The sequence below is a fragment of the Brienomyrus brachyistius genome, chromosome 3 (genome assembly GCF_023856365.1).
Source record: "Brienomyrus brachyistius isolate T26 chromosome 3, BBRACH_0.4, whole genome shotgun sequence".
Taxonomy (NCBI): Eukaryota; Metazoa; Chordata; class Actinopteri; order Osteoglossiformes; family Mormyridae; genus Brienomyrus; species Brienomyrus brachyistius.
In genome coordinates, this window is record NC_064535.1 from 10,709,587 (window position 1) to 10,853,765 (window position 144,179).

General features: G+C 36.9%; 4 protein-coding genes across 5 annotated transcripts; 3 read left to right on the top strand and 1 right to left on the bottom strand.

Annotated features, from left to right (window-relative positions):
* The first annotated feature begins 220 nt into the window (after window positions 1-220).
* hif1an (hypoxia inducible factor 1 subunit alpha inhibitor) lies at window positions 221-9,023 on the top strand. Its single transcript, XM_049008973.1, has 8 exons — window positions 221-684; window positions 2,324-2,574; window positions 4,448-4,596; window positions 5,522-5,667; window positions 5,765-5,871; window positions 5,981-6,044; window positions 6,158-6,268; window positions 7,994-9,023. The coding sequence occupies exons 1-8, from the start codon at window positions 502-504 to the stop codon at window positions 8,048-8,050; spliced, it is 1,068 nt and encodes a 355-aa protein (XP_048864930.1). The 5' UTR covers window positions 221-501; the 3' UTR covers window positions 8,051-9,023.
* A 3,097-nt stretch (window positions 9,024-12,120) lies between these two features.
* Window positions 12,121-15,192, top strand: LOC125738977 (RPE-retinal G protein-coupled receptor-like). Its single transcript, XM_049008555.1, has 7 exons — window positions 12,121-12,190; window positions 12,375-12,531; window positions 12,823-12,944; window positions 13,063-13,216; window positions 13,374-13,491; window positions 13,810-13,923; window positions 14,548-15,192. The coding sequence occupies exons 1-7, from the start codon at window positions 12,121-12,123 to the stop codon at window positions 14,668-14,670; spliced, it is 858 nt and encodes a 285-aa protein (XP_048864512.1). The 3' UTR covers window positions 14,671-15,192.
* A 407-nt stretch (window positions 15,193-15,599) lies between these two features.
* Window positions 15,600-22,853, bottom strand: cuedc2 (CUE domain containing 2). 2 transcript variants are annotated; one of them, XM_049009343.1, is made up of 9 exons: window positions 22,560-22,632; window positions 21,834-21,917; window positions 21,562-21,705; window positions 21,219-21,280; window positions 19,958-20,082; window positions 19,020-19,190; window positions 18,580-18,644; window positions 18,114-18,174; window positions 15,600-17,822 (listed from the first exon to the last, which is right to left on the bottom strand). In XM_049009343.1, exons 2-9 carry the CDS (start codon window positions 21,905-21,907, stop codon window positions 17,676-17,678), a joined length of 849 nt encoding a protein of 282 aa, XP_048865300.1. In that variant the 5' UTR covers window positions 21,908-21,917; window positions 22,560-22,632; the 3' UTR covers window positions 15,600-17,675. The 2 variants fall into 2 exon arrangements, with proteins under 2 accessions (XP_048865300.1, XP_048865299.1); XM_049009342.1 differs by lacking the exon at window positions 22,560-22,632 and adding an exon at window positions 22,710-22,853 and having other exon boundaries at window positions 15,601-17,822.
* A 16,199-nt stretch (window positions 22,854-39,052) lies between these two features.
* Window positions 39,053-43,756, top strand: emx2 (empty spiracles homeobox 2). The gene is made up of 3 exons (XM_049009665.1): window positions 39,053-39,777; window positions 40,751-40,935; window positions 42,610-43,756. The coding sequence occupies exons 1-3, from the start codon at window positions 39,387-39,389 to the stop codon at window positions 42,775-42,777; spliced, it is 744 nt and encodes a 247-aa protein (XP_048865622.1). The 5' UTR covers window positions 39,053-39,386; the 3' UTR covers window positions 42,778-43,756.
* The last annotated feature ends 100,423 nt before the right edge of the window (window positions 43,757-144,179 follow it).

Sequence of the window (144,179 nt, forward strand, 5' to 3'; positions counted from 1 at the left end):
GTGTGACTTTCTTTTAATATTAATTTTAATTCATTTTCCATCTGTATATTTCCCATTTGCTTTCTCTGTGCTGTTTTATCATTTGCACTTCGCATGCTTTTCGGCTTCGTTCGTTTTTACAAGTCTTTTGTACTCCATGGCCACCGTATTTCGTCTGCAGCTAGAGCGTCGACCGCTGCAGCGCAATTTTCATGACTAGTCTGTAATAGATCATTCAGTACGCTAGATGTCATAGTATTTTTTAGTAGCTATAACACTGCAAGCGTCGCGATTTCCGCTATGCCTTTTTACGTTTCTGCGTGATTCGTCCCTTCTTATTTACATATGTATTTACATCTTTGTTTACTGCGTACAGAAGTTTCTGAATCGTCCGCGTATGATACCGGATACATTTTTAACTGAAATTTTACCTTAAATATTTACATTGGAAGAAAGTTTGTGAGACTTCTTTAGAATTAGCAGCACGGCTAAGGCGGCGAAAGCTTCGCTACACCTTTAGGCATGGCAGCGGCAACCGTGGCACCTGAATCCGATACATCAGGCACCGAAAGCAGTACGGCAGACTCGGAAAGCCACAGTTCGGCATGGAGCGAGTCTCAGCTTCGGAAGTACCCTTTTCAAACCAGGCCTATCCCGCGACTCTCTCATACTGACCCCCGAGCGGAGATACTCATAAACAATGAGGTAAATCTGTCGGACGCTTTTTGCCAGAATGCCCAGCGATACAGCAGGATAGGAAGATATGACCATAAATAGCGACGGTAGCGAGCCGCGTAGCTGAAACACTCCTCCTTTTAAAATAACGTTAGCCGGTCACGTTTGGCCATATGTTTCTGTGTCCGCTAACTTCACTGTATTTTAAAATCCAGGAAATTTGGGTCTATGCGGATTTTTAGGCAATGACAGTGGTTTACATACTCAGGAATGTACAAGGCTGTTGTCTTTCGGCTTCTGTCTTATGAATATGCGCAGGGTGGTTAGTATTAGCTAGTGGATGCTTTGTTTGATCACTTAAAAATCATAAACTGTGATAATACTTCATAAAGGATTTTTATAAACCAGTTCCAGTTGGTGTGATTAAAGTCTTACAATAATTTTGCATTTAAATGTATTTGTTTAGAATCATGAGGTGTATGCCTAATATGTGTGTCTAAGTCAATTGAGTGGCTTTGTCCACGGAGTCAGTTTACTGTATAGCTAGGCATGTAGTCCACTAAATTGTCCTTCTGTTAAATGTGCCTTTGATAGAGGTTGCAGCTAATTTAAATGTCATATCAAGTAAGGAACTTCTGGAAACTGGAAAATAAAAAATAAGTTTAGCTAGTAACTCAGTCTGCGTACTTTTCGGCGTCTAAAATGATCAACTTCATGATTAACGTTTATGTATTGATGGGAATAAAATTAAAGGGAGCATGCTGTGAATTGTCTGTCTTCTAATTTATATTCTGAGAAACATGTCAGCCATATAGTGTTATTGACGTGGGAACCTATCATGCCTAGTTAATATTATGCCACATACAGTTTTTGTGTTAATCTAAAATCTGCCACTGCTTTTTTGCGGTTAATTTAAAATGCTTGAAATAAAACTGAAAATTAACTTAAGTTTAATTTGAATTGTTTGGGAGCACTCTGGCCTTTGGCTTTTCTGGTACAGGATGCTATATAACTAAAAGCATATCTTCAGATGAAACACCGCAGGTAGTTGTTTCCATCCTTGGGATACCGGCAACTTTGCACCTTTAGTGCAAAGGAACATAGGATGCTGCTGTACTGAGTGCAGCATTTAGGTATGAGGTGGAAGGCTGGGGTTGAATAAAATTGTATTTTCTGAATGGTCTAATCACGGTGGTATGATGAGAAAGTACCACCCTACATGGGACAGCTGGCATGTTTCAAGTTTCACCGCCGGCATCTCTCGAACCCATGCTTGGCAAGTGGCTCAGAGGGTATCTGTATCGGTGATATTAGACAGAAATGTATTGATTATTGCAATTGGTCAAAATTTCCATATTGGTGCACCACTAGAGGATGGCATGTATTGTTTCTTGGAAATAATCTTTGTTTTATTTTCATTTCCAGAGCAGTATAAGTTGACCCTGATAAATATTTCTTGTGTATTATGTGTGGGAAAATTATCTTAAAACAACTTTTAAAGTATTTTAATTTTGGGTAAATAGAATAGTGCTTTTGTATTGATGACTTGGCAGCTAAAAAGCTTAAATTTATTTTTTTGTTTTGGAATTACTTGTGAGTTACACTCACTCACAAGATAGTAAGTGCTAAAAATGATGCTACTTTCCAATTAAATGCTTTCTGTTTGCAGGAGCCAGTTGTCTTAACAGATACGAATCTTGTGTATCCTGCGCTTAAATGGGACCTGAACTACCTGAAGGAGAACATGGGAAATGGAGATTTTTCAGTGTATATTGCCCAAAACCACAAGTTTCTCTACTTTGATGAGAAAAAAATGGTGAACTTTGAAAACTTTGTACCGATGTCACGACGTACGGAAATGAAATTTGCAGAATTTGTGGAAAAAGTAGAGGAAATTGAAGAATCGGGTGGTGACGAGAGGTAATGTGTATAGTGTAACTTAAAAAAAAAAACTATATAATGTATTACCGTGATTTCCTGAAAGTCATCTGTTGTCATTCAGTATTGTGTAGTCAGTGTGCAACATATGTGGTTTAAGTCAATTGCATGTACCCATGCCCTGTGGTAGTTTGGCTTTTCATCCAAGGTGTATCATACTCTGTGCTTCCAAAGATATTATTCTGGTTCTCTGCAAATCTGTATTTCATGATTTTATGGAGAAATTGTTGTCATTGTTATCATGTCGTCATGACTTTCACTTAATTATAAAATTATATTTAATGTACATATTAATGTATTACCCAGCAACTTCTGCTGCTGTTTCTGTGGCCTTTTTTCCAACTTAACATTTAAAGAGAGGTTTATCTGTGACCTTTACGCTAAATGATTTTATTTATTGGTTAACAATTTTATGCATGGTAGTCATTCACGCAAAATTGGATCATTTAATCGGAAGAACCTGCATGATCATTTGAGAATTAATACTTTGTTTTGCACTTCACTGTCTAGCTGCATTTATGCCTATTCGACTGTTTGACGGCATGCATGTAATGGATGTGTTATTCCCCTCACTTGTGCATCTCTTTGGATCCGCTAAATATGTAAAATATATATATATATATATATTTTGGAGACCAAAACACTATATATAGTTTAGGGCTAGTATCGTCGATATACTAGTATCGCCGTGCATGTTATGCACATGTAATTGTCGCATCACCAGGACCACGACAGCTGGGTTGAGATTAAACTTTTATACTGTCCTATTGTGGTATATGGTATTTGTCAAAAGCAATGCTGTTTTTTAATACAGTTCCAGTGTTTTGAAATCTGTGATAAAATTCATTGGGAGGTCCTCCTGATAACATTCGCTAATTGGAGATTATCATTACTATGTTTCGCTCTGTCATAGGAAACAAAACTTAGCAACCATTCAGTCTTAATGATTGCTCCTTTTCAAGATTATGTAGTATATGTTTAAAAAAAAAAACAGTGTAAAGTTTACCATCAGTCCATTTGCATGACCTTTGCATACACTCTTGAAGTCAGTCATAATCATTTTCATCCTTCCTGTTGAAGTCACTCCTAGATGGTGTGATGTTTTTGTGAGTTTAACAAACTGAACAAGTGATAGTCACTAAAAGACACTACCCTTCTGCTGTATGGAAATATTTTTGATTGGCATGAACACCACTGACTTATTTGATGCACTCATTTGGTAGATAAGTTCTTTTTAGCAATATTTTAAACTCCTGTTTTTTGCCTTATTAATAGTGCAGTTTCACAAAAAAAAATCACATCATGATATTTGAAAATTTTCCAATATTGTGCAGCCCTACTACAGCCTGAAGGAAGTGAGTGGACATTTACATAATGGTAAAATGTTATTTGATGATATTTTGGATTCAAGGTAAAGATCCTCCTGTAATGGACTAATGAAGCTGGGGAGTCATTGGATCTACTACAACATGGTTGGGTTAATTCACCTGTAGCAGTCTGCAACAAAGCTCCATTATAAATTTCACTCTCAACACAGCACACTTGTGTGAACAGGTGCACATACTGTACCAGTTGCAGGTTTCACAGTTTCACTTGCTGTAACAGGGCATTGTGTGGGACATTGAGAAGAAATGCAGCCTAATCCAATGTGAATGTGAGCCTCCACACCATAGGTGCCACAGTGGAGATAAAGCTTGTTGTCCCTGCTTTAAGATGCATTATGCTTTATTTGGTGCCCCACTGGGAGGCTCCATAAATGTTTGATTATATTTAAAATGAATCAAAATTAGGATTAAGTACCTTATTTCAAAGCCTGTGCTCCTTTGATGGTTATTTTGTGTTTTCCTGGTTTCAGAGTTTACTTGCAACAGACACTGAATGATACAGTAGGACGAAAAATCGTTGTGGATTTTCTGGGCTTCAACTGGAACTGGATCAACAAGCAGCAAGCCAAACACAACTGGGGACAGCTAACCTCTAACCTTCTACTCATAGGCATGGAAGGTAACGTGCACACTTTCCACCATTTCCACATACTTGTTACTGACTTAGATACCATGCAGTTCAGTCTGTAGAGTCTGTCTGTAAGCTCATTACGTCTGTGCTAGGCTTTGGCGACTTGAATCTTAGGCGACCGTGTAATCTGGTCTGTGCCACAGTCAGCTTTAGGTGGGAAAAGAACATGGAGATATGCGGATAAACTTTGTGTTTAACGTGAAAGAAGACTCAGTGCAGCCATGTGGAGTGATATAACCGGGATAAATGCAAAATCGAATTGCCTTGAAATAAATAGAAACAAATAGTAGATTTTTCTTTTAATGTGTTTGGAAAGTTCACTGTCATGAACTGAACTAGGTTTAGAAATAACACAACCCACTTGGTTTTTCTACTATATTTCCAACTAAATTCTGCTCTTATGTTTTGTTTAACGATAAAATTCATATAAAGCAATTTTTGAATTAGTTCAATAATTTAGTAGTTAAGTATTAAAGTTTTTCCGACAGTTAAATTTGCATCTTCAAAGACCGCTTGTTTGGCCCTAACGACATGCCATAATAACAGCTTTACACGTGTTTCCTTCTGGAATCTGGAGCAGATTGTGTGTGTGTGTGTGTGTGTGCGTGTGTGAGTGTGTGTGTGTACAGAAAATTAAGTGAAATTTTCAAAGAAATATGACAGGTTATGACTAAACCTCTTATTTTCATTGACTGCTTGTACTGTAGTCAGTCTTAGATTTTGTAAAATGTAAGATTTTCCATTGTAGCATTATATCCCATTACAGCTGCATGAACTAATTAATTTTGCTGCTTGTTTTTTTTTTTCTTTTATCGTTTTATAAGTGTGATAGTTGAGATTGTGAATTATAACGGGTTCAATGTTAGTGATGCACATAAAATATTAATGTCAGTATATTTTTCCTTGTTTGTAGGGAATGTAACTCCTGCACATTATGATGAACAACAGAACTTCTTTGCACAAATAAAAGGTTACAAAAGATGCATCCTTTTCCCTCCTGATCAGTTTGAGTGTCTTTACCCTTTCCCTGTTCATCATCCCTGCGACAGACAGAGTCAGGTAAAGCTTCAGTATATAACACAGACATGTCCTACATTCATGTGTATGATGTAGAGTTTATACTTTTTTAACTGGAAATTTGTTTGTATAATTTTAGGTTGATTTTGAAAATCCTGACTATGAAAGATTTCCTAAATTTAAAAATGTCCTTGGATATGAGACTGTGGTAGGGCCAGGAGACGTGCTGTATATCCCAATGTACTGGTAAGAGCATACATCAGCACTCTGAGTAAAAATTGGTTTAATTGTCATTATCTAGCATCTAAAAAATGGTTTGTTTGTTTGTTTTTTTTTTGCTTTGTAAATGTCCCAGGTGGCATCACATTGAATCCTTGTTAAATGGAGGAGTGACTATCACAGTCAATTTCTGGTATAAGGTATGTAGTTCTTGCAGTGAGAGAAGCAGAAAGTCTGATTTACAATATTTAATTCTGAAACTGTATTGTTGTTTTATTTTATTGTATCTGAAAATGTCCTTTGCTTCTTGTAGGGAGCACCTACTCCAAAGAGGATAGAGTACCCTTTAAAAGCTCACCAGAAGGTGGCTATTATGCGGAACATAGAGAAAATGCTGGGCGAAGCTTTGGGAAATCCACATGAGGTACAGATATATTATAAACATTTTGTAGTTTAAGTTTATTAAGAAGTATCAAGGGCCTAAAAAGCAAAAAAAATAAAAATTCTTATTCTAAGTTGGGGAGTGGTTGGTGTTTTGCAAAAGATGCATTCTTGTGATACATTATATATCCATTTATTATAGATAGAAGAAAAAAAATCATTAAATGTAATTGATTATTTCACCAAAATAATAAGATAACTGGTGGTCTCAACCTGGTTAGCCCCAAATAATTTTATCCTAATATTCTCAGAGTACCACTACAGTGTGGAATATGATGAAATTATATATGATATAAAGCATCAGTGGATATTAATAACTTGTCACTGTGCTGTATGAGTTTGGGGGGAGAGTGGGAAGCCACATTTAAGGCGTGTTTATAAGATATTCTTATAAACTAAGTTGTTGTTATTAAAGTAATTAATAAAGTATATATATAAAATATATAAGTAAAGTATATATATAAAATTAGCTAAACAGGTTAGATAGTATAAGTCTTCCAAAACATAATGAAGTATCTGACAGTGGTTTTATAATATAATATAACAATGTGTTACTCTTCAGTTTTTGTCTAAAATTCCTAAAATAAATTTCAATTTCAGATTCTGTGACTACTTTTATTAATAGGAATGTGCATAACACTAAATGTTGTTCTTATGCATTAATTAACTCCAGTTCAGCAGCATATTTTTTCTTCTCTGCCAAGCTCCAGTTTCACAGATATTTTTGTAATATATGTATTTTTTTTCCAAGTTTTTTTTTTCCTCCAAATGTAATAAATGTGCTCTGTGGTGTGTATCATGCAAACCCCTAGCAAAACAACAACCCTGTTACACCACTGTCCTCCTGGAAAACTATTGAATTGAATTAGAATTCACCCTTTTAACATTTAAATTGTCTTATTAAACAGTATGGTATTGTTACTGAGGATAATTGTAGGATAATATGAGATCCTACCATTCAATGCTGTTGATTTTCATTTCAGCACTTTTTTGTATTCCAGTGGTAGCCTAACCATTTCCCATGTATAGCTGCTTTTTAAATTAAATGCTCGTTAAAGGGCCTACTTCTTTGTTTCTCTACTCTCATTACACGTTTTCCCAGAAGGACACATGTTAAGCCTGTGCTTAGAGTAAATTTGCAGTCTCATATTTCTGCCTAAGCATATGGAAAGCGCACTGGTGGTCTGATTTAATCTGATTTAGTCAGCTTTGAATGGTGCTGTCAAATTTCAAGAATTAATGAAAATAAAATACTGCGTATTCTATTCCTGTTCTTGGTGCTACATACCATAAAGGTAAACAAATATCTGTGTGAGAGCCCCACATATTAAAAGACGTGTTTCAGAAAGCAGCACTGTTTTGTTTGTGATAAGGAATGCATTTTGAGTTTCTTGTGCTGTTAAGCTTTGACGTCCTATAAAATATTTTAGGTGTTTTACAGTGACATTTTTTTCTGTTTGACTCTGTGATAGAATATACAAAAACACTGAACTGTGTTACACACTTAAACACTAATGTGGCAGCAAATGTCTTATCACAGAGTACATTCACAATATAATAATTCTGTGCAATGGAAGGTCTTAAACCATAATGTTCTGAATGTCTACTACTACTGCTGCTTTATTATTATTATTGTTATTAATTTATTATTTGTTGCCACCTCCTTCTGTCAGCCAAATAATTTGAAGCTTCTGCCTCTTCTTCCCAGGTTGGGCCTCTACTGAACACAATGATCAAGGGGAGATATGAACAGAATTTCAGCTAGTGCTGTCATCGCCTTTGTTCCCTGTGTGCTTTCATTTCTATTTTTGTACGCATGTCGAAGCTACAAGTGCATGCACTACTACTTGAACACATTTGCCTATTTATCATCTTTATTTGATTCCAAAAAAATGTGTAAATATTCCTGATTTATGATTGTCATTTAAAATGTCATTTATGATGCTAAGATATTACAAGTGAATGATGTTTTCAATAATAGTTATTGTATAGGGTGAGTTGTAAATTAAATATAGCTTGATGACTGAAAAGACACAATCGTAATTTGGTAATCAAACAAAATTTGTGAGTGTTATTGGGCTCTTTCTTTGTACAGTGAAATATGCCCTATATTGCTTTGTTAATGTTCAAATATTGGACAGAGTTAGAATAATGCACATTATTCAGTATTAACTTATCGTCCCATTTTCAGTTTTTGTTTAACATAAATCTCTCTTTTTTATATATATATAGAATATATTTAGAAAATGTAAATGCTCCCTGGAAGTTTTGCTAAGTGTCAGGTAGCATTTTGTAATGTATTTATTGGCTATGATGATGTTGGGATCCTCTTTGCACATCGCAGTGCAGTAATTATACCAAATAAAGTACGACAAATTATATAGTACTTTATAAATTATCACAGTATCCAAAATTCTAAGAATGACAAAAACACAAAGAGATGATATAGGAAAGTAGGTGCATGGTGACATTTGCATTAATATTACATGTTTTGTTTGGTTCACCAGGACAGTAGGCACATGTGTTCCAAAACACTGGATTGATTTTTTTTGTAAATGTCTGTAGTGATATTCATCAGCTAGTTGATATGGAGTTTAAATATGAATATAGCTGAATATATGAATTTCTTGTTGTGTGTGTTTTATATATATTTTTAAACTATTAGTTTCAATCCTCACCTGATCATCGTTTAACAAAAATCCCAATTAAAAATGGCAGTTAATTGCTTTGTCACTTAATGTCTTTCGGAGTATTGCTGATTTTTAACCACATTGTGCAAATTGCTTTAAGATCTTTAACTGCACATATTTTAAGACCTAAATCCTTCAAATATTGCTGGTCATATTCAGTAAGGCCAAAATATTATCAAATCGCTATGAAAACCTTTTGTGTCCCAAGATTTGAAACGCTTAAAGGCTTATTTAAAAGCATGATGGTGCAGTTCCTAGACATGGTTTGAAACAGACATGCTGTGTAGTTAAATGTGTTTGTGCAGTGTCAGGTAAGTTAATGAGTTGGCTAATTAGATTCCTACAGGGCAGCCATTTCCTTAACCTTTGTGTTATGTAACGTGACAGTCCACCAGGAATTAGGCTTGTGACACAAGTTGACCACAAAGGAGCGTTAAGAGGAAAGGATTGCGAGCCACAGCATTGTCTTCCCCAGTCCGGCTTCAAGCCTGCACTGGTGAGCAGGTCAGGGAGAGAATAAAATGTGCAAGTGACTGGACCAACTTGCTTGACAGATGTCTATTATTTCACAGGCATAGTGAAACTGCCTGGCAAAACTTTCATCTCAGATGGACCCAGTCCCAATGCTACTGAAAGAATGGTTGAAGAATAGAATGGATTTGGGCAGAGACCAAATAAGAAGATGAGATGGGAACTAAGCCCTCGAAACATGGCTCTGCAGTGCTCTAACACAACTGAGACGAGGTTTAGCATCAGCTGTTTGTATTCGGTATCAGGCTGTCCAGTGACATATATAAAGAGGATTAACAGACACCAAGAGGTACTATGGGCAAAGTTAAAAAAGAGGTTATCAAGCTTAATAAATACTATTAGGAGAGGGATTAGTAATGCAACCATCTCTATAAGTGGAGAAACTACAGAGGTCCCTTGAGGGGATTTTAGGGAATTTAAGGAGTCTATATGTTGGCTATCTGTTCCCTGATAAGTCAAATAATAGATTGATGTAAAGTCTGCTGGAAAAACAGAATACAATATAGAGATGGATCCGATCGAGTGGCCCAAGAAGACTTGCCTGCTAATCATGGATTACTTCTCATGGTACATCGAAGAAACACTGCTCAGGTCCACTTACTCTGCACTTACAATTCAGACTATCAAAGAAGTCTTTGTCTACCATTGGGACATCAATGACTGTTGTGTCTGACAAAGGGCCACAGTTCTCAATCGAGGCATTCATATTAGCAAAAGGGCATCTCTAAGAACAGCCAACAAACTTAAATTGTTCTTGAAAATACGTCTTCCTCCAAGTGGGTGGGTGCAATCCAACCTGCTTACCAGTCGCTTTCTCTCTTCTACATGATTCAGATTTTAGCCATGCCAGGGAAGATATGCTGCATCCCATTTACCTTGAAAGTCAGAGCTGCTTGCTTACTGGATAAAGGTACCCAGGTTTAAATGGCCTTTATCTTCATTCACTTACATTTAGCCCAGACTAGCAAAATCTGACAAGTTTTCCAGCCAAGCAAAAAGATCCAGCTTTCTGAAATAGGCCCCAGTTCTAGCCATTCTTAGCCATACCAGTTGATAACAACACATTACATGCTATTTTGCACATACAAACAGCATTTCAACATATCCACAGTAGTTGGACAGTGTGTGTACTTAATGAGCCACACGGAAGTGCTAATAAACAGTGTATAACTACAGCTTTCTTTTTTCCTAATTGCTCACCACCACTCCCCCTCTTCAGAGGACAACTTTATTTTACATTAAATTAAAGGTATAGTGTAAAGAGTGTGGCTGCTCCAAACTCACCTGTCCTAGTACCGTGATTAAAAAAAAAAGGGGGGGGGGGGGAGAGATGGGGACACCGACACAACAATTGTAACAATAACAGACATTAACTAACTACAGCTTTCAGGGTTCTAGAGGGTGCTCTGACTTTCCAAGCCGGAATTCCAACTTCAGGGGGTGTTCCAGCTGAAATTTCGACTAGGAACTCAGAAATTCCGACTTCCAAGTTCGAATAGAACGCAACAAAAATCGCACTCTCTGTTCATGGTGATTAGTGGCTTGCAGCTGCTGCTATGCAGAGGATTTCTGGATGACTGTTAAATTATACCTATAGGAGCTTGAATATTTATCTAAGCATGAGGTATGCATGTTATTAAGATAATGAGCAGTTTTTTATATATATATAAAATACGAAGTATTACATTTACCAGACTCCAAACCCTCCTAGAAGGTCTAACCGTCACGTTTTCTCCAACACTCCTGCTGTGAGGTAGTATTTGTATCTTTCTGAACTGGATTCTACCTTACCCCATTTCCAAAGAGGCTAAAGCACGTTGAAGACATTACAGAGTTCCATTTTCAGCTTTAATTAATTAACAAAGACTGCATAAACTGTATTTAAAATATGTGAACATGCTATCAATATGTTAGCCTTTCCAGACCCTGTGCAAAAATGTTCACAGTATAAAAATTACTAATAAAAGAAAGAAAACTTGTCTGTGGTATTTTAATCATTTTATGTAGCTTTACCAAGGTTCACAATCTTATTATTACGTGGCCAGTTCATTTCATAAGACAATGAAACCATTGTTTCTAATTCAATGCATTTAAATGCCTATTCTTAGAATGGTGCATTTACAACAATTACAATAATAATAATAATAATAATAAAAACTAAACTTATTTCATTGTTTTAAAATATACGAAGCATTTTATCTTAAATAGCTAAAGAACAAATGTGTCATAACGACAATAATGATGCCGCAGGAGAGTGTATTTGTATGGTTAAAGTGAATTCATGTTATTCAGGTTAACTTGAACTTCTGTTAATGAAAAATAAAATTCCCATATGCTAGTTTCAATATAATACCCGAAAAGCACGAACTGATTAGGTAACACTGGCCTTCCAGGACACAATTGCCTTATTATACGTGCTAATTGGATTAGCTGTTCAGTCATATTCATTAAAATTCTTCTTGGGACTTAACAGCGTGCATGCTTTCCCGTTAAAAGAATGCCTCATGAATACACTAAGGGATATCAAGACAAACTAGATAGTCAAACGGTGATGCATTATCAAACAGCAAAGTTTTGTTAAAAAAACAATTTTGTCAAAAAGAAAATGGTGAAAATGGTGACTTCACCTGAGGGATTCAGTGACTTGGACGTTTTCTCAATAGGAGGCATTCTTTTTCTTGAAGGTAAGCTACTGACGAAAAAGAACTTAGAAAGATTTGCATTGTCATAATTATTAGTCAAATTATTACTGAGTTCTTGAAACACTTTGTAGTGAAATATATCAGCTCATCGGTTTTAATAGGGAATTTAAATGCTTAATGTTTTAATGTTTTCTTCTCTCTACACTTGCTTTCATTTTTATTTCAGGTCTGGTGGGATTCTCTCTCAATGCTCTCACACTTGTTTCTTTCTTCAAAATACGACAATTACGAACCCCAAGTAATTTCCTAGTGTTTAGCCTGGCAATGGCTGACATTGGAATATGCATAAATGCGACTGTTGCAGCATTCTCAAGCTTTTTGGGGTAAAAAAAATAACTGACGACTTTTTATTGCTGCTTAAAATAAATCATCATAAATTATACAATATGCAATGTTGATTCCTGTATATACAGTTTGATAACACTGTACAAATTGTATTTTTTTCTAGTTTTCAAATATCTATGTTGGTAATTAATGTTTTTTTTTTACATAAGTCTATTTAGCTACTTATGTCAGTGAAATACAATTGCTGTTTACACATTTTTTCTAAATCTGAGTAATGAAATAGCCCATTCCATTAAGTGCTTGTTAACACGTTTACATCTGTTCCACAGATATTGGCCCTATGGGTCAGAGGGATGTCAGACTCATGGTTTTCAAGGATTTTTAACTGCCCTTGCTAGCATTAATTTTATTGCTGCAATTGCTTGGGACAGGTACCATCAATACTGTACAAGTAAGTAGAACCACAGAAAATAATGCACAGAGAAACCAGACGCACAGAAATTTTAAGGGTTAGATAACCGTTAATTAAGAATTCTCATCATATCCTAATTCCCCAATGTCCTATTTAGGAACGAAGTTACAATGGAGTCATGTAATTCCCCTGGTCTTGTTCATCTGGTGTTTTACTGGATTTTGGTCTGCCATGCCATTGCTTGGATGGGGAGAATATGCTTATGAACCCCTCAGAACATGCTGTACTCTGGATTATTCCAAAGGTGACAGGTACACCAGTCAGTACGTTGTAAAACAGTATCAGAAGAATATAGTAACACTTAAGATCCTAAGAGCCTTTTGTCAATGTTAAGAAGTGAGCTTGATTAGCGTATCATTTTGGAAATTAAGCCATATTGTAACGTAATGCATTCTGAATTTCCTTAAGGAACTACGTGTCCTATATGCTCCCAATGGCTGTTTGCAATCTGTTTATACAAGCTGTCACCGTTATGAGTTCTTACCAATCAATTGAAAGAAAATTTAAGAAGACCGGCCAATATAAGGTGAGATTGTTCGCATTTCGAGTGCTGTTCTGTCACTGTTGCATAACTTTTTTATGGGACACAAGCAAAGGTCAGTACCTGTGCCTTAGTGCACAGCAACATATAAAATAATTTTTGAGATAATTGCTTATTTAACCTGAATCAATGTCAGTAATAAAGAATCCCACTGGTTTTGTTGCAGAAAAAGAGCATTGCTTTTAACTTTTAATTTTTAACTGGAATATGTGATGTTCTTGCAACACCACATCTATATGTATGTGCTGTTTTGGTTATTAGCTCAATAAAAATTCTAATTGCAAAAAATTCATTCATTTCTAGTTTAATCCTGGCACTCCTTTGAAGACATTGCTGTTTTGCTGGGCTCCATATGCAATGCTGTCCTTATATGCTGTTTTTGAGGATGCCACTCTTGTGTCACCTAGGCTGAGAATGGTAATTATATTTATTATAATATTTTAAAAAGTGTATTTATGACATACACTGCCCGGCCAAAAAAAATGTCAACATTTGAATTTAAATCAGCGAGTACTTAGGAGCCGATGACTGGATCATTATTACAGCTCAGCAACATTCTGCTGCAATAAAGTGAAGAGCAACTGAATCTCCTGAATGGCCAGGTTGTCCGGTCAATGGATTTTCTCTTCCCTGTTGGCATGCGCATATTCCAGGACGATAATGCCAAGATTCATCGGGTTTGAACTGTCAAAGATTGGTTCAGGGAGCATGAGGAATGATTTTCACACATGAACTGGCCACCACTGAGTCTTGACCTTAATCCCACTGAAAATCTTTGAGATGTGCTGAAGACGACTTGATGGAGTTATGGAGTGGTTCATCTCGCTTATCATCGATACAAGATCTCGACAGGAAATTAATGCAAATCTGGATGAAAAACATGTTGAGATGTCGCATAAGCATGTGGAAACAATACACTGATGAATGTGCACCATAATGAATGCTAAAAACGGTGCAATGAAACATTGTTTGGCCAGGCAGTGTATATTGAATGCTTTTAATTATACTATCAAATATATTGTTCTTCTGTTTTTTTTCTAGGTGCCTCCTCTTTTAGCAAAAACATCCCCTACATTCAATGCCTACTTGTATGCCTTTGGAAATGAACACTATAGGTGGGGGATCTGGCAGTTGCTTAATGGACATAAGAGTGAAAACCGTTAATGTCGTGACTGCAAATAAAGCAAATTTTTTATTTTTCAATTTCCGCTTAAGGATATTTGGCATATTTATAATTTGTATTCATAACACACAGTGTGGCACTGATTAATCATTTAAATAATAGGTGTAGTGAGAGGGTATTCATTTATGTATTGCCTGAAATCTAGTTGACTTGGTGACTATTATGGTTGTGATTTAGCTGAATTATTTTTAGAATGACCAAACTTCTAATCACACCTTTATATTTTGGGATAGATGTGCCATACCATTTTACACACCATGTACATGTCCATATTGAGCCATAACGGATCAAATGGAGCCAATAAGACATTAATATTGAGAGAAATGTGGCATTAATGGCTTATCTTGAATACTTAACCAACTATCTGTGAATAGGTGAAACGATTTAAGAGGCCTTATGTAATTAGCCTGGATGTACAAAATTTTTTGTTTCACTTAAGTCTGTAATTTTAATATGGTCTGTCTAACCTGTTTTTAATTATACACAACAGTATATGCGCTATTGTTCAAATAAAAGTGGATAAAGTAATTTAAATATGAAACTCCATTGAATCATTTTAAGAAAATACAGGGGTACTCATTTACATATTTTAAGTACATGAAACGATCGACTGGCATACCACCGATTTTCCTAAACATATATTTAAAAAAAATTCGGTCTTCATGGCCTGTGTAAAGGCGTTCCTGGTGATGACTAGACTTACTGCTTCCAACTGTTCACCTATTTTCCGAACACTTTTCCTGGTCAGGATCACAAGAAACTTTCCACAAAATTTTTCAATTTTACGTTTGCCATAGGGGCTGTATGAATATGCCACACACATTTTACGCATTTTTTGTCAGATACTTAAGCATCTCTCATTGACCTCATATGATGACTATTCGTTTATTGCAGAGAACCAGCTACTTCAACAGCAATTACAACATATAACAGGACAAATTGCAAAAATGCTCTGTAGTATAAATGGGAATGCCACTGAGGCAGGCAGCATCAATAGCCGGTTTTCTGTCTCTGATAAGGGAATGTTGTTTATATCCCTGTCTAACCATTTACCTTGTCTTACCTCCAGCAATTCAAAATCACATTAAACAGCTGTACAAAATTTATACTTTCACACAGCCCTAAGCCATTTACATTTTTAGAGGTGCTGCTAGTTTTGTATTATTGCCAATCATGTTAGTTCATTTTAATTTGGAAAGTTTCCCACGTACTATATTAAAATTATACTAGCATTGTAGCCTTACCCTGCAGGGTTGTGGGTTCAGTTCCTTCCCTCGTTATGTGTGAATGGAGATCAAGTTTGCATGGGCTTCCTCCCATTGTCCAAAAACATGCAATTAAGTGAACGTTGGATGCGAGTACATGGCCTGTTTAACGTCTATTAAGTCCAGGATGTTCCTCTGCACTGTCTGTGAAATGTTACAGCCTCACCACATCCATTTACTAGATAGGCTGTATGGTTTTAGAATGGATGAACAGTGCCACCCATAGGCTTATTAGTGTCAGTAGTCATTTCAGTTGTGGAGAGTGAGAGTTCCACCAATAATTTAAACAAGGCCTTGTGGTCTTAAGTTGATGCTTGATGAATAGATTGAAGTACAATGAATTTCACAAAGCATACTCCATCTTTGCTTATTACACCTATGATAAAATTAATGGGAAAGCGGTTTGCATCGGAAACATTCACCAGATATTAATTCTTAAATTAAAAGTAATGACAAAGATAAACTCTGCTGTGGATGGGAAAGTATTCATTGAAATTGACGACCAATTATTGTTTAGACCAGCCTATTAGGCAAGTGGTATGGAACATGAATAGATGGACACTCGGAGGAAGCCCACCCAGAACAGGTGAAAGCCATGTAATTCAGTAACTGAACCCACACATCTAGTGGTAAGGTCACACGGTACAACCCACTCAAACCGTTCTTCTATAATGTTTCTGAATCACAATCCATACTTACAACAAAAAAGATAGTGGGTATCCTCTAAGCTCACTATTCAATTTGAAAATAAAAGTTACCCAAAAATGTCCACTCCCTCTGCTAATATAATCTCGGTTACATTTCCAAAATTCTGAAAGTCAAGTAACCACACATTTTTTTACTCTCATGTTTAGCTTGCAAATATGCAAACAAGCCATTTTAATTCAAAAACGAACACAAATAATGACAAAATTAATTCAGTAATGAAAAACAGTACCTTCCTGTGACTGATATACATACATAATATTCATGAGGCAAAAGACCTTTACCTAAAAAAAATATACAGGAAAACATATCTATTCCAATTTGTCAACAAAAAATAGCATACAAAACCAAATTACATCTACCACCAATAAAATGCTACTAGAACCATGTGAGACTGGTTATTGCAAGAGAACATACATTAAAAAGATGTAGTTCGACATTAACATTTCTCTGGTTCTTAGATACCTTAAATAACATTTTCCTTATTTTTAAAATGTCTCAGTGCATATATACATACCCTTAATCCACACGTATATAAAAATAAAGAACATGCATCTTAAAGGTCATTCAGGTAAATCTAAAATATACATCCTAACAAGAGGGAAAAAAAATCAGAGGAATAAAACTGGCCCAGATTACCATTACGCTTCCTATTATGAGATTACACAGAATTACTCTGGTTTGAAAACATGATGGTACCAGGGTAACCTACTGGTTTTAATGATTTACTATTTTTTACCTTGGCAGATAAATGCTATTAGTGAACCAGTTACTTTGGTACACCAAAGACTTCAATAAAGTTTAAAATTGAAGATTTAAAACTTTAAAAATTTAACAGGAATGTGCAATTATGGGTTAGTCATCTCATGAACAGAGCACTCACATGTCCAATAATGACCTATCTGTTTGCCTTTAAAGATAATAAACACTTCCACAGTAAAGCAAACCTTTCATTTGCTATGGTACCTTGTCTGAAATGTGAATCACACCCACAAAGCCATCTAGTCTCCTAATTATCAATGGAATCTATACTTGCGTGCTGGTTTAAGACTGATGTAAGTTTTCTTCATTTCCTCAGTCTGTTCATTCTTGACTTGGTGATATTTTTCCCCTTTGGTTGTCACCACTTGACCACCATGATAACGCACCAGTTTTTTGGGAGCCTGCATAAAAGGCAACGTTGCAATCAGGGATCAAGCAATGTAATCTCAGTTTAAATTCCTTTGTGAAAATCTTCATATTGTTATAATATACAGGCTCTGAGAAATCTGAAAATCTTTTGCTTAACCCTAATGAACTGCAGAATTTAGCATTTATCAGTACACATTTGTACTATTATACGTAATTGCGCCTCTCTGGGCATTGATATGAATGAATAAATGAAATGAATGAATCAATGAATGAATCAATCCATCCATCCATCCATCCGAAAGATTAACAGGAAAATGATTTACTTCTTTGGGTGTTACAGGCCTGTGAATTTTCTTATCTTCTTCATCATCTACTAACATATACCTAAAAGAAAAATGAATTTAAGAACAACTTAAGTATACATAATTTAACTGTGGTTGTAATAGTAAACAGCACTGTTTATTGGGGGGGATGGACGTGGACGGGGTGCATATCACACAAAACGAAGCAAACAAAGCTGCCAGTTCAATGGACACGAAAGTCAAAATTCAGTCACGAATCCTAGAGTTATTTTTGGGTCTAACCTACAATTAGGGACACTGATTAAAGGAAAACAGCAATAATTATTTCTGAAAATGAGAAACCAGCGAAACAAACATGAAAACACTGGTAACTAGCCTTTTGTAATGCCCTCCCACGATATCCTTCTGGACCTTAGCCCAGTTATTAACAACAAATAACATATGAATGGAAGGGAAACATCAATTGCATAAAGAAGATTAAACTTACTTTTCAAGAATGCTTGCTTTCAACTTTTTATCGGCTTGTGGTGAAACAGCTTTACAATGTTTCACCTGTTAAAAACATAACATTGGACAAAAATCAGGATATTTTCCTTCACATTCCTCTATAATTGAGCTTAATATTTTATTATGCTAAATTCTTATTTCTTCTTCACGGTAGTACGGCAAAAAGTATTAAGGAAAAAAAATGTAAAGTGATGCATCCATTTTCTGTTATCTAGAAACCTAAAGTGGCAATAATGCACTTGTGTTTTATTCCATAACTCCTAGATGTAGCACAAACCAGGATAAATGGCTGGTACCATCGAAATGACTAGATATACTTCACCACTAAAGTGACAAAACAGCAATTTAACAACTGATGTCAATCACAATAAAAAAATATGACCTTTTCTCACAGGGGCAATGAATTATGGTTTAACTTACTTTAAGAGGATGTTCATGACGGAGCTGAACATCTCCCTCTATGATGAGCCGAACAGCTTCTTCCATATCTCCCTTGGCAATGGATAAGGCACCCATGGCCTCTGTCACGCTGCATTTAGGGAACATCTCAAGGAGCTGCTGCATCTGGGCATCTCCTCCAATACTATTCTCCTATATATAAATTTAACACACACAGCAAATCATATTCAGGTTTTATTTTTGAAGAACAATCCATTCCACGTCGCATTCCAGTCGTATAACATTTATAATACTGCAAAACAAGTCTTTGGGAATTTTTATCCTTTTAAGAACCTTCACCTCCGCATAAGTCTTTCCTAAAGAACATCCCAATTAAATACAAATATTACACTATAACTGGGGCATGCCACCAAAAACTTAAAAAAAATCTCAAACCCTAAAACCAAATAAAGAATTAAATTTCTTCAAAAGTTCACCAAGATTCAAAAAAAGAAAAAAAATCTAGAAATGGCCTGAAGCATTATGATTATTTTGTAAGGGTTTATTAAAATGAGATTTTGGTCTCAAACACTGCAATTACTATATAATTGCTAGACATCCATCAGCCTTTGCCATTAGGAATCAGGAAAGCGATTTTTCCCCTTTTTAAAACTGGGTCTTTGAAAGTGACCCCAGAGGAATTAATACAGGTTCATGTTATATTCCTCATATGGTTGGCCACCTACAGCACTCATATTATCATTCTTAGTACCAGTGAACTCAAATTTTCCCTAGAAGAAACCTTACAGTAATTAGCCCCATCAATGTTGCAAACTACATTTTATTAAAAGATACGAGTAATTTAAGACACCTTTAAGCCATTACTGCTTTGATCATATTTGATCATTTTTTTATTGGATTATATACTAATCAGGTAATAAGTAATGTCTGCTTAACCTACTACAATTGGTGGCGGATACCTTAGCTGTAGCTCCCTCTTCCATTGATAATAAGCCCTGTGTTTCTTGCATGGAAATCCCACGAGGTGAGACAGTACTTTCATTTAAATACGATTCCTTTATTGCCATCTTTGGTAGGCCATTATCTTTAAACAGATACAAAGAACATCACGTCATAAACATTGAAATACCAACTTTAAGCAGTAACAAACATACTTAGAAATGTAATGCACTCAGTCACTGCAAGCTGCCTTCCCTGTTCAAACGCAAATCTTAAAGGTTACATATGCATGTGAACCAAAAAGTATGAAAAAGCATATAAAAACAATTTATGAGTACAGATACTCCTCACTTAATGATCTACCCGTTTAATGACCACCCAGACTTACGACCAGCTCTCCAGCCAATCGGTACTGTACACTGTAAGCGAAGTTTGAGAGTGAACAACGGGGTGTTTCTGGTCTATTCTGTTTGTTCTTCTCTCTGATTTATTTGGGTCACCGAAGGAAGGTTGTGTACTGTAGGCAGTAACTGACCTTTATTTTGATATGCCGTATCAATTTACGCTGAACTTGTGATCGACTTTTATTCCAAAATATTGCATGTAGTTTCAGGTACATGCTTTGTATTGTGGGATCGGGAACCTCCAGTAGCACGTAAAGCATAGACATGCACAAGGTTGAAGTTCTCCTGTGTCTTATACCTTTCTTATATCTACGAAAGCAATTGCTGGAAGTTTATTTGTTTCAAAATTTAGTGAATATGTACAAAGAACTTTTATTTTTTATGCGTTGTTTTAGTTTGGTGATGTGCAAAAGGATGCCAATTCATTGGATTGCAGTGATATTAATTTGCAATGCATGCCTACATATTTAGAATACCATTTATCTGTAATTCTGTTGATTAACGTTAGTAATCAGCTTGTTATAAATTTGCTATCCCAGATAGATATCCAAAAGTCTTTTCTGTGTTTATTACAGTTAATCACTACCAGATTTCCACCTGTCACAGAGAAAACACTCAATGGGAACAGTACACTATTATTTAAGTATACAGTGCACTACTGTTTAAACATTTAGAAATATACAAAAAATGCTATAAATGGTACAAGTGACATTAAAACAATATCTAAAAATGGTTGACACAAACCCACTACCAGCTTGCTCATCAACCAATTTGCTTAACCTTGTCATGGAGATGGAACTTGGTCATCAAGTGAGGAATATCTGTATTTTACACAATATCATTCACTCTTCGCCAGTTACACAACACTGAAACTTACCTTCTCCTCGTGCTCTAGCTAGTTTTGATGCCAAGTGAAATATCATCTCACATACTTTTACCCTGGGAAATAAAAGAAAATAAGTTATACCTACATTCAATTAAGAGATTATGTAACTACACACACTTAGCATAACCAGCATCATCAGAATGAGGTTTGAAAGGCTAATTTAACGATTAATTAAAATGCTGTAGTGAGTAAAATTGTTACTCTCAACCTACACTCTTGGCTATCAAAAATGTGTTTTGTCATGTTGTGTTCTCTTAATTTATCATTAAAGAATAAAAACATGGTCAACATTTGAAACACACGGTATAATTTATAAAAAAAATAGCATTCTAACCCTTCAATTCCAGCAAAGCCAGGAATGTATGCTTCTAGCATTTCAACAAAATCATCCACATCAAAGTTTTCCTCCATACTGTCCCGAGAGCCCAAGTTTTCCAGCACACCAGTGATGTAGGAAAGAAGCACGTCATCCAGAAAGCTGCAAAGAAAAATGTATATTACACATTAAATCCGTATGCAAAGCCATCGCAAGATGTTTACATTACGTAACACTGCAAGTAGCATAACTTTGAGATCTGAAACGGATCATTTGGTCAGTGATCTTACCTTAAATCTGCGTTTGGTATACACGCCTGGATGAACTCATTCAACGTATCTTGAATAATCTTATGAAGATCCATTTTATGGAAACTGGCGATAATACAGACAAAAGGGTCTATATTATTTAACATGCAGATTATTAATAATGTTAGTTTTAGCTAGCTAATTAGTCGAGTTAAATATTAAACCGCGAATAAAAGACAACAAACCTCCAGCTACGTAGCTAACCTGTTATACGCCGAGACTGAACCTCTACGAACGATTACATAAGGATACAGTGTTTTTATTAGACTTCTCAGTCAGGTTGTATTGTGACCAGTTCTGTACTGATAACCATATTTCCTCGCCTATCAAGATCTTTTGTTTTTCTGGTTACTTATAGACGTTTTTGGTTATTACGGCCTATTATCATTCAGAAACGTGATAGCTACGTTTATCCAACGAGCCAAGCAGCTTTCATATGAAAGATTCAAACACGAAAATACTAACTAGTGACTTAAATAGATAATACCAACATTATCAATTAACCGCCAATTGTGGCACTCGTAAGAATATAGCGCGTATGTCTAAAAAATATCACGTCTTCAAAATATTATACAGCAGTGGTTTTAGATTACCAAGATCCACTTTCATTCATGTTTTCAACAATGACAACGACGTATGTAGCTAAATACTATAACGGTTAAAAAAAACATGTATCATGAAACCCGGGAGAAAAAAGCCCTCACTCACAAAACGGGAAAATGTTCGCACGGAGAAGGGGTATCAAACGTAGCCAGTAAATACAGCTGGACATAGTGAGGCGTATGTCACTCAACAGGGAATTCGTTACTGTGATTCACGCAAATAACTTCGGTTTATTTCCTCCATTGGATTACTTACGGGCGGGACTAAGAAAATGGCGGTCCGAGTGAAATCCATTTGAAGATACGATTAAAACCTCGCGTCCTTTTCCACTGGTTCTTCTTTGACGGATGCGTCCAATCAGCGAAAGCTCAGCGTCCCGATAGCGCTTCCCATTAGACGACAGGCGATTGGTTCCCGCGGAGCGCAGAAACGTTTGACGTACCCATGAACTCGTTTTAATGCCTGAAAGCCTAGAGGTCGCTCAGTGGGCCTGGTATTCATTGATACCCTATTAAAAAAACTGCAGTTCTTTCAAAGAAAACCAGAATAACAGAGCAGCAAATACTTTTTTTTAATTATACTGATATTAGATCTAACAATATGGAGAATTTAGAGAAGCCATGTTGCTTATCTGCATACCATGGGAGGAAACCCAAACCTATATAAAAGAGGGAGAACATTTGAACCATGCTCCAAATCACCTAGATTCATTTCCAAGGGAGACCCACCAGGTAGAATGAGTGATAAGGCACAATAGCTTTCTGTTTAGATAATATAAAACTCTTACTTGCAGTGTTGCTTCACAACTTATATTTAGTTCTGTTTTTGATTGGCTGCCTCCTCATATTTGAAGGTAAAGTTAATGTGAGACAGAGGATATCAGGACATGTGAATGCCCATGTTTCCACTCTGCAGCATTTATAAAAACTTCTGCTACTTTTTCTAATATTTTTTCATAAAAAGATGATGCTTTTGTGCAACCGATGTTTCATCCATCTCTCAGTTTTCCAGTACAGGCTCACGGTTGGCGTATACCTGAGCTCAAGGAAGGGGGCAATCTGGACAATATTCCAGTTTATTGCATGGCATGTAGTCAAACAGTATGGGCCATTCACCAATTCACTTCAGTGCTTGTTATATGCAAACTGGGGGAAAACATGGTTATTCCATGCATATTGAGCCAGGTATTGGAATCAAACCCTAGAAATTTGAGACTGTAGTAACAACCACTGAACCGCTGTCTTACCCAGTTTTAACACTTTTTAGGAATTACCATTATATACCATTATATACCATAATATACATTACCATTATTGGACTGATTGACATACAAAATCTGAAGGGAATTGGTTTACTTGAGAGCAGGGCTGTACTCAAATGTTAAAAAATGGACAGTCAGCACCTTTAAAGTTCATGCACATGTTCAAATTAAATAGGTTAGGCACCCCTCCCTTCTGTGTTGTGATAGGACATACACTTAGGTCCATATATATTTGGACATTCATTGTTCATCTGTATTGAGAAGCGCTATTCTATCTGTTTTGCAGCATTTGGCAGAATCGGAGCAAATATTATACCCTTATTATAGCCTTAAGGATTCATCCTGCTGCTTCTGTCAGCAGTCATATCATCAATAAACACTGGTGATCCAGTTCTGTCATACATGCCCATGCCATAACACTAGGTACCTCCACCATGTTTCACAGATGATGTGGTATGCTTCACTTCATGAGCCGTTCCTTCCCTTCTCCATGGTCTTCTCAACGTTCTTCTACAGGTTCATCTTTCATATGTTCAAAGATTTTTGTAATCTTGACAGCTCTAGTGGAAAAACCCATACCTGGCCATGAAACAGCTTGTCAGGCAACTTTTAATCCCATGAATGGGGGGGGGGGGCTACATACACTAAATGTTGTGATTCACCCAGTTTGAATGTAACTAGCTAAAGTTGACAGTCTGCACTTTAACATATTCAATATATATTCATTCAAACAATGCAAGGGCATGGCATGCCTACTAACTGGCAATACAGAGTGTAATAATATAGGTTTGGCATTATCATTCTCATCTAGCAGTGGCTGGCATATGCCTGATACTGGGTGTCTGCTTTTAGCTTGTATCCCTGGCATGACGAGTTGCCTCCAGTCTGGGGTTTTGTGGGTGAAGCCTTGAGGCCACATGCTGGCTGACTATCCAAAACACTGGTCCTGCAATTTGACAGGTGGCTGTTGTCCAAGGTGGAGCAGCGAACACACGCCCACCTGTTCATTGGTCTGGGCAGCATGCGTGCATAGGCCCCCGAGGTGCCGTCATGACATCTGATACGAATACAAGCATTTGTACTCCCTTTTCAAGGCAGTCTGTTACAGAGACAATTACAAGTGCTTTACCTCCCTGTGTAGTGCTTCTGGTTCTGCAAGAACTTCAAGTGCTTCTAACCCCTTTTCAAGGTGGAGAGGAAGCAATTTGAGCTTCCTTTCTAGGGCAATTTAGTCTTGAGACAGCTGAACACTTTGGGCTCTGTGTAAGGTTTTCTAATTGGGACCCATGCATGCCTCTGAATTCTTAGTGCCCCTTTCTTAGGGTCGCCTGGGATGCCTTAATTTTTGGCCTTTGATAAATTCTTCCCACCATCCAGTGATTGTATCAGTGTACAAGTAATAATTGACTCAGGTGCACTTTGCCGGCTGAGCAGGTTAGGTGGCATCGGTTAGGTTCCAGAAAGTAAAGCAAAACAAATAATCTCTCCTTAAACGTCAGCAAGATTAAGAAGCTTGGCATTGATGTGAGGAAGCAAAATGTAGCATTGCCTTATATACCAATTGGTGGGAACGTTGTACAGAGGGCCAACAATTTCAAATTCCTCACTAGGACGCGTCATACCTCAGCAGTCATTAATAAGTCCCACCAGTGCATTTATTTCCTCTGATGTCTGAGGAAGGTCCAAATGCCACCAGCAGTACCAATCCATTTTTAAAGATGCATTATGGGGTCTATTCTCACTGGTTGTATAACATCTTGGTATGTCAGATTCTTGGCACAGGACAACAAAGCACTGCAGAGACTGGTGATTGACTCAGAGCATTACTGGCACACATCTCCCAGCAGTCCATGACATATACATAACACGTTGCCTTAGAAAGGCAGGCTGTTTAATAAAAGTACTCTAGTCACCCAGCACAGTCACTTCTCTCTCTCCTCTTCCTTCTGTCATATGGGACAGAATAATGAGCAGTTGGGTCACGAGATTCAGAGAGTTTTATTCCCTAGGACTCCCCTCTAACTCTGTTATTTATCACACATACCTAGGTGAGGTATGCATTTTTGTGTATATTGTCCTGTATTTATTTACCACTATTGTCTACTTAAAGTATGCAAATAAGATTGGCACTGGCATTGCACCTACACATCAGCAGTGTATCCTATGGGTTTAAGTGCCAAAGTAGCCAGGATTCAATAAGGGATTGCAAAGCTGCTACACACAAATGGGGGTAGGAAGCATTGAGTAGATTTTAAGTGCAATGTGAAGTGTTAAGGTACTGTCAGATGTGGCAGTTAAGGATGACTAATCAGGTCTTTGTTACGGATCCCCTCCCACTGCATACTGATAAAAATCAAATTCATCGTTGCCATATTTTAATATATCGTGCCAATGAATTCATGTGCTCTTGACTTAACTAAAACGAGGCAACAAATTAAATAAAACATAAATAAATAAAGACATTTAACTAAAATGAGTGGACAAATTGGTAAAATGTGCCCACGACTTAACTGAAACGGGTTCGGTAAAGCATCCCGGATCTCAAAATTATATGTAAGTACCTCTCACTCTTAACAGTTCTTTGCAATGCAAGAATTTTAAGAATGTGTTTGTAGGTCATTCCAGCCTGGGGTTACCACTCCCAATCTGAAGAAATATGGGATTTCCCTCACGATAAAATATGCCAAGTGGGGGGCACAATAATGTGAGGGAGAGGTCACCCCTCGCAAATCGTGAATATGGGACAAATCACATCCTGTATTGAATCAAAACAGGGTGCAGCATTTAATTTTTCAATATTAGACGATCTCATAAAATGCGAGATGGGTGGCCACTTTATTCCAAACTTAAAATTAAACTCAGTTGAACTTTCACTGTCCATACCTTCAGATGCAGGTGTCTAGTCCAAAGAGCTTTATCTCATGAGAGGAGCTCCGCACTATGCAACTACATAGACATTAGAACTCCAGGCCTGTGTGTCTATTGCTCCTTATGGAGAGAAAGAGGAGGTAGGCAACACGAGAGTTTCCCCCCAGAGGTCAATAAAGTATTACTATCAGAGGTGGATAGTTCAGGTCCAGAAAGTAGTGTAAGTATAAAAAGTAACAGTCAAAAAAGACTCAACTGTATCGTTGAAACACAATCTTGGTCTGGATTTTTACTTTCTGGACTTGAACTTTCCACCTTTGATTACTATTCAGTTAATTAATAGTAATTAGTTAATTAACTCATTTTGGGAGAAAACAATGTATGGTGAGAACCTTCTGTACATGCATTTAGTTCCATGTTAATTGGGAGATACAAACAAAAGGTTCCAGGACCTGGTAAACATTGTAAACATGAACATTTCTCATTACTCTTCCACCTTCCTGCGTATGTAGCCTTTTAAAGTGAAATCTATGCAAAGTTTTATACATAAGAGCCCTGGAGACTGATGTAGGTTCTGGTTTGTTTTATTTCACTAATTCTCAGTGATTTTCTTGTCATCTCATCTTGTACCCTATCACAGTGTTTCCCAAACCAGTCCTCAGGGCACACTGGACAGATTCACATTTTCGTTTTATGCCAGTTTCCAGAACACCTGACCCAAGCAATCAGCAGCTCTAAAAGCCTTACTGGAACATAATAAAAATGCTGATCTGTCCAGTGCACCCTGAGGACTGGTTTGGGAAACACAGTCCTATCTGACTTCTTATGGTTTGTAGTTCTTATGTTCTAGTGGTGAATAGTCCTTTGCAACGTTGGACTTTCCCTTCATGTACAAGAACCTCAGTTGCTAGATGTCACTTCAACTTTGATCCGGCTGCATCATCACCTTGCCTTCTATTCTTTCCCAGTTAGTGACATTCACTCTCATGAGCTGGTGGCAAGAGCGTAATATATTCCACATCCACCATTAGAAATGAGGTAAAGAGTTTTTTTTTTTGCAAAACTGGAGCAGTCAAAACTTTTGAGTAATAAAACTGGCACCTTCTGAGCCATAAGCAATGGGCAGCTCAGCTTCCTCTCTGATAGTATTATTCTGTTCCTTTTCAGGCCACCTGCAAACAGGAGAAATATTTAAGAAATGTTTTACAGATGGTGTACTTAAATGATAGGTTCAGTGTTCAACGAAACCCCATTATAAGCATTCCTTGCAATCAGGTATGATTGTGGAAAGCGTAATATTCACCAGCTTCCACTGTAGCTTCTGACTGGGTTTAAACAGAATCCAATGGGACTGTTCTCCTTTTTCAATTCTGGAAACTCGCGGTATGAATGAAAAAATAAGCTGTTTTTAGATCCACAATTTGAAGGAGTAACTATATACAAAATCAAAAAGCTGGTGAGTATGGAATGCCCACTTGTCGTAGAGACAATATAGTTATACCTCAGGGCAAGATCATTAGGAATCCCATAATTCTTTGTGTGGCTTTATCCATAGCAGCAACACAGATGTTCCTGATTACGGAAACCATAAAACATGGTTCACAAACAGTAATACTCATTACAATTACAAATATCATACAAAGAGAATACCTCACTCCAAATCAACCCTGCCAGTGAGATATTAATTTACAAATGAAGACATTTCCTGCACTGTTCATAAAAGGCTGAACAACCTCAAACAGCTGTCCTGGACGTCTATTCCCTAAACTGTTTTGACCATGAAAACTGGCATGTTATATAGTGACAGTAGTATAGGACGATTGACAAAACTTATGGCCGATGACAACAAACAGATCAAGATTTTTGAGAACATTTCAGAAGCTTATTAGGAACAAAATGATGAAACGAAGGACATTATTTGCTCATTAGTGGACTTTGGTCTTGGCAGATTCAGGCAGTTTGGTTTTAGGTTGTTGCAGTCTTGAGTAGAGGACTGACTCTTGGATATCAAAGGCATGCTAGATACAGAGAAATTCCAAAGTAGGGCTCCAATGATGTTGTCACATTCCTCTTCATCCTAAGAGGAACTAAAAGCAAAAGGTTAACCTAAAAGTAACTGACTTTTAGCATTTCACTCCAGTTTTTTGGGCTGTTGGCAGAATTATCTTAGAAAACTCTTTCACCCACAACAAGCATTAATGTGAAGACATCGAAAAAGTCAAATCAACACATACGTATTCCTAGAGGCCTGATTAAATGTCAAAACTACAATATGTGAGAAGACCACTCATTATTTCAACTACAAAGTACATTGTCATTGGAGGTCTCCCCGCAACACTGTTGAGGATAAGCGAATGGAAGATGGATAGGGATGGTGTTTTTCATTAAGATACAAGTAATTTATATATATAATTTAATAGTATTATACATATTTACAAGAAACAAATACATTCAGGGAAATTAATTGTAAGTATCACATACCTGCAGTAGGTTGGTACCCCATCCTGGTCTGTTCTCCTGCCTTGTGCCCGTAGCCTCTTGGATAGGCTCAGGACCCCTTGTGACTCTGAACAGGACAAGTGGTTGTAGAAGATGGATGGATGGATGTATGATCAGATGCTAAAAATCTGTGGGTGCAGGTGTTCCTTGTGTTTTTATTTAATTAAAGTAGCATGCATGGCCATTCAAATATAGAGGATAAAAATCAGCAGCTGGATCTTAGGAGGATAAAAGAGTGGGGGTCTTGCCCCACCTGTCGCCTCCCAAATCTTTCTAGAGGACGACTTTCCACAGATGATGCAGCTGCCTTGCTTATAGGACCTGCTAACTTTGCAACACACAGAACTGGCACAAGAATTGCTCATCTCTGTTTCAGCAGCTGCCACAGTTGTTCAAGGAAGTCTCAAAGCTCCAGTTCTGCTAAGAGGACCTGCTCTAGATCTTCAGCAGTTCTTTGCCCCCGGAAGCATAGTTTGTCTCATTTAAGGGCAGACCACATCATCCTCAACGGTGATACAGGGTACAGAAACAATGGAGGTAGAGAGGCTTGTACTGAGTTTATAAAGAGCGCTCTGCTATGTCTTCTGGATGAGACATAGAACTGAGGACCTGACTGTCTGAGGTCATAAAATACACCTTGGCATCTTTCGAAAAAGTAGGGGTGGTCCCCTGATGCCCTGTCTAAAATTGTCAACTGTGGACCTTTCAAATTTGGCCTCCTAATAATCCCCTATATCTAACTGGTGAATTCTCTTCTGCCCATTCATCACTTGATCTACTGTGTGGTGACCGTACAGCTGCAGAATGGCTACCATCGCATCATCCAGGTTGGGGCTACACAGTGCTGGTGGATGAAGTGCTGCTCCCCATTGGTTCTGAAAAGCACTATTTGTAGGTAACATTTATTCATTCATTCATCCATCCATCCATCCTGCTACAATACAGATTATCTCTCTCCGCATTATCTACCCTTGTGCAGGAGCTGAGGCTTAGTTTTGTGGGATGACACCTCAGAGCGGAGACCCTTATATCTATCCGGACATCGTCAATGTTAGCCTCAATATCAAATCTGAATTATTTGTCTGTTCCTTGGAAGTCTGTTTGGCACCGTCGTTAATCCTCCAGTCTTCTCCAGCTACTATCTTGGTCCCATTGTGGCTGCAGCTGAGGGGGCCAGACCGACATTATCACTGCCTCTATATCACTGTCTTGTTGTGGAATTGGTGTCAGCAATTACGATGGTTCTACTCAGCTGTTTTCCAAGGGATAGGCCATCTCACCACTGCCTTTTCTCTCCCCTTCTCACCAAGCCCAGTACATTAAATCTCTGTCGACATTCTTTCTATCAGACATCTGTGCTGTCCAAGGCCCAGGAGAATCTAGAGGCCAGGGGCATTCTGGGAGACATCCTCTTCAGCCTTTTTTTCTTTCAGCAGAATTGCACACTTTATACCTCCAGTTGGCTACATTTCATAAAATAATTCTTTTTGATAACTTTTGTGATATCTGTGAATATAACATAATGGTCATGCAGTGGGACTTATGTTCATTTGCAATACATCTTACTGATGACAGTGTCAGCACCCATCCTTCCCTGTCCTATGCGTTATGTCCCCCTTTGGCCAGCAAGTGTGGCTGGCCGTCTTGTCTTGTAGCCCCTTAGCCATAGTGTTGTCAGGCATATCATGGAGCAGCATATCATGTTGGTGGATGGCTGCACAAGAGCCCTGCCCTATGTTGCTACTCGCTATTGGGTGGATAGCTCCACAGACCACCCTATGGGCTCAGGTCAATTGTTAAAAGGGTGAATGCCATTTGCATTAGTATTTATACTGTATTTCTACTATCACACCCTTAAACCGGTTTTTATACTGTTTTTTACTGTACTCTTTCAACAGGTTTCTGTTGTCTTTTATCTTATCTACTTATCCTGCTTATTCTACTCTACAGTGTATATCAGGCTACTACTGTGTTCTTTACTATGTTTCAGTTTTTTATTTGCTGCTATAATTCCAACGCCAATTATCTACCTCCCACACACTCACTGTACTATTTCTTGCCTGTACTTTGTTGTTGCACTACAGTGTTACAATAGTTGCTTTGATTGTCTTGTCTGACCTTTGCACTGCCATGTCACAACTGGAATTTATCTCTGTCCCACGTTGTTAATTGTCACAACATTTGCTCTTAGAGAAACGCAATTTCAACCCTCTGTATACTTGTGTTTGGCTGGGCTGACAAACATTTTTGACTTGACTTGATACTAAGAGTCGACACTTGAACAATAAGCCTGGAAGGGCTGTGAGACCCTGTAGCAAATGGATTGGAAATAGCACCGTGAAGAGCAGATGCCCACCAACCTGGCTGTTAGAACTCCTGCCAGGAACCTCAGAGCCTGGCTGGCAGGATGCACCCTACATGGGGAGGCCAAGAGCTCAGTTCCCAACAATCAAGATTAAGCTTCAGGGGCAGCCAGTTAATATGGTGATAGACTCAGGAAGTATCATCACCCTTGTTAGGGCTGCTGTCCTACCCCCAGGATACTTCCTTGAAGGCTGCCTCACCCTGAGCAGTATGTATAAGGGTGTTTGACAGGTCCTTGGCATTAATGTCTGGGTGGAGCGTGCATCTGGAGTATATGATGGTACAAGAACTCCTGGTATCCCTGCTCCATGTTCACTCCACTGTGGCAAGACATGCAGACCAAAAGTCCCGGCAAGCCTTGCCAACCAAGAAGAAGAGGACATCCCCTACACATGGGTGCCCCAACCTGGTTGTTCTTGGGGAAGGAACCACAGTAGGTGGATCATGACCCCCTCAACCATCTAACGCTCTTGCTGATCTGTTCCTGTATGTGACCCAGGAACTCTCATTTCAAGTCCAAAAGGAGGATGAGCAACTAAAGAAGAACTGGTGAGTGGTGGGAAGCCTTGGGGAAGAGGTAAGCTCCCAACAGCAGTGTGGGAATGTGCTACTATGTGGTGACCCACTGAGAAGAGCCAACTGACCTGCTGGTAGTACCTGGGACTGAAATACTGTAGATGTTATCATGCATCTGCTCAACACCTACCTGATTAGAGGACACTTAGGAGTCTGTAACACTCTGGAGAAGATCTGGGACTGGTTCCAATGGCTAGGTATAGAAGCAGAGTTCCAGAATTTCTGTGAGCATTGCACCATCTTTCAGAAGATGTTCCCCATGGTGCATCTGCCAGCCCCGATAGGGCCATTGCCTATTATTGAGGTACAATTTGATGGACATTGTAGGGCTACTTGAAAGACTATGCTATGCAGTATCTTGAGGCTATCCTCTTGAGGAAAGCCACTTCCAAAGCTGTACTTAAGGAACCGTTCCTCCTGGCCAATGGTCTGGCACTTCTTAAGGACCTTCTTATGGATCAGGGCACCTCCCTGGTCTCATGACAAATCTGTGCAGGTTGCCCATAATTAAACATCTCAGAACTTCAACATAGCACCAACAGACCTCAAAGGCATGCCCCAGAAGGTGGTAGGCAAAGATGCTCAAAACTGGGTTAAAAACTTGATATAGCCTATGAGACGTTGTAGGACTGACTACCCTCCTTCCATTTTATCATTGACCATGTGCTAGAAATGTAAGGGTGGCTTCAGAGGGTAATGTTGGTGCACCTAGAAGTCGACGAGTGAAAACAGCAGTGCCTGTACTGGTAAACTCAATTCTGAGATCAAACCTGGTAAGCTAGTGTTAGTACTCATCTCTCCCTACTACCCTGACACCTGGCAGAGGCTGTACATTTTGGAGAAAAAAGTCAGATCAGGGAACTACCAAACCACCCAGCTGGGATGACATCAAACAGAATGGGTTTATCACGTCAACCAGCTTAAGAAGGCAATTGAACCCACCCCCTTCTGTTTGCCTGGGGCAGGGGTCTCCAACTCCAGTCCTGGAGAACTACTGTCCAGTAGGTTTTCTGTTCTACCTGGCTTCTGATGAGCCACCGCTGCTCCTCACATTTACATGAGGACAAGTCTATCTCATGAGAAGTCAGGTACAATAGCTTTTGTCCGGTAGGTTTTCTGTCTAGAGGACTAGAGTTGGAGACCCCTGGCCTGGACAAAAACATGAAGTTGATATGGGGTAAGCAAAGCACTATCCACCAATGCCAAGAGATAAAACAGCTGCTAGATCTGCACCCGTACGAGTTCTTCTCTGTCCCAGGCTGAACCCCATGTCACCTAGCATGACATCTGCACCTTGCTTGGAATCATTGTGCAACAATGGCCCTATACCAAGTCGGCTGAACATTGAATTACAGGTCCGACAGATGCAGCAGCTGGGAGTGATTGAAGGAAGTTGAAGCTCATACCATGTAATAAAACTAACATTGAGCATAACTATATTTTACCCAGCCAATAGTAGGAGTAGTAGTAGCAGCAGTAGTAGTAGTAGTAATAATAATAATAATAATAATAATAATAATAAATATTTCTTTTCACTGGGGTATAGGTTGGTGGGGGGGGGGGGGGGACACATGCTGGATGGTCCATTACAGGGCACACATATGCTAACACGATGGAAAATTCAGAAATGCTTTGGACTGTGGAGAAAAAAAAACCCTTAATACCCATTTTGCTCTTATATAGTTTGGTGAATCGGTATCTCTACATTTCAATTTGAGTGTAATTTTGTATTTCTGTGTGGGCCCTATGTGGACTGCAAGGCTGTGCCCTGTCTTGTTCTCTGAGTGTCCTGGGATCAGTTGCAGACTCACTGCAACCCTGCACTGGATAAGAGGAGAGAAATCTGAATATTAATAACAAACAAATTAAATTGAGAAGGGGCTCCAGCAGGCCACCAAATCATTTAGACAGTATCATTTCATTAATAGGGTTTCAGAAACGACCCCCCCACCCCCACCCCCAAACCATTAAGCATAAATTCTTTGGAAGAACTTTTTTAAAAATCTTTGAAACATTATTTTACCCCAATTATTTGTTTGGTGGTTGGTGCAGTGCATATTTTAAAACCGTAACTACATGCCCAGATTTCACCCATTCAGCACAGTTTCCAGACTTTTCAGAATAAGGAAAGGCAACAACTCTACTGTGCAGTCATTTAAAGTAATTGCCCCCATTTAGAAGACAAAATTTGTCGACATGTTTGGAACCAATCATTTATTAAATGGGTGTTTCAGCTAATCATTGCTTTCCCAGATTATTATATTTGTTCAAAAATATACGATTTTAGCGAGTGTATGGTAACATCCATGCATATTAACATAAGCAAACCATTCCTCCAATCCGGTTCTATCTTCTAACTGCAAATTCAGTATGTGAAAATACGTATCTACGTATCTTTCCGATAAATAGAAATTGGCCAATTGCTTATTTTGCCAAGCGTCTTCTTGTCGCTTGAACTTAGTTGCTATATAACGTGGTGGGTTAGGGTTAATTAATCGTCTTTTATTTCATTTTTCAAAAGTATACTGGTTATAACACTTAGATATAACGTAACGAAGTCCTAATCGGTTTAGTGTTGGTTCCAGAACAAAACTAGTAACTTAAATCAGTGTTTAGCATTTAAAATGTACACCACACGGTAACCTGATGAGTGTTTAGACCAGTGGTGCATTTATACACTATAGTCTCTAACTTTTATAGGCATCTGCGCAATGTTACCTTGTAACCCTTCAGAAGGAGATATTATTTGTCTTTAGTAATAATTTCCTAATGTCAACGTTGTATACATTGTATTTCATCTTCTTTTACAGTTGAAAAACGGATGTCTTTGTTCCGTTGTGAAAAATTACATACCCGAGTCCTACCTAGCACGCTGTTGTCTATCTTTTTTGGTAACAGTAATGCATTTGTCACTCGACATTTAAATGTAAATATCACAACAACAACAACAATAATAATAATAATAACAATAATAATAATAATAGCAACCTCAAGTTGCAAAAACGTGTATTCGACTTACTATTTAAAAATAAATTTAAGTGGATGACTAGATGACTAAAATTTAACATGCAAGTGCAAAAGAGAACGTTTAATTATTGCAAAAGTATTTGATATTAAAGATCCGTACTGATTGTCCACTTTAGTAACATACGGTTTCTGTTTTCTTGATATTTAAAGATTGCCATTCCTATTATTGCTATTGAGGATCAACATAATATGAACGCATAATACTTTAAATGTACATGTGGCAGGGAATGTTTTCGTTTCTGCTTTAATTCAGTTATTTATGTGTTTTTTTTTTTATTAATGGCGCATACTACATTAATTATGTATTATATCATAGCACTGTATCTGATCTGCCCTATATTAGGTAGGCATGCAACTTAACCTTAAAAACTCAAAGGTGAGCACTCACTGGAAGATTTTATTGTTTTATTATTATTAATATTATTATTATTATTGTTATTATCAATAATAATAATAATAGTTTTTTATTGTTATTATTTTATTGTTATAATAAGTTTCGAATGGGACTGTAGAGTCCCAAGGTAAAGTGTTTAATTGTAGAGGCAATAATAAAAAGGCTGTAGGGCTATTACAAAATACACTAACTTTGTATTCACCCACACGAGATCTGGAAAACATAGGCTACATACACGTGAATGCAAGATTATAAAGGTTAACATTCTCGACGTTTAAAATGGCAAACCAACTGTGTAGTTATGTGCTTCTTACTTGTGTAAACTGTACACTGCTTACAGAGGCTCGTTTGACGACCAATTCCTCCAAATTTTAAGCATTCTTCATTTATTTATTAAAAAATCTGTCTAATCCTTTAATTGTCAATTTATTGCATTGATTATTCTGAACGTATAAATGAAACATGTTGCTTCATAGGTTAACGGACAGTTAACTGAGACATACGAACGAACAAAATAAATCAATCGAGAGGAAAACACTCGAATGCTGAAATGTTTGTAACCTCACGTTCCGCGACGGCTTCATTTTACAAATTGAATGAATTTAGGCCAGTATAATACATATTAAAAGTTAAATATATTCTGACTGTTGCGTCACCAGTTCATCGTGTTGAAGTCAAATATATTGCTAAAAGTTCTGCAAGCAATACTCTCAAACTCCTATTGGACGAAGCTTTTCCGTACAACTCCTCTTATTCTTCAGGTATGACAATAAGTCTACCTGCAATACAAATTATCTTGTGAGATGAAAGTAGCACAAGGTGATTTAGCCAATGATACTGGAAAAAGCAGTATATAAACGACACTCTGATATGTTTATAATTGATTTCCTCGTAACTTTTTTCTTATATAAATGACGTATAATATAACAATTGATTTGTTTGTCGGTCTTTTACAAGTTGCATTTACTTAAATTCTTCATAACCACTGAATATTGAGTTTTCGGAACAATATTACTTTGACAACAAAAACGAATATGCCTTTTGCAATCGCTGTTATGAAAACGTTTTCAGGTTCAAGGGTAGGTGACAAACTGATTTACCCACCAACACGTTTACTATGAAAAATCAAGCCATTTAATTATAATGAACTGATTGCAGTTATAACGAATGGTTCTATTCTTGCAGTTTTCTTCATCTTTTACGGTTCTGAAATTTAACAACCATGTTGCATCTTATATTCAGGTTATATGTTGTCTTTTGAAATATACACAAAGTATGGTATTTTGCTGACGGAAAATAAACGTTGCTATGGTTGTTGGGCTTAATTGGCAAAGGTGCACATTATGTCCACAGGAAGCCGCTATAGCACCGTCTGTTGAAAAAATACAGTCGTTTTTCAGTTGGTCTGTTTACGAGTTCCCTGTATAATCAAACGGAACTACCAATTTCTTTGTTAAACATTTCTAGTAATGTGATTACATGTGTATATTGAACTGTTGAATTATGAACGTATAATCATGTATAATGGCTTTTTATATTTTTAGCATAAGACGTAGTTTGGATGAGGCAACGCAGCTCTGACCTGAAGCGGTGTACTGTACATTCGACAAGCATTATAAAAAATTATGTTGCAAGCAAAACTCTTATAATAGGCAGTTAACTTATTTGCTCGTGAAATGTAAGAAACGTTGTAAGTTCAAAGAAACCAATTTTGTCAGCGAAATTATAGCAAATACATCACATCAAACCGCATAGTTTGAAAGCATTCAGACAATAGTTTACTTACTTCCTAAAGCGTTAATGGTTAACGGGAAATATTACTTTTTAACATCTTACGTAATTTTCTACATATATGAGATGGAATACCAGATATTAAAATAATAAAATAACATTAGGCAAAAATAAGCAAATGCAAGACGTGGGTATGAACAATAACTAAGACACTTTGGTATGTGACGTAACATCTCCACTATAGCGTGTAATATGCAATATACTCTAATTTTCAGGCGAAAGTACTTGTACTTACCGGGGAGTTTTTCGGTGTACTGTTCTGGGTACTACTGTTTCATCGTTGTACATGAAACTGTCGTATTTGTAGATGTACAGTTTTTTTCGCAGCTCGCCGAACGCTAATATATTACATGCGAATCGTTTTCTGGAGTCCACCTTTCTGTTTGTTGACTTCTTTTAACTGCTTTAGAATGTTTCAAAATATTTTGTTGCAGCCTATTTTAGCATGAGTATAATTATGTAACCAAATATTACATTTGAGCAAATACTGTTTTATTTAAAAAGCATACTGTACGGTGAATTATAATGAAAGTCTGTTAAAAAGCGGGCTCTGGAACACACGAATGGAAGTTTTTTTCAGTTGGAAGCATAATATTTTAGCCTTTTTATATTTTAGACTTTTAGCAAAATATAGTTCTGTATATAAAAAATGTGCGTGTAATTCTCTGATCAACATTTTCAATTTTTAAACTCAGATAATTTATATAGTGCTTTAACAATGTTCAGCACGCAAGGATACGCAACATTTCTTTCCATTCACTTTTTGTGTTGCTATTTCAACTGACATTTCTTTTGAACACAATGTATATTTAAAATGATAATTACACCGAAATACGTATTATGTGCGGGCGCAGAGCGCACGTGGACAGTGTATGGAAGAGACATGGCAATAGAAATACTTATCAACTTTATTTGATATTTTGCAAGAATAAGGTGTGCATTCCAAAATGGAAAGGAACTCGCGCGGCATGCACCTTTCGGTAATTAAATTCTGATTAACCATATGCAATTACGTTAAAGATATTTATAAAAGGCATAACTAATTCTGACAATCGATCTTTAGTTAAATACTATCTACTATATTTATATAATAAAAATACGTCACTTAAATGGAATGAAATTATAGGCTGTAAGAAATCCCACACGTACTGCCATCTTCAAGATGCTAAATAAAGCACGCTACAGCTGCTCATTCTACAAACCATATATGTTATTCATACAATATAATTACCGATAGCTGAATAATACGGTCTTACAGCCGTAGGACAAACAAACACAGAAAAGCGTATTGTGTGTATCTAACAACCGTCTTGCCAATAGACCGGCCAATAGAAACAAAGAAGCCTTCAACCCCTAAATTAATCTCAGGACCATCGGAGAAAATGAAAACGTGGAGAGACATAGAATTTGCTTTCGTGATGGGGGATGGGTGACACAGCGAAGAAAAAAATTAAAATAATAGCAAATATAAACCGTCATAAATTAGCCTTAGAAACCTGTAAAATCAACAAAAGTAGCGACGCAGAATATTTCTTTTTAAATTATCGTATGAAACAATAAACATTTTCAACAAAAATGTCATAATGATTAAATGCTATTTAATGAACTGTCGTCTTAACGAAATAAACTGGTCTAGAAAAATTCTACTACCGTATTTCAATAATGTTCTACCTACGAAGAAACTAAAGTACCTTCTGGCTTTCTACTGGCTCAGGCGAGTATGTAAATCGCGGTAGGTTTCGTTCTGAACGAATCCGTTCCGTTTTGCTTGAATCCGCCTCTCCGTGCTAGTTCATTTGACGCACTTAAAGAGTCTTCTCTCAACCTTAAGGCAAGTAGCAGCGACCAATCACCAAGCCATTACAAGCTTCAGAGGAAGCTGTTTATGTGACTCCATCACTAATTAGGGCTCATGAACTAACAAATCGCTTGCACAACTGGTGAAGAACTGATCACATTCATGGATTGTCTGGACTAGGCGATTACCTTTAAAGAGATTTGTTTTTTTTTTGAGAGAGAGCATTTTTTCGACCTGATTTATTTTTCGTTATACAACTTACACATCGCAGGAAAACTTTCAACCTGGGAGTGGAGTATTTTTTAAATAGAAAACTTGCTTTGACTTGAGCTGGTGGATTTTGACTGGTAAAACATGTTTCAGCCGACACCGAAGCGGTGTTTTACTATTGAATCGTTGGTAGCGAAGGATAATCCTCAACCGGCGTCGAGGTCAGAGGAACCCATTCGACCAGCAGCTCTCAGCTATGCAAATTCAAGCCAGATGAATCCTTTTTTGAACGGCTTTCACTCCAGCGGCAGGGGCGTCTACTCTAATACGGACTTGGTGTTCGCTGAGGCGGTTTCGCACCCTCCAAACTCCGCTGTCCCGGTTCATTCTGTACCCCCTCCACATGCTCTGGCTACTCACCCGTTATCGTCCTCGCATAGTCCGCACCCTCTTTTTGCTAGTCAGCAAAGGGATCCTTCAACTTTTTACCCTTGGCTAATTCATAGATATAGGTATTTGGGGCATAGATTCCAAGGTATGTTTATGCTTTATTTAATACATAAATAAGCAAAGTTGTCGCAAATTAACGTTGCTTCTTAGTTAAATTATAAACTAGGAAATGTAAGTAATCGTCAAGACTAATTCCAACACAGGTTAAATGCTAATTTTATATGCTAATATATTAACAATTCATAATAAAGTTCTATATACTAAATATAAAAATCTGATTAGGAATTGATATTAACATAAATAAAATGGCTCAGTTCAGTGGAATTATATGTGCAAACGAATATATTTATATTAGCAAAAGTAGACATTTAAATGCATTATTGAGGAAAAGGCCTTTCAGTAGGTAAACATATTGCCATATTCGACAACTTTATAGTATTCGTTTGGTATTATGCGTATCAATAAATTAGGTTAACTCAGTTCTTTAGAGCTTCTTGAATTGAAATACATTACGGTGTTTCCGTTTAACACAGTAAACCCGTTTACCGTTTATATTTGCCTTTGAATTAAACATTGAAATGAAATGCTTGCCAGGTGTTTGTTGTATTAAAATTTAATAATTTTGAAATAATGTTTATGTCAGTCAAAACACAATAAATAACATCCTTCATAAGATTTTTTTAACCTTTTCTAAATTTTCAGACTTTTAGACCACGTGTTATTAATTTTTATGCCTACCCTCGAGCCCTTTCGCATTTGTGAACATAAATATTATACTCGTAACAGCAATTACCGTGTAAAGCAAACGTGTGAATATTATGTCTTTTATTAATCATTATGTTTATACTTTTATTGCGTTAAAATTTCTTTAACAAAATCAATCTTCCCTGCTGTAAATATTCAAATTGACGCGTAAATTCGTGTGTTGTATGTCGTAAAATCGCAGTATGTTACGTCTTAATTAAATGCGTTATTTCTCTATTTATGTGAACCCAGTTGTTGATAAACTGGAAGACAGGCCAGGGTTAATTATATATTTTTTTCTATTTTGTACACAGGGAACGAAACAAGCCCAGAAAGCTTTCTTTTACATAATGCGTTGGCAAGAAAGCCCAAAAGAATTCGGACAGCTTTTTCTCCTTCGCAACTACTGCGGCTTGAGCACGCTTTCGAAAAAAATCATTATGTTGTTGGTGCCGAACGAAAACAGCTTGCACACAGCCTTAGTCTCACAGAAACTCAGGTAAGAGATTTAAGTTACATTTCAAACGTAAAATCATATTTTTCAGATTGTTTACAAACTTCTCAGGGTAGATCGACTGGAAAAATTGCTGTAGGTATTAATTAAATTATAATTTTGACAAGTTGTTTCTTGTTTTCGGCATTGTTTCAGTTGCGTTTAACTTAGCTTTAAATATCATACAACGACCGATACCCTGGATAAACAAATACAATCAGGCCTTAAAATGTTCTTATTTAACGAAACATGTAAAAAGCATTATAGTCATTTTAATATTTATGTTACTGAATTCCAGTACTGCAGCTGAATATTTGTCATGTTTTGCATCAGCGGAATTGTGTGAATTTGGCCTAAAATTAATTATGCATATATGTAGTTATGCTTATAAATTTGTAATATAAAATATATTTCATGTTATTGTCTACAGAGAACTCATAATTCTATATTTCATAGTGAAATTGAGTGAAAGGGAATGTCCTTTATAGAAATGCAAAGTGTAATATATATATATATATTTTTGCATAAAATTGCCGAACTTGTAAAACAGGTCTTTATTCTTCTGTAATTTGAAACATCTTTTTCTGTAGTACGAGTTTATAATCGAGTTTAGATTCCCTTCGAAATCCCAGGACTGTGCTTCTGTTTGCTCCGTTTGAGTTGGTTCTCATTTTCCTACATTAACGTGTCATCGCTTTATTTTAATTTTTAATAAAATGGACCCGTTAAGGAAACCCGGCAGGACCACTTTTAGTACCAATTTTAGCGGTCTTATTGACGTTTCAGTATGTAATTAATGTTAGTGTCGTACGTAATATACTTACCGCAATTAATGACAACGAATAGTGTTCACGTTCATGCGGTCCTGCTATGTACTACGGCACAATGACATTTATTTAACGTTAAGAAAAATATCAAGAAATGCAAACAATGCTAAATAAAATTCGTAAATACCTAGATCAGGGCGGCTATGACAAGCAATCGATAATAAATTATTTTAACTAACCAGTATTCTAGATGCATAAACTCCGCTCAAATAATGTAAGGGCATTTGCTCCTAAAAATCAGAAAGTCGTAGTTTCGGGATAAAAATGATTCAGCACTACATATCATTCGTCAGGGCACAATGCAGACACGCGTGCATGTAATATGTGAGTCAGATTGCTAAACGCCAAATATTTATTTGTTTTTGCGTTTTCCGCGTGTATATTACAAGGAAATATTTTAATTTAAATTTACAAAAGCCATCTTAGGCAATGCCTCGTTAAGGCAAAGCCACGAATGATGTACAGAATGAAATTATATTTCTTGAGCGTTAGTGTCAGTGAAATATTTAACAGTAATGATGTATAAAAGCACATTTTAATTACCGGTGTGGTGACTGTTTAATTTAAATATGAAATATGGCAGTTTATAAGATGCCATTATAGCGCGTTCTTATGTCATTTTACTACATGTGCTAGACTTTTTACGACAAACATGCTGTATAATGAAAACACACACTTTAGGCCCAACAATCGCAGAACTTTTGAATACACGAATGGGCCTCCTGATTCGGTCGTGCTCTGAAATGTTGCAATTACTACGTTGTTAGTTGCTTGTTTACTCTCGGTGCTGTTAAGCTGTCAAAGACTGGGCGTACAGAAGACGTGTGATTTATTTTCATAAATTCCCTTCTAGGTAAAAGTTTGGTTTCAGAACCGAAGAACAAAATTTAAACGGCAGAAACTAGAAGAAGAAGGGTCAGACTCCCAACAGAAAAAGAAAGGAACGCATCATATAAATCGATGGAGGCTTGCCACGAAGCAGGGGAGCCCGGAGGAGATCGACGTCACTTCAGACGATTGAATTTATGATCGCGGGACGTCGGCGTTATGGATGACACTGAAAAGAATACCCAGTAGCAGAGAAACTGAGGGTAAAGACAATATTAAAAAATCGATTCTTTGGAGATCGGCAGCTGATAGTGAGAAGTCGGACTGGTGGTACTGTTATCAAGACCACGGAACTGTCAATCCAATTCAAAATACCAAGGCAAGTTGACACAGATGTCACGTGCAGATACCTACTACGACCTCACACTCACACGCCCCCGCCATCCATCGCATACACAAAACTATTATCTTCAGAAAACACCCACTACAATATCAATCCAATTCGCATTGGACATTTGCACTTAAGAGACTTTCTAAATATAAACGTTCCACTCGAGATACCAAAACACTTAACTGCTTTTTGTAAACTTGAATTGCATGGCAAATCATATTTGATTGTTAGTTTTCTTTTACCCTTTTCATATGCATTGGTTTTAATTCGATCTCCTCCGAGATATTGTGTGCTTCATTTTTACAGCAGTGTGCAGTCTGAACGTTTGACTTCTCGTGTTTAAGTGATTGTGAAAACAATATGAAGTAGCAGTGCTGCGTTATAGTGTTTTTTAAGAGACAAACGAGATTAATTGCAAAACCTTATAAAAGTTTGCTACACCACAAGGAGAGTACTTTAAATACAAGTATTTAGGACATTCCTTTAATCTAAAGCTTTACTATGTCTCCGTAACCTTGATACATACATTGTAAAATCTAGCCCTCATGTACTCGCTGCCAAGAAGGATTAATTGTAATAACTGACGACCCTGTGGGCAGCAAGATTTTAAGCACTGAGCATATTCCATGTATAAAGGTACTAAAAGTTAATGTTTCTGTTACTCTTTTACCAGAATGTAAATAGTTTTGTGCTTGTGTTAAGTTTGCTACAATTTTAACACAAAGAATACTTCTAAGAAGTATGTCACTGTCAATATTTTGTGAATAAAGTTTTATCAGTATGCTGCTCCGAGTAAAATCAACGGTTTTTTTATTTAAAAATATAATTTTAAAGTTGATCCACGCGGTTTTTTGGAAAGTATGCTAATAGGTTAGCAGTTTTAAATAATCAATGGACATTTAAACAACCTGCATTGAAGGCAAAGACAGTATTTTTGTTTCGCAGGTTACTCGTATACTGAAATGTACAATGTGCAGCCTTGTCGTGAATTCAGTTTTGATTTGTGTAAGACAATATACAAAAGCAGAGGAAATCAAGTCAAATATCAATAAAATGTAAATTAATGTAGTGCGTTATTACAGTTAAATAGTTCATAAGTAACATATAAAGAATGTTGTTACCAACTCTAAAAAGCTCAGTTTTCTAGGGCAAGTAGTTGTTTTTTCATGCTTCATTTGCCGCTTAGCCTGATAGACGGCATTAATCAGTTTTATTTCCATTGATAGCAAAGCAGTGTCTGTTCTGTTCAAGATACAAAGAGTCCTACGAGCTTTTGTGAAAGTGCAAATCAGTTTAGGCAATTATCATACGAGTAATATGAAGGGGAAAGGGGATGCGTTGCCCAGTGGTCCGCTTTAATCTCTTAATCCGTGGATCCAAGGGGGCTTGGTTGGACATAATTTAGTACAATCTGACTACCCCTTACGATGTGATAAGGGAAGGTTGCAATGTGCCGCAAAAATAGAGCTTTGTCTGAACTCTTGTCATCGAGCGCAGTGATTAGGACATGCGAGCACGCGCTGGTTTCTTCATTTGATTACAAACAAAAAAACCCAGGCATCTCATTTTGTATATATATATATATTTGAGCATTTTAGCGATAAATTAATATAATTCATAATTGATGACAGAGATGTATGCTCATTGAGAAGTAGAGAAATTAAGAGATATACACTGACCGATTATGGACACTTTAGGAATGTTATAATGGCACAGGAAGGGTACAAAATGCTAAAGGTGGCGCGCGAGGTCATTTTTATTATTAAGATTATACACGTTGAACTGTATTTTATTTTCACAATTAAACATACGTCGAGATCCACCTTGGACGTTTTGTAAAGAAAGGCAAGTAGCTTTTCTATAATTGTTTCCGTGCTTATAAAAGAGCTTTTTTGGAAGAGGGGCTATACATGCAAACTATGGATGGGGAATGTTAAAATGGTCTGTGGACTATAACAGCAATAAAAATCTTCAGAGAATACCATTAGCTTTGAAAAACCCCTAAAAGCTTTATTACAAACCCAGCTTTGAAATAGGGGGATTAGAAGGCTGAAAGGGTCCCACAATAGTTAGAAGAAAAGGTTTCATGCTAATGAGGTTAATGCCCTTTGTATCTCAGGACTCCACAACTTCATTACTCCTATCTCGGGCTACACCGAGCGGCTCTGAGCGCGGCAATCCACTCTAGCTTTTCCCTTCCCTGCTTAAAGAAGGATTTGATAGCGGTCCTGTTCAAACTAGATAATTATATCTTTTCAAGTTGGAATTAAGATAAAGAAAGTGCAGTGAAGGCGGTGAGCCTTGATCCGCTGCAAACAAATTTGGCGCACTTTCTCTACCTCTGCCTCAATAGGCAAAGCAGCTAAATTGTGTTTAGCTTCCTTTATTAATTTTCCCCTCTCGCCAATTAACTGCGTCAGTGTTTGCATCTAATATGAAGTGACTGACAAATATAAAACGAAACAACTTTTCCAGGGAGCTATTTAATGCACCATACTTTCCCAAACAACATATTATTCATTAGGGTGTTTTCATGCATACACGGAATTGTGAGTGTGTGGGTAAAGTAAGTTAGTAAGTTACAGTAAGTTAGGCATACAAAATAAACCTCACTGCAAATACATCTATAATGTATTTAAACAGTGATGCTTTTCACAGTAATAATGGAGTCTGAGGTGAATTGAGCATTATTAGTAAAATCCGACGATATAATATAATATAATATAATATAATACAATATAATATAATATAAATTACGTAATAACACTTAATATGAAATCTCATTGTCAGTATATTGAATTTCAGTATAAGATTTTTTACATGACATATTTGCTCAAGGACCATACACCCACGACTGGATTTTAAATGTTCTCCTCGGGTTGGTGTGGGTTTCCTCGACTCTCCTCCCACAAGCCGAAGCTCAGGTGAATAGGTAATCTTAAATTGCTGTTATTATTTGAATGTAAGAGCTCTCCGACGGCTTGGCGTCCCGTCCAGAGGGTACCCTACCTAATTTCCTATACTTAGCGGAATGTACTCGGGATCAGCGAGACCTTGAATGGATGCATCATAAAAATGGTGATACAAATGAAGTAAGGGAGGTCACCTCACATTAAATTTATCCTTATATGTATAATTAGACCAGGATTTAAAGTATTAATCTGTTAAATTTATCAGTCAAGCATGATCGTGCTATAAGCGGTACTTTCGGTTACAGTCATATCGCACGTTTTATAGCAACCGGATGGCAAACTGTGAATAAAAAAAAAAAAACTACAAAAAAACTAACAAAAAAAAAAAATCGTCTGTTATTGTTATTTTCAGTTTCCGGAATATTTCAGTTAATTGCCCCCATGTTCATACATTGAGATAATTCCAGGATAGCCTACTTCTTTTTAAGAAAGCAAGTCCTTTAGGGCTTAAAACCTAAATATACAAATCAATTGCTTTAAATACATTCCGCAAATTGTAAATGACGTGCTTGTGTGAATTGTGTCAGTTTAGAGATTTTCTTATCAAAACAATGATGTCAAACAAGTCATGCATTTTTTGTATCCTACATGAATTATAGCAAAAATAATTACTTAATCATTAACAGATTTAATTCATATAGTTGTCACCAACCACTTTCGGCACGTGTGAAAAGATACCGTCATATTTAAGAACACAAATTACATAGATCAAAATAAAAAAATTATAGAGACAGGAACCTGGAATATGGCTCCTAAATAACTTTATGGTTTATTCCACCGATAAAAATTCAAGGGAAGGTTTCCCGAATCGTGGCAGTATATTAAAAATACTCGCAATCTGCGCTGCGCTGATACTGTTCTTTTAAACAAACATGTAAAGGTCAGTTCAAATTTATAAATCATTGTTAACAGTCTGCTTACAGTTCAAGTGAATCAGGCTGTAGCAGTAAGACCTGACGCTTTATTTTATATGGTTCCCCCTTTCATTACTATTTTAAAACGCCATCTGAAGGCATCGTGTCTTTTTTCATGGACTATAAAACGTCGCTTTCCTATAACAGAATGACTGAATCAAGCGTACCAAACATCGAACACATAGAACGCTTATAGTGTAATATTTATAGGTTGAATATCCAGTGGAACTGGCAGAACCTGACGTCAGTACAAATTTGATCTATCCTGTTTCACAAATTGCTTCTGAAACTGATCCCTGAAACCGGAGAACAAACCCTACACAATTCCCATGGCCTTGACATAAGGTACAGCGATAAATATACACCGCTAATGAGCAATTACCATATAATCACTCTCCAAATTGCTTACATAATGATGAATTAAACATTCTAGTCTCATAGATTCAGTTTCCTGCTTTGTGTATTATTTACGAAGGTGTAAGTTTTTTTTGAAGCACCATAATAGAAATAAATAATCATGTATGTTTTTATTCCTGCAGTTGTGTAAACCGATGCCACTATTCAATGTCATGCATGCATCTTTGAAAATATTATCGACACATAATACAAAACACATCTGCTGGTCAAAGCTGAGCATTAAATATTTGTCGTACTTTTTCAGCTAGTCTGTGAGTTGTCCCATATATTTAATTAAAACAAAGCAGAAAGATGCATTGCTCTTTCTTCTGCAACACTATGCTGTCTCCCTTGCAATAAATAAACGGCTGCATTCCATCAATCTCATCAACCATTTTCCTCCCTTCTTTCCCAAGACACATTAATGTTCTGGAAATGCTTTCCAAATCAATTGATTGTATTAAAAGTTAGTCTCGTTAAAAGCGAGTTTATTTTTATATTTACACGTCTTCAAGTTGAAAATACCAGACTATGTTTTATGAATTAAAGTAATAATGTTTCATTATCTAAATAACATAGGATAATTATTTATTTATCCCCATATTTCAAGATGAGTTATACTTTGTATATGTGGGCGATTCAGGAATTCGCTGTCATTGTTAAGCACCCGATTATAATTGTAATCACAGGATGATCTAAATATATGATTAGTTTTCTTGCTAGTTAATTAATTCGTCATTACCACAACAAACTGCCTTTGGTGGACCCTGTTGTCCATAAAGTGGACAAGATAACTGCATATAAGTAATGAAAATAAATGACATACTGCTTTAAACAGATTATTTCAAATGATATGTAAACGCTAAAAGTGATTTAAGCTTAAAACAATGAATAACATTACCATGTAATTTAAAATAGCATGATCCAATTTCATTCACAACAAACACACGTACACCTGCAGTGCGTTGGCTTAAAAACCCGTATAGGCCAAAGCACATAAAAAGTATGAGAGAGTAATCACTGGCATGGAAATATTTTAAGTGTCATGCTGGAATTTGGAGAATTTGCTTGCATTTACGTATTGTAAATTTATTATGGCAGACACGTGCTTAAGTGCTTAAGGTAAGTGATCACGAAGGTATACTATACATAACCGAATCACTGCTGAATGGGACACGAAAAGATAATTTGTTTTCCAGCCCCAAAATATTTGGCCCCAGGTAGCACTGGTTGTAGAAAAGAGTTTGCTTTTCGTTATTAAGCATTCATTTAATGAAAAGCCAAGACACGTGCAGAAAGTTCAATAGCTCCGGCCATCCACTCATAGAAATACTTAAAGTTTTTACTTATCAAATTCGTGTCGACCCGTTGAGTTTGCTATTCATAAAGCAAGTCTTGTGCCTATTAACTAAACACACAAATAATTCTGCCGTACAGAATACTGCTTATTTGACTGGAAAATGAAATATTTGAAATGTGGTCTTTTTATCCGATTAAACAAAAAGCAATAACATCGTGACATACGGTGTTATTCATTACAAACTGTGCATAGACAATATAGGCTAGGGTTGCTTGCAGGGGCGTAGGTTTGGTTTCTACATTGGTAGGGACCCAATCAGCCCCGAACCACAACACACACGGTACACCCACAATATTGATAGGGGCATGTCCCTACCGTCTATACACAAGTATATACGCACTTGGTTGCTTATGAACCAAGTTATGAACCAGTCTTGACTTCTTCAGAGCCATCAACATTTTAGAGTCAGGGCGACATCGTTTCCTCAGATGTAGGTGTCGTCTTGATCGTTCGAATGTGTCCTAAGGCTGTGAAGTCAGCGTGTTTTACCAATGGTAGCCTGGAATATTCTCTGGTGAGTCCCGTAAACACCTGGCATGATGTTTAGACAGAAGCCAGTGATTCTAAATTAGCCGTAGTGTGTAACTGCGATGGACTTGCCTTTTTGGGGATCTGGTTCATACACCCTTTGATTCCCGGGACATTCCTGCATCACAGCAATCCTAACTAGCTAAGCGCCCGTAAGAGAATGGCTGAAATGTACGACCGCACGCAGGCACACACACACACACACACACACGCACGCGCGCGCGCGCACACACACACACACACACACACACACACACACACACACACTTCATATATATGCTACAATGTGTTCCGAACATCGGCGAGTAATGAGACCGCTTGACTTCAATAATCATGTTATACTAGAAAAAGTCTTAACAATTCAATACGAAAGAACTGACGAGCAAAGCAAAGACCAAAAATGACACACAAAGAATGAACCACAAACACTCAACATAATACAAAAATACAACACGATTATTAAACACTCACATGTTATTCCGCCATTATTTTGGGGTTTAAATATGCACGTTAAACGATGATAATTACTAAGTATTATATTTTGATAACGATGATGTCTTATGTGGAAAAAAATCTCAGTGGTTCATTTGTATCCCAGTACATCATAAGCATTAATGTTCCCGTGAACAGTTTCAGGACAGAGGTTGAAAGGCAAATATATATATTTTACGGGAATGCCATACAGGCCTGCTCACCTTTATGGATTTTAATAATTAAGGATAATTCTGTACAGTCTGTAATGAATTTGGGTTTGCTGCACAAAGCTGCGCTGTCCTATTACGGAACCCAATACTTGCATACACTTTCTCTAAACTGATTATTAGGCTAATTGGGCGATATTTTTCTCGGTTTATATGTCGCTTTTACTCTTATGACGAGAAATAAAAAGGAACAAGAGAAGTATATGCCGATGGATTTGCATACACGGTGACATGCACTAGTCCTAGTTTCAATGTAGTTTCATGGCTAAAGGCTTTGCATGTTAATATTAGTTTAACCATAATGAAATCTACCTGTCTTCAAATTTTGCAAAAAATATTCCATTTTGACGGGAACAGGACAATTTACGTATTAAAGTGATTTTAGCCATCAGCTCATAATATTAACATAGTAGTTACATTCACTATATCATAAAAGTCATAATAGTAATTAATTCGAAAGAGTTCTGCACACTCCCATCTGTGGAACACTCGAACATGTCTGACTGTCAGCTACGGACCGAAAGTTCTCTACTTGCTATTCCGGTGTTGTTGATCGACTAGAAGTCTTACTATTTTATAGGTTGATATTTATTTTTTAATGGTTACTTTCATTACTTTTTTTAATGAAATAGATACTTTACAGTTATGATGGATTTAACGCAGATTTTACTTTGAAATATACCTGATTATACTTGCCCAGTCATTGTCAGGGTTCTGGTCCGGTGATTGACTGATATAAAAGGGGAAAATAATAAATTACGAAATATAATTTTAAAATCCAAGTATAAATAAAAAGAGACCATTGGTCTGTCTATCTATCTATCTATCTATCTATCTATCTATCTATCTATCTATCTATCTATCTATCTATCTATCTGTCTGTCTGTCTGTCTGTCTGTCTGTCTGCCTCTCTACCTGTCTGTCTGTCTGTCAGTTTGTCTTTTTGTCTGTATGTTTATCTAGGCCTAACTATCACACTATTAACATGGGCATGAAAGCCAAGAAATTGAAGATGCATTTTTTTAAAATCTTGTATTCGGTCTCAGTAAGAACCTAAGTGTCTAACAGCATTTAATTGTTCATTAGTAAACAAAATTCAGAAGCTTTTCTCCTGCCATTTCTCCTGAGACCTGCTGGATATCTACACGAAGACCTCCATCAGTGATTTTCATAAGGACAGTTTCTCCAGCTTAAAAAACTCCCCTATGTACTAAATATGAAGCTTTACGTTGGAAGAAAATATAATAAACAAACCGATTAATAAACTCCAAACATAAGGACCCTTTTCTTTATCATAATTTTCTGACCTAAGTGAGAAAAATGCTAATATGTTGGAAAGATGGAATGCTCATCCCTGGTGAAAAAAAAGGTTTTACTTCATTTTTTGAGAGTGCAAAAATCAACAAACGAGAGCCAAAATATTTACCGTGCATAGTTCTCCTTCAGTCACATGACACCCGCTACCAGATGAGATCCATGTGTCAATGATTGGTCCACTGTTGTGTCAGTCAATTCCATTATTTCCCTGGACAGCCACTCAGAGCTAACGGGTGGCACAGATATATTTATACAACTCGACTCCCCCTAAGTTTCTAACCAGCTACCCAGGAGTGAGGGATAATAACATTTGAGAGTGCCTTGCTCTGATGTTACACATACTTGTGACAGAAAATAAGTTCTTTTGAGTGTTTCTGGAAACAATTTCACTAGTGGTCAGAATTCATTATGCATGACTCAGTGTTCATCTTCACACAATGTATTATACATAACCTTACAACATATGACCTACATGTAGAGTTTATGGCATCGTTTTTGGACACTTTGTTTCATGAATTGTTTGATTCCGCCATATAGTTTCTTTATACCAGTGCGGGTTGTGTGATTTGTGTAGTACAATCGTACCTTACCATTGTTCATCTAGATTTCACTCTTTTGAGGACAACAAATGCAATGATTGCTAGTTGTGTGATTGCTGTAAACCAGGGGTGCCCAACTCCAGTCCTGGGGGGCCAGAGCCCTGCACATTTTGGGGTTTCCCCTCATTTAACACACCTGATTCAACACCTTGAGCTAATTACCACACAGCTCTTGAGCTGAATCATTTATGGTGGAACAGGGAAAGAACGAAGCTACACAGGGTTCCAGCCCCCCAGGACTGGAGTTGGGCACCCCTGGTTTAAACTATGGGGGCAAATACGTGCTGACTGACCTTCTATGGTGACAGCTAGAAGGAACCAGACAAAATTAATCCTGAAAACCTGGTGAGTTTCATTTTTATATAATTTTCTTGTTAGAACTTATGGCGAATACGGTGTACCTGCTCTATAGCTTTTATGGCCTATTCTCAATCTAGCATTACACACCATTATTCTGATACCGACACAGCTGCCCTTTTATTCTGTTACTCTTCTCCATTTCTTTAATCCCATCTCTTAAATCCATCTCCATCCCAAATAAAGTGCATATTCTTTCCCACTATCCTGGTGTCACATGGTTTTGTTCACTGTCCAAACCGGTGTAGGCCATACATGTACCATAAACTCCTGATGTCGAATTCATAAAATAAATAAATAAATAAATAAACAAATAAATAAATAAAAATTGTAGAATTAATGGAAATAATATGGTTTGTCGTGGTCTTTGAAACCTTGTGGTTGCAATTGACCCAGATCTTTTCCTCAAAACCCATATTTATTGAATTGGTATATATTTATGCATTATTGGCCGATGCGAAGGTTGCGTTACTTCAGGTTAGAATACTCCGTGCTGTCTTGCTGTCATGATACTTAAACCTTTTCACCAGAGCTCTTCAATTCACAGAAGGAATTTCTTTGTTTGCTTGCTTCTCCATGTAATTGCTTTTATGTATTAAGCAGCCAACGATATTTACTGGTCTACAGGCAAATATAGAAAATGGTCTGGCATAAAATTAGTCGCAAACAAACTAGAAAATATGTGTGGCTATATGCCCACCTACCAAATTTCAGTGATTGTATGTTTTATTCTTGCAGGTCAGTGTGTACATGTGCACATTCTGAAAAATGTACACTTTTATTTATCAAAATATTATACATGTAAAAAATCATCAAGGATACATCAACTGCATCCTAGCCGAATGAGACCAGTCCCATGATTCATTGTAAATCATCAAATATTCACCAGTGAACATATTAATATTGTAATTTGTAAATCTGTTGTTCTGAAGAGTTTCACAAAATGGAAATACTGAAAAGCTGTTTTTATAGTAAATTGCTGATGATTACAGGGCATGATGGGAAGGGTTATTAAGAATGGCAACCAGCAGGAGGACCATCCCACTGTGGTTCGACACTGATATTGTATAAATAAGAGATATTTCATATATCGGAATTTATTTAGAAAACATAATGAACTCTTTGCTTGGTGTTTGATATCTATGCACATAAACAATAATAATAATAATAATAATAATAATAATAATAACAATAATAGATAGATAGATAGATAGATAGATAGATAGATAGATAGATAGATAGATAGATAGATAGATAGATAGATAGATAGATAGATAGGTGGGACAGTAGCTTTGAGAGTAGCACTCTCACAAAAGATTATGGATTCAATGGCAGCCCACCGTGCTCCATATCTGTGGAGTTTGCATGGGTTTTCTCTGGGCAGGCGAGGTTCCTGTGGCACACAAATATGCAGTTAGGTGAATTGATGCCTCAATGACCCAAATTATGTTATTGGGTGTCCTACACTGGACTGACACCCCATCCTGGGTTTCCTCTGCCTTGTGTTTTGTGCTTCCTGGGATAGTTTTGAGACACAGTACGACTCTGTACTGGATAAGGAGTTAACATGGATAAATATGGATAAATACATATTAATTATATTTTTGTCTGTCTGCATTTATAAAGTGATATGTATGGCGCATGATATGACTTACTGTAATGGATAATCTATAAAATCAATGAATCCCAGAAGAGCTCAACATGTGCTTTATTCATTAGAGCAAAGATTTGACTTGGGTAAACTGGTCACTGTGGAATGTCTTCAGCAGCGCCAGAACAACTTGGTGTCCTAATGAAGAACTATTATGCTGAACTAGTAAGCACTGTCAGGAAAAAAAATATGGAGAGATTACTTTCATATTCATTAAGGAGTTTGGCAGGGTTGCGTATTATCGCCATTCATCTTGTATGGAGGATGAGAAAAGCTGGAATAGAAAATTATACTTGTGGACTAAGGGTTGGTGGAAGAAACACCAACCAACTTCAATATGATTTTGTCACCATACTTATAAAAAGAAATCCAGAAATTGTACATACTTGTAATAAAAAATTAAATAACAGAGTGAAAAGTGGGGACTGTCAAGAAAACAACAGTGAACTTTATCGCTGATGGTGAAGATACAGAGGATGTACAGTACCAGACCTACAGTACATCTCATCTTGCATTCTTCGCTCAGCAAACAAATGCCACTTGGAGATCTCTCCACTCACTCCAGTCATTCATTATGGCTGGTTTCACAGTGGTGGAATGAGCTGCTAAACCACATCTGGTCATCAGATTCTCTTTCAACCTTCAAGAAGTGCCTGAAGACCCATCGGCTCCAGGAAAGCCTCTTCTAACCTACACCACTCCGTGTTTCCTGAATGTTTTTAGTGTTAGACTTTGTCTTTTAATTTGGATAGTTGTCTCTTTAGCTTCTTGCTATGTGAGAATGGTGTTGTCCTAGCTCCAGTACGGCTTCCACTAGTACCTGGGCATTCATTGGAAGCTTAACCTAGCTGCACTTATGCCTAGTTGACTCCTTGATAGTTGTATGTTATATCTGCTATTTGTCTTACTTTGGACTGCTAAATAAACAAATGTTAATGTATTGTTGCCTCCTTCAAGCAATCATCAACAACAAGGCAGCAATCAAGAAATGCATTACAGAGCGGCACTTCGCAAAAACACTAGCACATAATCCATGGTCAGATTTGTCCAGGATATGAAGACTGTGACTCTGTATGGACGCGAAAATTCGATAACAATGAGGCCAGAGAGGAGGTATTTTGGTACTGCTAAATTGAGCTACAAATAAACTGGTGGATTCTTGATAAAATAAAGCCAAGTACAAACACTAGCATGCATCTATATTCTGCTATAAAACATTAACATATTTGTATATATCTGCCCACTAATCTCACATTCCCGTCATTTCCATTCATGAAGAAGACCCTGAGTCAAACTTCATCCCTAAGGGCAAACTTTCCTCTCTCACCTGAAAGGAGTTACTCTACCCTGTTCTGAGAGAGTAGCATGGCTTTGAATTTGTAGGTGCTGGTTCTCATTCTTGTTACTTCACACTCAGCATTGACATTTGTGTCGGACATAATGGCCAGAGGAGGGTAAAAGAGCAACGTTATCCTCAGGGATGTGACCTCCAGCTCTCCCACAAGATACCTTTCCATCCACAGCTGTGCCTTTGTGTCCTGTCCAAGAAAAACACAAACAGCAGTGGGGACACGATGCACCCTTGCCGGTTATCTAAATATGCTTAACTTTATGCTTTTATTAAATATTCTGGAATGAAAAGGACTAAGGACAGCTCCCAATACTGTGATTCATTCACACAGCATTCATTCAAGAAAAAAATACATTTCAGCTGTAATTTACTTCTTTCTTAAATAAATCTATCAAGCTCGCAAGATTTTTTTCTGTCAATAATACGAAAATACACTACACACTGACATCATTGCATTCCATTACTGGCATGAATAAATACATCTTCCAAAGGTTATTTGTAAAAAAATCTGATATTTTCATATTATAGTAACAACTTTAAGTGTACACACTTTCAAACTTGAATATATTAGATCTGCTAAGTGACAGTCAAAATTCAATTGCCAACTGTTGAAAAAATTAAGAGACCACTCTATTCTTAAATAACTCTACATTTTTAAATCCTGGTCTAATCGTGGTTCAGCTGGCAGAAGGCTGCGCTGAGCAGCAGGCTGCTTTCAGGTTCCCAATTTTGAAGACAGCAGTACATAAGAATAAGGTGAAGTTGGAGACACTGGGAACAAACAGAAACTAGCCAAGTAAAAGGTGGAAGCGACTCTCTAATGCCAGAGATGACTGTTAACTTATCCAAGAATTTCCCATGAACATGAACATGATGACATCAAGTGACCTTCAAAAGGACTGGGAAACATTAAGTGCAGGTGTGAAGTGCACTGCTAGGACAGCAGGACCGAAGACCCATAAAACAAAGAAGAAGCTCTTCATTAATGAGAAACAGGGAAGAACCAGGCTGCAGTGTGCAAAAAAATAATAAAACATTATTCACAGACGCACACCCTTAAATTCAAGAATGACTGAAGCAAAAAATTGCGCTGTGGTCTCAGTGATTTCTGCTGCTGTATTTCTTCAGCTCTCTGAACATGGGTCCATCTTTTGTACACCATGTCCTGGAGCCACACATCCTCAACTCATGTCTTGATAGGTGCCTGTTTTCTGCAGTTTACTCTACAATGGTCTGTTGATCAGAAATCCTGGCATTTTGGATTTTGGACAGTCTAATGTGGGACTCTGTCAGTTGCAGAAAACAAAATTTATTTCAATCAAGCCTCCCAAGTTCTGTTCAATGACAATTGAAGAGTGTTATCTGATTTTTTTCAATATTACATTTTGCATCCAAGAAATGCCTTTTGAATTAACTTGGGGTATACATTTGGTTTCTGGTTGTGCTCTTTGTCTTGGTGCCTGTTAGTCAATCATGTCACTTTGCGTATTTATATCACCTTGTCCTTTTTGTGATGCATTTGTTCTACTTGTTTGACTGCATATCTCAGCCTGCAGCTCAAGTCCTTCACTAAGTAATCTGAGACTTACCAGTCAAAGAAGAAACGACTGGCAGACAGAAAAGCTGGTCACTTGGGCATATGTAGGTTAGGACGAGTCTCTCCGTCTGGCACCTCATTCACTTTGCCACGGGTCGTGTTAGTAAAGTCCTGTTTTCCTTAACTCTGTGATGAACACTTCTGATTAACTATATAGCTATTCATTCTGAAATCATTGCTGGTCAAGGTACCTTCCCTCACTATTTCCTTGGCAATTTCTTGTTTCATTTGTCGGGTGAAATAAGGTAATTGATTTTCTATATATCTTTGTCAAGCCCATTTGTATCATTATAAAATATCCTTCATTCGGGATGTTTTCTGGGATACAGACTTCAAAGTTAAAACCTATAGACCAGATTCAGAAATTCTTGAAGAAATTGTATCCTTCCCATTTAGCAAAGATCTGGACATGCAAAGTCTCCTCTAAAAGTGCTTCTGGCATCTATGAATTGTGTTATCTAGAGTAATAAATAACATTAACACCATGCGAGTAAGACAATTCTAAATTTATTGTGTTGCTCAACAAAGGTACAACCTTGTATATCATCTTATTGAACAGATTTCTGTCATATATAAGCCTTGCTGAAACTGGATTGTCTTTTACCTTAAGAGTCATTTTCATTGTGCTTAGAAATCTGATACCTCTGAAGGATTACTGACATCAGTAGTCAAATCTGGAGTTCCACATGGTTCAGTGTTAGGCCCTGTACTATTCTGCTTGCAAATGTTTCCACTGGGGAAGATTTTGAACAATATGTAAACTTGCAGTCCTATATAAATGACACAAATGTGTACAGTATTAATATTATTAATGAAAAACAGAAAAGGAAAAACAGAAGCCATATTATTTGCAGGTAGAAACCCAAGCAACGATTTATTATCATCATCAGATGTGTACATTTTGCATTGTGCAACATAGGGTTCATCTTACAGAAACAAAGAACTATAGAACTTAATAATTTAAGATTATGTAAGTTAAGCATCAGTGACACTAAAAAGTTATCATGTGCTGTCATGGCACAGCCTGTTGGGAAGCCTCTGTACAATGGTAACGGATGATCAGCACCAGCGGTTTTCTTGCCATTGACTTCAAGAAAAGCTATTGAGGTGCAGCTGGCAGCTAATGATTGCCTCAAGCAGGGGGCAGGACAGTCTTCCCTTGTAGGTCTTCACTCCCAAGCTGGGAAGGAACCAAGAGAAAGGGAAAAGTCAGTCATCAATTTGGGCTTCAGGAGGTGACCATTGCAGAACCTCGACTTTGATGTGAATGATATCTAGATGCTCACTGTACTGTAGAAATCATGCAGAATATAGGAATTTTTACCAAATTCAGTCAAACAACTACTTGCTTTTATATACAGTATGTTGGATTGCTGTAACGTTCTACTGGCAGGGAGTACAGACCGCACATTAAACACAATGTATTCAAAATTTTGCAGCTAGGATTGTTATTAGGAACGGACACCATGGTCATAGAACCATTGATCTCAGTTCATTGGCTTCATGTAGCACTTAGGACTGATTTAGATATGAGGCACTCAAAGGTCAAGCACCTGCCTACTTAAACTGATTAATGTTAATACAAATTGTTCACTTAGATTGCATAAGGCAGGTAAAATAATGAAATAACAGTTAGTACTTAAGCCATTAATTATAGGGCCTTTAGATCATGGAACAGTCTGCCAGTTATGTATGGGATGCTGGGTATGTAATTATGGTTGCTGGTGCTCCTGTATATGCCCTTGTGTTCCTCTCTGTTTACCAGTAAAGTGTATACACCTCTTTGAGCTATCTGTGCTTTTTTTACTGTCTACATGTGTGGATGGCAACACCATCTGAGTTCAGTGCATTTATCCAACGGATTCAGCTGTGATATTATGGATCTAGAGAACAATCAACAGGATGTGCTGGCTTGCACAGATCTTCATGGAGAATTGACTCAGGAATGGACTTGGCCACATCTTACAACTCACGTAATCCATCCTTCCTTCCATTTTCTGTGCAAGGCAGGGAATAATCCAAGATGGGGTGAACTCACGTAATAATTTTCTATAACAACAACAACAATAATAATAGCAAAAAAGGGCAGTTTCAGACACTTGATCCCATATAACAATAACTCAAAACATATTTGATGGATCTTCTGCAGATATTTCAAACTTTGCAGTGCCATTGGCTGGGACACAGATTGCCTGAATTTAAGCAGCGCCACATAGTGATAGCAAAAAAAGGGCAGTTTTGACACTTGATCTTGTTACAGCAATAACTGAAAAAATATATGAAGGGTAAGAAACTGTAATTGATCAAATTTTGAGACAACTCGTCTGAAAATTAAAGCACCCTTTAGTGGCAGCAAAGGGAAGAATAAAAGCAGAAGACATCTGACCTTATGAATGTGATAAATCAAAATCTGCTTGATGGTTTTTATTACTCCTTTGCAAAAAAATGTGTGCAATATATGCATGAAGATCAATACCTGGTTGTATTTTGAGACAAATTGACACAATAATGAAGCAGCAGCTCTATATGGCAGCAAAGGAAGGAAACAGCAGCTGTAGAAGACACTTGATATTGAGAACACAGTAACTCTAAAAAAAAACATTGCATGTGTCACGATGAGGCATGATCAAGAACAACTCACTCTGCTGAGGAATGGTGAACTTTATTTGAGGTTAAACTTAAAAGGACATGAAATAAAAGAGACCATGAGGGGTCAAAGCTAAGGGAGGTGGGTGGAACAAGGACCAAGAAGTGCTAGAACTGATGCAGAAGAAAGACAGAGGGAACACTAACGAGGAACATTAACACAGGCAGGAATCACATGCAATACCTATGACATCTATAGCACATACAAAGAACGATAAAGGAACAAGGCTTGAGCAGGTGCATATACACACTAGTAACAAGGGCAAGATGAGGGTCAGGTGCGGGCTATTACCACTCAATCAAATACTAGGGCAAGGAGTCATGAAGAGCAGAGACAGATGGGATGGCCAGCGACACCTGCTGGCCAAATGGGAAAACCACAGGCAATGAAGGGACTGATCCTGACAGTACCACCTCTCCGTACATGCAATGTGGATGTAAGAGGCACTGCCAGGACAGGAACAGGGTACACTGAACCATGAACAAGGAACACTAGAGAGCCAGACAGGACAACCAGTAGAGGTCAAAGAAACCCAGGGAACAGAGAAGACTGTAACAGGACATCAAATCAGAGGGAAATCAGGACAGACAGGTGGACCACAAATAGCCCAGTCAGAACTGCAAGATCAAAGAACACCACAGGAACCTGCGATTGGGGACTTATGCTGTGTTCCATTTGAACTCGTAACTCGGAAATTTCAACTGGAACGCCCCCTGAAGTCAAAATTCTGACTCATGAAGTCCGAGTAATCTACACAACCCCAACCTCAGAATTCAAGATGGCTGTGCCCATTATCAACAGAAGTTAAAGCTGTAGTTTTATACTGTTTATTAGCACTTAAATTTTATTTGTGGTTCATTAAATTGGTGGTGGGCTCCAGCAATTAGCTAAGTGGGTGAACCGTCAGAAGATGGCACCCTAGCTGGCCTGCCCATGTAACATAATTGGATCATCAACACTCACGGTTACTGAATTTTTCTGCTTGCAGATTATACTGTTACGACTGGGCATGACGAAGGAGGGACAATCCACATGCTGGTTCTCAACAAACAAGATTCTATTAACAATATAGAACACAAAGGGAGAACCAGAAAACAAAGGGACTGGTAGGGGTCAAAATAGAACAGGTAAAACAAAACTAAGGCAAGGAACAACAATGGAAACTACAGCTAACACAAGAAAACTACCACAAGCTACAAACACAGAGCTACAAACACAGAGCTACAAACACAGAGCTACAAACACAGAGCTACAAACACAGAGCTACAAACACAGAGCTACAAACACAGAGCTACAAACACAGAGCTACAAACACAGAGCTACAAACATAGGGAAATAGCTGCAATGACTAACTGAAGAATAGAACAATAGCAGGCACTTAAATACACTAGATGAAGGACAAGTGAAAACCAGAACCAATTAACCACTCAGGACTCTAGGCAACAAGGAACAGGTGGGGGCAATCAGGTGCAGAAAAGGGCCAAACACCAAGGGAAACTAAAACAGGGAAAATTCAGGAAACAGGGAGGAAAAAACAAGGAGCTGTAACTGAAATACACAAACAGGGGAGAGCAGGGAAACACACTAGAGTAACACCAAACAGAGAGAAGACACATGGGACAGGACCAGCCAGACACCGATCCTGACACATACTGTGTGAGTTTATTTATGTATTGTGTGTAGGCGAGAGTTTAACCACATTTAAGGTCTGACCTTTGCAAGAGTATCAGGCAAGGCAGGTGATACGATTCAACAAAAGTGAAATAAGGTGTTGGAATGGCAGTGCTGTGGGGAAGTTCTGCGTTAGGTGCACTGGTGATCAGGCTGAGGTTTATGTGCATGATCATGGAGTAAATATGTTGGGAATGGTGCTTAATAGAAAAAAATCTAAATGTTTCAGACTTTACACCAAGAAATTGTCCCCCTCAAGAAGATGCTGCCTATGACATCAATTATCATTGTTACTCCTGAGCTGTACCAGGTATATCCTCGGCTATTGTTCATCATTTAAATTTCAATATTCTAGCCACCAGTACTTAGTGACAGAGGTTTGCACAGACTGGGTATGCGAGGCTGGATCCAAGTGTGACGCAAACTAGCAAAGATGGAAGTTATGAAAACAGAAAATGGGAACACATGTTTAACACGATACCCCCAACAAACAAACGCATATAGAAACAAACAAAAAAACAAACAAATAAATAGAAAGTATATATAGTGTGGGTGTACAAACATGGAAAGTGCACAATGTAGTGCAAGTCAAATAATACAAACAAGATTTTTTTATCACTCGGTAAGAGTTGGGTGAGTGACCTTCAAGCTTCTCAGCTGCGTTAGTTCTCTTTTGAGAGAAGGGGTCACATTCTTTAGAATGGAATACAGTTTGAATGCCATTCTTCCCTCCACCACCACTTCCAGACTCAGTCTTTTGACAAAGTTAGCTTTTGTAACTGTGTGCAAGAGGGATGCGAACTCACATGTGGAAGTAAAGTAACAGGATGCTTTAATCGTTCAGGCAGTTAACTAGGGTCTGATGGTCTGGGTCAAAAACAGCATGGGCAAAGACAAAACCAAGACGCGAGAGCAAAATGAAGGTCATTAAGACAGGCAGGGGGCGGTCAATGGGCAAATGGCAATCAGAAGGTGCAAGGCAAACTCGGAGACTAGGAACGGGACAGGAACAAATACCAGAGGACAGATATTATCGGGAAAAGACACGCAAACTCTCAGAAGAAATTTAAATAGCAGGTGCGGTAAAAGACAATGCATAACAGCTGGGAAGAGGCGTGGCAGGAAATAGTATTCACCAGTGTGGGCATGGACTGGACAGGGTTTCCCTGACTCAACAGGATTCCTTGAGCGGGGATTCCCTGGGGGCGTGGCTGCCGAGACAGGGAATCCGTATGTGAGGTGAGTGTTGTCAGTGGGGCTCCTCCATGCTGGTTTGTGACGTATCCCCTGTTCGATGACCAACTCCACATGCTGGTATCCAGGGGTGATTCCTATGGAAACTGTCAATGAGGGAGGTGTCCAGGGCGTGCCTCGCCAGGGGCTTTCATTACTTGGTGGATTGGGAGAGGTGTGCTCCCCTGCTCAGTCACGTATGTCCCATAGATGGCCGAAATGTGCAGGTTTCAGCCCTGTCTACATACGGGGGTGGAGGAGGCGGTGTGGCCAGGGAGGTTAGAAGACTGATGACCATGGGCTTGAGCTGGGAGACGTAGAACATGGGGTGCAGCCGCCACACAGTAGCCGGTAACGTCAAGCATCCTGGTGTGGGACTAATCATCTTGGTTATAGGGGAGCCGGCTTGTGAGACAGGACCTACAAGGCAGATCCTGTGCCGACAGCCAGGTCCGTTAGTCAGTGTGATAGACCGGAGCCTGGGGCTGGACTTCGTTGCCATGCCACAGCATCGGTAGTTGTGACAGCAGCAGAGTAGCCTGAGACATCCTCTAGACCCATCTGCAGTGGTGTAAGGACTGATGCTGATATTGGTAACCTAAACTGCAGTGAAATAGAGACAGCCTTATAGCAGCAACTGGAATGTAGGAGTGAGTATATTCTGCCCAGGGTAGGGAAATACTTCAAGTAATTGAGACATGGGATGCCAGACAATGCAGCATCCATTCTGGGTCTTGATACGCTCACTCCATCTGTCCGTTGGACTGGGGCTGAAATTCCAGCGGCTAATGACCGATGATGATGTTTATATAGTCCTGGCTAAGGCCTTGCACCAGCATTTTTGGACATTAAAAGTTTCAAGTATGTTTTGTTTTTGCAAGACGAATAGTAATTTAATTTTCTCTAATGCATTGCTGTTCATAACAAGCTGTTGCTTGTATAACTGCATAACAGTTGTTAATTGGTAATTTGTTGACAATACAGTCACCTCAGCCCACTCGTCCCAAAGGCAGAACTTTATGCTAAAGAAGTCAATAAGTGTATCCATCCATCCATCCATTTTCCAAACCGCTTATCCTATTGGGTCGCGGGGGGTCCGGAGCCTATCCCGGAATCAATGGGCACGAGGCAGGGAACAACCCAGGATGGGGGGCCAGCCCATCGCAGGGCACACTCACACACCATTCACTCACACATGCACACCTACGGGCAATTCAGCAACTCCAATTAGCCTCAGCATGTTTTTGGACTGTGGGGGGAAACCGGAGTACCCGGAGGAAACCCCACGACGACACGGGGAGAACATGCAAACTCCACACACATGTGACCCAGGCGGAGACTCGAACCCGGGTCCCAGAGGTGTGAGGCGACAGTGCTAACCACTGCACCACCATGCCGCCCCTCAATAAGTGTATCATCATCAGAAATTGCTTGCGATCAAATTATTCTGTATACCAATTTCTCTTTTTTCCAAGCCTGCATTAATGAGCAATTTTAATGGTCACTTTTGTTTATTGATTCTGTGCAACATTATGGCATTTCTCTGCATGGCCCTTATTTCATGTGTTTTTGTCCAGAAATACAATGCTTAAAAATACAATTTGATTCAGAGGTGCACCAAAAAGGTGTAGGTATGAGGTAGGGGGCATGAAACCAGCCAGACTGGGGGAAGCTACTCAAGGGCAGTTAGAAAATGTAAAAAGCTAAAATACAGAGCCCACAGTGTTGACTGGCAAAGTACATAAAAGTTAAGTCAAAGAAATTATAGAATATCATGTATAGATTTTGCTGCTCCTCTTTATAGCAATAAGGATAATCTATGAGTATTCTTTGAGAATTAGACAAACTAATATCAGAGGGGAACATCCACCCATTTTCTGCATCCGCTTGTCCTATTCATGGTTGCAAGGACCTGGAACCTTTGGGTGCTTCCCACTCTGTGTGGAACTTGCATGTTCTTCCCAGGCCATATGGGTTTCCACCTGAAGTCCAAAGGCATGCAGATAAGCTAGCAACCCAGGATGGGGCACCAACCCATCACAGGGTACACTCACACATGCACATTAATAGGCAATTTGGTAACTCTACTTCACCTTAGCATGTTTTTGGACTGGGGAGAGGGGGGGGGGCAACTGGAGTACCTGGAGGAAACCCCATGATGACGAACAGAGTCATGAAACTTGGTCCTAGACGTGTCAGACTACAGGTGCTAACTGCTGTACCACCCTGTGGACGGAACATCGTCAAACAAAATATTTGGTGGAATAGATCCCCTGTAATGCATTTCAGACTGGTTTCAAGTTAGTACCAAATAAAAATTTATCACCACTTAGAAATAAGTAGATTTATATGCTTATACCAAGTAGTACAATTACAACTTTGTAAATACTTCACAATCTAAAGTGCATTATAGACAAATGTATAAAACACACATTTAAAGACTTTTTATTCATCAGGTATAGTCAAGCATAAATTATACTTTATACAGTAGTTGTAGTTCGAGTGTTATTACTATTATTTTAGTGTACATAACAGTAATATATAGCACAATTTTCTTTAAATATCTTGATTTTGTATTTTGGTGATTGAGGATATATTTTAATAGACAACATCTTCAATCAGTTATTTTAATGTTGAGAGTGCTTAAATGAACTTAATAAAATCAAAACCTGGGCCTTTTTTAGTGTTAATGCAGAAAAACAAAAATATTACTTTTTATCCTACTTTTCATTCATCCATCCATTCATCTATTTATTAAGTAATAATTATGCTTCTTTTATGTTTTTGGGGTGGCATTCTAGCTCAGTGGGTGATGCTGTTGCTTGATATATCCAGCTTCCCACCTCCACTCTGATGTGTGGAATTTGCATGTTCTTCCCAGGTCATATGGGTTGCCACCTGAAGTCCAAAGGCATGCAGATAAGCTAATAAGTGTTTCAAAGTTACTGTGTATCTGTGATGAACCCCAGCCTTGTTCTGTGTGCAGCCTGGGATAGGGCCCCAGTCCCCTGTGACCTCGACCAGGATGCATGTTCTGTGTTCACTTAGTTGAGGGTTGGATTTATTTAACAAATAAATACTTTCAATAAACAGATGAACATATAGACACACATTAGGCACACACTGGGAAATCTAAGGACTTTAAAATCCAATTTCAGCAGACCAAGCACTATACTGTCTAAAAGTATGATATCAATTATTGAAATCACTTCCACCAATTTTATCATTGGTTGTATCAAACTCTGATGTACTGTGTGCATAAAAAGCAATCCACAGTTCTAAGTCTACAAAAGAGCAGGGAAAGAAAGGCGCAGGGAGCAGAAATGATTGTCATCCTCACACTCGTTTGCTCCTTTAACATTTTAATAAGCATGGTTCTGAAGGGATATCTTAGGTTATTCAGTATGGAAATATTTAATTACATATATCCACCACAACATTTCGTTAAACTATCGTGGTAACCTTTTAATGAATTTGTTTATCATTTTGCTGAAACTGTTTAACTGTTTCTACCTTTATACTTACAAAGAATTCCTGCTCCTGTGCAGAGTATTTGGCCTAATACCATAACAAATTCATTTCAGTAACAGGTAATATTCTATCACAGTGGGGAACACAAGAAAAGAACTTAATTAGGATCCTGGAGTAATGTCAGTGTTTGTAGAATGTTTAGGGAGGTCTGTGAAAGAATAGAATGTTATTATTTTTAAAATTTTGTTAAATGAGCTCACTGCCAAATATGAAAAGCAAAAACAGCAGGACTGGACCACTCAGCATTCCCACGGATACATTTTTCATTCTAATTATCACATTTGCTTAGATTGTTTGACTGTAGTGCTGATAATGAAAGTTCACTCGGCCTCAATTAAGCATATTTATCTGAGACTATCCTTTTCTGAAATTTCAGCATGAACTAAAAGATTGGAGCTGGCGATATGTAATAGGCATTAAATAACCCAATGAAGGGCATATTAAAAGTGGAAAATTAAATTGATTAATTTTTTAATGCTGCAGAAATACATTATCTTGAGTATACAATACCACATATCGCTTACATGTATATACATACAAAAAATACATTTGATTTATTCCAATTGAGATGGTCAAAATCATGTTTATGGCTATTCTGTGACTGACTGCAGATACAAAGTGAAATGATAAATGATTTAAACATAAATGATAAATGATTTGTAAGCATACAAAGGCAGAGGATCTGTAAAGGACATTCCTGATTCCAAGACCTTAGAGTATCAAGAGCTCTAAAAAACCTGGAAAATAATTATGTTGGTTACAGGTCTGGATGCAGAACTCGTGGCCATAAGTGGAAATTAGCGGGAGAACATTTTATAAATAAATTTGAGGAAGTACTTCTACAGAGTGTAGTTGGAGTATGGAATAGTCTTCCTGCTAGTGTAGCGCAAGCTAAAACCCTGGGTTCCTTTAAATCAGAGCTAGATGAGATATTAACAATTCTGAGCTATTATTTAAGTTCTGCCCAAACGATCTTGATGGGTCGAATGACCTCCTCTTGTTTGTAAATTTCTTATGTTCTTCTTATGTTGGTCTGGGTTGGGGAACCTAAAATGATATGCTTTCATGGACCCTGAAATCTCTAGGGGCACCATTGTATAACAGAACATGAAATCGATCATCCAATTTTTTAAATCATTTAATATTGGAGAGTATTACAATATAGCTGAACCATGATATGTTCATCCATCCATCCATTTTCCAAACCACTTATCCTTCTGGGTCACGGGGGGTCTGGAGCCTATGCCGGAAGCTATGGGTACGAAGCAGGGAACAACCCAGGACAGGGAGCCAGCCCATCGCAGGGCACACTCACACACCATTCACTCACACATGCACTCCTACGGGCACGTTAGTAACTCCAATTAGCCTCAGCATGTTTTTGGACTGTGGGGGGAAACTGGAGTACCCGGAGGAAACCCCACACACATGCAACCCAGGCGGAGACTCGAACGTGCGTCCCAGAGGTGTAAGGCAACAATGTTAACCACTGCACCACCATGCTGCCCCCTGATAGCTTCAAATGAATAATAATAATAGTTTATATATTTTATATAGAATGCTCAAAGCATTTATGGTAAAAGATAAAAATATTTAAAAATGTATTTAAATTCAAATCAAATCCAATAAAGTTAAAACATGAAACAAAGTAGAATCCTCTTATCTTCAGATATTCAGATACATGTTGAAGGCATTTGTAACTGTGAAGCTGTTTTCATAAAGCAGACATACAGATTAATGGTATGCATTTTAATTATGTAAAATAAAAGCAAAAAATATGTTTTGAATATATTTACACCTGGCTTACAGAATATTATTGGGAGCTTATATGTATTGCGTGTTGGTATTTTACTTTGCTTTACTGTTTGTTTTGTATTATTTTGCGGTTTTGGGATGGAGCGGTGGTTCTGGGGCTAGGGATCAGTGCCAGCAATTGGAAGGCTGCTGGTTCAAATCCTGCAAATACCCAGAGTGATTCTACTCCATTGGACCCTTGAGCAAGCCCCTTAACTTGCAATTGCATTGTCCTGGGTGTGGCATTAATCTACATCCAGCCCAGCAAGCAGGCCCTCCAACTTAAAGGGAAATTTGGGGGTTGGTGGCAGGATTGGCACCCCAGCCCCCTGGCAAAAAGTTTGGTGCTGAGGTGTGGCCTAGCACACAGCTGCACTCGGCCGATCTCATCCCTGTGTGGTGAGTGTGGCAACACACTGTAATCAACACATGCTCCTCACCAACCTTTGTGTTTTGAATTTATTCACTAATTAAAGCTTGAGAGGCACTGTTAATTCTATGTTTGAAACTTCACGCCTGTTCACGTAGCTGGGAAAACATGTAAAGTATCCTCTCCTGAATTCAGTATTTATATAGATTGAAATGGTAACATTGGTAACTTTAGTGCAGCTTAGAAGTGCAGCTTCTTAATGCATTCATTATGCATTCATAGAACATTCATATGTAGCATGTAAGTATAACTTAACCTCCTAACATTTTAGCAGGTTTAATATACATTAATAACATGTATTATATGATAATGACAAACATTACAATCCTATAATCATGTAAAGTTTATTATTAATGTATATTAAACCTGTTAAGGTGTGTTAGGGTGTTAAGATATATTTACATTGTGCTTATGAATGTCCTATGAATGCATTAAGAGAGCATTAAGAAAGTGCTTTGAACATCATATGAATGCAATATAAAATCATTTTGAATATAAGGCTAATGTAAAGCATTACCACTGAAATATAAACTACTGCTTATTATCTCGTTTTGTCTTCACATTCTATTTTTTTATTGTTGTTGTGGGTGAGATAATTCATAGAATCCCATGCATTTTGAAAAACAAAAGTAGCATTTGAAATTGAAAAAATTCAAAATTATATTGTTTGCTAGTATTTTGAAAGGACCAGTCATCATCATGCTAATGGTTATTGATGATTTAGGGAAAAGAAGCAGCTATTTAGAAAATGAACCGTTGAACATACAGTACACTGCTATTGCAAGATATAAACTGCAAATGTATTAACATAACATAGATCAGGCCTTCTATTATTAAACCACATGTATTAACAGAATTATTTACATTTTTCTGGCAAACATCAACATGCAAGAGTCTCTAACAATACTTGCTCTGACTTGGACTTGAATTAAAGGGATATTCTTTTTGCTATTATCTTTTAGGGATACATGGAGAGGGGAAATCAAACAATACAGCTGGTCCATTCAACTGGGGAAAAGAAACTAAAATGAAGGGAAACAGAACAGAACAGGACACTGAAACTTAGGATTATGGGAGTCTGGGCTTTGGTCTATAGCGATATCCAAGTGAGCAGACTTAACCTCTATTACCTCCACCCTGCTTTCTCACATTCCACATTCCTTCTCTATTGGGGCTTTCTTTGACCTACGTGCAACCTGGAAGTGAAAGGGGCGCAGTGTGATCCGAGCTTGGGCTGTTTAATAATTCCTTTTCAATAGATTTTTAATGGTTTTTTAAAAGGCTATGGCAGTGGATTTACAACATTCCGCGTTCCCCGTTGCAACATAAATGACTCTAAATCTCTATCACATTGCATTGCATTAATTGCATTAAAACAAAATCCAAAACATCGTTAAATGAAATTGTCAAATGGCCTCCATGAAACACTGACTTAGTGGCCAAGAACACTGTTCTGCATTGCTGTGCATCTACTGAACTGTTTCTGGTGATTCCATTCAGGTGAGGTCTGTCAGTAGCCTGTTAAATCCCAAAAAACATATGTATACTGCTGCAAGTAATTTCCTAACTGCAGGGACAGCTATTTACCTGCTGTTTGAGGTTGGATTTTGGGTTTTTGCTGCGGTTTTTTTTTATAGTTTGGAATCAAACCTTTCTGTATCCCAAGAGGAGCCCTAACTGCATGATGATTTAATGGTGACTGTCACATCTACTTCCATCAACAACAGAAGAACACGGTCTATGAGGTGGGTGACACATTCCATTGTTTCACAAAATCCAAACGGAAGTATGAAAGCTTGTTATAATCTTAGAAGAGTGTAAAAGTACAATTTAGTTTTGGTGATAAGGGAATCTGCTGATATCCTTGGTCAAATCCAGTCTTAAATAAAATTCAGTAATAATCAATTTATTCAGAAACTCATCACCAGCTGGGTCTGCTTAGCGCACCATGTCCCCGCTCTCACTGATGCTAGCTCTAAAAATTCTTGAATTCCCATGTTCTTTAAACAGTTACTCAGGCCCACTGGTATTCCCAGTGTCCTGCAGGCTGCCAGAATCACATCTTCCAAGCTGAAATAAAGCAATAAACTCGGGCGTTGACCCTTTACGGTGTGCAAACTTTTACTTATAGCTGTATTCCACAGTCACATGTTTTATTCACTGCATTGCATCTTCTCTTGTCTGAGGCATTTCCGATTTCCACCTCTGCTCAAAAAACGGCCTGGTTCTGCCAAACAAACACATCAGCCCATCACCATTTTAAGACATTCGCAATCTTATACAAAATAATCACATTTTATGTTATTATATTGGTAGCTGTAACGAACTGGCAAGACAGAAGCAATAATAAATGATCCAAACGCACAACTATTTATTTGTTCTATTACAATAGAAAAACAGGTACAAGTTTTAAATGTAACTAAAATTTGAATAGAAGTGTGATATTATTATTGCGTAAACAACTGATATTACAGATCAATGTCATAAAGCTATGACATACATTCCATGAAAATCCACTGCCACAATTAAAGTGTAATTAAAAGTGTAATTATACTGTAATTATTCCATGCCTGAACATAAAAAAAAAAAACAAATCAAATCTTCTACTTCATTTGTCTGCTGCAAGAAACATCCAGTGTAGGCTGTTAACCCCAAGGTGATTAAATTCGATTATGATAATTATGGGAACAATTCTATCACGATTTGATTATTCGATTGTTTTATTTTTTGGATAGCCTAAATTGAACCTATCCTTCAATGAAAAAAAAAACATTTTTTCCACTATTAAGGAAATTAATAACAAATATAATGTCATGCGATCGTCCAATCCTCCTGTGTGAAACTTCCCCCTCATTAACCCCATGTGGAATCCCTACGTTTGTTTACCAGCTGTTCTATGTTTCCTGCCATTAGTCTTGTGTATTTCAGTCCGCGTTCGAGTACGTTTCCCCAGTTCATTGACGTTACTTGTTTCAATGTCCTGTATTAGGATTCATTATTAATAAATCCCTCCTCTCCCTGTTCCTGCTTCCGCGATCTCAGTCGTTACATATAACAAATAAAGTAGGATCTCGGAAGAGTCATTTAAATCATTATTATTTAAACAGGGAGAACATACCAGTGTAAAACTGTCAAAGGGCAAAGTACTGAAATTTAAATAAAAAAAAATGGTACCACTTTACTTAAGGCTATGTTTTAATAATTTATTAACAAATTCATAACAAATAATGCATTCATAAAGCATTACAAACATGACTAGAAATATTTCTCAAAAGGCATAACACATTATAACCATGTGTATCATGCATTACGAATGCTTTATGAAGTTCTCATCTATAATCCACTATATATATATTTATAATGCAGTACAAAGCATCCTTAATGCTTATACCTACCATTATAATGCATTATAATGGCAATTATAATACCAATTATATTACTATTATAATGTCAATCCAATTATGTTCCAAATTCTTCATTGTAACTTTCTCCTCTTTTCAGTGCCCCTGTTTCTCAATCATTTTTGTAATCAAAGTGCACGCACTAAAAATGGCAAAATGAACTTCTACAAAGTGCTGAAGTGTCCTTAAAATCAGTAAAATTTGTTATAGATTGCATGTTTCTCAAACTTTAGACTGTGTATGGTATTTTATACCTTAATAGCATTATATGATAATACCAGAAATTTAATCATATAAGGTTTGTTACTAATGTGTATTAAAGCTGTTAAGGTGCGCGTATTTTTGTATGTTGAGATATACTTACATGCTGTGTATGAATGTTCTATGAATGCATTATACAGGCATTATGAAGGTGCCGTTAATATAAAGTGTTGCCCTCTGTATTAACATGGGAATTCTTTCCTGTGGAATTTTTTTTCAAATTTATTAAAAATCACCTTGCAAGACTTGGGCAGTGAAGCAAACAGAACCATATAACAAGGGATAAGGGGATTTTATGTGGGTGTGGATTTATTTACCAAAATGGTAGGGGGGATTCAAAGCAGAGGACAGGCATTTTGACACGGGCATGAGGGAAAGAGACAGACAAATCAAATGGACAAAGTGTCTATTGATAATGAACCACTAGTGATTGAATGAACGTCCCCTGACTTTGCTGGCGTCCATATAGAATGTGATTCATACACTGAGGTGGGCAGTTAAATGTGTATGTAACAGCTTTGTCATAAACTCACTCAGTTATGGTTCAAATATCTAAAATATGTGGTAGGTTACAAATATTACAAAGCTTTTTACAGACCGCATTTAAAATTCTCCCTCAGGCTCATCTTAAATATCACAAACATGATCCCTAAACAAGGTCCAAAAATCTTTAGGGCTTTATTTTAAATTCATGCCAATTAACTTTGAAAGTTCAAGGAAATATTTGATGTTACATTTTCTTTTTATATGTGCTTGGAGAATATAGTACAATGGAAAATTTTATGAACCCATAATGTAAAACTAGAGCAATAAATATTCAAAAAAGTATGAAATTATCACTTTGGGGTAGTTTTTCCTCTATTTACTAACCAGAGCAGCAGGATTGTGTGAAAAAGGTGTACCTCATTACACGGGCATACACAAGCTATATAATTGTCCCTCAGAGGACAGGTAGCAGTACTGAAAAAAGATAATCAGAATGATAATTAAACAACTGAGACTGCACATTGTTACACTCAGTCGTGTGCAATATATGAGTTACAGCATTATTTTTCTTCACAATTAAAAGATCATTATTTGGGCCACTTCGGCAGTCCAAAATGTTTTTGCGGGGGCCTGAAATTACCAAAGATATTAGACACAAAAAGTGTAACTTTTCTTAATTTCTGATTTTGGGTGCTTAAATATCAGAAAACAGTCAAACATACTGTTTACTTACAATTAGACGACTGCAACGCAGCTGCTGGGAAGGATACAGGTGGCAGAAGAAAATCATGAGTTCTGGTTGTAGGTTATGGAAAATTCCATGTCCACCAGTACAATACAACCTCAGCTCCCCTTATGGGACTGGAGAAGTCAGAGCAGTACCACCTTCAGGGGTGGCTCCAGTTGCCACATTCATAGTGAGGCTACTGCCGAGTTGGTTTTACTGTTGGGAGAGTATCCCCTATGCGGGGGAGATAAACATGGTGGACCCCTGCAATGAGGTCTAGGTTAAGTAGGTCTCTGGCAGAGACCCAGGATATTTCCTTAGGCTGATACCCCTCCTAATCTACCAGATATTGAAGTTGGAAGCCTTATGGACTACTGGGTGTGCCGGTGGGCTGATGGAAAGGGGATTCAGCAAAGTCAGGTTGAAAGTTGGGTTTGTTTGGTACAAATAGACCCGCAAGTGAATGGCAGATGTATTATACCAGACATGTTGTGCAGGTGGGTAAGTAGCAGATGACTAGAAAGTCCTCACATGGTTAACCTTCATGTTTCTGTGATGGCTTTCTCTGAATAGGTCAGCAGAGTTTCTCAGTAGGCGTAGCTACTCCATTGAATAACTGATCCATTGAGGGTACATTGGCAGTTATATGAAATGGAAACAAGGTCAGTTTGTACCCCATGCAGACAGCGCTAAAATGGGATAAGACTCATCAGCAAACTTAGTAGTGGGTTTTGGCCATACTCCTGCCAAGGGAGAAATTTAACCTAGTCCTCCTGGCTGATATTTCTGCGGGAGACTGCAGGATACAGCCAAGTTCCTGTTTTGTCATTCCAGTCTGTGCTTTAGTCTGTGGGTGGTAGCCAGGAGAAAGTCTGATAATTACCCCCTGGTGCTTATCATAAGCCTTCCAGACCCTAGAGACCAAATGGAGGACCCCAGTCTGACACAATCTCTTCAGGAATCTGAACGGTGTGGTGGAATAAGAGTTCTGGCTGTTCTTGGGCTGAGGGGAGCATCTTGAGAGCTAAGAAGTGAACTGCTTTACAGAAGCTGTAGCAGTGTCCTCTGCGATGCAGGATGGCTCATTATAAAATGCACAGCGATTTGTGACCAGGGATGCTGTGAGCATGGTTAGAAGTTGGAGTAAACTGTCTTGTCAGTACTGAGAATCCTTTTGCTGCCCAATGTAGTTGCCAGGTTCCAGTTGCTAAATATTCAGATGACATGTCTGGTTCTTCTGGTTAATAACTAAAAGGAATGGGAGTTTGCACAATTTGTCTAATGTCTAAAAATTACGGGTTTCCTGTGTTGCTGTAAACTGCATATGCTCTGGATTTTGTATCTGAAGCTAAGAATATTGCTTGATGTCCATGGGGAAGCAGCACTGATGTGAAACTGACAAGCATACACTTGATGCTCCTACATAACTGCTCAGTCTGATTGAAAGGGAAATTAGGCATTTAAGATTGTTCCTCTGCAGGATAACTCCTTTTTTAAGGACTTGGATAAACCCTGCTGATACTCAGTAACCAGGGAGACATTGTACCTAATGCTTTCCACTGTTACTCGAGAGACAAGAACGAAAACATTCACCCCTACTGTGCAATATTCCCAAGGTTGGAAAGCAAGAAAGCAAAACCCCCCACCGCAGGTAAAGATTCCCATTCGCATGTCACCTCCCGAGTGTCCTAATATGAGCTAGATATCTACGAAGGGTTGTGCAAGGGGGAAGAAATCACAGTTCGAGTAGAACTCTGAACAGCAGTGCATAGGGCTCTTACACCTTGAGATTCCCAGTAGCTACTCCTGCCAAACATGGTGGGGAATTGTGCACCAAGCGAATACACAGACAGGAAGAAGGTGGGATCGAACAAAATGGAATCACCAGAGATGGTGAATCGGGGGACAAGAAAAAAGGAGAAGCGCAGACCGTGGATCTGTTAGGCTGAATCCAGGTGGCAGCAGGAGGATCTTGAGGCAACAGTATGACGGGGATTAATGAGAGACGGAAAACATGGCAAAGTAAGACCTAAAGACAAAATCCAACACCAAAAAGGACGATGGTGAGAAACAAAGTCTACAAGCAATAAGATCAAAACCAGAGAAATCCAATGGTAACAAGATTCACTAAGGAGGCTTATGACTTGGGGCCACAGAGCTTAAATGCTCAGCCCTTCCTTGTTGGCTCACAGGCCATGGAGGGCATCCCCAACACCCCCTACTGGACCAGAAATGTTGTAGCATTATTGAATGAAAAAGACAATGAAACTCGACACATACAATGCCAGGGCAGGAATCAAATCCAAGGCTTTTAAATCCAAACAAACGCTGTGGAAAGACTGAGTCTGTGGTCACTTTGTATGCACTTCCACCAGACAATATTTGTATAATTTAATTGTTCCAAACAAAATCATGAATGATCTTTCGAACGAAACAAAAAATATTTCAAAACAATCATCCATCCATCCATTTTCCAAACCGCTTATCATACTGGGTCGCGGGGGGTCCAGAGCCTATCCCGGAAGCAATGGGCATAAGGCAGGGAACATCCCAGGATGGGGGGCCAGCCCATCGCAGGGCACACTCACACACCATTCACTCACACATGCACACCTAGGAGCAATTTAGCAACTCCAATTAGCCTCAGCATGTTTTTGGACTGTGGGGGGAAACCGGAGTACCCGGAGGAAACCACACGACGACATGGGGAGAACATGCAAATTCCACACACATGTAACCCAGGTGGAGACTCGAACCCGAGTCCCAGAGGTGTGAGGCAACAGTGCTAACCACTGCACCTCCATGCCGCCCCTAATTAGTAACCATTTTCTCAATTATCTCAAATATTTACAGTCACATGTTTACTTTATCCTGTAGACATTCTTGGCTACAACAACAGTCCTTGTACTGTGAAGCCACTGTAGACTTTTCAAACAAATGAAAAGACTCAACCTTCACTAGCAGAAGAGGAATGAAGAAGGAAGCATCTTTGAGTTTTGGAAAGTTCTAATGTATTATTATTATTATTATTATTATTATTATTATTATTAAGTATAGAACCATCCATTGAACCACCTACTGTCTAACTGTTAGTCCAGACTCAGAAGTCAGAAGCTTGATTGAAAACCAGGTGGTATGTGACTGTGGGTTAAGCCTCCGTGCCTGTGATCGGAAGGTCACTGGTTTAAATCTAGTGGTCGGCAGAGTAGTTACATCATCCTTGGGCCCACGAACAAGGTCTTTAACCCTGATAAATGCTCTAGGGGCACCTGATAAATGTCTGACCCTGCACTCTGGTCCCAAGCTTCATTCTCACCTGTAAATATGCATATAGAGCAAGATGAGCTATGTTACAAAAAAAACCTCCTACGTATCTGGACTTAATATCTATCAAAGATTGACCCTAACAGTTTTTACCTGATTTAGAACAGTAACAGGAGTAAAAGTGCACTTTCTGGATATTGGAGAGTTTCTTGAAATTGGTCTCTTTTAGCAGTCAGCTTTGATGGTGCCAGATTATAGCCTTTATCCCAGTAAATGCAAAACTAAGTTAAGCAAAGGGGTAGACTGAGTGAGCTGATCTGTCCATTGGTCTGTGACACTGTACCATATTTTGAAATGTACTAATTTCCCCTTTTTTGAAGATATGTGAGCTGCAACGTAAAAAGTAGAAAAGGTGGAAAGAAGCCTTTGGTCTGGGAATTAATCTCGACTTGAAGCTACACACTCAGCCTTGATTAAACACAGTGATAGGTGGCTGAGGGAGCAGCAACGAATGACAGATCACTCGCACCTGCAAGTGGCTGCTGAAAGTTACAGCTCGCTTAAGAGACTGGATTCCATGCTGGTCCATTTGTCATGGGGGGAGCGCAGACCTTAGACTCATAGTGAATTACAGCTCAAGTGATGTCTTTGCCAATGTAATCATCTCAATATAAGTATGAAGGAAAGAATACAAGGAGTATTCACATTAGATACTTGGCAAATGAGGTGTGGCTTATTTAGTGAATGATACATTTATATTATTAACTTTTATTTATTTACACACTGTTTTCAGTATTCCTATTCAAATGTGTGATTGTCGCAGAACATAAATATATCATAAAATGTAAACATAAATTCTAATGTATTCTTGCTAAATTTAATTTTTAAATAGTGATCAGTTTACTCTATGTGGGCTTATTTACGATTGTTCCAAAAGCAGGAATAGTTTATAACTGTTATAAGCAAAATAAGATTCCATTTTAGAAAAAAAAATAGTTATTATTTTCATAGCTATATTTAATACAAATACATTTCCACAGTTTCAAAATTATTATACTTATAGATTGCAGGATACTATTCAGATCAGTTACCCAGTTTCATGCAGGTGTTGATAATGTCATGGATTTAACTCCCCTTTTTTTACATGGATTTAAATTATTTGGAAGAATTAGTTTGTACTGCTAGAAAAAAGATATGTGTAACATTTAAAAAGACATCTTTCAATAGTGTAAAGCTGTTGGACTGCTTCTCTGCCTTATCTTGCAATGTATAAATATTTCTTAAATTAAATTAATGTCCTCTAAAATGCATTTTTACAAGGCATTTAAGGCTTCAACACATTAGATGTAATAACAATTGTGTTTTCTTTGCCAGACAAATGACATCTTATGTAAAAACAGCAAACCCAGTGATGTGTTTTGCTGTGTGCAACCACAGATCTCTTTCTGTGCTGTATTTTTCTATATATGAGCTATATTTGTAGACTGTTGTTGATCAATAATTGCATGTTACTGAGGATTCAAAAGCAGTTTCTTATTAAAACGACTGCTGTATATTATTCAAAGAGTATTCCAAAATGTTGTGTCGTTCTGATCCGTGTCATGCATAACTGATTTTCTGTTATGAGGAAAAGAGTATTTTAACATTCCTATTAAATTTTTAAGGATAATAACTACACATGTGCTGATAGCCACGAGAGAAGGATGCTTTGTCATTTAATGGTGGTATGGTTTTCAGGGCAACGTTTCAGAACACCCCAATGGCTCAAGTGCTGCTTGACCAAATTCCCAATAAAGATGTCAAAGTCAGGAGGATCTGTCTTTTGCTTTCATCTGGCCCCAGCTCTCCTCACTGGTGCTTCATTTTAGCTACAGCTGGCCTTGGAGAGCACTCAGAGAACACCTCACATCTGGTTCTTGGTCTTAGAATGAGGGATTGTTGGAACAAGTAAGTTGTTGGGGGAAGGGTGAAAACAGTGCTAGAAGAATGTTTAAGGAAAAAAAAAAAGGGCTTTATATAGTCTGTTATTCATTACTCCACGAACATTATGCATTTACAAGTGTATTCACGCATTAAAATGACGAAAAATACATTTCTCAGAGACTGGACCGATATGGGGTCAGCAGAATGCAACATACACGAGACTGATCATGCAACAGGTTTCACTAATGAGCCGGATGATATTTAATGTTTAAATGTAACAAAATGCCGGCATAAGCCATATAAAATACGTATTTATCATAATTCAGGCAGGAGAATCCTATTACAGTTTAGAAGGGCAGAAAAACAAAAAAGTTCAATTTTTTGTAGGTCTGTTATTTGTATTTGGAAGCCCTTGCGTATGTCCATAAATTACCTCAGCAAGTGCACACATTTATGCCAGTATTTACTGTTATGAGCACTTAATATTTATTTGGCTAGGAAATCAACCTGTCTAGGATGTACGCCTGACTTGTGCTGTCCAGGGTAGACTGTCCAGAATAATCAGTAAGAAGATTGATTGGTGGGTGGATGGAAGCAGTTATTGAAAATGAACACAGGCTTCAACGCACTTAAAATCCTGGAAAAAAAAGTACAATCCGATTACATCATGAAATACCATACCCGTTATAATAACTTTTTAAGTGGGTAGTGTCTTCTCTTGTTCTCATAAATTGCAAAAACGATTCATATTGTATCAAACTGCTGAACATAAATATGGGTTTCTGGGATATTGTACCTCACTATCGCACATTTCCGGTTACCTCTAAGAGAACTGAAAATAATAAACTGTCCTCAGAATATATAAAAATATAGAAGCATTTCCATGTAAACCATATCGAATAATAGTGTTGTCACAAGATAATTGTTGTTTTACTTGAATTGAGTTTGTTATAGATAAATTTACCAGTAAAACACTAACAGACTTACCTTCACAGACGCTAAGTTGGCTGCATGCAGCATTTCTCCATAACCATTAATAACTAATATTTATTATACTAGGCAGCTACATGTAGATGATAATTTGTAAAGTGTATCATATATATCGTGATCATAATTTTTAAAGTACTGTATAGTATATATACTGTATAATACGCACATTGGTGTGGTATGGTCTAATTTATGTATTTTTATTTTTTCAAATAATGTACCATAAGGTAGACAAAATACACATAAAATGATGCAGGGAACAAAACAAAAACATTTATGCCGTAATGCACAGGGAAGTTATTTAAAACTTGTCTAAACTATTCGTTGAATTCTACACAACTGCGAAATGAGAATTTTCCAGTGTTACTGAAACTATCCCATGTGCTGTGAATTCATTTTGTCCAATTCTTCAGTTTTAATTTATTTTAATATTGTGCTTTCCCCAACACAGCTGCCCTATAGCTATAAACAAAAACTCAAGTAATAGTGTAACTGGCATGCGACAGTTATTGCTCACAAAAGTACAAATAAATAGTGAATGAAAGACAGAAGACAACGGAAGAGAGGAAACGGAAGTCCACAGACTGCGAATCTGAGGTCAAACGACCAGGTATAATAATGCTATACTGTATGAGTCAAGAAGTAATTTGGATATGGTGCGTTCTTCTTTGGTGCCATCTGTAGGTCAGCTCTCTCTTCAGCATTCTGCAGGTAAGTATCCTGCACTCTATTGACCAGTAGTCCTCCCTCTGGCCTGCCATATCCATGGCCTTAGCTCAAGTGAAGTCTGCCATGTGACCAGAGCATCAGGGTATGTGGAGAGGAGAGTAACACAGCAGGCCAATGCAGATGCTGACATACGACTGAAAAAAGATGAAACGTTAACATGTTAATTTGCATCAGCATTGTTTGCACAGTTGTAACTGGTCTCAAGCCTGGATTTAAATTCTGAGACTGAATAGCTCTATATGGTTTTACCTGAGAAGCATTATTTGTGTCACGTTCAAAAGGATTTCATCGTATTGCTGATCCATGTAGATAAAAAGTGTGACAGTATAATTTTTACATATTTTTTTACGTTTACTTTTGAACACCCACACTGTGCAAAATCGTGTATTGAAGAATTTAAATTATGGAAATTTGTCTGACTCTTGTGACGTGAACAATGTGGGTATGTTTTTGAATGGGTGCGGACGCCAGATATATACCCTAAATTGACATAACATGTTATTAGCAAAAACTGAAATAATTTCAGATGTTGTCCAGTCGGAGAATCTCTTTAAGAATATTTATCTGTCCACTTTTCATAGCCCAAGTGCGTGTTTTTGGACAGTGGGAGGAAAGCAGTACAGCTGGAGGGAATCTATGCAAAAGGGAGATCATGCAACTCTGAGATAGATGTAGGATTTGGACCCAAAACCATTGTCCTGGGAGGTTGTAGAAGCTACCCCCCTCCCCCATGGTCTATATGCAATTTATTCATTTATTTTTCAAATGCATCAACTTGATGCAAAGCAGTATGGTGACTGTGTAATGGGAGGCCCAGTCACAGCTGTAGCATAAACTCAGCTAAAACATTATGCAGGACTTGCAAAGTGCTCACGCTCAGAAACCTACAAATTTTGCTAAGATCGGTTCGGCTTGAGATGAAGAGTGCAGTCACCATAGCTTAAGGGATGTATGCGGTTTGGTGCCAATTACTTATTCACACAAGCCTTTACGCTGGTGCATTGTATTGTATTTTTTGTTGCAATTTATTATTTGTCTAGTCCTCCTCTATGTTATACTAATATTTGGATGATGATCAGATGAAATTAACATTAAATCTAAATATACCGGATTATGGAGCTGGCATGGTGGTATGATATACGGCACGGTGATGCATTGGTTACCACTGTTTCATCAGACCTTTGGCATTGGGGTTCTCTATCCTGGCTCCATTTTTGTGGAGTTTGCATGTTATCTCCTTCTTGTGGCAGTCTTCTCCCCCACAGTCCAAAACTGGCAAACAGTCAAACATAAACCTCAATGTATAAATGTAATTATGACAAAAAATACATTGATTCTCCTGCTGAACATTCCGATGACAGTGATCAATGTAACAGGTCTGTCAAAAAGAATTTCATAGTGACTTACTGTAAATATTTTCAAGAGGGAATAAAAAAAAACAAGAAACAAAAATATAAATATTTAAATAGCAATCCTTAAACGTAATAGATGGATTATCGAATGTGTAAATGCAATTGTAAGTCTTTAAGATGGAAGATAACAACAATGGCCTCTTCTCTATGCTGAGGTTGAGGAAACATTACTGCTGCCTGAAGGCCAGTACGGAAACCTGAGGAAGAGCTTAATTCCCCAGACAATAGAGATCCTCCACGAGCACATTGTTTAGGGCATGCAGAACCAGTATTCCAGCCTACTCAGCAAAACACGTAATGTTTACATATATAAATGCTGATTTATTCTTAGATTCTGTGCACTACCTGCCATTTTACTGCTAATTCCACACCATGGATAGTTATGATAGTTATTTTTTTATTGTTTAAGGTCCTATGTCTTGTCTCTTTATATTTATGTCCCCTGTATGGTAATGGCTCTTATATTTATGATCCCTGTGTCATATCCCTGCCCATCTCCTTCTCTGTCATGGCCCTAACAGGTCACGCCTATCCCTCTCATCTTGCTTCTCGTTCGTAACCCTTGTGTTAATCGCTCCCAGCTGCCTCTTATTAGGTCCCTCGTTAATCCTGTATATACATGCTTTCCAGTCATGTGTTCCACATTCTGGTCTTTAACGTTGAACCTTCTTGTTGCCTGTGCCCTTCCCAGTCCAAGCCTTCCCATTTTTGATCCCTTGCAATCCTGTTATATTTCCCAGTCCCTGTTTAGTTTGGATTCAATAAAGCCCCTTTCGTTTTCCCAACATCTGCCCTCGAATCCTTTGTTTCTTAATCCAAGACACCTTGTTCATAGGCTGGACCTAGGCAAGGATGCATTTCAGTACGCATGGTTTTCAGTGTAATTGAGCATGTGACAAATAAAACTTTGAAAAATGTGAAAACTTGAAACTTATGTGATCATTAATCAGTTGTACAACTGATTGTAAGCAGGGGGCTAAGATTGGGCCAATACAGACACATGTATTAGCACACCAGGTCACACCATCAAGTCATTTTCAATAAACTGTTGATGACAGATTGTCTGGATACAGCTGATTTACTGTTGAGAAAGATTGAAAAAGAAGGAAAAAAGAGTAATTATGAAAATCAAAGTGGAATCAATAAACAGAAAGAATAGAGTAAATCGGCTAAAATCTAAATTACCACCAAATTAAGAATTGGGAGGTGTTGGCTTCCTTGGGCCGAGAACAAAAGCAGGTAATAAGCCAAGTCTACTCACCTATTTCTTGTCTCCCAACATTATATGACTGGGAATATGAAATTCCTTTTGCTTGCACCTGTTAAATGTGCCTTTGCACTGTAATGCTTCTGTGATCATATGTTTCTTTGGTTTTTGTATATGTGTTTTCCCCCGTCCTTATGTGAATTTATTTTATTTTATTATTCCCGCTGCTGCTATTCCTTTCTCCAATCCCTCTCATAATTAAAAAAATCTCCATTCCTTCCTTCTATTCATGTGTCATGCGGCTCTGTTCACTGTCTCTCCCAGAGCAAGCCTTACACTCCAATAAACTTAACTATGGAAGCATAATGATAAGATGATGTGTTGCAGAGAATATTTGCAGGCATGACAGAGACCAGAGACCATCAACATCAACCAGAATGTTCTTACTGGGCGAGAGTGTAGAAGAGAAGTCATATTTCTGTTACATATTGCTCCAAATTCATTCAAACAATTTAAAAGGCTGACAATATTTCAAATTTTACTGTAAACTGGATAGACATCAATACTGAGTATGTGTAAAAGCCACAGAGTTCAGAAATAGTAGGTCATAACCTTTCTGTAAAAATCTTTAAACCTACCTTGGATCTTTTCTTTAATATTTTGCTGCCAACAAAGTTCAAGATCATGGTTTTCATGCCATACATTTATTTGTATATTATTCATTATGGGATTCACTGTTTAGAAAACACGTTCAGTGTTACCAATGACAGTATTGCACATCAGAAGTATGCCACATACGGTACTTTTCACTTGACTGTTTTCCCATGGAAGATAAGACTACTTCTATTTTAATGAAGTGACAGTATTTATTACCTCAGTTTCATTTCATGTTTTGTGTGATGAGACGTTAAAGTTCAGGAAAAAGGCATCAGAAAGGCATTAGGCTGCTGAGAATGCTGCAGCAGTATTACAGAATTTGCAATAAATACAAGTATTTTTAAGCAATACATCCATCTTCCTATTGCTTCCAGTTAATTTCTCGTGTAGTCCTCCTCTCTTCCTCATATCTCCTCTGGTTTTTAAAGAGAACACTCTTTAGGATTTAAATGAATCGTTTGCCCACTTAAGGTGTAAACATTTAAGCTCAGTGTCAGGTGTATATGCATGACTGAGAAACGTACCTTTATATTCACTTATTCTCATAGTAAATAAGACGTATTTCATCTTGCTCTCTCGGACGTACAGGCACATATGGCCCATAAATATGGGTGTGCTGTGTTTCTCGTGTAAAGAATAATTTCAAACTTTATCTCAATACTCATGAACTTTACAAAGGACTGCATGCTTATTTTCATACTGGATTTTTAAAATGAAACTTACCCATAATAATCCGCCCATAATAATTCAAGGAAGCTCGAAAACTTGAAAAGATGCTTGGGTATTTCTCCATTGGCAGAGTTCAGTTATCTCTAATGTAGCAGATGCGGAATGAAGACATCTAGTTCACACTGGTGCTGCATATAATATAATATAATGCCAAAGTGACTCCAGCTGCTTTGCGTTTGCAGAAAACTAAATTTAACACACAGTGCTAACAAATTCAGTAGATATTAAACTATATGTGACTGAATAAAGTCCATACATATATCCATGATAGTAATAAAAGTCAGAGATAAAGGTTGTTTGCATTTTTCTCCAGACATTTATATATATAAATATATAAATAAAAAAATAAAAAAATATGTATATATATGTGCATGTGTGAGTGAATGGTGTGTGAGTGTGCCCTGCGATGGGCTGGCCCCCATCCTGGGTTGTTCCCTGCCTCGTGCCCATTGCTTCCGGGATAGGCTCTGGACCCCCCACGACCCAGTAGGATAAGCAGTTTGGAAAATGGATGGATGGATATATATATATATATATATATATATATATATATATATATATATATATATATAGAATATAAAGGTAAAATAGCATTAAATCTGTTTAAACTGCAAATTTCTGGTCACAAAATAGATGTATACTAATTGCAAGCTCAGAGAGATCAATATTATTAATCTTATGTCACTTTTTAAACTCATGTGATGAAGATGCCAACTGTATACTGATTTTTAGCAGCCTTCAGTGCTCAATACATGTTTTTCTCATTATCAGCTAGTTAGATATTATTCAAGGCTGTTTGTGCCAAACCAACTTACGACTTAAAGCCCTATCAAAGAATTTATTTCATTTCACTTTCCTCAAAACTTCCCTGCAAATCTTCATGTAATGTTGCACATCACCCTGTGACTGCTGGATTTGTTTACTGCAACAGCTGCAATATGTTTATGTACGCAAACACCCAAGATCAGGGATCATTGTCAATTTCCTTTGTAAAGACTGGATAAGTTTGTACAAGTTGTACAATGTTCACAGGCCCAGATAAATCAAAACACAGATAACGTTCCAACCATTGAAACTGCTATGAATTTTTTTTTAACAGAGGTTGCTTTGATTGTCATTAGTAAATCCATTCCATGAGTTTTATGCATTCTTTATTTTTTGTTGCTATGTGCAGCCTATAATTTAGCTCACAAAATGCTGTTTATAATCCTGTCAATATTATTAGATGCCGTCAAGTCAATATTTTCTCCTGTTAACAGTATATACGGCATTATTTCCCTACATTCCTCTCCCCAGGGCTTTACGCTTCCCAGCGGCATATACTTGTCAGGATGATTCACATTCACATTGGTGCTGGTTCCCCTCATTTCCTTCCACTTTTACATGCATTATGTAAGGTACTTTCCAAATTATGTCCATTGTACGCTCATTTCTGAATCAAATTAAAGTTCAGCCTTGATTTCAACAAAAATCTGCTTGACTGTTTTTCCTTGCAAGTTCCTCCGTACTCATGCTGTCCTGCTTCTTCATTATCCAGTTTACACATCCATAATCAGTCACAGAAGATGCCACATTATAATTAGCTTTGATCCATGTTCTTAGAGACACATCAGTACTTTTGAAGGTTATTGTCCTTTGTCACTGCAGAGTACTGGTCCACCATATATTTTTCATTGCTAGTAAGATGTGTGTTTGTCTGGCTGAAAGTGTCCTAGTCTAGTCCATATGAGCACACTAATGCCTAACATGAGGGACTGTACAGGGATCCGTTTCCACCTTTACCATACTGAGCATATTGCATCTTCTGTCCCGAGGGTCACATCTTCCAGCACTATATCATTATTTGTCCATGTGTCCATGCATAAGGTTTTCCTGATAAGATAAGGAAGTGGTTTATCATTGCCTTCTTCTGTGCAGTGTAATATGGTGTCATTGCCATTGTCAAACATAGTTCAATATACCGGCCAGATAAATGGTAGGTTTTGTCTGGCACTTCTGCAGAGACCTCTTCGCCAGGGGCCACACTGACAGGACTGGAAATACAGCTCTTTTCTTCCTTTATCCGCACCTTAACAAGGCAATGAATTTTGTTATACCAAAATATAAAAGCAGAGCCTTCTCGTACAGTCCCTCAATACATTTTACAACAGCATTTTTATTTGTACATTTAACATAAATACCTAATACATTTATTATTTGTATATTTAATACAAATACTAATACCGTTATAGGAGTACAAGGGTAGCTGTACGCTTTTTTAAATTAAGCATATCTTCCCATTGACGTATGTCTGTAGTTTATACGTACTTTGGGTGGAGAATCACTAAAATACGTCGCATGTAAATGACCCTTACTGCTAACCTGACCACATTTTCACTTTTAATTGCATTTTTTCACTATGCACTCTGGAGGGTTGTATGACCAAATGCAATATGACAGTGTTCAGAAGCAGGGACAGAGACAGACAGCCTTGTCTAGATATGCTTCAGCCAGGTAGCTCGTGAAATGCTCCACTTTGAACCAACATGGGATACAATTTGCCCTGTATTTTTGGTTATATACATACACTGCATACATACACTGCATACACTAGGTCAGGAGTCCCCAATAGAACTACCTGATGAGGACAGTTGCCTAATTGGTAACCATTCTATGCTCAGTGGGATAGATGTGTGGGTTTTAGGGGCAGTAATTAGCAACTGATTTGGAATAACACATTTCAGCCTACACTGAACCACATAAGCCTGTTTGAACTACGCCTTTGTTTGCATTATTTTTTTAAAATAAGCAATGCTTTTTAAACTTTCAATCCATGCAATTACTAATACTACATTTTATATATATATTGATTGGTTCGGCATATTTGCTTGTTTACAGAATTGTTCTGAATGAAAAGGGGAAAAAAGCTTAATTATATTTATCCAGAATTCTGGGGCCTGTACTACGAAGCTAGGTTACTGGCTTATCGGGGTAACTTGTTGGATTTAAGGTAGTCTGGGCAAAATGTAAGTGAACGAATAATGGGTAGGTCCATTTAAACTGTGGTACCTTAATTCCGACAAATTACCCCGATAACCCTAACCCGCTTCGTAGTACAGGCTACAGGTCTCTGCATAAGTGCTAGACAAAACCTACCATTTATATGGCTAGTAAATTTAAAACTGTGTTTGATATCTCAACACAACATGGGTCATTTTCATGAATTCATGTAATTTACAATTTCATTACAAAACAATAGAAGAAATGTAGTGATGTGGATGAGATGGCCTATATCAAATTCTATTCAAGACCAAAACCTTATAGGGTAGAGTCCAAATCAAGAGAAAGACTTTTAAAGCGCATTTAAACAAACAAACAAACAAACAAAGTGTACCACTGCTAACCTGACCACATTTTCATCTGAGCCACTCCTCAGGGTGAAAGATGTGTAAAAAGTTGTATGGGTTCTAGTTAAAAAAAATAAGCCAAAGTGAGTTTTTATTGGATGTACTGGCTGTTTATACGAAATATAAAACAACAAATGTCCAGCACACAGCAAATTTTTGTATGACTTTGGCTTAATGACTTTACATGTTTTAGCTGAAATTTAAGCCAATTATAATTTGCTGAGTGAGGAATGGGGGGAATCAATGTGCAGTCTGAGAGTCCTACATTTTATTTTTTATCATTAGATATCAGAAGAGAACAGAATAGAAACTGACAATTCACCTAATATCAGAGTCTCAAAGTGGGTGGTCAGAGGCTCAATGTCAGGTTCAAACTGACCATTCCTGGACTATGTACATGCTCTGCCATCGGCTTCACCACAAAGCGAGGGATAAATCATAGCATTACAGGGCATATATGACATCAAAGCACACTTGTAATTATCAAGGGTACTTGGTATTATGAGGAACAAACTAGCATTTCTATTCCAGGCAAATTCACACTAAATTTAGAGGTGGGATTTATTCAACCTTTAACATGAAGGCACTTAGAAATTTATGAAGCATGTATTTAAAGGTGAGCTTTGAGACTTAGTCCATATGCTTGTCAGGCAACATGCTTGAATAATGATGTTGCAGGTCAGCAGAAATTTCAGTTTTATTTGGTTAAGTTGCTGCACTTTGAGGTTTAATGTTATCAGCGGTGCGTTCATGAATTGAAAATATGATTACGTAAGTTCTGATTCACTTTTTTTGAGTTGAATCTAGGAAGTTGGGTTACAGATGAAATACATTCGAAATCCTGGGTTTTAATGTCGCTGCCTCAGCCCCTTGTAAATCTTTGCTGTAATGTGCTCTCATTAACTTTGAAAGATCTCCTTGTCAGTACATTTACACAAGTGTTTGGAGACTTCCTGACTAACCTGGTTGTAATTACAGAAAAATCTGTGATTTTGGGGGATTTTTATATTCATATGCAAATCAGACACATGTATACTATTCCCTCTTACTAAAAAGCTTAAAGAGATCGCAGCATTGATTAGTCATATGTTACTTAATATGATAAGCCTTGGACATATGCTGGAACCTCTCAAGATTGCTATAACTATATGTGTGCTTAAGGAACCAAATATTGAAAATAGTTGCATAGCAATCAACAGACCTATCTGTAAACTTCAATGTCAAGGGGGAAAAAATGATGCAACGTCTGCTTTTCTACAGAAAAATTACATAAAATATAAAATAATAATTTCAGTCTCAAAGTATGGAACCTGCACAAGTAAAAGTAATAGAGGACTAATGGCCTCTGAACACTGAGTTATCACCCTGGTGATGCCATTAGATCAGGTTATTAGTGCAGCATTTAATACTGTAGCACATGACATTCTTTTGGTACTGAAGGGCAGGCAGTATCCTAGCTTCAATCTTATCTAACTGACCACTACCAGTTTCTTCATGTGAACAACCAATCTTCTGAATCCCCCAGAGCAAATTATAGTGTCCCATAAGGATTGATTCTGTGCCCATTACTGTATACTTTGTACATGCTGCCAGTCAGTGATGATGTGCAGGCGTCCACTGTTATGCTGCTGATACTCAACTACATGGTACGTAACATCAAAACTAAGTGGGATGTCACAGCTTTCAAAGATTTTTTCAAAGACTGTTTGTTCAATGTGATGAGCTGGATGGCCAATAATTCCTTCTTAACAAACTCACATACAATGGTCACTTGGTAGATTGTGACGATTATACTGTTAAATTTAGCGCAGTGGTCAATGAGCTTAGTGTCATTGCTGACTCAGCAATCTCTTTTGATACAGTCAAAATGATGCTAGAATAACATTCATCCATCTAGGAAATATAGCCAGACTTCGGAAGTTTACAGATAAGTCTGTTGCTTACTAGGTACTGTGTTTGAAGAAATCTGTACTCTTTAATAGAAAAAACCACATATGAAACTGTGGCAAAGAATAAAACAAAAGGGTTTACGCGTCAGGGAATGAATTGGGAAACAAATGGTTGTCAAGTTTTGGGAATGGCAGTCACTGGGATGAGGGAACAAAGTGGGGGCATGTTGTCTGCTCGCCGAACGTCTACGTGTAATTACTGGTAATTGAGCAAAGGGTGATCCAGTGTGTCCATCATCAGGATATGCCGACCCTTGGGAATTTAAGGCTGTCTCTTGTCAGGAATAATCCTTAACTGCATTTTTTTTGAGAAATAGTATATCAATTATGTGACACGTGTCAATATATTTACCACATTAACAACATCAATCACACAGGGTGTGATATATAGTACATATCTCAGGGAACAATCCAAAGCATTAAAACATTCCTTGATTATATAGTCCAGTTGTTAAAGTACTTTTATTTCTTTCTCTAAAATGTATTTTTTCTGGGGAAGACAAAAATACTCAATATAAAATCATTTCATTTTTATTTTTACGTTGCATTGACAGGCTATTTGTTTTATGTCTAAATGAACAAGTTATGTATATTTTTAAAATTTAATTATCCAACAGTTTCTACAATGACACAATGCAACAAAGTTTCCAAAAACTACTTTTCCAAAAACTGGATTTATTTCCTATTCTTTTCCCATCCTACATACTATAAAATTTATAGTGCATAAGCTCCTTCAGTACTCGAAAATGCCAGATAAACTTTTCTCATTTGCCCCTAATTTGGTCATGCACGATAATTCCAACATCTGAAGGGTCTTTAAACTGCTTTTAAAATGCATTCCTGAAAAGAGCTGGTGATGGCACCTCTGCACCTTGTCAGCTTCTATAATTATTTTCAATCCAAAGCTGCCCTTAATGTGCTTATTAATCCAGTCCATTTCTCAGTGTGAGATGCATTCAACTCCATTAATTTTTCAAACCCCCTTTTTTTGGATGCTGGCGCTGCAGCAGAGAAAGCTATTAGAACTTAACACCTCTCTCTCCCCAGGGACTGGCATGGCCTTAATGCCAGTTTTTTTAACAGGGACACCAGCTGCCAGGTCTGGCATTGTCTGAACCTACAGCGGAGTAAACAGTGATCGAGCAAAGAATGTTTAGTTGTGTAACAGCGTTTTTAAAAGCTGCTGTTTGATAATTCTGGTAAAGTACAGTCTATGAATACTGCCTTTTGTATACTTTTATGAGTAACCAATGTATGATAAATAACACTGTACTACCTTCGATGGTTCCATTGGGCGGAATTTGCTTTAATGAATCTTTTTTTCCTTACCTTTTGAGGTCAGCGAAAAAGGTGTCGTTTTAAGAAGCACAGTGGGCAAATAGGAAATGGAAGAACAAACAAAAGATTGCATAAAAAAATTAGAAGCATGCTATGTTAACCAAATGGTTTACTTTTTAGTGTATATGTATATTTCATTCACAATTCCCATTCATACATATAAATTATATACAGTTTTTATAAATATACGTAAGTAAAACACAGAAATTCAGGAAACATCTGAGAGTAAACATCTGAAATAAATCTTGACCATTAACTTATGCTGCTTTACTTTGGAATCAAAACTACTTACAAAGTGTTTATTAGTTTACAATCAATTACACATGTTTTAATACACCTGACACCATTTACAAGGTGTTGTGTAGCTATGATAATAAAAAGGTTTTTTAAAAAATACATTTGTTATCATTAAAAAGTCACCAATGTAATTAAACAGTCAGAACGGGAAAGTGAATAAATCAAAAACGAGAATGACTTTTGATTCTCACCATTTAAATAAGCACAAAAAAAACAGAAAGAAACTTCAATGGGTAAAGTTCACAGAGGGGCCAAACTGGATGGATCGGCATTACAAGAATTTTTTAATTTCCTGTTACACAATAATTCTTTTTTCATTAGTTTTCGAACAACATCCTACCCAATGTGTTTTTCTGTTCAGTTCAATCCTTTGCACATGTAGAGACAAGATGTGTTATAAGACCTGCGATTGGTTCTCTGACCTTGCCATCATTTCAAGTGGCACCGTTCAATGACAGCAACAGAACTTATGCTTTCTGACCTGTTCATTTTATCATGGGGTCATTAGAATGGCATTATATTTTGTTATTAGGAAATTCGACATACACAGTACACAATATAAGTTATAATACTCATATGAAATACATGTGAAATATACAGCAACTAAAGTTTTTGGCTTCTACTAATAATTTAAAAAAGTTAAAAATTTTAACTAAAACATGTCTATTAACAGATTATAAAATGGCACACTTGAAGAATACTGACATTTACTAAAGTTAAACTCAAGTAACTAATAATTACAATGGCAATCTACAGTCCCTGTTGCCCAGTGCTTCAATTTCATTGTGGAGGTGAGAACCTATTGTAGTCAATATATTACAAATGTAGCAATATTCTGCCATGCTTGGGATGTAGGTAAATTAGCTCATGAATAGAACATTTTACATATTTTTGCACCTTTCTATATTTCTACCACAAAAACAATTTTAGTCCAAAATGGTCAAGGCTGTTAGTAATTTTATCATTTTTATTATTTTTATAAGTATTTTTGGTATTAGTATCACAATGTCAATATTCTAGTATTATAGTGACGATATACACATTTAGACAGGAGTATGAGTTTCTAAAAATATATTCAAAATTCCCTTTCTAATATGCCAAGAATAATTTTTATATTTTCAAAATATAGATTTGCAAATGCTAGTTTAATATATAATGATGACAATAAATGACAAAACAAGGTATAAAATTCTTTACGAAGTTTCGGTAAATAATAACTGACCATAATAGCCGACTATACAGCGCTTTTACTGCATAGGCTGCTAGAAATATCTGTATCAAATGATGATCTTTTCATGTAATGTAATGCTAAGATTGGAGGAGATCAATTAGGATTTGCACTGAAGCAAGAAATAGCTTACAACTGTGGTGAGATACAGAAATGTAAGAGAAAAATAAACTTTGCTTCACTTAACACAGGAAGACTTTTTCAACCTTAATGGGTTTTCAGAATAAACAGCAGCTCAAAACCAAACAGAGAATAGAAACAGCCAAGGCAGAGAGAAAACTAAATAGCTAGGATGCACTCCTAGCTTGAAATACTACATAGAACATGTTTAGGGTATGTTTTGGTGTTTATGCTTAAAACTCTTAAGATTAACAAGTATATAGTTCATCCCAGGCATCATTTAAAAGGGATGCAATGCCACTTGTAAATATTAAAAATGCTTTTTCTTTTAGGGAGCCTCATAATGTCAATGTTTTCGCTATTTTGTCCATATTATTGCATGCTTCTTTGTTTACCCCGTCTTGCCATACAAAACAGTAACAAATTCACAGACAAAGCAAAATATTAAAATCAAAATGTATTTACAGTATTGAATAACACAATAATGAATATATAACCAGTAATATTCAGAAGTATGATTCTGGGATCAATCTGAAAATGTTGCAGTAGAGAAACACGTCTCCTATGTGGGCAATTTTAACAAAGACACTGGAGTGGTGTAGTTTTATTCACATAAACATGTACGCATTAACATGTAAATGAAAACCATTTATCGATGATCCATCCTCTAGCTCTGGTATACATTTCCATTGAATTGGGAGCTTATGCCAGGACTCAAGGAGGGCAAGATGCAGGGGACACCAGTTGATCACAGCGCAAAGATTCACACATAAAATCACACACCGTAGGCAATTTAGAGACCTCAATTTACCTAACTGCCTATTTTTGGACTGTGGGAGGAGACCTGCGGACACTGGGATAACATGCTAACACCACACACGGCGCCAGTGGTAAAAATCGATCCCTTAACTCTGGAGGTGTGAAGCTGCAGCAATAACTGCTGTGCCACCATACTGACCACTATATGTGCCATTTTATGTTTAATTTAATCATAGTCTTTTCCTTTTTTCCCCAAACATATTTCCAATTAACACATGAAAACTGTCAAAAAAAAAAGACATTAGCTCAATCCTAACTTCAAATTCAGTGTCCTGATCCGTTGAATCCTAGGTATACTAATGCGTGTGATATTTCATCCATTTGGTGAAAGTTTAGGCGGTGTATCGAAGTGTAGACTAACCATATTGATACCTTAAGCAAGTTGCTTTGTTGTGGAAGAACAGGACTACTAAACACGTTCATTAGCCTTCTGTTAGATGGCTGGGCATATACACTAGAGAATATTTAGAGACATGCAGTTAGCGTAACTGCATGACGGCAGGAAGACACATGCTCATGTAGGGAGATGTTTCCTCACACAGAGCACAGGCAATATTTAAAAGCACAACCCTGCAGATATGGGGAAAGAGTGCTACCCAATTGGCTTGGGTAGTATGATGCAATTACACTTTATCCCAGCATTTAGAAATCCAAAATTTATTATTTCTAATAAACGCCCCTGTTTCTACTAAACTGTTACGTAGATGTCGTATCGAGCAGATGCATAATAGCGCTCGGATTGGAGCCTCAGTTAAGTTAAAAAAAAAAGGTCAAAGAATAACACACATGCGCAGGTTAATGCCACATAAACAAGATGCACCGTAAGTGTTGGGGCATGAGTGACATACATGAAAAAGCGTGTGAAAGGGCTGCGGCAGTGGCGTCAATAAACGAAGGGTGGTCTTTTTAACTCTTCAACAAGGATCTGCCTCCTCCTTCCACTAGCACACAACTTCCACGTGATTTTTTGTTCTTTTTTTTCCAATTACGGTTACATACCATATACCAGGGTTAAATGTTTAGTAAGTATGGTGGTATGCCCAAGCCCACTACCTGCTAAATCACTGTACCACCCATTCTTTAAATATACAGGACCTGAGTCCCCCTTCTAGTTGAATTTGATGACCTTACTTTTTCCATCCATCCATCCATCATCTCTCGCTGATCCGAGGTCGGGTTGTGGGGGGGCAGAAATCTCAGCAGGGAAACCCAGACTTCCCTCTCACCAGCCACTTCGTCCAGCTTATCCAGGGGAATTTTTTGTAATAGACATCGATCCTTTATACCTTAACGTTTTACCAACATGTGATCGATGAAATACTTCTGCATAATATATTTTCTGTATCTGGCCTCCCCGTGACCCGGAAGGATAATCGGTTTGGAAAATGGATGGATGAATGGATGGATATTTTCTGTATTTCCTTTGTTCTATTCTAATTTTAGACTTGATCATGTGGACTAGCAATAATCATACTAACAATACTTACACTACTATACACTGAGTATACTTACAGTACTATACACTGAGTATACAAAACACATTATTATGATTAAATGATTCAAATTATCTTCATAATATTGTATTGCCACCTTCCTTGCCCTCAGAAAAACTTCCAAGCAAAGACTATATCGCATATCAGAAATGTTTCCCAGGGATTTTGACCTATGGGCAGAATAGTGCTTTATGATAAATCCATTGTCATATTCGTGGAACAGTGTCAGCCTAAAAAAAAATCTATTTGCATATGTTTACACTGTTGCACCTGATTAACAGTGATTGTATGATACCCTGTACATTCAATTGTAGGTTTTCTTATCAAGGATGTGGACAATGTGCCATATAAACGAACCTCAAATCAGCACTCCCGCATCGCCAGCCTGCAATCTTCGGAGAATATATGTATTCATGACATTCTCCATACTCTAGTCCTTGCATATGAATGCATGAATGCAACAGCAGGAATCTAGGTCTGTTGACCGTCTGTTGATCAATCTCTCATAACCTCTTTCAACAAAGAGGTTTTTTTTTTTTTTGACCAATAGCATCTCATCCAAGGTTTTACATCACTGTGCTTAGGATAAGTTCCAGATTCTCCAGAACTGTACAGTAATATTTTTTTTGGGGGGATGTGCGTTCACTTCCACTTCTGATGACCAAATAGATGTAATTCCTCCAGAATGTCCTGTCTTCTCTCTGGTTCTTCAGACTGTCCAATGTGATTGTTGAAATGGTTAATTTTTACAATATTTTACAATATATTAAAAGTCATTTTCTTAGCTGAAAGGCTGTTGATATTACAGGAGGTAGGAGGTGGGGGAAGCTCAGACATGACCTGAATTAAATGCCATAATAACAATATAAAGTATATGTTGACATTTTACGTGCAGTTTGTATGCTTCGAAAACAGTACCAATACCCCCATGTAGGGTTATTTCCAGGGGCCCAGTTCAGGAGTGCACAGTTGATATACTGTGAGTTGTTTTAACTGTTATAGTTGTAGTAATTTTACATGGGTGTAAGTAAAGACTGTTCTGATACCGTCAGAGAGGGGAAATGTATGGGAGGTAAATGTTATGAACACCATTTGCATTTGAAAATGTGTGATAGTTAGCATGTGAAACTGTGGGATGTACTTGTATGTGCTGGTCACGGTTTATAACTCGCGTGAAACTTGCTCTGTTTCACTTTTCAGCATAGTAATTACTGGATTGTCAGACTGACTAACTCTCCTACAGTTAAACACAAGTGAAAGCCGTCTTTAGGGCTGTGCGACTGATGCCGCTGTACTGGGTCTTGCACTCTATGGTGCCCTGCTCAGAATGGAGACCTGCATAGGCTAAATAAATTATTAAGTAATTTTATTTTTCGCATTGACTGTATGCAGCTACATTTCATCTGAACATTATGTTGGCTGAATATTAGGACTGTAGCAGTACATGTATTCATTATGTATAATGTGGTACATCATTTTCAGTTTGCGATGCGCAATGAAATAAATGAATGCATTTACTGATAGGGGTGGAACCTTAATTCACAAGTAGATGTCCCACATGGAAAACATTATGCCAATTGTGGCTGTTCATAATTGTGTTTATAGTTTTAATAATAAACAGTTTCAAAACAAATTCTGTTTTCCTTGCTGTACCAAAAATTGCACCAAATCCTGAACCCAGAAGCCCTGGTTGTACCAAAATGTGAGTTGTGTTTAGCGCTACACCCCTATAAAATATCCACTAGAAAGACACTTAATCTAAATTCAATCTTGGACATGTGATCACACGGCCCAGGTTAATTTAGCTTGGCCACGTTACCATTTGGTTCCCTGCCTGATGCCCATTGCTTCCGGGATAGGCTCCGGACCCCCCGTGACCCAGTAGGATAAGCGGTTTGGAAAATGGATGGATGGACGTTACCATTTGGCTAGTCCAGAAAGTCCAGAAAGGTCACACTGTAGACTGTCAGGTATTATTCTTCATTATAGTTGCATCTGTATCACAATGACCAAGTAGTAGCAGGTACAATGGTCTCCATTACCTGACTTATGTTGGCCTAAGATGGGCCCCAAATAAACTGGCTCACCCTGGGCCCCGCCCCTCCTCCGAGGCGGACCAATGACATTGTAAAAAAAGCTCCCATTTGATTATGATTGGTTTTAAGGGAACAAGGTAAAACACTGCAATAAAGATAGTAACAGCTGACAGTGAATATGAGCAGAGATTTCTGGAACAAGCAACAGTGAAGTTAATGGGGAAATATTAAGCAAGATATTTATAGTTACAAGGAAAGAGAATTAAACCACCTAGGTAATCATTTTAATGGGTTTTTATTTCTCGTAGATTATGTAAATAATAATAGACAATTTATATAAATCATCCTTAGTAGCTTATTACAGTCCATAACTACTCATTTTACTAATTCTAAATACTTCAACTCTCTTGATCCACTTTTTAGTTAAAATGGCTAACTATCAATTCGTTGCAATTTAGTTTACTTTTTTTTTCCATTAAACAACATCAAACAACTTCTGATAATTTATCCAGCAGGGAAAATCAAGCAGTTTTTCTCTTCTCCAGCAAGAACACTGTAAGCATCTTGATTTAATTCTCTTACCTTTATAATCACACACTTAAGAAGTTAAATGGTCTCTGTTTTCCTGTGTTGGTACCCCTCTCTGTGACAAATGGACTGTAAGACAGCACTACACTCTTTTAAATAGGCAAAATATAGCACAGACTTATGTTTGCAAACGTTATGAATCAATAACAAAAAACATAAATGTAATAATCACAGCTTCGCATCAATTGAGTCAATAACTGAATGTTAAGTTTAAAATTACTCATGCAATGATAAAAGCAGTCAAAATATTCTAAGAATTATAATGGCTTTTTAAATAGTCATGTTAGCTGTATTGGCAAATTTTTGCATATGCTTTTATTTCTGTTGTACGTTAAAGTATGTGAGCATGCATACCGATGTATAACATACGTATATAATGTAGAGTTAGTGAAGTAACATTAAAGGGTATCTCTTTTGGTATTGGTCGCCTGGTGACCCTGACCAGGATTAGAGGTTGGGAGATGGATGAGTGGATATATTTAATAATCACAGCTAAAAAGTGTGTACCTCTGTACAGTTGAGATGTCAGCAGTAAATGTCTAACATTTCATAATTGTTTTATAAAAACTGATACACAGCATATATGCATGTGATCACCGTTTAATAGTGTAAGCAAATTTTATCAAGAATTAGACCTCTGAGATACAGAGGATCATAAAAATAAATTATACAATATGTTGTTCTCCTAAGAAATCAGAGTGTTCGTCTGTATAATAACACTGGCTTAGAAGGTTAATTTAAACTTGTCCCCTCTGCTTCCATAGCCTTAAATTGAGTAAAGGTCAAATGTGAAATGAGTTTGGCGACCTCGACTGCAGTGCAGTGAGAAAGCACACACTGTGGCACAGTCAAGCATAAAAAGAGAAAGAAAATGGATTGTATAAGTAGGAGAGATAGAGTTTCACCATTTCCCCCTAAAATATAGACTCCTCTTTTGCAGACTTCAAACACTTAATCGGCAATCATTTTTCAATAAGACCCAGAGGACTACATTTAGTGTTACACCAAAGTCTACAGCTTTTTGTTCTCTCATCTCTCATGGCAATGTATCATGTGTAGCTGATCGTCACCCCTGAAATTTAGTTCAGCCTCATCCCATGTTTCATCATCTTCCCTTCATTTGGCTCTGCAGAGATCATCTGTATTAATTTGGATATCCTTTTCAGAAGAAAGCACGCAGGAAAATCACTCTTTGATCTGAGCTGGCAAAATGCGATTGAAATAGATATTATAACTGCTCTTTCTCGTCTGGCTCATTAGACATAGAATGAAAATAGAAAAAGCGCGATGGATCTGGCTTTAGTCACTGTTTCATTCGGCTGCATCACTTCTTAAGAGTTGGATAACAATAACATTCAAGTTTACTGAAGAAAATAATAACGACATGTGGGATTATTAATAATAAAATTGTATATATAGAATAAGGTTTATATGGCTTGTAAGAAGACCTTTCCATAATAAAAACGTCAGTCTCCCTGACTATCTTTTCATAAATGAAATATTTAGCATTCATTCAGTATTGGTGCTGATTAATTTGTACAAGACTTTTTTGTTATTTAATTAAAGCCAATGTATTTATGTGCTCATAAAGTTGTATCAAATTAATCGGCGTGTGATTTTTCCACCTGCGATATAGTTATTCATTTTGTCTTACGACTACTTGATTTTAGGCACAGTGCATCAAACCACAGATAAGAAGATTGCTAGACTTGCTAGGCTACATTATGTTAAAATACATTAACATTAATTGATCCGAATAATGATTTTGATGATAAGAACAGAAAGGCTAAGGGTATCAAATGCAATTCAAGGAATATAAATATGTAAAAAAAATAAAAAACATTTTTGGGCTTGTTGTGACGTGTAGAATGCATATGTTTTTTCTTAGAAAACTGTATAGGAAAATTTCATAAAATAATCTTTATATATTTTTTTTATTTATGTAGCTTTTATCAGAAATAAACATATACAATACATACTTAAGCAAGTATAATGAATTTAATGCTAATTTCTTGTAGTCCAGCTACTTACCCAGGATTTATTCACAACATAAACAACAAGTATAAAACGTAATATATTTAAAAACTCAAGACTTGTACAAGGTTAAACTACAAATGCTTCTGATTTAGTTTGGTGCAAGTGAGCTGGTTCACAAATGTAGGAGGTTGAGTAAAGAATTGTGAAGTTTAGGAGCTGGCAGTGCAGTAGAAAAAGACACTGAGACAGAAGTGAGAAAAACATAATGAGTGACATATTGTGAAATCAGTACCTACAAAGCGGGGTTTTCTGCCATGCAAATGAGGCTGCAGCTCCCCATAGATAAGGATCTATTTGAAGGGACACATAGAGAATATAAAGCTCCCTAATTCCCTAATTAGTATTCAGTGAAGCTGATTGGTAAAATGTGAGGAAAGCTAGTGGAATTGATGCCAGAAAAAAACCAATATTGATTTGTTTAATGGTGTCAGGAAGTCAAAAATCACAAATCCCCTGTCAATTGTTTATGAAGCAGTTACTAAGGCAATAGAGGTACTTTGCTTAATTAATAACTCATTACTGATGTGATTATATGCCTTAACTGCTAAATGGGGCTCCATTTGAACTGCCAAAAAGGTGTTTTCACAAATAAGACTGAAAATAACCAATTTCATTAAACTGAATCTTTTCTGTAATATATACTGCTGTGGAATGAGATCTTAATGTCTGATACATGCTTTTTTCAAAATATTTTGTCGTTTGGAAAAATATTTATATGAAAATTTCCTGCATTTTAAAAGATTTTAAAAGACTGCATCATATGAACATAATAACGAATTTATTATATATGTATAATATATTTAATATATTACATATAAATCTCCTTAATGTAAATATATATTAAATAATATACATTAAAACCAAATATTTGTGTTTATTACTATTCTTATGAACTGGAAAAAATAAATATAAAAGTATAAAAATAAAAACTTAAAAAGTTTGTCTAATTATGATGCACAGGTATATCCAGATGTACGAGTAAGCTGGGAAAATTCTCATTCTCCTGTAGATTATGGAAATACTGTACGTCATAGGTCAGTATATATGTATATATATATATTTTTTTTCTGAAAATCTACAATGACAGTAAGCTTAAATAAGTACATGAGACATACTTCAGATAAATTTTTAGTGATGTACTATATTAATTGCCTTTATTCATTAGAAAATATGACAAAGACAAAATATTAGATTTTATTTGCATTTTCAGGATCCTTTTTAAAAATAAGCTACAAGAATTTGCCATGAAGTGAAGTGCAAAACTTTGAGCTATGGTATACACATTATGCCTTGATTTTATTTTTCATGATAGAATTATCAGCTCCTACAGTTAAAATATATTAAGTGAATCTATAATGGATTATATTATGCCTGATTATGCAGAAGGAATGGGAAGGTTGCTACTGTTTGTACTTAAATAACTTCACCAAAGCTCTTTGAAAGCTACAATCTTCAAAACGTAAATGGGTCTGCAGTTCCAGGACAAAGCAAAGATTGATTTCTATCCGTCCCCTTTTTGTTCCATGGTGTTAAGCAGACAGGTTCTGGAAAATTAATTTGTCAGTATTATTAATGGAATAGCTAAGTTAACTTCCATATTGCAGCAGACTGAAACAATGCAGCTGTAAACGCCAAATGTGGCACCTTTAAATGATACAAATTATTACACACACACACACACACACACACACACACACACACACACACACACACACACACACACACACACACACACACACACACAGGTTTGTAATTATATCTTTGTGGGGACTCCATTCATTTCTATGGGGAAAACTCTAATCCCAACATGATGACCTTAACCCCTACCCAGCCCTAACCTTAACCATAAGTAACAAAACAAAATACGAGACTTTGGGCATTTTTAGTTTTTTGATTTCATTCACAAATCTTTGTGGGGACCTGAAAAATGGTCCTCACAACATCAAAAAACAGGTCCTTATTACATTGTGGGGGATATTTGGTCCCCACAATGTAACATAAACCTAATCCACACACAGAGATTCACATGCACACGCACACACTTTTCCTTTATTTAGCAGATGCTTTTATCCATCGCTACATACATGCATGCATGCATACATACATACATACAGATATATTGCAACACATATATTATATTATATTCTATACATTTCATTACTTTTCACATCCAATGGTTATACAATGTACTTTGTGCTTGTCCTGGCCTAGGGAGAAATGTTGTAATATTAGCAGGACACCAAAAATAAGGTATTATCATTGTATTAACATAAGTGAACCACTTCTGTGATTGTTTAGACAGCTGCGAAAATACAACCCATTCGTTTTGAGATTGTTTAAAACAGGTATAATATCTGATAACATGTCTCTCCGTCATAACTCTAGAAAAAAATAAATGCATGTAAATAAATGCTACTTAATAAATAATTCACGGAATTTACTATAATAAATAATCTTCTCAGAAATAAGTGATCACTGAAGAATGACGTGAATGAAGAATCTGCCAACACTTGTTAAATATCCAAACAAACAAAATAACCTGAATGGCCTCCCCTTATTCTTAATGCATGTTTTTTCTTATGTTGTTAATTGGTAGTAATTAGTACTTCCTGAAAAATAACATGTACATGGCACACCTGATAAAATACTTACAGTTTTAGCACCAAAACACCACTCTAATTTCTTATAAAACAGTCTTTAACAACAAGATCAACAAATAAGCAGAATTCAAGTGATTGCCAGGAGTTTATAATGGAAGAAATATAAAGAAAAGTGTTTTTTCTCTACAGAGTAACACTGGAAATGTGGTGGTCAGATGTTCGTGAGGCAGTTTGTCAAATAGGAACCCTGGCTGGCTGGGGGTCATATACAGCAGCTATTCACATCTGGCCCTAGGATTTGGGATGGTTTACCTTGATTAAAAATGCACTAGCTATTCCTATTTAACACCTGTTAGTCCTAATTTCCACTCTAGAGGACACAGAAGATTCCAAATCATTTATCACTTCTAAAGTGCTTCCATATGTTGGCTTTCTCCCAGACTCTGTGCTTGTTGCTCCTGCCTCAGGCCAGCCTTTTCCAAATGTATTAAAATTCATCTTGGGCCAAAGAAGTTACGACACTGATGTTTTATTGTTGTGATGTCTGGTAATTATTACTTCAAATTATTGGAGTCCTTTTATAACTTCAAGTTGGACTCCACGTAAAGAAGGAATCCAAAAGTTTTGCATTATTGAAACAATGAAACATTTTTAGAAAATCCTGTTTGAGACAAGAAAAATGAATGTTTAAAAATATCTGAAGATTTTTATTTCGCATATGAAGAGGCTTACAACTTTGAATCTAACACATGCTGTATATTCAAGTTCAAATATAATATTGAATATTGTATGCCAAGAACATCTGAGTTGACAACTGAGGTGTTCAACAGCACATGGAAAATGACAGTAGGAAATTCACTACCAGCAAAAATGCTTCAGAAATAAATGCATGCATATATGCATATTTGCCACATACAGCGTATTAAAGGAGATTGAAGATTTGCTCTGTTCTTTGAATCCTATACTCAGAGTCGAATGCATTTATATAACTTAGCTGAGAACTAGCTTAAGGTTATATTTTCAGTTCTTTTTAAGGTTTAATTAAAATTTAAATTATTACATGTATTGTTTACTAAACATCCTTTAAAACATTTTCTTTGCCATTTAAAAGGAATTGTTTGAAACTTAATGTAAGTGTTCTTAATTAAAGTAAGGCTGTAGAAATGTGTACTAATCAGATATGGGTAATAACAAAGTCCATGAAATTACTAATTAGAATTTCATTAAAAGGTGGAGCTTTATCAGCTAAGGAAATCATAACCTTTAAAATGCTTTCAGGATGCTGCATGCATTTTCAAATGAGGGAAGAGAGAAAATTGATGGCTTTTGATGTAATATCTAGCTTGGCTTTATAGCCAAATTGTTGCTTTCTTAACGTGTCATTGTTTTGAATGTACTTTATCACACTAATTGAAGAAATGAATTGCTAGTGTAGACATGGTAACTCCAACATTTTTTAAAGATGTCACATATTAAAAACATTTCTTTTTGTCTTTTATTTGAAGTATACATTGTATACACATACACACACACAGATTTGTAATTATATCTTTGTGGGGACCCCATTCATTTTTTATGGGGAAAACTCTACTCACAACATGAGAACCTTAATCCCTACCCATCCATAACCTTAACCATAAGTAACCAAACAAAATACAAGACTTTTGGCATTTTTACTTTTTTTTGATTGCATTCACAGAGCTTTGTGAGGACCTGAAAAATGGTCCCCACAATGTAAAAAAAACAGGTTTATATTACACTTTGGGGAATATTTGGGACACACGCAGTCCACATATTCATGCCCATACCTACCACTGAGGACACCGAGGTCAAGTCCTCAGTATTTTTTCTGCAACTCATGTGTTTATGTAAAATTTGATTGATTCGTGATTGTACATTATATATGTTACATACTGTATTGTATATTGTAATAGAATCTAGTATTAAAGCACACAAGGTAAGAAATACATACATCCGTAGACTCATAGCAGGTTTGTCCAATGCTGTAACACTTCAATAAACTGAGTAATTAATATTTTCTGCAGTGAAAGGATGTTTAGACCAGCAGGAGTGCAGCAACACATTCCTCATCCACTGTAATTCAAGGGCCCTATTAAGTTAATTGCCAGTGTTTCACAAAGGAAAGCATGCTGCGTGCACAGTGGAGGCTCACAGTGGTGCATCTGTTAAACAGACTAAAAAGTGAGACTGGAGAGCATACAAAATGTTTTTAGGAAATAATCATTTAGACTTCGAAGCACCTATTGCTTTCTGCTCTTTTGGGAAAAAAAAGAATGTATGAAGTTAATACTGCATAAATTAGTGGAGTCGGAAAAATATGGGGAAAATGTTCATTAAAAGAGTCGGCATAGTGATTTGATCAGCAACAGCCTCATAGGACGGCCACGTAATAAAATGTTCAGCATATGTGACTCTTATCTCTTTGAAATTAAAACATGACATGCACAAGTTGCAAACTTCAAGCAAATAGTCAACAATATACTTAAGTACAGCACATAGGTGTCAAAGATAATATAATCAAAGAATATGACATCCTTACAGAACTGATTTTTGTTTAAAGTTCCAAAATAACTTTTTCACATTAGGATTTCCCATAAACACTTAATACAGACAAGAGCGTTGTCTTCTCTTTCCTTTGTGTAAGAAAGCTTCTTACTGACCAAATCTCCTGCATCCTTTAACAGAACTAAAATTGAGACAGGGGAAATCGACTACCTTTCGTACTATATTATCAATATGCATAATTTACCCTATAACTTCCTACAGTCTTCAAAAGTATTAGGTAATGTGCAGCTCCGTACTGGTGACATTAACGTTTGCATGGGTGTGACAGTCCCTGTAATCAAACCAGATGGCCAAATTACTGTGTCATGACTATTTCAAAGTAGTTAACAGTGAGTCTGAATTACTCTAAATTCACTGTTTGTATAGTAACCTTCAGCTACTTGCTATACTAAGAGAAATGTCAGGCTGTATTCCCTTTCCAGATTTTGTTACATTTGCAATGTCCTTATTAGCTTGTTTGGTTTTGGTCCAGAATTAAAATATAGACAGCACATTTAAAGGATGAGATACGTTTAATTTTTGAATGTATATGTAGAAACTGTGAATACATGTAGTGTAAACCATATAAAACAAAACAAAATACTATCTAAATGACAGCTGGTGCTCAGTTGCTCATAATGCATCTGTGGAATGAACTCAGTGTCATCTAATTAATGTACAAAGAAATTTGTTTCTAATCTAATGTCATTGAACCCTAATAGCAAGACATCTAGAGATTTGTCAAACATACAGCACTTAATAACTATTAATTATGAACCAAAAGTCATACAATATATCATAGTCAACTGGGCTGTCAGCCCGAGTCCTGCTCACATCATATTCCGTATAATTTAATTTCCACACAGGTCTGCAGTATGCCTTATCGAGTCTTTCCCCCCAGACCACTATGAAATTTGAAGTGAGTATAATACTAACATATCGGGTTTTGAAGCATAAGATTACAAAATCTAAATAAACATAATAAGCTTTAGCAATACTCTTGTTGCCCATGTCTTATCTAAAAATACTCTAATGAGGCTAAAACACCTCGCAACTTGTTTCACAAAGAAGACCCTTCTTAATGATATTGAGTGAATGAGACAAACACAACGGAGAGAAAGAGAGCGAGAGCGGGAGAGAGCGCGAGGGAGAGAAAGAGAGAGAGAGAGAGAGAAAGAGAAAGAGAGAGAGAGAAAAGGGGGGGTAGAGAAAGTGAGAGAGAGAAAAACATTAATTATAAGACCCAGTGGGATCTTATCTATTCTGTCTAGCCTGGACAACACCAATTAATACAGCAATTATTATCTTGCCCTATAGCACAACCCCGACTAATATGCCTTCCCACCATCTAATCACTGGATATGGAGAGGGGGAAACCACATTACTCACCAAGGTTTAGCCTGCATTGTTTATTAAAAGAGATATATTTAGTGAATCGTTATTTAACAGGAAATTTTCACTAGTGATGCCAGCCAAGAGTGCATCATTTATATAGGAAACTGTTAAAAGAGTTTTGTAAAAAAAACAAAACAAAACATTTTTTATAGCATCATCCAAAAAAAAAAAAGAGTGAGACATCTCTTTAATCTGTTACATTTCTCAATCCAACCTCCAACTGTGGCCAATAGTCTGGGTACCACTTATCTCTGAGATCCACTGAAACCTGCACTTGTTTAAGTGATAGTGCCTGCTGTGCTGGATCATTGTTAGAGTGCAACCCTATTTCGTCCAACCACTGTAAAATCTATTCTGACAGCCAATGAAAACAGCGTTGATGCCTGCATGTTATCTTAACATTGCCATATAAAGCTACGCTCTGCTGATACTAAATGGCCACCATAAACCTTTTACAAGCTGCATAGCCTAATGTAGCCTAAAATAAAATTGTACTGACTTGTAATATGTGTATGAGGAAGATGAAGTTCAAATGTAGTAATACACTTAATGTCACTGACAGCTCATATTATTTGATCATATCATGTCATAGCCATAAAAATGTAAGAATTTAACAACGCAGTTTTTTCTTAAATTTAAAGGAATGCTTGCAGTGTATTTGAAATTTAAAAAGGTTTTGAAATACTGAATGCAATACAGTATTTCATAACACAACATAATGCAAAATATAATAATCAAATTTATATTAATATTTTGAGATCAAACAAATAAATATAGAATGAATGAATGAATGAATGCTACATCACCTTGCTCCTGTAGCCTCTGGGATAGGCTTTGGTCCTTAATAGGACACGTGGTTACAGAAAATGGATGGATGGGTGGATGGATGAATGGATGGATGGATGGAATATGGTCTCAACCTGTCATATCATGAATTAGACACGGCTTTGAAATTTTGAGAATTCCTTACTTATCCATCTTTACCATCTTGTAAAAATATAATTTTCAAAATGTTTACATTGTCAGTTGGCTATAAAAAAACTATACTTTATCGATATCGATATCATGTAGAAGCTATATAACAATGTAACTGAAATACGATAATATAATAATATAGAAATGTTGCTCATTGGCATAACCAAGAAAATAAGCTTTAACCAATCTTATCAGTTACAAGACCATGCATCTCCTTGTCTTTGCTAGACAGAGGTTGGGGTGAAAAAGATGGGATCTGGATTACTGACCAAAAAGTATGAAGTGAAATATTTGTAAAGGTTTCTGTAATATATTCATTTTATTTTCTGCATTATATTTATTAACTCCCAAAATCTTTCCTGAATATTTCATGTAAGTTTTCCCTTTTGCATAAATTTAGGATGAAACCCCTTCAACTGTTTTAGTTACTTTTAATGTAAGTAAGAATAACAAAAATAATTGTAATTTTGTATTTATGAACTATCATGAAAAGACTATTACTATTGTAGTTGTTTTGAGTTCTCTATTGTATGGTTAAAGGAAGAGCACACCTGTCAATACACTTTTTTAATGGGGAAACTAGGGATGTGATACATTTGCCAGATTGTTATATTGTACTTTGCTGTTTTAATTATCCATAAAATACATAGAGCATCATGGAAAATGTACTGTGATAACCCACCCTAAGAAAATGTAACTTATTTTACTTTGTTTTGGAGGTGTAGATATATTGTTAACTTTTCTTCAATATATTGTAGCTTAACCTGATTCAACATGAATAACTGAAAAGCAAAAAACAAAACCCAACAGACTGAATGTAGATTTTTATGTGTTCTTCGGAACAGATATAACGTTTGTGCCCTCTCAAGCAATCTTTAGGTGTAGCTTCATTTATTTACGAGGGTGTCGTGTTGCGTCGAGACGCAGTTGAACAAAGGCCGTCTTGAGGATGTACTGTCATTGTCATTGCAAGGTGTAGAATAACATCTCTTGAGCACGTTGTAATTAGAGTGCCTCCTGTGTAATGAGGGTGCAAGATTCCCTCTTGTCCCTAGTGCCAGAGTTAGACTAGAATGGGAAGAGGCAGTCAGTGTGTAATAAAATGCCAGACACGGTATTTAAATGGATGATGTAGTTAAACTGCGATTAATTTAAAAAAACAAACAAAAAAAATAAATCTTTAGGTGCATGATGCCAGCACATACTTCATTAAAATATGCATGAAATATTTAGTTGGCAATAGTTAGAAATAATTAAATAGTATTGGAATAAAATAAAATGCAGTGTACTACTAGCAATGTACAATGTTTCTTCAAAGATCAGTAGTATGTTGCATATAATTTCAGACATATGACTAATCTTGATTGAATTACACATGAAGTATACTTTTAGGCTTTGTTTTGCCTTTTATTATCTTTATATCCTACGCGAAAATATTTTTCAACATTTGTTTTTCAACATTTCTTTTTGAAAATATTTCAACAATTTTGTTTTGTTTTTCAGTACTTTGATACATGATTGGGATCAAACAGGCAAACATTAAGCTTTTATAAAAGTCTCACATGGAATATATAAACCAAATTCTACACATATCTTGAAAATACCGAAACATGTTAATAATGACATTAAGATCAATCAGTACTTTCATCCTTGCTTGTGGTTTTCAGTACATTTACTTGTTATAAATAAGGCCTAAAAAGCTCTGTAAATGTGCAGGTTTCATAACGAAATTCATAATATACATAAGTATGTTACCAGGTACAGAAAGCATCCAAAAGACAAAAAGAAAAGCAGAAAAACTGACTCACAAATAAAGAACAAGTTGTTTCACCAAAAATGTTACTTTGTCTTATTTGCTTTCTAGTAACTAAAACAACTAGAAAACATGACTGGAAAAGACATCAAAACAAAACTAAACTCACATACCAGACAGACATCGTGTTCTAGTGGCAGTTTGTAACCTTAGATTTATCCTGATTAATCACTAGAACTCTAACCTCTGGTAGGTATTCAGGCAGTAAGGTCTATACTGCAGATTTTGACTGCAATTTTCTCCAGCATTCTTTTGGAATTTCTCAAATTATTAGATACAAACATTCATGTTTGGCTGAAAGGCTGAGTACTATTGAAAAACAGGACTTTTAATGTATGTACTGATGTCATCAGTCCATTTTCACTTGATGTTCTGTAACATTTTAATATAAATCACATTAATTCCACTGAGAAGATCTTGTATCATCTCACAATTAGGGTTGATGATAGTTTAAGGCAGGGGTGCCCAACTCCAGTCCTGGGGGGCCAGAGCCCTGCACATTTTTGGGTTTCCCCTCATTTAACACACCTGATTCAACTCCTTGTGCTAATTACCACACAGCTCTTGAGCTGAATGGTTTATGGTGGAACAAGGAAAGAACTAAGCTACACAGGGCTACGCCCCCCCCAGGACTGGAGTTGGGCACCCCTGGTTTAAGGGACATGTCTACAAATGTCAGCAAGTTGTCAATTAGCTCCTGTAAGAAATCCTGCTACTTCAGTCAATGCTATAATCATTTTTAAAGGACAAACTGTGACTCTGCTTGTGCTTCTGTCCTATGCTTGATATCTTTTGGATCTACGGTGTGGGTCTGTTTTGTTTTGATCAACAGAAATGAGAAAAAAAAATGTTTGAGGGTATAAAAACTAAATAATGACTATTGTAACTTATTTGAAAGATGTAAGTTGAATGTTTTATAATATCCCCTGACCCTATACGGAGGTAACTTAATAGAACAGATGGGTGGATTCTTTATAATATATGTTTACTGAAACGTATGCTGCAATAACTTTTATACACATCAGTCAAGAAACTGCCGGCTGAAATTAGGGTTTTATGAGTAGTTTCACTGTTCCCCTCTCCCAAAAAATGTTGCGGATGGCTCTGCATAAACCCACCCCCAGAATTTCACTACAGCCCCCATTTACTTCTGGAACAAAGAAACCTAACATTCAGTTCATTAAGCATGCAGTTATGCATTACATTTTTTTTTTAAATTTACATACAGCATTAAAACAACGTAAACAAATTAACAGATTAAAACAGCCATCAGGCATTTCTGTACTTTCTATACATCAGGGTTGGCATGAATGTACTTTGCATTTACCTGTTAATTCACACGTTTTTTTTTTGGTAATTTATCAGTTAGCATGTGATCAGCTAAGGGTTAAGGAGGATGATGAAAGCAAAAACTACACGAGTAACTTAAGAGCTAAAGCATATCCTATTGCAATGTCATCAGCAGGTGAAGTTTGAATGAAGAATTTGTGTACAATGGTTCGATTGCTTGTATCACGTTTTCCATTGAATCATTGTATCGATTGATTCCATTATTAATAACTCACAAAATTACGATTTCAGAAAAGAGATTCATAAAGCACAGATGAATAAATCAATTTATACGTAAAACAGAACTGGTTTACTTTGGGTTTGAAATAACAGCATAAAAATCAGTTATTAGAATGAGAACACAGCTGATTCATTTACACTTTACATGTCAAGAACAATGCAACATGTCAAGCTTAGTACTCTAAAGTTCAAAAAATCCCACAGAAGGTAACTTTGTTATTTTGCTTGTCTTTAAATTAATGGATGGATGATTTACTTTTAAACTGTATAAATACAGAAACATCATACAATAATGACCTAGTAGTTCCAGTTCTTCTATAAGCAAAGGTGTGCAATCTGATAATGGCAGAAACACAGGGTTCTAGATTCACAAAAAAAAACTATTAAAGTACAAGAGTACAAAAGTGTGTTGTCCTGATCATGTAGAACCAGAATATTTGTGGAGTCAGATTTTCGCGTGGCGTTCTCAGGTGAACACCTGGTGCTTAGGCCACCCACATTGGCTCCAGTTAGTTTCATCCTAAAATTACTTCGTGGAGCTGCATGTGGAGCCGCTCACTAGCCATAAACAAATAGTGATTGTAAGGTTCCATTCCACAGTGGTGCAAAGGGGCGATGGGGGCAGCTGCAGTACACCGAGCAGCAGGAACTGCGCGAGAAATGCAAAAAATACATAAAACTAATCTGTCATTCCACGTTAGACTTCTGCTTATCTAATTCAGGATTGCAGCCTGTAGCCTATCCTAAGGCAGGCCACGGACGGCATAGTATTCCATCATGTAACACACACAACCACAATAGACAACTGAATGCATGTGGAAAGCAGAGTACCCAGAGAACACTGAAACACACAGTGGAAGAACATGCACACACACACACACACACACACACACACACATACAGCTGAGACTACAGGCCTACGCACTGACCCACCCCCACTAATGCATGTATGAAAATCTATAATGACAAAAACTGTCAGAAACACACAATGAATTCAGAAATTGCATTGAATTTTCCGTTTTCATTAATAATGGATACAATCATTAGAGAACATTTGTTTATGAAATAAAACGTGGAATATTTCAATGTAGGTCCCTGATATTTAAGTTCTTTGACTGAAGTGAAGATCAGATTTGGGAGTCACTGCCGTACATATTTATTAGAAAAAGCACCAGATAGACTGGAAAAAAAGAGAGAAAAAAAAAAAAAAATATATATATATATATATATATATATATATATATATATATATATATATATATTCCAATCTATCTGGTGCTTTTCTCTTAGCGTTCTAACAACCATTGTCAATCAAGCACTCACACTCAAATCCCTTACATTTAAATATGGCCCCTGCAGTGGTTTCCTTGCATGCTCAATTAGCTGCAATCACTACATACAGTCCAATTCAACCAGCTGGCTAATTCCTAGCTGAGAAAATCCTACTTTGGATCAAACTACAGCCGCGTTGTTTTTGCCCTCCACCTCCTTTCTCTTTGCCCCTGGCTTTTCTTTTTATTTCTGCTGAGCTCAAACTAATCACTATTGTACCCTTCAAGGCAAAGGTAGGGAAGGAAACAGCACTCTCGTCCCCCTGTGGTTTAACTACGTATTTTACCTCTGGTATTTATTTGTATTTGTAATGCACGATTCCCTCCCTTTCGGTTATGTCAACCAGAACTAAAAGGTCTGTTAATAAGGCTCAATCTCCCTGTTATCTGTAAATCCTAAATAATAGGGTAAGAAAAAAAAAGATTTAAAAAGGGACATAGGGATCAGAATAAAATAAATCACACCTGGATCCCTAGTAGATACTGGCACAGGCTCCTTATATTACACTAAAATTACTTCATTTGTTCTTCAAGATATTTTAATCTTGCCTGACCTCAAACTTCCCATGAACCAGGGTCTGAACAAAAGGCCTCCCACTGTCTTTGCAGTAAATCTGTTGTCTCCCTTCTAGGCCCTCAACTGGGGATCATAGATCACCACTGTGCCGCAGCTTGCTTCAATTTACTCAATTAACTCCTGAAAAGCACTTGCAAGTTCTGCAGATGTTGGTTTATTATCAGGGCCTAAAATGTACAGCTAAGTTCAGGAGCCTGGGGTTACGGTAAGGTTGAGGGGGGTAGGGGAAAAGGGTGACCATTCTCAGTGCTGCTTTCTGTAGACAAGTACGAATCATGCAGTAGTGTCTCTTGTATATGTGCATATGTGAATGTATGTGTATATTTAAGGGTCAAGTGCTCCTTTAGTAAAAACATTCTTCTACATTACAGCACGCATTAAGGGAAAATAAGAACAAGCAGATTCTATCACCTATAAGAACAGGTTGAATGATTCCTGCTTGCTCCATATGGCAAGGTAAAATTGGCGATTAACAGATGTTTAATTAGGCCATAAATCAGAGAGAGAATCTGTCTAAAGGCATGTACAGCCTAAGTAATTTATTACTAACAGTGCAGCTGGAATTTCAGGATGCTCAGTTCACCTGAATGTTTTCTACATACAAAATCAACTTGACCATATTGGCATGAAGTCATTGCGCAGTAATCGTATTAAAACATTTCCCTGTGAAGTCAATTGTGCTAAAAATAAAATGAAAATGCTTAGCATTCATTGAAAGACTTCTACCACATGTTACACATTTGTTTTGCCCTAAAAAAGATAATAAAATGTATTTTATATTGACCATTTCCCAACTAATTCTACATAAATTTATAGTCATTCCATATATTTGTGTGATTTCAGCATTGACGAATACCTATACACTGATATCTAGTTAGGTGCTCATGTGTTTTCTTCATGGACCTGAAAAAATATGTGTAACGCAGAAACGTTTTGCTGTACGTTGTATGTACTTCATATCTGAAAGTATACAACACTTTTTTCAGTTATAGAAATGGTACAAATTATTTTATTGTGTTATACACTATGCTATATGCTTTTATTCAGTAGAGAGTGATAGTGAGCCTGGAGTACAACCCTGGGACCACAGGACCCCCCGGTCACCATGAACAGTACTCCATCCTATGACATGGCACACAGTAACATACTATAGCCAACAATTAATTATAGGCAACAATTCACTAAATGGCATATTTTGGGAGGAAACGCACGCAAAAACAACCAGGACCTGTACGCTCCATCCACTCAGAGCTGGGGGGGGGGCAATCAAACCCTGGAGGAGTGAGCTACAGCATTAACTGCTAAGCTACTGTGTCACCCTGACATGTCATTAAAGCTTTAGAAAATTTTTGTTATATTGTTTTATTTCAAAAAAGCTATACATCTTGATATTTGTTTATATGCAGCATTTTATATTAATATTATATCAAATATTATTTAAAGGGTGCTTTAGTTAATTTAAAATGAATTTCACGGGCTGCTGTTGCTTTTGAACCCCCAAACTATGAATTGCGTGCTACAAGTTCACTTACCAAGGTTGCCATGGCATAAGAAAATATTAATAAAATATTCCTACTAGCAAATGATATGCCAAATATAAAAGTATTGTTGGGGTTATTGTTCATCTACTAAGCTGTTTTTATTAACAATTAACGTTGTGATTCCACTGAAATGCATCCTACAGGGAGAAGGTCAAATCAATATAGAGATGCTTTGCTGGTAGATTTTCAAGCATCATGGAGATAATTAATTACATTACTTTTTACCACCAAACGTAGTGGAATTACAGTAACGTGTTACTTTGTAACTTTGTAATGCAGTACAATGCATTGTAATACTAACACTGGAAATCAATAAACACACGTTTAAGGAAAATAAACTGCCAGAGAGACCCACAAGAAATATGTCAATATTCATAATAGCAACAACGAAGAAACTAAATTCTGTAACCGTCCTGATGGACAGCACAGCAAGTAAATAGAATTTCGAGGGGGAAAAAAATAAGTTAGCATTCTTTGAGAACTTAAAAATCGCATATGTGCCACATGAAGGAAATGCATGACATCAAAGTCAATTCAGTGAAAGAAACTAAAGATGAATGCGATGAATTTTTCGTTTCCACAAAAGGTAAAGGCACAGATGTAAGCCTTTTTTGAATGAAAGTTGGAGCACCACAATGCCATGTACTTTAAATTGAACACAGCTGCCCACTTAACATAATTGCCCTGAGCAAATTCAAATATCTAAGGAAAAGCAGATAATTACAATCTACAGTGTGCAGATTTACAGGTTACGGTGGAGAACCACTTTATGTGAAATACTGTAACCCCTCAGAAGAGAACCATTCACCCTCCACAATGACCTTAAAGAGTAACCGGATTGCATGAACAAAGATGGCACCCTTTAGAAGCAAGATTATTTTTATGTTTTGATTGAGTTTTTATTTACATTCAAAATACTTTGTATTTTCATCCCACATTGTGCAAACCATATGGAAAATTTTCTCTCGCTGACTTTGTTATTTTTAGGTTTCATTAACAACATTAACTTCGTTAAGCAGATAACCAAACCTACAGATATTCCTGGATCACCAAAATTTGAACAAGACCATACTTCTCAGCTCCATGCAGAAAATGTACTTCAGTGGTGGAATGCCCCACATTTCAATCTAAGATAAATTCCAGGCTTTGGTTAGCATATTTATGTACACCTCCCATCCATCTTACAAGCACTTATCCAGAGCATCCAGTGTGGTGGGGGGGAGGGGAGGGGAGGGGGAGGCTGGAGCTTATCCCAGGTAGCATAGGGCACAAGGCAGGGAACATCCAGAATGGAATGCCTGCTTAGAAACAGCAGTTTTGAAGCACAAATTCACCTAACTGCATGTTATTGCACTATGGGAGGAAACTGACATGACACAAGAAGATCATGCAGGCTCCACACACAAAGCAATTCAATTCAAACCCACAACCCTGGACATTTGCAGTGACAGCAACAAATACAGTTCAACCTCGCTGACATTACCGTAGATCTACATTACCTTGGATCTAATACACAATATTAAAAACGTACCCAACTGAGCTCAAGCTACAACCCTTCTGATAACGGACAGATTATAATGCTGAAAATAGAGAAATAGAGATTTTACCTTATTTGCTGTAGTACTTCTTGTACTATATTAGGATGTGTATAAAGATTACATGAAAACCCCTGTTATGAACATATTCACATTCTAATTTCATTCGATTGAATGAAAAGTGTATAAACTGCATTCTGCACTATTGTTTGCATTACTGATTACATTACAAAATGAGCATATGTGCCGATTTTGTGCCGAAATGCACCCTCACAACCAACAACAGCAAAACACGGTAGAAAGAAAATTTTCAAAAGTGTGTTTCTCCATCAAAAATGCATGCCAATCTTGTGTTATATATTCTTTATGCTTCGAGGTTCTCCAATGTGCATGTATAATATATTTAGGAACTGTTACAGTATCCATATTCCCTGACTCTTGTGTAAAAGTTAAAAGACAAAGTTGAGCACAAATAAAATGTGCATGTCAGATAACTAAATGGTTATTTTAAACTTTGTAGCATGTATGAGTTGATTGGAAACCAGGCTTGACATTAATGGGACCCTTGATATATGAAACAGGATGAAAGAATATGGTACTGACCTTAGCTAGCATACTGAATTGTAAGGATTACAGGTATTATGTAATAAATGTGTTAGTGCTGTCTGGATATCAGGCAAAGATCTGGAGGAATATCAAAATGTCACAATTAAGTAGAAAATGCAAAATATAATAACCTGACCCAGAAAGTAAGGAAAAATATATAGAAAGTAAATGTTTAACTGACATAATAATTGACGGTTCTCTGTTGTCATTGTATATCTACCAATACAATACCAATGAAATACGTGTTTTTCCTTGACTGTTGAAGAATAGATTTTCTGAGGCATGAATGTGCCACCAGCACAATTTCAACCTGCATCTAAAAGATTTCAAGAAGGGATGAAACATTATTTTTCTATGCAAAACCAAAATGATCTCACCCCCAGTTGATACAGGTGGAAAATTCTGTTTTAGACATCGTTCAAGTATGTCACATAAATTCTCAAGAAGGACATGGCATATGGAGAACATCACTGTCACGCTCATCGACCCACTGGAGTTACCACATGTATTCTCTGAATGGTGGCATTGTCATGCTGAAGGACGCTGCGAGAAATGTCGCAATAGGGGAAGATGACTGGTGAAGTATCAATTAACTTTAACTATGAGGAACCCTGCAAGCTTACATGCTATCTGAGCTGCTTTCAAATGTTCAGGCTTATGCAGTTTTTCATTTTTTTTTCTATAATTTATTTTTTACTTATTGCCCTTTACAGAGAAGTGCCCCCAAACTATTTTATGTCCTTTAAAGACTTCCCCAGTACTCCATTGCTAGTGTTCTTCATATTTCCTCATGTGATGAATAGCTTTTGCATTTCAATCTGACTTATGGTATCCTGATCTGTGGAGTTCATGGAAGGCATTTACTGGCTGCCTGCACATCAGGTTGAAATTTGCAGTCAATTTATCTGCGATTCCTTGCCTGTTTTGTCCTGCACTTAAATAAATGCATGTCATGATCCTGCAGTATGTAGGTCCACATATCTTTGCTGATTACATCTGACTTCCAGGCCATCACTATATTATACACTGCTGCTTATGTCTTGATCACTAAAACGCCATACAACATTAAGCCTATTTTAAATTCAAGATACTTATAATTATAGGTTGGGAAGTTATTTTGCTTAAGTAGAATATGAGCCACATTTGTACCCATTGAGCACAATTATCATAAAATAAGTGCTTATTGAATCGACTGACTGAGTTTCCGATATTCTGACAAGGTTATGTTGACAAATTTATTTCTGGAGCATTTTGCAACTACATTTCTGTCAATCCACATTGGTCCAGGTAGTGAGTTTGCAAGCAAGCCAAAAAATGCTATATCTTTAAAACAAAACTCTATAGAAGTCTATAGTACTTTCAGATTTTAGTAGCTATAATACGCACAAATAGGAAAATGTTTAATGTGCAAGTTTAATAGCAACAAATGAGCAAGTATACACAAGAGACCTATGCCGTTAATTAACATAATGTACTTGCAGATAAAATAATTTCTTAAATTTTGTCCTGAATAATTAGTCTACTTTTAATGTAAAGCCTTGCATCCTTCCTTGGAATTAAGTTATAGAGTAAAATGCGACAACCACTGAATCATCAATTGATGTAATAAAAACATCCTGTTGAAATCTAAATAATGACTGAATTTTCTGCATGTTTTACCCATGATGCATCTATCCATCTTCTTACCACTTATCCTGCTGAGGGTCAGAGGAGGGGTCCAAGCCTATGCTGAGCAGAGCAGAGCAGAAAGTTGAGATACATCCTGGATTTGCGTTGCAAGGCACATACACATACATGGTCACACTAAGGGCAATTCAGTAACACCAATAAACCTAAGTGCATGTATTTGGACTGCAAGAGGAAACTGGAATACATACCACAAAGAGAACATGCATAATCCACAAGTGGCTCAGAGCTGAATGTGAGATTCAAACCCTCAATGGCAGGGCTGGGAGGCAACAGTGCTATTCAGAGCCATTGTGCCACTCACGTTTTTCCCATCATGGCTATTCCAATATATTACTAAAATGATTTATTTTAGCCCAATAAAGTACTGCCTGGAAACTATAACAGTGATCATTCTTTCGAATGCACGAAGGTATCCTTAAGATAAGTGAACAAAAATGTAATATATCTATATTTTGTAATATTGATTTTATGCACTTGTAAAAGTAATTTAAGTTTTCTTCTGCTTTTTTAACTTTTGTTGGAAATTAATGGGTAAAAGGCCAAAAATGCCCCCAAGATTAAAAAAAAACAAGAAAAAAGTTACATTTACTAGTTTAGCCCAATATCCTAATCCTACAATTAACTGTAATTTTTTAAAATTTATTTAATTTAATTTAGATTTCTGTGTCTAACACACACTCATACAAACAGCGCTGTTTTTCACGCTATGTACATACGTAACTTTATGTAACATGTAACAGTAACTACATCCTGCTATGTAACTCTTTAACAATAGCTGGCCAAGGCCAATTTTAATTTTTAATAAAGGCATTCATCCAAAAATAAATAAGCCAGTCTCTGCTAGGGGCGTGGCTGCGGATCGTCTGCTTAACGAAGGCATCGCCACCCAGCCATCAACATCATCTACAGTTGCTTTGGGCTGAGCAGTATATCGTATTTTCATGGTACATCGATATATTTTCAAAACGAGATATAGGACGACGCGATATCATTTATATCAATATACCTTTTATTGTGTGTTAAAACCAATAGTACTCCTTCCAGTATGTAACAATGTGAGACTCCCCAAAATTGACACCTAACATACAGGAATGGAGGTTAGCATTGAAGTAACGTGATACGACACACGGTTAAACCAACCACTAAGGTCAGGACTAACCATTGAGGTTAAGGTCAGGCCAGTCAAGTTCTTCGGCACCAAGCGTATAGTTTGGCATCTTGCTTGGTGGTTTTCAAATATTTCTCGAACTGACTTCAACTAAAGACATAATATTTCAAAAGCAGCATGCAGGCCTATGTTTTGTTTAATTATGGTGTATTTATGTGAAGTTTATCTTGTAGACCATATGTTTCTTCATCTGTTAATAGTTATAAATACAGACTAATACATAAATGACATAAATTTAAAATATATATCTGTGCGTATTCTATTTGTTATTAATTACAGATGTAGTGTTCATTATATGTGGTAGTTAGTACTGAGATCATATACATTTTTGTGGTCAATTCCATCTTCAACTTGCCCAGTTAAAAATTTGATCTATGCACTCAGAATATAAAATTGAATGTGATGAAAATACATATGTGCATGAATGGAAGGATAACAGAGAGAGCACAAGGACGAGATGAGATGAGAAAGCCTACTGATTATAACATGCAAGGTCTGCCTAGCATGGCATGATTATGTAGACACTGACTCTGAGAATACTGTCCAGTTACAAAGGACAATACAAAGGAATTAGTCATTGGCCATTCGTTAAGAGACATTATACAGTTACATAGCTACTGGAAGAATGAAGCCCTGGTTTGCTTCTTATACTGTACTGGGATGAACCAATGGCTTAAATGTGCTTATGGATTTAGCATTATTGGTCATGAGGGTCAAATACCTTTCCCGACTATATCCAACGTGTCAAGGCTCAGTCCTGTAACACAGACCAGTTTGCTTAATGCCCCATTTTCATAATGTTGCTCCCTTGTCAGGCCACAGTAAACTAACTAAGATACAATGGTACAGTATCATGCATAGCTTAGCCTACCCAAAAATAACATCCAGCTATGGTATTTCTTGAAAGGAACATGTGTAAGTACTTGTATGATCTCCACATCCTCTCCTGGGATAATGACTTATCTCACATTTTCCCTGGCATGATGAATGTTCACTACCAATGCACGTTTTATTAATTTTAAAATATAGGTAATTGCCAAAGTTCAGTATAAACCTCCTATATGCCATTTTACCTACATTGTCAAGCTTGCCAAAGGAGGATTCCATTCCACTCAGAATATCTATGAATGACAATTTCTAAATTTACTCCTAGTTGCTGGAGATCTCATGTTGCTCACCATTATATCTGGTACATGGTTCCAAAGCCGTACACATTGTTACTTTTTTGTTAGGTACTTCATGATCCAGGCCACTATAGGGGCACCAACCTGCATGTCCTTGAGCTTCTTCCCCAGCTGGAAAGGCTGAAAACTACCAAACGCACTGGCAAAAAGGAAGGACATGACCTGAATTCTTCTATCCACGTGGATGATGAAATAATTCATTCCAATGATTCTTTTTCTTCGCATATATCTGCTTGGTAAGTAAACTGCGAGGTACAGTAGTCCTAGGGACTGAGCTATTTAAAAAGTTTAGCTGAATGGATACTATCAAAGTCACTGATAATTGTCTTTATAGAGATTTTATAGATTCAGAATCTATGGCCCTGCTTATAGGAGAAAAAGATGGGCTATGTGAAAATCAAAGAATTTCTGTATCAAATATCTTATCAAATAATCGAATTATTCCAATGTAAATAATATCATTGTCATATAAACTAGTTCACTAACTTTACCTTTAATTCACCTCAACATTTTCACTTGTCCACACTTTGTTGTTTTTGCTTTAAAATATCGTTGTTCTTTAAAACCAGGAACCATTTTCATTTGTCTGAGCTCAAATCTTTCTACAGCAGAAACATATTTAGTCATTTAGACTAGATAATAGATTTCTAGCTATCAAGGATTTTGGCAGTATTCACACAATGGGATCCATTGAAAAGGAACCAGCATTTGTGCAAGAAATAAGCTGGACCAGAAATTAGATCAGCTTTATCCACTTAATTTAGCTAATTCTTTTGTAACTTTGAGCCTCCCTATTTATATTAAGCAGCCAGCAGCACAGAAGTGAATTCTCTATACAGTGACTGTTCGGTTACATTCAGACAAAGGTCTAAGAACTCAGTGATTAGATCTCTTGCATACTGGATATTCAGCAGCGCAGATTCAAAATACATTCCCAGTGTGGCCATTAATGCTTATTACTGGTGACTTAATACTAAGGAATGTAAATATCCTGAACTCTTTCAATCAAACAATTTTAGTTAAATGTGTCCCATTGCTGAATGCTGTATACATGGAGGATCCAACCTATTATAGTCAAACTTTAAACAAGTGTTTACATCATTGAACTAAGATTTAAAAAAAAAAAAATACTTGAATAATTCTGAGAATGACCAGAGTGTTGTAAGATGGTCCACATAAACCTGGAAGGTATTGCATTGCGTCTCTCTCTGTGTGCTCCAGGCTTCAGGGCGCAGTATCTATCGAGCTAATTAAGGATTTTAGATGATTTTCAGCTTCTGTTTTTCTACTTTTGTTGCCACTGATTATAGCCAAATTACGTCGATTTCACTGAGACATTGAGAAGAACTGGATGGCGTGACGAGTTTAGGATCGTGTGGTTGAGTTTCTTGCCCATTCAAGGTGCGCATTAGTTTTACCTTGATAAACCATTAATGAAAATCTCAAAAAGCTAAGCAACATGTAACTTTTTTCCCCCTCTTATAGCTTAGACATTTTAGTTAGCTCAGTGTTATAGGAGTTGGGCTGTTGAGTGTGAGACACATAGTGGAAGAAACTAAGTTGGACTCAAGCACTGATTTCAAAGAGCTACCGCTGAGAACGGCGATAAAAAACTAAGGAACAGGAAAACTGGATTGAAGGTGTAGAGCTACACCAGAGAATCAAGCTCAAAGTCAAGACAAGGACCAAAGTAACAAATTAAAAACTCTGAACAAAACCCAAGAACCAAGAAATCAGACATAGATTCACCCACCAACCCACCTAGACTGTTTAGATTGACCCAGACCGGAAAACGGAACAGTGAGGTATTAACCAGAAAGAGCCTAAATGCACTGAGTGCAGGTGTGAGTGATTATCCATTGAGCTCATCTTGGGTGGGTGTGGCCTCGAGGAATGGTGGAAAGTAAAAAGCAGACTGGGTTTTGAGCTGCATGTGACAAATACCAAGTTAGATTAGAAGCTATACTTTTTATTTCAAAACAAGCCTGGCAAATTTGATTGGAGCTAGTTAAAATATCTAAGCTATAACAGGTAAAGCCAAAAAGGAACAATCTGCAATATAAAATATATAGCCCAACAAGTATGCTTGATCCAATTGTGGTAGAACAAATATTTTACTGAAATAAAAAAAAAACTGAAAAAAGAAGCAAAAATTCTGAAAAAAAAAATGTTCAGCCTCAACAAAATACTTTTAGAAATCTATAGGTAAAAAATGTCTGAACTGAAATAAATGTGAGGTGATCAAGAGATTAGTTTACAGTAATGCTTATTAAGATATAACTTATTATGTCATTCTTAAAGCCCAAATGATACAGTTTTGTACGCCATTTACTATCTGCTCAACATTTCGCAATATTTCCGACGAAGACCTGTTATTGATATAAATCCAGTTAATCGCAGTCATGGTACTTGAATGTATACTCTTGTTTTAGATATCGTATAAAACTGTATATATAATCGAAGTGAAATAATCTAAAGTAGTCTAAACATTAGATTTAAGAATAAAATGCTTGGTAGTAAACATATTGTGTATTAATTGTTATTTGACGTTTTGTATTATACCTCACATGTAAGGTTTTTGTTCAATAAAGGAAAAATATCCTCTTAAAACCACTGAGACCATGTTTATCTAAAGTTTATCTGACCATCCCAAACCTTTGATAAACAGCATTCCTTTCTTTTTGCCCTGTGATGTAATGTTGTTATCAATTAGCCAACATTAATTTCCCAAAAACAAATAAACCCCTAAATGAGTCTATATAAAGCACATATGTTTCTGATTTCCTGCTTCTTTATCACTGCTGCCTGTTTTCCTGAACTCTGGTCATAATGCCCTGTGCTTAAAGGGTCATCATCTTTCTCTTTTACCTTTATTATGAGGCATAGAGAGAAGGGTTTTCTTACTATTTCCATCATATTTATTATCCCAATTTAGAAGTAAAAAAAAAAACTACTTAATCTGTCTATTTTCATCTGTGTAGCTGGTTTTGATTTGAGTGTTAATGTAGCTTCCAAACCTTCCCACTATCTGAAATATTTGACCTTTGTTTGGATAATTTATTTTTTCTTCCTTTCCAGGGCCAATAACATAAAGGTTTTAATTTAATCTAAATGTTACACACATTCCATTTATATATAATGACAACAATTAAAGAAAATGCGCTTTACTGTTTTTATCTTCGAAAAGTTACATTTAAATACATTTTCTTGGCATGATGTCATGTCTAGTAATGGGCAGTAGTTTTACTGAAGCGCTAATTCCTTCATATATTTTTAGAAAAACAATTCCTCCATCCACCTTCCATACCGCTTTTCCAGTACAAGAAGCTGCAAGTTGCAAGAAGCCTATCGAAGCTTCATGTCTATAGTATATGATTCCTTACAGTAGCAACTACTGACCAGGTCCCAGTGTTTAATATTTCTTATTTATTTTCACCATTAGATGCTGGCTACCATGCTTAGTGAGAAAATTAAAATGATGCCAATGGTGTAGGTTTCAATTATACCTTGGAAGGTATAAAGTAAGTCAATTCTGAACTCCCTGTCCCTCTAAACACGAGCTGCTGCCATGATACCGGTATACTGAATACCCGACACTACACCCTTGTATGACGTAATGCTGTATGTTAGACTATGCAGTTTGTTACGCTTAATTAGTGTATTTGCATTCTATAGGCACTGTGCATTAGGTAGTATATGAACACTGACACCATAAACAGTTTGTATATTCACAAGCAAATACACTTTTCTACCATCCAGTTTTATACAATGTTGATTTTTTTTTTTATCTATGAAAATGTATCAAAACCTCTTGTGCAAGTGCAGTCAATTATTTACCATGCAGTTCAGTATTACCTTATAATAAATAACCACACAATTAATCCTATTTGTTTTTTGTCCACATATCATCGATATCTCACTTTATAAGTGTATTTTATTGACGACAAAATTTTGAACAAGGAAAAAAAAATCTTATTTACTTTAACAAACTCAGATTTGCTAATTTTTTTTAAGAACTTAAAAATGGTTTGCACATGATATGGGGAGTTTAACAGGTCGCAGAAAAAAGATTCAATTCATATGTGTGAAACCTATTTCTAGCTAATATTCCATCTTCATCATAAAAATAATAAAGCAAGATCTAGTGGGTTATATTATCAAGCATTTATGGGCAACCTATATTTCATGTTAAACAAATGATCAAAGAAGCCCACTTTCTGAATTCATTTATACCGAGCAGCTGTGCAATGCTACCTCGAGACAGATTTATATGAGGGACCTGCTTTTAACCTAGTGAATGGTAGAATGTCTGGATGTTAGCAAGCAGTATGGACTTGAGCAGGGACCAGGTTGCATTTTCCTTTTGAGTACCTAGCATCAGACACAGGTTAGGTTTAGGGAGTTCATCTCATCAAATGTGTGAATAAATCTGTCAGACTGCCCGATATTCTCTCCCTCACAGTGGATCTAAAAGCTGAACACCAAAAATCCCATTAATGTATCTATTCCTGCACTCAAAGAAGATTCACTTTAAAGATCCACCACTGAATTTTTAGGCCGAGATGCAGAATTTGGGCTAACTTGTAACGTGCAGCTGACAAATAGTTTTGTACAACAGATACAGAAACTAAGTTTTCAAAAGATTCTTTAGTCTTTTAAACTAAAATGTTCAGCCTTCATAGTACACTAAAGCCAGCGACAATAAAATTAAATAAAATATGTTGATCATGTGAAGATAATATTATGACAATGATGCAGCATAATAGCTCAGTGTGTAGGAATGTAATCTCATAAGATGAAGGTTGAAAGTTCAAGTCCTGCCTCTGGTGTGTGTGTGTGTGTGTATGTGTGTGTGTTCATTCCCTGATGTTAGGCAGGTTTTCTCTTTCAGTCCAAAAAACATGCTCTGACCAAATGTCCCCACAATGTGATAAAAACATTTTGACATTGTAGGAACCACTTTGTCAGTCCCCACAAGGGGAAATTCAATTTTATAAAAATCTGCGACTGCAATAAAAAACTAAAAATGTCAAAAGTCTTGTATTTTGTTTGGTTACTTATGCTTAAAGTTAGGGCTGGGTAGAGATTAAGGTCATTATGTTGGGATTAGAGTTTTCCCCCGTAGAAATGAATGGAGAGCCCCCATAATACTGTATTATTATAATTACAAACCTGTGTGTGTGTGTGTGTGTTCCCATCTGAAGTACAGATGCTGCACGGAATCAGCTTCAGGTAAGTGGATGGGTGATAATAATAATCTGACAGGATTTAAATACATCGGACAACTGCATGAATATGTGATGTAAGACTATGGCTGTGATATTTTACAGTCATTTTAATAATTGGATGTATTGTACTATAACTGATGTAGCTTCTACTAAAATAATATAGAATAAAACGTGATTGATCATAAGACAACAGAAGTTAATTGTGAATTGACTGTGTGCCAGAACAGGTAGTTTTTAACAATACTATGGTATGTTTTTCATGGTATGTTGAATGTCATATTTATCACCCCCCCCCCCCCACCCCCCCAACACGACTGGGTAGATCACATTTAGATAAAAATAATAAAAATGTTTTATGTGATGGGAAAATATGTCAGTGGTATGTGTGTTGGACTTAATGAAGTGTTAAAAAGTAAATTAAAAAGAATGAGAAAGTGGAAAATAAGTCAGCTCAGTTAAAGAAGGCGCGTGTTGTTCATGTGAAATCACTCCATGTTGTCCTGCTTCTCCACTTGCATGCCACAGCCATGTGATCAACGCTTTAATATGCAGATCACAAGAATGGGGGCAAGGTCTGTGCTAAGAACCACAAAAGTATTCACCAGAAGTTAGAAACATATACAGGTGCATCTTCTTTTAAGAGTCCAGCGCCCTGCCAGAGGTAGGAAAACACACTTCTTAACGATATAGATTATAAACTTTTTATGCACCTGAGAAACTCTGAATTACCATAAATTGTGAGGTAGCAGTAGATTAAGCCAGGATTGTTCCATGCTGCTAGTGTATAGATACAGCGGTTTGCAGAGTCACGCGGAAAGTCATTTTTCTCGAGTAATATAAAGATAAAGAGAATCTCACACATCTTTTTCTTTCAGTTGTATCTTGGGTTAAAAAAGATCTGCATAAAACATACATGCACCCTCTGCATAATATCTGTATTTACAGTTATTATGTTGTTAATTTCTATATTTTGTCATACACTTTCACTTCATTCAAATTCTCATCACCCCTCACACACCACTTTCTTACTATATACAAAGTATGTATTTATTTATGTATTATCATATGCGTCTTTGCTTTGCAGTTTTGTGTTACAAGGTTTTGTCCCAGCAACATAGCTGCCAATTAACACTGTGGCTTCTATTTTCTATCATGCATTTTATTGCATAATAATCAAACCTATAAGAATCTGAGGGATTATGTACTAGTAATTTTTTTTCTAGTTACTTTCTGCTTTAGTATCCTCCTTGTTTAGCCTGAAGTAATCCCTTCCTCCCTTTAGCTGAATTATTCTTAAAATACTACAGACATTTGCACCTGGAATTCACTAGCACCTTTCAGTTTCAGATGCAATCCATTCAGTTTTAACAGGTCCCACCTTTGCAAGAATATTTTCCAGAGACCCACAGACTGAAGCCCACCTCTTACCTACATGAAAAGTTATAAGATTGCATCTTTAACTAAAAGTAAGAACTTGTAAGGTTATTGTCAATAAGGACCAGGAACACAGCACTTTAAATTAATGACTGTAATGACTGTTGGACTAGTAAGTAATATGGGCATATGCTATATGTACTGTATTATCCATCCATCCATCCATCCATCCATCCATCCATCCAACCATCCATCATTTAACTGCTTATCCTGGTCAGGGTCACGGGGGAGGGCAGGGCCCTTTCCCAAGTAGCATAGGACATTAGACTGGGCTACACCCCAGACTGGATGTCATTCCATCACAGGATATGTACAAGCAGACACTCACACACACCATCATACTCTATGGACAATTTACAGAGGCATGACTTTGGACTGCAGGGAGAAAGTAAAGTACCCAGAGGAAAGTTACATGACCCGGGAAAACAGGCAAACTCCACACAGTGTGATTCTGGTCCATAAAGTTCAACTGTATTTCAGGAAAACAGTGCATTAAAACCATTTAGATGCAAGATGATACATTAAATAGTCTTTAATCTTTTTATAATTATCGTGTTAACATTCTATCAACCGGTTTTAAAAATATACGTTTTCCTGCTGACATCTTGTAATGTTTTTATTGTTTATTTTAGTTATAAAGCCGCGTAATGGTTTTGCACAAGGACTCAAATTCATGTAGAGAAAAAGCAGAGCACCACTTCATAACGAGATTTAAGGATTTAAAAGAGAAATTGCTCACAGTGTCCACATTTACCATATGGTTATGGTCAAGTTATACAGGAATCATTAATTTCAGTTTTAATCCAACAAAGCCATGTTCAATAAGAAGTTGGTATTCAAAAATATAATAAAATATGTGAATGAATTCCAACAAGAGTATCAGGGAGGAACAAGGACTGCACTATGGTAACAAAGCACAACAGGTTGAAATATTATTGTTTCACAGTAGTAATCCTAAGCATTACATGAAGTTTTTGTACTCAACATACAAAATATCGTTTTTGTCCTCATTGTTCTTCCATAATCTAGTTAAAAATTAGAAATATGTCCTGTATAACTTCATATTAATATGTAATTATTACAAAAATAAATCCTGTGTTCTGTTGTTATTAATACAATCTGCACTGTCTTGTAAATGACAACTTAATTGATTATTGATTTTATGTTTTTTAATTTCCCTAAGATAGTGTAATAATGCAATGAAATATCAGCCAATTTCTATTGACAGGTGCAATGCTCCATTAAGAATAAAAACACCGAAAGATAGACTGGCATAAGGATTGAAAAATCCCTTAAGTTTTCACTAGTTGTATGATAATGCTAGCTCATGACCCACTTGGTACAAAGAGGGAAATTATGTCATTTGCAAATATGCTTTCATTCCATGATATTTTGCAATTGTCCAAATGAAAATAGATTATCTTTGGAGTCCTTCATATGAACCTCAATTCTGCTTTAGAGAAAAAGTGATAATTTCCTGAAAACCCACAGCGAAATGCATGTACCAACCTAGGCCCTGGGTTATTTTAAGGGAAGTCAATCTTTGATCAGCCAAGCTGAAATGGCTCTGATAAGTGGGAGCTACACTCACGGCAGGGAGACGCTCTGGTTTGTTATTGCTATTTCCTTGCAGGTTTCTCAAGAGTGGAGAAAAGCAGGCGCCAATTTCCTTGCCACCCCTTATCTGCTTTCACTTTCTTCTGGAGATCCCTGTCACTTTAATCCACCAAGTCTGCTGCTGGTTAACAAGGAAATCCTATGTCAATTATCACCAACAACTTCCTGCCGAGAAGCAGAGGGGAATCAAAGGTTCAGAAAGCCTTCCACACTGGAGAGTAGCAGTAGGCCTAATTAAATGGCCCTTATTTCATACAGTCTGGTGCTGGCTTGGTGACAGATAGCTCATCAAATGATAACCTCCTTTTTCTGCCGATTGTTTTGATTCTTGAACAGTGGGCACTTTTCACCTTTGAAGTCGATGGATTATGATGCGTGAGACAATTCATGACATGCCAAGGACATTGATGAGGTAATGGATGAAAATTTACATGTGATGGAAATGATGGATGTTGGTAAATGACGGAATAAGTTTGTTTTTCCACTGCAGAAAGTTTTGGGGATATATGTTAGACTTTTAGCTATTTATTTTAATTTTGCTAGCACGTTTTATTGATTTTTGCATGGAAATTAGTAGATCGAAGTAAATATTTAGCACATCCATCCATCCATCATGCCATCCATCCATCCATCCATCCAGCCATCCATCTCCTACCCACCTATACTGGGCAGATTCACAAACACTGGGAAACAGTAATACGTAAATAATATAAATAACAAGAAAAATGTATGGATGCCGCTTTTTATTCATGAATTACATGCACCTGTCATTTGTGATTATAAAATTTTGTAAAGCCGAATGGTAAATAATTTAAACTTTACAGAAAACATTGTAACAAACCACAAACATTCTATGCTGCTATTACATTTTCTTCCCACAGTGCTGATCATGATAAGTGGTTGAAGGATGGATGAATATTTTATTCCCTGTTTCTGACATATTAATCTTAAAATCAACAAAATTATGATACGTAATCTGTCATTTAGGGTAGAACTGATGTCACTAGTTACTATTAAATGTCAAGAATGTCTTTGCTGCTTAAATCTCAGGTTATATTGAAGCCTATTATTTTGGGTCATTCTTTAAAACTTCCCTCTCCAGGCACATATACACAAAATCAAACCACTCAAGAAGACAGTGGACCTCACTTCAGCTCTTCATTCTCATTATACTTACAAAGCAATAAATCCCACTCTCTTCTAGGGTGATGCTTTCTTACGATGTATATGTCAACCCAACCCTCATTAATGCGTAGCCCTCTGACCCAATTAAATTAAATGGAGAGATATTCACCATGACTGCCACTTCACCCCGATCCTTCTCTTCACCTTTTTAACTTACTGACTATTACGTTCATACACTTTGCTCTTTGTCAGCCTTTTTCTTTCCAGGTACTCAGCAGTTGCCAGTATAAGCGAGGACATTTTTATTACTTTAAGAAAAAATAGCCAATCTGACCATCTGTTGCATCCAAAAATTGAAACAAATTATCCTAGCATTTAAACACTTTAAGGTTACCGTGGCATTATCCTGTAGTTACTTAAAAAACTTGACTTAAACACGACCCCTTTCGTAATTTTCACTAGCAGCTAGAAAGCATATGCGTATACATTTTTTGTCATACTCATTGTCTAGTGAGGCGCTGGACCTATCATCATTCTTACACTTAGCTGGAAATTTTAAATTTGACCAGTTTTTAATTGATCGGTTTTAATGAATTTTTGACTCATATCAGAGATAGCAGTGAATTTGGTCTTATAGCCTAATTTCATACTCAAAGTTCTTCCTAAAGAAGTTGTCTTACATATGGATCTAAAAAAACCTTTTTATAATGGGAAAAATAAAGAATATTCCATTAATAATAAACAGCAAAACTTAGTAACTTAATTGAAATAAGCAAAAAACTTAACTCATTTTCATTGGAAATTTAACTGATCCTTTTACGGTTTGTAATTCACTACTTGAAATGCCAAATTGAGATGTTAAACTGTTAGCAATGTTGTAAACTTCTTCAAAATATTCCTTCTAGAATTCTATATCAGACTCAGAAATATCACTGAATACATTTCATAAGGGTTTTAGCATATTATTAATGAATTAAATAAAAAAATACAAATAACATGTTTAAAAATGCAGAATAAAGTGATTAAGTTCAGTTCTGCAGTTAATATAAAAATACTTCTTAAAATATAATTTAAGGTTTGTATACGATTCAGAAATATATACAGCCGGAGAAATAAAGAAACAAAATTTAAATTAAAAATCAAAGCACAGTAAAGCATTATTTACATCTGAAATGGTTATGACATTTATTGCATGCTTCTCAGAGCTGTACAAAATATCCGTGGATTTTATGTTCTATTTTGGTTTGTCCCTGTAATTATTCAGATCCAAGGGCCCCCACTTTAAAATTCAGCACCAAGTGTTCCTTAACATTTTCATATGGGAAAAAAGGGGACAGAGTGCAGAAACCAATTTACCAACAGAGCGACATCATCTGTTTGTCCGTTTATCTCTTACACACCACCCCTCGGTCCAGTGTTGACAGGACATGATATTCCATTAATCTGCCTAATGAAAATTTAACCAGTGTTATAAACAAATAATTGGCTATTATCCTCTCAAAGATCCCGAATAAATTACTCGCGTTTTTCATTGCTTAAAAGCTGGCCCTTCTGATTGATGTTAGAATAAATGTGGGCTGTTCTGTCCCTGCAAGTGGGTCTTGGTTAAGCCTGTGATTGACTTAATGAGAGTCTTTGGGGTGAGTAAATGTTCCAAATTGCTCAGTCATTAGCTTTGCTCGGCTGTCTGAAGATACCCTGGATCTGCATTGCAGTCTGCTCCTCTTGTACCATTCCGCCTCCAATTACATTTTCATTTAGAGCAAACCTCTGAAGTCAGATAGGCAGACCTCTTTTCATTACGCTGGCCTTCTTTTTCTTTTTTATCTAAATAGTGTGAAATGTCTCTTCATTTAGAGCAATTAAAGTTGAAAAAGACTGCACTGTAATGAATTATCATACAAATTATTTACTTAATGCCACAATCTTCTACTCTCTTTTTCTCTCATCCCTTTTTCTATGACAGCAGTATTGCAACAAGAGTCTAGGCAGACGAGAGAGAGCCAGGCCATTTGGTATGAATTCAGCAATACGATGGTTTCCCAGAAAATGCATGTACTTGATCTCCTGAGTTTTATCATTTGTTTTTCCCTGACATCCTTATTATTGATTTAGGGAACTGTATGTATATTACTGAAAAGTAGAAGGAAGAAACAGCTTAGACAATACTACTAAGAAGGGCGTTAAGGTTTTGGTTTTGTAACATTAACGATATAATTATATTGTATAAAGTGCATCAACAATTTGTGCTTTTTGCTATAGCAGATCCAGGATTCCAGATTTCGAGTCGATAAAGACTCATGTATTAAACACAGATAAGATCATGAAAATTAGGTACATACGATCAATCCAAACAGATGATTAGTTGCAGAAATTCCTCAACTTAAAATATTCTGAATAATTACGAGTACGTGAGCCAAAACATTGAGTATAAAATGTATGCAGAATCTTTCAGACATACCAAAGCAAACATCCACTTTCAAGTGGAAAAAGGTGCACGAAGAATATTTATTTACAGATTGAATTGCAAGATAATTATTAATTTGAATAACATTAAGTGAGCATTGACATGCAGAATACTTCTCCAGAAATACAACAAATGTAGCTTGTTAATGAGCAAATACAGCATTATAGTTATTATGGAATATTCAAGGTGCGCATGTTTAATGCTAACATAAATGTGAAAGTTTCTAAACAAATCTATGGTCATTTTAGATGAATGAAAATTTCGACCTTGTAGAGCCTGAGGTAGGTTACAGACTAGGTTACGCATCATGACCGCGACCAGCCCAGGACAAATGGATGGAAGACGGATGGAAAGATTGATGAATAATGAAAATTTAAGCATTTTCAACGGAACATTTACAAAACAAATACAATAAGCAGCTGTCAAATAACAGTAGACATCAATAAGCCTGTTTGAAAACTGCCTGTTTGAAATTTGTGAGTGAGTATCCCATATCGTAGCTCTCGGAGACTGAGGCAGGGAATGTTGCAATATTTTATCAATGCTGTCACAATGCATAATACATTAATAAATATCTTTTAGATAAAAACTTAAGATACACAAAATTAACTTCATAAATATTCTATTTAATAAAAAAACAAAAGGAAGGATAATATTAAGAATGATGTAGTCAGTCATATGTCACTGATGGAGAATATGTCATCAAAACTGTTACGTCACAGTAACATGTTATTAACAGTTACAGAGGCCTGTTATTTTTACAAATCGGCGGACACCATACTGTATTGATTACCAGCTATCAGCATTTGTTTGAAAATAATGCAGTTTATGATTTTATTGTGAACACCCAAGATCCCATCAGCTGAAAGTATTATGATATTACTGTACCTCCTAACAAAATACAAAGGGGTTTGTTTTTTTGCAGCATTAATAACTAAGCTCACCTACAAAATCAATTTTAAAGTATGAGATGACTCCAGTAAGGATAAAGGAAGAACTATTAATTAAAAGTGGAACAGGTTCTTATTTTAGTGGAAAATGGAAAAATTGCATGTCTTTGTTAAGGAAAGCCCAGGAGCAAAGCTTTCATTAGCCTACATGCATGGCAAAAGCAATTCATCAACTATAATTTTCTTTGAATAGAAAAAAGGGATCAACTTCAGTATGCTATTTATGGAGATTTACGGAACTCCAGCAAATGGTAATGTGATTAACATTTATCTACAACATGTTAAAATGGCCTTCCTGCTTGTGTTTGGTTTAAGATTAAAATACCACTCAAATAAAAAAAAATGCCATAAAAAAAAGATATGCAATGATATAAAATCTGCTTTGCTTCATGAATACATAATGATGAAGATTTTTGGGGAATTCACTGTCACATTAGAAGGGATTTTTCTTCCTTCCAAATATCTTTTTTCTCCATGTAGGCCTGTCCCTAGATGAGCACAGCAGGCTGAACACAGTTATTGTCCTTTAGATTCTCTGTAAATGTGAACTGTTCTGTGGATTAGTGGAGTGGAGATTTAGTGCATCCTTGTGGAGTATTGTTGAAATCTATTTTGGGATGTACGATTGGAGGGCTGTAAGCCTCGTAATACATGCCTGCTACAGTTGACAAGAGACAGTTGAGAGACCATTTTATGCAAAATCATATAAAATTATTTTGGAGGGCCATAATGCAGCTAATATTATTTAAAAGGTCTGCCATTTCAGTGTTTATATAATAAATTTACATAAATGTTTGATATATATATGTGATATATTCTTGTCTATATGTAATATTATTGTGATACTATTATGCCGTATTATTATTAGCTATTACCAAGTTAAAAATAAGGCATATTAGTCCCAGCAGAATGATTTTCTTGTAACGGATTCTATACCTAGTTTGCAGGATCGGTCCATTTGGACCAGTGTGGTGCTGAGGATTCAGCCACCGCATGGCTGCACTCAGGTTCTCATCCCTGAGGTCGTTCGTTGTGTGCTGGCTGTAATCAGCACACACCCCTTACCCCCTTTTTCTATACCTAGGTCTATATCGGGTATTCCAGTATTGATCCCATTTCGGCACTCTGAAAAAAAAAAGACAATGACGTGGATGGACACAAAACTGAAGGGAAACAATAAAGACAATTGAAGACATGGGCTTTCAGAGAAGACAATCTACAACAGTATTAACATGACAGTGCAACAGAAACATCCTCACTACGGGTGTCAGTGATTATGTTAGCTCAGTATGTATAATTTAATTTAATAACAATATATTTCCTCATGGTTTCTTTTGTGACAACCATTGATATACCTTTGAAAAATAATCCTAGTATTCATTAGTGCAAAAAATGATTTCAAGTAGCTATTTTTCACATTATATTTACATTTGCTGTTTTGTTTCCATACTATTATCATTCTTAAAATATTATTCAACGACAGGTTTCAAAGTATATAGATTTAAATGCAATTCCGTCCATAAGCATAGAGCACTGACACATCATGCTAAATGTGATTTTCTCTTTGTAACTCAATCTTGGGTTAATCTTGAGGCAATTAACTACTTCAAATCTTTAACAAAGCCCACCATGCAAGGAGCCCCCTGGGAGTAGTTTCATAAACAATAGTAAACCACTTTCAACAGCCATCAACTTGGAATTCAACATCCACAGACAACATTCCGCTTTCATAAAGTGATTAAAACAATACAGTTTGTGTTTGGAAAAACATGTAAATTACGGAACTGATCTGGTACTTCACTGGTTTCTGCATGTGTTTTTGTAATTTAGCGCAATACAAAATGTATCACGCATAAATGTAGCTACTTACCTTTATACCAAAGGCAGGTGTATGAGGCCTTAGAACGGGGTGAAATGCTTTCATGAAATTGAAAATTTTGATTTATATCAGCAGTAAAAATTTGACCTGTTGCACACAAAATCACAAATACCCTGTCGTTGTGTCTTCATGCTACTGATCATACATTCAAAACATGTGTTACTTACTCTCTCTAGAGGTTTTGTCAACTTCATATATTTGACTGATTTTAACCATAAACACAAGCAGTTTAATATTACCCCCCTCCATAGACAATGCTTTCCATTAAAAATTCATATTCAACCACCACCGCCTACCTATTGATCCACAAATTCTCAGGAAAGGTCAGTTTAATGTTCCCTGTTCCATTACCATAACTCTCATGACAATTGGCAAAATGGTTCATGGACTGTATCAAATCAATTGAGCTTCAATTTGATTGGTTTATGATGATTCCCCCCAGAGAGAACATGACAAATTTCATGTAAATTAAGTCTCACATCTTATGCCTGAACAGTTCCTCTGAAAATGCCTTTTGTAGTTACCAGTTAATCTTGGCGCCTCTAAAACTATACCGTACTGCAGCTGTATAGAAGACAGATTGTTAAACCATTCCTAGTACAAGTATAGTAACATACTACCTCTTGAAATATTCAAACGTTTTAGGTTTCATTTTGTTAGGCAGCAATTTTATTTTATATTTTTATACCATATTTGACGTGTGTTGTATGCTATTTAAAATTGCATAAATGTTAAAGGTAATGTAGTAAAAAGCATGTGATTAAAAATAATGCCAAATATTGCTCCTTATAATATGTACGTGTCATGTAAAGTCTGACTGGTACCCAGATTGTTCAGCATATTCCCCGTTTTTGTCCCCTATCCTGCCAGGGATATATAGAAAGGCCAGGGTAATGGGTAATAAAGAAAACTACCTAAAAAGTTAGAATATACATCAACTACATAGTCCTATCTTCTCTAAGTTGAAGTCTATTACATGCTCAATGTGAAAAGTTACTATCACTTACTGTGGTGTAACATGAAGTGACTGCCATTAAATTACATGCTTAACATAAATCCTCCGCTATACCAGAGTGTACCATGAAATAAGTTAAAACACTGACAACCTTTAAATGCCCAAATCTCAAATTAATCTGCACAAACGTGATTACTACTTCAGATGTTTAACAGAATTCTACAGTAGTAGCTACTGTGTAATAGGAAAGTTTACAAGTAATTAGGTTATAAATATTGTGAAATATTACAAAGGAGGGAGTTAAGGTAACATGTTTAGTGAAAATGGTAGCTTTGATTTTTTAAAAATGCCTTGATATCTACAGACCTCCATGTTAAACTGTATTTTGCTAACATTTCCTGCATGCCTATAGCTATAGAGACACCAGTAAAAAGTACACAAACTGATGTAAAATCCTGGCCACAGCACAGAAATAGCTTTACAAATAATAGCCATTTTTTAGTCAAAAGAGGCCTGGTGTGGCAGAAAATCTGATCTCACTTTAGGTAATAATACAAAAAAGTTGTGCAAAACTATTACATTAATTTTCATTCATATGCTAATGAGATATGCATCTACTAACCACCTGCTACACCTAAGCACTACACACAAACTTTTAGGAGCAAGGCGGAGGCCCTCAAGGTTTCTTTATCTATCTATCTATCTATCTATCTATCTATCTATATCTATCTATCTATCTATCTATCTATCTATCTATCTATCTATCTATCTATCTAGCCACCCATCCATCCATCCATCCATCCTTTGTGTTTATTCAAACTTTTACTGAATCTTAAATCCCATTGTTTTTGCAGTGGGGAGGAGCCAGTGTCCCGACGGGTATATTAAATGGCAGCTTAAATGGCCTAAAATGTTGATGTTCCTCTGAGTGAACTGGCAGTTACTGTGGAAGTTAATCTATAAAGGTTATTGGTATTATGAATATATGAGAATATATTTTCCCCAGATAGATTCCTTAGGTTTATTTTTCCCTTTTTATATTTTTCACCTCTGCATTGTGTAAATCCTGTGCCTATCTGGTTTCAATAACCTTTATCCTCGATGATGAATCTCTTGCCTCATCCCTGTGACACATTGTTCTGTTATCTGCCCTGAAACAATTCTGACTCTATTGCTATGTTAATCTATATTGTACTATTTGCTTCACTTGTATGTCGCTTTTGACAAAAGCGGCTGCTAAATAAATAAATGAAAAAATGTAATGATGTAGTTCTTGTTAAATCTTTGTTAGGCGCTTAGGGGCAACTATAATGAGAACGGTGCTATATAAAAATAAATTAACCAAATATATTGCCATGAGTCAATACAATCACAGAAATATATTTTTTCTCCCCAAAACTAGCTAATTTTAGCCATTGGTGTTGGTTTTATTTAATTGAGTGTTCTATCCATACATCGGCCAAAGGACACCCAATTTAATAATGTGCAGTGTCAAGTCATTTAATAAAATGGGGCATGCCTAAAAAAAAGAAAAACAGGTTTAACTTAATTTGTATTAATTCAGTTTCCACAATTTTTTCAGAGAATCATTATTTAGAAAAAAAAATCTGTTTTGCACATGTCATGGTGGGTCCTGAGAGTGCTCAAATGAAACACACATTTATCAACTTTTATAGCCATGGTTTAAAACAGAGTACACCATCCATCCATCCATCCATCCATCCATCCACACTGCTAGGTTTTCTGCCCATTGGTCCCTGAGGTCCTTGGACACCAGCCTACTGGAAGCAAGTATCCAATGGGACTGGTGATTGGATAGATGGGTAAATAAAATATAGAATATAAGTGAATGATACTTAATATTTAATTGCTGAGTAGTCAATACAGTACATATCTAACTTAAAAAAAATCATTTTACACAGAAATCCAACATATTTGATGCAAAATGACAACTGCGAATATACTTTTTGGAGCTTGGATACAATTCGCTCCTTTTATTCAGTTTTCAGCAGTTCTGTAAAACAGTAACTCCTATTTCTTCTTAGATCGTTTTGTTCAATCAGTCTCACAGCACATCTTTCCCATTTTAGATGTGTTTTCGCAGCATTCAAGCTGAGCGTTAATACTCCCACAGTGTTTTTGCCACTCAGTGAATGTAACCAGAGTATATCCCGGGTACTGTGATGTCACATGCATACCCCATTGACTACTCAGTCTGAGCAGGAAGGTCCACAAAGCAAAGTTGTTTGACAGCTTAGCCCTCAAGAAAAAGTAAAAGCAATACATAAAAGGCAAAAGAGCAAAAGTAATATTGAAAGTGTTTATTTTCTTATTCTTTTATTTTTATTTGTATTTATTTTATTTTCTTATTCAACATTTACTTTCTTATTCTTTTACAGATTTATTCTTTTTCATGGCACTCTTGTGAATCCATAGAAAATACCACAGTGAAAAGAAAATAAGCTACCTACACACTCCAAAAAATTACATGACATGATTAAATTCTCCCGCAATAAATTTCCCCGAGAGCCGCACGATACATTTCACCGACTGGCTACCGGACTGCTACGGATAAAATTTGCTGAATGGGGTGGCTAGAGACCAAAAATCAAACTTTATTTCAGAATATTCAGGAAGTCATCTTTCACCACACAGTTTTAGGATTACGTACCTGTACAGTGATCCTGGGAAGCGTGCACAAAGATCCACGGAATATATCTCGATGGCAGATGGCTACGCACACGAGATGGAGGCTGCAGGCTCCATTGTTGCATTTGGCTGGTCCAGTTTTGCTGCCCACTGTTGTTGCAGTTACAGTTCATGGGTGATTTTGAATCTGATCAAGGGGACATATTTAGTGGTAGACTTTCATCCATATAATATTTTTGTGAAGTGGTAACATGATACATCAAACATAGTAAATAATAAAAAATAGAGTGATCTGGATCAGCCTCTAAACACTGACTCAATAGAGAAATTTTCTTGTGACATTTTCTGCTTGTTATCCAACTATATGTGATGGGCCTGCGCTAAATTCTGGTTTTCCTTTTTTGTGGTTGCATGTGTGATAATTGCAAAATATGTAATAAATAAATAAACAAAATGTCACAAAGTTACATATGGAGTGGTCAAATAACAAAAAATATTAAACTTTCTGGAATGGTCAACTCAAAGCCCCAACCTCAGTTTGATTGAAAACACATGAGTGATGAGTAATTTGAAAAGAACTTCACCAATGTGTTTTTTTCCTGAAATTTGACTAAGCTGGGACAGTTACATAATGAGCAATGGGCAAATACAAGCTGGAGAGCATGGGGCTGCCAGTATTAGGCATTTATGCTATGGCCTGCAGGTCATCAACAACTCCAATGGACAGAGGTGTCAGATTACAATTCCTGATGTTACACCAACTGATGAGCTGAATAACTGTTATGCAAGGCTTGACACTCAAAATAAGAAACAGGCACACAAAATTTCCAGTGAACCAGTGAACCAAGGGAATTTGTGCTCCAACTGTCTGAACAGGACTTTCAGAATGATAGAGAGACTAAGGCCTCAGTCCATCTTCACCTATGACAGTGTGGGCAAATTCAAAAGCAGCAACATCATCAAGTTGCTGATGATGATACAATTAATAGTTGCCTGATCAATAATGATGAATTTACATACAGATGCAAGGTGGGGTAGATAATCTCACTCTGAGCTTCATTTTAACAGAGCAGGAGTCACATTCTCATCACCATTGAGGGGTGTCTGTTGGATACTGTAAGCAGTCTTACATTTTATATATTCAATGACATACATTTTTCGAGAAAGCAAACTCAGTCAATCCCTAGAGAGATTGGGGGTAAAGGGCCTTGCTTTAGGGCCCAGTGGTGAATCCTTTCTGACCCTGGGATTTGACCTTCCATTCTCAGGTACAGCATCTTAAGGTTCCTTGACCTTCAGATCACTAAAAGGATGAGCTGGACAGAAAACACCGTATCAGTTCTCACAAAAGATGATCAACATCTTCACTTTGTGAGAGGAAGGTCACACTTACCATATTGTAGCACAATACTGCTGAAAATGCCTTCATCGATGGAATGGTATGGTATGGTATGGTATGGAATGGTATGGTATGGAATGGTATGGTATGGTATGGAATGGTATGGTATGATATGGTATGGAATGGTATGGTATGGAATGGTATGGCATGGTGTGGTATGGTGTGGCATGGTATGGAATGGTATGGTATGGTATGGTATGGTATGGTATGGAATGGTATGGTATGGTATGGAATGGTATGGTATGGAATGATATGGAATGGTATGGTATGGAATGGAATGGTATGGAATGGTATGGCATGGTATGGTATGGAATGGTATGGAATGGAATGGTATGGTATGGTATGGAATGGTATGATATGATATGATATGATATGATATGATATGATATGATATGATATGATATGATATGGTATGGAATGGTATGGTATGGTATGGCATGGTATGGTATGGAATGGTATGGAATGGAATGGTATGGTATGGTATGGTATGGAATGGTATGATATGATATGATATGGTATGGAATGGTATGGTATGGAATGGAATGGTATGGTATGGTATGGTATGGTATGGAATGGAATGGTATGGTATGGTATGGTATGGAATGGTATGATATGGAATGGAATGGTATGGTATGGTATGGTATGGTATGGAATGGAATGGTATGGTATGGTATGGTATGGAATGGTATGATATGATATGATATGATATGGTATGGAATGGTATGGTATGGAATGGAATGGTATGGTATGGAATGGTATGGTATGGTATGGTATGGTATGGTATGGTATGGAATGGTATGATATGATATGGTATGGTATGGAATGGTATGGTATGGTATGGAATGGAATGGTATGGTATGGAATGGAATGGTATGGAATGGAATGGTATGGTATGGTATGGTATGGTATGGTATGGTATGGAATGGTATGGTATGGTATGGTATGGAATGGTATGGAATAGTAGAACCTCAACTTAAGACCGGAAGGTCATGCAAAGGGTTGTGAGGCTGGCCTAGAAAATCATAACCATCAAACTGTCATTCATGCTGCAGCATCAAAGCACACATTAAAATACCTAAAACTCCCTGGCTGCAAGTTGTTCTCACCTCTACATTTACTTTATCTAGAGTCTGGTAGGTGTAGTATCAGAACACTTTAAGAATAGTTTCTTCCCCCAAGCTGTCCTTATCATCAAGAGTGAAATCTGGGCTCCAACCCCATTACTTGCATGTGCACTATAAGTGAATTATAATGTCAATGCATTACTTGTCCTGTCTGCAGTGTGTTATACCTATTGTGTATGTTTCTGTAGCCCGTGGGATCGGTTCTACACCATGTCTTTAGGATAGGAATGATAGGAAATCAGACACAATTTTAGACAGTGTGAAGCCCGAGGAAGTTCATTCTCACTGCAACATGCTAGGCTAACCATTTTCGGTTTCGAGAATGCGTCAGGCTGTCTGTACTGCTGACCACTTTTCTTCAGGTTTTTGCATCCTTATAGTGTATGTTTTCATATTTAATGAAAGGTACACATGTTTATAATTCTTTCTTTTACGTATGTTTGTAAGGCTCCTCAAATATTTTGCTACTAATGTATGTTTAAAGGTAGCCAATAAACTTGGTTTCTTCTTTTAGCCATATTGTGGTGCCTTTGGAGAATGGCTGGGTAGCTATCATTCATTTAGTATTTTCAATTTAAAAATGTCTATATATTAATGTTTGTCGTGACACACTTCGGCCAGAACTGCTCCACTTTTCGTAGATTTGTATTTAGTCTGAGGGAGTGCTTTTAAAAGTTTTTGTTTACTTTTAAAATTTAGTTTATGTGCGATTCACTAGTTTATAGTGTCTCTGTGTGCTTTTGTGACTTAATTGTGCTGGTTTTTAAGACTGCTGTTTGAAAACTTTGGGGTACATCACCTTTTCTGGTATTTTATCTTCTTTAGGGGTGAAAGTATGCTTCGGCCAGCATATATTCTAATACACAGTAGCATTGTGTCCTATGAAGTTTAGTATTAACTGAGTCGTAGATGAATCATAACCTTACCTTGGGCATATTTGCAGCTCTCCCCTCAGCTCTAGGTATGAACCAGAGGCTGAAGTAGCTGTAGTAGTTTTCCTGATTTATATTTAGACTGATAAATATGCCCACATTTTGGTGGGGTTTACTGGGGGGTAGCTATTTAATGTAATTCAAGAAAAAAAAGTGTATCTGCCAGAGATATGTACTTAGAATATAGCTATAGTGTAATTTTTAAACTTCATAAAATGTCTTTCACTATGAAATTGTAGGTTACGACATGTTTGAGAGTTGGAAGAAAATATTTTTAGATTAGCATATTTTTCAAGGGTATGCTGTCCATCTATATACATGGAATACATAATATATACATGATATACTATATACATAATATGCTGCAGTTTGCTTGTTGTTCAGAGAGATAGCTGTGGCAGAAACTGTTCGAATTTTAGTTGATTCTGGTCTTGATGGACCATTAGCACCTTCCAGAAGTAAGTCTTACGAAGAAGGAATGTACTGTGTGCAAAAGGTTAGCAAATATATTTTTACTCTGGAGCTGCATATATTCTTAATGGGGGATACAGTATCTCCTTTATCTTTTTAATTTATTTTAAGACAGCCTGAGCATTTGCCTGACACTCTGCGGTTTGTGCAGAGCATGTAAGTAATGGGGGAAGAAAATCTAGTTGGTCTTGATTTCAAGTAGCAGGTCATAAAAAAGACTTAAGTACAGGCATTTATGTGCAGCATTTCGAGTTTTGCAACTACTGCGAAAAAGTAATGTGTAACACTATACTATGATGTCTCTTGATTTCACGGCTGCCCTTCAAAATGGTGAGTACTGTAGCATGTATTGCCTGTGTAACAACTTTAGATTCCATTGTTATATTACGTTGAAATAACATCAGTGTAGTTTGATGGATGGAAAGTTCGCAGCAGCACCCTTCCAGCTAAAGTTTCGTGCATTGAGTATAAAGCTTTATATGTGCAGGGTTACTTGACATGTGCTGGGGGGGGCTTGTATATCCTGGCAGATTCCGGAGGCACAGCATTCCATGGGGGGGGGGGGGGGGGGGGATTTTTAGTAATGCCCCTGCACGTGTATCTGCTTTAATCATATGTACTACTATATAATAGTATATAATATAGTATATTATATAGTATTTAACTATACAGACATGTGATCATACTCAGGAGTCATAGATGAGATTTAGCTATATAGTATATTATTATATTTTGATGTTTTTATTTGTTTGCAAACAAATCCTGTTTTCCCTGCTGTACCGAAATTGCACTGAACCGTGAACCCAAAATGGAGGTTTGTACCTAACTGTGAATTTCATGTACCATCCATCCTTAATATGCATATATAACATGGAAAACTTGGAGAATATATATCTGAACAGTTGAAGTGATTGCATAATTGTATCTAAATCCTCATGGAATGCGCACAGTTTAGAGAAGTTTGTTAAGTGTGGTTTGGTGTAACAACTGATGGTGTTATATATTCATCATAGAAGATAAGGCATATTCTAAATATTGACAGAACCAAAATACATGAGCCCAAATTGCAAATTTAAAAAGTGAAAGGCTCAATGTAGCCTCACATTTCCAAGGCTGTGAGCTTGATATCCACTCATAGCTCTTAGTCTAGCATTTGCATGTCCTCCCTGCATTCACAAGGGTTACCTGCTGTAGTCCAGATAAACTTGTGGTTAGAGGAGCTGATGTCTCTTGATTTTGGGTGAGCCTGTACCCAAAGATGGAACTGACATCAAAGCAGCACAACGCATCAGATATTCTTTGAAAGACAAATGAGATATTCTTTGAAGGATAGGTGCAACAGAAGCATAATTACAGTCACGTTAACTTCACATGAGTCTGATAAAATTTCAAGGTTTTTTTTTTTTAACTTAAAAATATTTTTTAGCCATTCTGGATATCTTGCAGGTTCCCAAATAATAGTTGAGTTATATTGTTTGAGAAATATGTATGAAAATATGTGAATGAAAATCATGATTCCACTGTTTTCACAAGCAGCATAACACAAGACAGATTCACTGCCACCACAACAGCTAAGACAATATGCCATACAACACCTTCGCCTGCTAAACCTGACCCACCACCTCCCAGCTACACACAATGTAATACTGTTCCATCCACGACCACCAAGGTGCATACCACACACCAGCACCAGATCATTCTCAATGAGTTGGAGAAGAAGCTGCAACACTTTAGGGACTTGACTGGCACTCAGTCTGGCATGCGTGTCACGGACCTCCTCGGGGATTCCCCTTTTATGTCACTATGTCCACGGCAACCACTCCCCAAAAGGGATCCCCACTGACGGATCCTGCTCATTCAGGGAGACTCTGCACAGCCCACACCCCAGGATCCTCAGGTTCTCTTTTTCTGAGAGTTCCAGTGTTTGTTCCCTGTGTACACTTCCGAGATTTTTTCCTGGTTTTGATTGTTGCTTCTGTTCCTTGACTCTGAATTTGCCTTGTTCCTTGTATCGCTTGTTTGCTAATCACCTGACCTTTGCCTGTTTTCTCTGAATCTAATTTGGACATTGTTTCACCTGTTCTGGTTTTGATCTGGACTGTCCGACTATGATTATTGCCTGCTACAATTAACCTCTGCTCCCTGGATTTGATCCACATTTCTGTTCTCTTTTCACATACTGTCACAATGCCTTATAATGTTGGTGAGCCAACACCACTCCCATCACTACATTGTCACCATCACACACAGCTCCAGAGAGGATGGTTTCCTCTCTTATCTCCAGCACAGGGAGCGTAAGGTAA

What these genes read in the sequence shown, in the direction of transcription:
- hif1an (XM_049008973.1), top strand. Translation starts at nt 502, where the DNA reads ATGGCAGCGGCAACCGTGGCACCTGAATCCGATACATCAGGCACCGAA. An exon ending in TCTACTCATAGGCATGGAAG is followed by an intron (nt 4,597 to 5,521) that starts GTAACGTGCACA and finishes CCTTGTTTGTAG; the next exon opens with GGAATGTAACTCCTGCACAT. An exon ending in CAGTCAATTTCTGGTATAAG is followed by an intron (nt 6,045 to 6,157) that starts GTATGTAGTTCT and finishes TGCTTCTTGTAG; the next exon opens with GGAGCACCTACTCCAAAGAG.
- cuedc2 (XM_049009343.1), bottom strand. Translation starts at nt 21,907, where the DNA reads ATGGATCTTCATAAGATTATTCAAGATACGTTGAATGAGTTCATCCAG. An exon ending in GGCTTTGCTGGAATTGAAGG is followed by an intron (nt 21,281 to 21,561) that starts GTTAGAATGCTA and finishes TTTATTTCCCAG; the next exon opens with GGTAAAAGTATGTGAGATGA. An exon ending in GTCATGAACATCCTCTTAAA is followed by an intron (nt 18,645 to 19,019) that starts GTAAGTTAAACC and finishes TGTTTTTAACAG; the next exon opens with GTGAAACATTGTAAAGCTGT.
- LOC125738977 (XM_049008555.1), top strand. Translation starts at nt 12,121, where the DNA reads ATGGTGACTTCACCTGAGGGATTCAGTGACTTGGACGTTTTCTCAATA. An exon ending in GCATTCTCAAGCTTTTTGGG is followed by an intron (nt 12,532 to 12,822) that starts GTAAAAAAAATA and finishes TCTGTTCCACAG; the next exon opens with ATATTGGCCCTATGGGTCAG. An exon ending in TGTCACCTAGGCTGAGAATG is followed by an intron (nt 13,924 to 14,547) that starts GTAATTATATTT and finishes TTTTTTTTCTAG; the next exon opens with GTGCCTCCTCTTTTAGCAAA.
- emx2 (XM_049009665.1), top strand. Translation starts at nt 39,387, where the DNA reads ATGTTTCAGCCGACACCGAAGCGGTGTTTTACTATTGAATCGTTGGTA. An exon ending in TTTGGGGCATAGATTCCAAG is followed by an intron (nt 39,778 to 40,750) that starts GTATGTTTATGC and finishes TTTTGTACACAG; the next exon opens with GGAACGAAACAAGCCCAGAA. An exon ending in TTAGTCTCACAGAAACTCAG is followed by an intron (nt 40,936 to 42,609) that starts GTAAGAGATTTA and finishes ATTCCCTTCTAG; the next exon opens with GTAAAAGTTTGGTTTCAGAA.